At 59.5% G+C, this 140105-nt stretch overlaps 2 protein-coding genes across 8 annotated transcripts; both read right to left on the minus strand.

Annotated features, from left to right (window-relative positions):
- Window positions 1-24041: 24041 nt before the first annotated feature.
- On the minus strand, window positions 24042-114124 carry NACC2 (NACC family member 2). Of its 5 annotated transcripts, XM_073806796.1 has the most exons (7): window positions 96791-96924; window positions 56772-57200; window positions 56252-56426; window positions 33125-33289; window positions 30866-30971; window positions 30473-30570; window positions 24042-29008 (listed from the first exon to the last, which is right to left on the minus strand). In XM_073806796.1, exons 2-7 carry the CDS (start codon window positions 57135-57137, stop codon window positions 28503-28505), a joined length of 1416 nt encoding a protein of 471 aa, XP_073662897.1. In that variant the 5' UTR covers window positions 57138-57200; window positions 96791-96924; the 3' UTR covers window positions 24042-28502. The 5 variants fall into 5 exon arrangements, with proteins under 5 accessions (XP_073662897.1, XP_073662896.1, XP_033714942.1 ...); XM_073806795.1 differs by lacking the exon at window positions 96791-96924 and adding an exon at window positions 113986-114124 and having other exon boundaries at window positions 56252-57200; XM_033859051.2 differs by having other exon boundaries at window positions 56252-57200.
- Window positions 114125-114199: 75 nt separating this feature from the next.
- On the minus strand, window positions 114200-118383 carry TMEM250 (transmembrane protein 250). Of its 3 annotated transcripts, none has more exons than XM_073806797.1 (3): window positions 118003-118383; window positions 116031-116613; window positions 114200-114335 (listed from the first exon to the last, which is right to left on the minus strand). In XM_073806797.1, exon 2 carries the CDS (start codon window positions 116552-116554, stop codon window positions 116111-116113), a length of 444 nt encoding a protein of 147 aa, XP_073662898.1. In that variant the 5' UTR covers window positions 116555-116613; window positions 118003-118383; the 3' UTR covers window positions 114200-114335; window positions 116031-116110. The 3 variants fall into 3 exon arrangements, with proteins under 3 accessions (XP_073662898.1, XP_033714946.1, XP_033714945.1); XM_033859055.2 differs by lacking the exon at window positions 114200-114335 and adding an exon at window positions 114385-114740 and having other exon boundaries at window positions 118003-118379; XM_033859054.2 differs by lacking the exons at window positions 114200-114335; window positions 118003-118383 and adding exons at window positions 114385-114740; window positions 116936-117972.
- Between the last annotated feature and the right edge of the window lie 21722 nt (window positions 118384-140105).

The following is a 140105-nucleotide window of genomic DNA, read 5'->3' on the forward strand; positions in this document are numbered from 1 at the left end:
GATGTCCTGACTCCCTTCCCTAATTTTTCTGTAGAAGGAGCGCCTCTTCAGAGCTGGGGTGACAGCCGGCGGGTAGGCTCTCTTCAGAGCCGGCTCCTCTCCATCGCCAGCCTCCCTGCCCCCGGCCTGTCATCAGACGGACCCCCAGAGGCCCCCACCACAGCTGACCCTGCCGATTGAGGGGTGCCTCCTCCAGGCTGGCCACCAAGGAGGCCCAGCCCTGCACCCCAGGCCCATCTCCTCACCACCCTGGGCTTTCTCACCCTCTGCCCCGCAGAGCCCCCTCCCCAGCTTCTCCGGCCCCTAAGACTCAACTCCAGCATCCTGGCTGGCCCCCACCAGGCTGGGGTTCGGGCCCTGTGGGTGTCCTCCCCCCAGCTCATGTCCTCTGGGATCAGAGCTCAGGTCTCCTGTGTCCCCACATTTACTTCTGCCCCTGTCCCCTGAGGACAGGTCATCTTGCTTCCGGGACCCCAGCCCCTTAATCACTACTCCTGTGAGATCAGGTGCTCGCCAAGTTTCTGTTTGTTTTGAATGAAAGAAAGAAAGAATGAATGAATGAACTCATATCGGAGGGTTCACCCTGACAGAGGTAAATACTGTGGTTTACAAGTGTGGTCCACTAATAGAACGCCTGCCTCATGGAGAATTGTGTCGCAATCGCTATGCAGAACAGTGATACAGACAACGGGTAAGGAAGTGGGATTTGACCTCCAGCGACCCATGGTGCCTTCTGCCGGCCACCAAGGTGTTGCCACGCAGGCCCGGGGGCGGGGCTAACGCGTAAGGTCAACACCCTGTGGGTTGGACGCTTCTACGGGGCTCAGACGGTGGTGCTCTCACCCTCCCTGTACGAAGCACAGCCCGCTGTGGGCAAGCACGAGGCGACGGGTGGACAGCTGCGCGCACACGTGGCAGCAACGACGCCCCCGCGAAAACCGCTGAATCAGGACCGGAGGCGTTTTACTGTAACCGGACGTCTTTAACTGTCCCTGGGAATCTTGTCACCGAGGATCTGAGTGGCTGAGTCCGCCACACGCCCCGCCCCCGAGGCTCAGTTTCCGGAAGGCTGGGTGCTCTTTGCTGAAACGGCATTTGTGAGACTTGCAGCTGGATTTTCACACGGGCACCGTCAGCCCTGTAGGGGAGGGGCTGTCCTTCAGGGGGCAGAGCTGGCTCACACGTGTGGACAGTAGCGTACCCCTCGTCCCCTTGTGACAAGAGCAGTGAGCTCCCAGGGGGCCTGGGGGCCACACCATCCCCGGCGAGAATGTTGGTGTAAGGGGGTCTCGGGCCAGGCGCACACAAGAAAAGAGACCCGACCTCCCCTCCCCCCTGTCCTCGTCACGGGCGGACCCCCGGTCCCAAGAAGCCCCGGTGGCCGAGGGTGGAGTCAGTCAGGAGGGGCAGAGGGGGGCCGGAGGCTTCCCAAGGTCACCGCGGTCGGCGCTGAGCGATGGAACCCGGCCCCCTGAGGGCTTCTCCAGCACCCCTTTCCCCACGAGGAGCTGGAGCCGCCCTCCCGAGCGCAGCCTCAGGAAGAGACACCTCCCCACCCCTTCCCAGGGGAGCCCTGTGGAGCCAGAGGCGTCTCATTCTGCCTATTTCCACCAGAGCAAGGAGCAGGCTGCCTGCAGAAGGGGCCCAGCACCTTCTGCTCCTGGACCCAGTCCAGAGGTTCCCTCCCGGCAGTCCAGGTGCGGGGTCTCTCTCCGAGGTGCTGAAACACTCCCATGGCGCCGGCCGCCCTCCTGGCCGCCGTTGTCCCTTTGACCACAGGCTGCCTATCTCACCATCACTCCTCTTCAGCCACACTCTTCACCATCTTTATCTTCTTTTCATTTATTTTTTAAATTGTGGTAAAATACACGTAACATAAAATTTACCGTCGTAACCATTTTCTAGGGCACAGTTAAGTGGCGTTAAGTTCGTTCACCGTCCACCTCCAGTCTCCCCAGACTGACACTGTGTCCTCATTAAACGCTCACCCTCCCTCCCCTCACCCGGCCCCTGGGCCCCATCATCTACTTTCTGTCTCTATGGGTTTGACTCCTTTAGGGCCCTCACATGAGTGGAATCACACAGTGTTTGTCCTCCTGTGTTGGGCTCATTTCACTGAGCATAAGGTCCTCAAGGTTCATCCATGTTGTAGCCTGTGTCAGGCTTTCCTTCCTTTCAAGGCTGAATAATTTCCCTTGTACGGATGGACCACATTTTGCTTATCTATTCCTCCTTCAGTGGACACTTGGGTGCTTCCACTTTTGGCTATGGTGAATAACGCTGCTCTGGACATCAGTGTACAAATATCTCTCAAAGCCCTGCTTTCAAGTCTCTTGGGTACCTACCCAGAGGTGGGACTGCTGGGTCATATGGTAACTCTTTGTGAGATTTTTTTTTTTTTTTTTTTGCGGTGCGCGGGCCTCTCACTGTCGTGGCCTCTCCCATTGTGGAGCACAGGCTCCGGACGTGCAGGCTCAGCGGCCATGGCTCACGGGCCCAGCCACTCCGCGACATGTGGGATCTTCCTGGACCGGGGCACGAACCCGCGTCCCCTGCATCGGCAGGCAGACTCTCAACCACGGCGCCACCAGGGAAGCCCTCTTTGTGCAATTTTTTGAGGACCTTCCATACTGCTTGCCACAGCGGCTGCACCCTTTTCCGTTCCCAGCGGCAGCGCACGAGGTTGCCAGCTTCTCCACATCTGTTTTCTGTCTGTTTGACAGAAGCCATCCCAACGGGCACATCCTCATCTTCTCCCCCACCTGGTGTTTTTTGTTTTGCTTCGTCTTGTGTTTTTGCAGCAGGAACTGCTCCGAGGCAGGCAGGAAGATGGCTGAGAGCACAGTTTTGGAGCCAGAAAGGTCTGGATCCAAATCCTCACCTCGATGCTCAGCAGCTACGGGGTCTGAGATGGCGGCCAGGGTGAAACGAGAGATGGTCGCCTGCAAGGAGCCCAGCAAAGTGCGAGTGTGAGAGCTGTCGGCATTAGTACTGGGCGGCTCGCACAGGTGGCCAGGAGCCGGGAAGGCGTGGGGCGACCAGCCCACCGGAGGCCGGCAGTGCTCAAGGCTCTACCAGCCACCCGTGTCCTCTGAAGACAAACACGGGGGCCCAGGGGTTGGTCCCTCCATGTGAGCCGGGATCACGGGGGCGGCTGGTGGGAGGCCCGGGAGCCAGAGAGCACGCGGCTACGTGGAGGGGGCCGTGGCCGCTGCCCCGGGAGCGCCTCGTTTCCCTCTCCCGGCACCCACCCCACACTAGGCGATGATCTAACACTTCCCAGTCCTGAGATAATAGCCTCCGAAGACACACAAAAGCGCTGACGCTTGGGCGCCCCTGATGCAGGAAGCATCCGGCACCGTTTCTGGGAACACGAGACATTTAAGCGACTTCCTTGCTGAATATTTCATGATTTATATTAATGGCTTTCTGGTGTTTTTCATAACAAAACTGTCCACAGGTTGATGGGTTAAAATGTGGTTATTCCGGTCACTCTCTCTCCGGACGCCCTTCTGAGCGCCAGCCCACTCTGCCCTCCGTCTGCCTGACTCTTCTCCCTGAAGGCCCGAAAACGCCACGTGTCCTAAACGAGGTTGCCCTCCACCGTGATGGACGCCACCCACTCGTTCACGGTCCTGCACGCCACAGAGCCTCAGACACACAGATGGAGGCGTGCGTGACAGCCCTGGGCCACAGGGAGGATGGTGGGTGGGGAGGCTGCCCTGCCCCCCACCTGCGCAGTGTCCTGGGGTCTGGGGCTGGAGGGACCTGCACAGGCCCTGGTCCAGGCGTCCAGCCTTTGAGGCCACGACTCGCCCAAGGCCACATCTTACCCGAGAGCTGCCTGGCACTCCCCAGGAATACATTTTTTTAAATGAACTGAAGTCCATCCTCTATCAGGTTTCCTCAGTTTTCCCCTAAGTCCCTGTCCTGTCCCAGGACCCGCGTGGCAGTTGGTCCTCATGTCTCCTGGGGCTCCTCTGGGCTGTGACGGTTTCTCAGGCCTCAGCAGCATTTGATGACCTTGACTGGCCGAGGACTGGACAGAGACCCCGTAGACTGTCTCTCCGTCAGGCTCTGTCTGATGTTTTGACCGGACTGGGGTGGTGGTGACTGGGGAGACCTCGGAGGTGAGGTGCCCTTCTCACGCCATGGAACCAGGGGTGCAGGCCATCACCATGCCCTGTCACTGCCGAGGTGACCCTGGTCACCGGCTGAGCTGTAGTCAGGTTTCTCCCCGTACATCGCTCCTTCCCTCCCCCTGCATGTTTTATCCTCTGGAAGGAGTCTGCGCACAGCCCACTCCTGGGGGGGTATCCTGCCCCCCAGCGTGTCTGCACGTATTACCTGGGGCTCTGCACGGAGGGCTGCCCCTGGTCTCCCCTTTCTGTGTCTGTTCAGCCGTTTCTCTACGGCCGTGTGCTCACGCGGACGCTGGCTTTGCACTTTGGAGTACACACTGCATTGCCTTCCACTTCACTGTCCCAGCCTTGGCCCCGGGGGGTGGGGTGCGGCTTTCAGGGCTCCTGTGTCCTTTACCATACTCCACCGACGTGGGTCCTTTTCTCTCCCCTGGGAATTTTTTAAATATATATTTAAAAATTGTGGTAAAATACACATAACAAGATTGACCGTGTTTAAGGGTCCAGGTCTCCTGCGTTAAGCACGTTTCTCACTGTTGTGCCGTCATCCCCACATCCGTCTCCGGAACTTTCTCATCTTCCAAAACGGACACTCTGTCCCCCCTAGACGCTCACTCCCCATCACCCCCGCACCGAGCCCCGGCCCCGCCCCCTCCTTTCTGTCTCTGTGGATGCGACTCCTCTAGGGCTTCCTGTGAGCGGATCCTACAGGACCTGTCCTGCTGTGCTGGGCTCACTTCACTCGGCACGACATCCTCCAGGTCCATCCATGCGCTACGGCGTCAGGATTCCCTCCCTTCTAATGTGGAATTGTCTGCACCCTCACTGACCACCACGGGATCTGTCACTTCCCAGGAAGGCACCCTACCCTTGGGGGAGGGGGGCAAGCCTGAGATGCAGGCGGAGGGGGCCGTCCCGGACCCTCTGATCCCCCAGGAGAGCCTTGGCTGACCTGCTCCGCACACAGCTGTCATCAGCTCAGCACAGGTGTCGCTGAGGGGGGCTGGGCCTGGGGATGGGGCCACTGAGGAGACTCCTGCACCCTCATCCGGGGCTCTCAGGGCGGGTGGTAGTGGCCAGGCCCCAGCTCTCAGGCTCCGGGGACCCCATACCAGCCTTGGCCCCGTGCCCCCCCGGAGCAGCCCCTAGCCCCCATGGTGCCTTAGCGTGTCTGGAAAGTTTCCAAACCCCTATCGTAACATCCCACAAACCAGAGCTTTTGAGAGCCCCTGAGAGGCACCATGCAGATACACCGCCAGCAGGCATGATTTGAACGAAACAAAATTAATTTCTTTCCGGGAATGAACGACCTCTTCCAGAGGCGTCTCCCCACAGGGGCTCGCCTGCCCGAGAGGTGCCCTGGGTCGCCCCCCGCCTCCACGGCTGAGACCCCAGAGACCCCAGCCTGGCTCTGCAGCGTCATCGCCACGTACCCCTTGGGAGAAACTCAGGCTTGAAGGTCTGGCCCGAGGACACGCTGAGGGTGACCAAGGAGAGCCAGCATGCTGCCTCCGCCACCTCGGCTGACACACAGGCGGCCTCAGGCCAAGCTGGGCGTCCCCAGGGGCTCTCAGCCACCAGGTAAGGGACTCGAGCACAGTCCTCGTGCTGGTTGTCCCCCCTCCCCACCCCCCGGGGCCAACATACACTCAGGGTGGCCCTCCAGGGGTCTGCCCTCCACAGAGGGCTCACCTCTGACAGAGGCGCCTGGACCGGAGGCCGCAGGGGCCGAGCCCCGCCAGCCGATGCCTCTCTCCGCCCAGACTTTTGTCTCCCCACCTTTTAACTAGAGATGAGCCTGGCCCCGCCTCCCCGGCAGGCTGTGGGTGGGGGCGGATCCCAGGAGAAGGATGCGGGTGCGCCTTGGAAAGGGCAGAACGTCTCACAACGTGAAATCAAAACTGAGCGAAGGCCCAGGCCACCAGCCCTTGTCCCGCACCAGAGCCTTTGGGGTGCGCCGGCACTCAGGCTGGGTGGGGCTTGAAGTGAGGCCGTCCCTGCACGCGGGGGCCCCCTGTGACGTGGGGTGCGAGAGTGGAGCAAGTCTGTGCAAGACCAGGGCGCCCCCCTGCCACGTCTGTCCAGGTGGACAGTGAGCTGGAAACTGGGGGCAGGGCGGGCAGAGTGCCGTGACCTCGTGACCTCGGTCCCACACGCGCAGCTGCACCCGCAAATCCCTGCCACTCACGCGGCACCACTCCTGCCTCGGGGGCCAGGCCACTAAGAGGAGGGGAAACTGAAGCACAGAGCGGGGGGCTCCTTAAGATGAACTGGCTAACCTCCCACCCCTACTCGCCCCCGGTTCCTCCAGCAACACCAGAACTTTCAGGGAGGGGCGGGTTTCTGAGAGGCCCCACCTCAGTCAGATGATTCTGCCATGAGGGGCGCCCCTGCCCCTCGGAACAGTCACGAACGAGCCCACAGCCAACCCCATTCTCCCTCCCCTCCCCCGCCCCGGCATCCCTGGAGTCCGGCCACTGCGGACCACACGCGCTGCATTGAGAAGGGTCCCCGCCGAGGAGGCACTGGGAACACGGCGTTCCCTTGGTGCCCGGCCAGGCAGCCCGCCTGCCCTCCCTCTCCGCAGCCCCCGGGAGGGCCCTTGCAGCAGGAGCCGCTGAGTTCTCGGGCACTGCCCACCTCCAGACACGCTCTGGTCTCGGGCACTGCCCACCTCCAGACACGCTCCGTGCGTGGCGCAGGCCCCGAGGACGCCCGGCCTGCCTGTGAGCCGAGGAGGTGATGGAGGTGACTCCCACCTGCCCTGGACAGCGGGGCGCCAGGAGCCCACCCAGCCGCCTGGGCTGCACTGGGCGGTGGTTCCAGGTCACCCCTCCTTCCTCTGGGTCTGGCCAGCTCGGGTCTCAGGGCTGACCCCGGTTTGGTGCTGGCTCTGCCCCCTTCTGCACGTCTCAGGTTCTCGCGGGGACACTGGTCATTTTGAGTGTCCAGTGCTGGGCACCCGCATGTAACCATCCCCAGGCCGTGCTTGGTAAGCGCTGTGGGGTTGTTCCTCCCGCACGGGGCCCCTCAGGCAGCTGCGGGCCCAGCACAACCCCGCGTGCCGAGGTCTCTTCCATCTGCCCCTCCCAGGGCTCCTCTCCATCTTGCTCCCAACCCCCCAGTCCTTGCATCCCCCCTGCAGGCTTGTTCCTTCCCCGGCCCTGGCTCATGGGCACAGAGCCTTCTCCACAGCACCTCCTCCATGAAGCCTCCCCAGATTGCTCCTCCAGCATCACCTGGCCGAGGTGGACCTGGCTTGTCCTTCCAGGGCTTAGAGGACAGGGCTGCCTCCCAGAAGCTCACCCTACCTGTACTCACCACGACCCGCAGCAGCACTGCCAGGACAGAAGGTGCGTGTGGAGGTTGTGGTGTGGGCTTGTCTGAGGTCACCAGACCCTGGCTGGCAGAATTGGGACCTGACCCAAGCCTTACTCAGGCCCTGAATGTGGGGTCAGTCGGCCTGACCTCTGTAGGGAGGATTCAGGGCCGGAGACCGGAGGGCCCCCAGCTGCAGCCAGCCAGGGGACCCGCAGGCGAGGGCTGCCAGGCCTCCTCATACTTGGGGTGGGCTGGGAGGCGAGGGTGCGGTGGCTGGACAGGAAGGGCCCAGGCGTTGCGGAGAGCGGCTGCGGCTCCGTCGTGGCCCGCGAACAGCAGGCAGCGTCGCGGTCTCGGCCCGAGTCCCCTCGGCATCCCGCCCGGGCCGTGGAGCAGACGCCTCCCGACGCCCCCAGAGACATTTGAACTCCCTTCCAGCCTGGGAGACCCTTGGAGTCCCTTCAGGCCCCGGCCCAGCCACCACCCCTCACAGACGCCACCCTGAGCTGGGACGGACCAAGATCTGCACCCCATCCAAGAGCAGGCAGCCCGCAGGCCCCCTAGGAAGGGTCCCTACCCTTGTGCTCTTGTCAAAGCCTGAGCCGCCAGAAGCACAGCTGACCACCCCCCGGGGAGCGAGCGAGGCTTGGGGGGTGGACGGAGGACACGTGGGTCGGGGCCGAGGGACCACCGCCTCCTACAGCTTCCCAGCAAGGTGACCCTCCCGGCTCTGGCTGGGTGCACAGCAGAGGCTGGAAAAAAACTTTCCAGCGAGAAATTGCCTGTGCGGGTGACCCCAGCCAGTCCACTCTCACCCAGGCCCCTCACCACGGTGGGAGGACAGGCGCGCCCAGCCCAGGCCAACCAGGAAGGGGGATCGGGCTGGAGCTGGAGGGGCCCCACCCTGGCTGTCTCCAGCCCTGGGACCAGGGTCCCCCGCTGCAGCTGACCCTTGGCCTGTCTTCCACCTCATGCCCAGGTGGCCTCCGTGGTCTCTTGGGCCCCAAACACCTGCTGGGAGCTGCCCGGGCCGACGCCTCTCCCGGAGCCCCCGAGACCCCCCCGAAAGGGCCCTCCTGCCCCAGCTGACGCCTGCAAGTGACACCGGAGTAGTAATTCCCGGTTAAATAGGCACAAAACTGAGGACTGCGGAGCGATTACCCAAACGGACTGGGTATTGAAAACAAACACCCGGTTAGCGCCACTTCTGCCAGGTGCACGTGGCCATACACGGGGACAGGGCGGCCACTGGGCCATGAATGTGGAAACCTGCTTCCTTGGGGTTGCGGGCTCTTCAACGAGGCTGCGTCTCAGAGCCAGCAGAGGGGAGAGGACGGCTCCATGCCTGATTTATCGGCAGGAAGGCTTTGCAGTCCTCCAGATTAATAAAAATATTTAATAAAGAATCAGGATGGTTTATCTGTCATGCAAAGAGAATCACATTGCCTATATTTTTATTACTGCAAACTTGGAAGCGGGAAGAACTGATGATATAACCTACTGTATAAATGGCAAAAATACCCATTCTGGTTATGGGCTCCGCTCCACAGTCTCCCTCTGCCCTATAGACATAACGTATTCGCTTGCCTCTTCCGGCTGATTTCCGCGTTGTACCGTTTAATATCACCCTGCTCTCAGCAGCACAGGGAAGTGATTAAATAAGAAATAAATTTGGCTGTCATTGCATTCAAAATCAAATCAAGGATCATTTGTTACCCCAAATGAACCAGTTCTCCTTCCCTGCCCATAAGTAGGCTGCTGTTTGCCGAACCATTTAGAAAAGTATATATAGTCAGCTCGGCGCATAACGGCTTGTACTATAATATGATCTTCACGGGGCCGCCTCGCTGAGCTGCTGGGAGAACACATAAACAGCTTTTTTAGTTTAAAGTTATAGGCCTGAGACTTTGCAGGCTCACCTCAGATCCATCTGAGTCTCGCTGGGAGAAGCCCATGGCAAATCCTGGGGGCCTCCGGGACCCCCTCTCCACTCGTACCACCTGCCCTGGGAGGGAGGAGGGGCCGAAGCAGGTCCTGGGTGTGCACAGCCTCACCCGAAGCCACCCTAGTGGGGAGGAGGGGCCTGGGTGCTGCTTTGGGAAGCAGGGCCTGGACAGGGGAGCTTGCCTCAGGGCTCCCGACGGGGAGTGCCGGAGATGTGAGGTGAGGGGCTGGCCCACACCCGGGACACTTTCTCGGGCTGAGTTAGGTCTCTGGCTTGGGCGCCCACCCGTGGCTGAGGAACAGAGGGGGCTGCAGGACACAGACGGAGGGGCCGAGGGGCTGGAACTTGGGCCTGCCCCATGGTGACCTGTCCATGGTGCTCAGTGGGCCCTCCTGCGCAGGCAGGGCACCAGGAGGCGGCTTTTAGAAGGGCTTCCAACAGAAACAGTTTCCCAGGGTCTAGTGTTGAGGGGCCAAGTTTCAGGAAATGCACTAAGCCCTACTGCTGCGCTTCCAACCCGACAATGGCAGAGAAGAACCGCGTGAGGGTGGCTGCAGTGCACCTCGGGCGGTGGGCGTCCCTCCACCTAGGCCCAGAGGACTTGTCCAAAGGCCAAGAAACCCGGCCAGGAGCAGGCCTGTCCCCCAGCCCAGACCACGCTACCCGGGCTGCCCTCTTGGTTAAACTGTGTCTGATCTCAAGTCGAGGCCGTCTGCTGCTCAGGCATCAGAGGGTCTGAGACACCATCACCCGTGCGGCCGTGAGACGCTCACTCACACCCCTTTTCCCGGCACCCCGGCCCCTCCGAGGGAAAGCCGGGCACAGAGCCTGCGGAGGGAGCATCGGGTGTACCTGAGGGGCAGCGAGGCTAGGGAAGGGCCCATGCGGCCCCCACCTTGGCCCCCGGGGCCCCCTGAGCTGTAGTGGGAGTAGCGTCCCTGCCTCGGCCGATGACAGCAGCAGGTAAAGGTGGGAGAGGACCCCCAGGTGGGGGGGACCGAGGCCCAGAGATAGGCAGGAGTGCTGGCCCTGCCGCGTGACCTTGAGCCCAGCACAGCATGGGGAAGGCGGGGCGATGGGAGGAGACATTCCAAGATGGGAGGAGGCTCCCCCTCCCTCCCGCGCCAGGACGTTAGCTGTGTGGGTCCCGGGGCCTGGGCAGTGTCCCAGCGGGCCAGGGCACTGCGGCTCCGGGCAACAGGTCAGCGAAAGGACCCTGGCAGGGGCCTGCCAGCCCGCCTCTGACCTCCGACCTGACCTCTGACCCCTCCCCAGACTGAGCCCTGCATCCCACTGGACCCTCGCCTGTGTCTATCGAGCTGCCGGACACGCAGTGACAGGAAGGTCTGGGCAGCCCACCCAACCCCGTCCTCTGCCTCCCGGGGCTCGGGGACCCGCCGGCCAGGCCGGGCGCCGGGTGGAGTCTGGTGCTGGGCCCGTCTGGAGAGTGTCCGCGGCTCTTTGCCAAGTACAGGGAGGTTAATGCCTGCACCTCGTTAATGGCTCGCTGTGCTATAATGTTCAGCATAAACTTAAAAATTAATTGCCTCACCTTCCGAGGCATCTTTAACTGCTCCTGAAAGGAGATATGGCTAACAACCATCGCTTTAAAGTCAATTCTCGTTAGAAGATGATGTTGGACCAAATTTCTTTTGCTGTCTCATTATTTCACACTTTCCCCTCCCTTGCAAAAACCTCTGTACGCGCGTTTTGGCCTAATTTTTTAAATGCTCAAAGGAGAACAGCCAAGCCCTGGGCCTGGGGCTGGATCTGCGGGTGTGGGACGGGCCGTGGGCTCAGACCCCTGCCGGCCTCGGCCCGGGCGAGAGTGTCGGGGGCAGACTGACTAATGTCAGCCCCCAGGGACCCTCCTCCTTTCCAGGGCCCCGTGGAGTCCGTGAGGGTGTTGAGGCATGACCCCTAGGTCGTGGGACCGGCAGCCGCCTCCTATGGCTCTGGCGCCCAGGCAGGGTCCGCCTGTCTCCCCCAGGACCTGAGCGCCACGTCCAGCTCCTCTGGGCCTCACTGTCCGACACTTGCAAAAACTAACGGGCACATCCTCTCCTGGCTGGGAGCCGGGGGGCTCTGCAATCGTCCTGTGCTGGACACACAGGAGACGTGGGCCTCAGTGGACCCTGCGGGGTGGCTCCCCAGTGACCTGGCTCACAAACCAGGGGCCCCAGGAGGCGGGCGCCCAGACACACTCAGGGAGGGACTGCAGGACCAGGCAAGGTGGCCCTGGCCCCGAGTGCCTGGCCAGTGGCTGGAAGTGCTACAAGGTCCACTGAGCGGGGGCGGGGCACATCACTGGCTCCTCCCGCCATTGGGCAGAACCCCCTCCGTCCCTCCCACCCAGGAGACGGGATAGGGTGATCGTCACCCCATTTCTGATGGTGGAGAAACTAAGGCCCAAGTGGGGCTCCTGATGGAAGAGCCAAGACTAACAGGCCCAGGACCCCCATCTGCACCTCACCTGCAGCACCTCCCCCAGCCCCAAAAGCCACCCTCCTGTCTTTTTTTTTTTTTTTTAAACTTTTAAAATTATTTTTTGCGCCGCGCGGCATGTAGGATCTTAGCTCCCCGACCAGGGATTGAACCCGTGCCCCCAGCAGTGGAAGCGTGCAGTCCTAACCACTGGACCGCCAGGGAAGTCCCTGCCTTTCCGTCCTAATATGACCTGTTCCCACACATGTGCACAGTCGGGGGCACACCTGGAGCCACCCACACTCTCTCGTTGAACCCTGAGCCCCTGCAGTTCCCCACCCCCTGCTCCTCGCTCTGCCTGTCAGCCCCCAAATGTCACCTCGGAGCCAAGGCCGAGGGTCCCCCGGCCAGAGAGGTGGGCACCGGCCCCTCCTCTGGGCTCCTGGCTGCAGCTGGGGGCGAGGGTACCAGCTGCCCCAGGTTCCTGCCTAAAGCAGGTTGATTTTTATTACCCAGAGAGCAACAAATCACTCTCTGACAATAATCGGGATGAACAGACACTTAATTATGAGGCCACGAGACAGCACGATTATTAATTTTAAATTGTGCAACTCATTTCTGAAGACTGAGCCTGAGAGCTGCCACGGGGCTCCTGGGGGACTGGGAGCAGCTCGGAGGCTGGGGGGCTCCAGTGGGGCCCCAAAGCTCCTGCCAGCAGAGGGTCTGAGGAGACGGGGTCTGCAGGACCAGGTGTGGTCTGGGCACCGGGGGAGCCAGTGGGGCCTGGGCTCTGGGCCCCCAGAGGCTGCCCTGCCAGCCAGTACCTGGGTCCAACTGGGGCGTGGAGGCTGCACCTTTCCCAAAAGGATGGGGAAAGCCCCTTCAGCACAGGAGTGGTCGGCCTGAGCTCCCGATGAGAAGGGCCCCGGGACTGCACCCCTTCCTCTGGCCAAAGTGGGTCCTGGTATCAGTGTCTGCACAGGGAAAGGGACACCCCAGAGAACCCCAGGCGCTTGTGACCCTGATTGGCCACCAGGGGCCAGTGGAGGGGACCCGAGAGCAGACCAGGGCTGCCGGAGGGCCCGGGGCCCTGGCGCAGGGCTGACCTCAAGAGGCAGCCTGTCCCCAAGGCTCGGGACACCTGCCCCTCAGCGCTTCCCAGACTTACCGTCTCCCCAGAGCTCTGGAATTCCCCCCACGGTGTCTCCCGGCGAGGGGGTGGTCCCAGATTCCTCCTGGGCCTGTGGGGCCTTAAGGACTGCAGAGGCCCCTGGGGGGACGGGGGGGGGGCTGGAGCTCCGTCACGAGGCTGCAGGGCCCCGAGTGCTGTGGGGCCAGCCCCCCCAGCCAGCTCCCCAGGGAGCCCGGCGGGAGCCCGGTGCCAGGCCGGCAGCTTGCGTGAGCCGGCTGTGAGCCAAGCTGGCGGCTGGCAGCGCTTGGCGGGCGGCACGGAGGAGCGGGAAGGGTTGTTTGCAGACTGCGGACGACAGTTTCCCAGCTGAAACCTCGCTGGTTAAACAGAAGAAGGGAGCAGTGCCCACAGCAGATCCCCGCAGGCAGAGACAGAGGGCGGGGCCAGCCTGGGCTGCGGGCCGGGCATCACCGTGGGAACCTGGGAGAGAGCTGGGGGCCTTGGAGCCCTGTGGCGGGGTTCCCCCAGGTGGACTCCCTGGCGGGGGTGGGCTGACCACCCCGTCCTGGGAAGGAATTAGAGCAGGAATTAGACCCCTTTCCTTCTGGGTCCCAGGAGCGGCCCTCACCGCTCTCCACCAAGGCCCCCATGGCGCTGCACGGTGGGTGGGTGGGTGCCCGTTGACCCCCCCACCCTACGCAGGGGAGGGGGGTGCCTGGGGGCCTCAGTCTCCCTGAGTGTTCCAGCCCCTGTGTGTGCGTGTGTGTGTGTGTCCAGGTGTGGAGTGGCTCTGCCGCACTCAGACTGCCTGGGATCCCGTCCGAGCACTAACCTCCTTGGCAATGTTGGGGGGATGGGAGACCCCCTGAAGCTCCCTGGGGAGCCCAGAGGGTGTGGGACTCCAGTGTGGGGTGGGGGGTGGAGTGTGGAGCAGAGGAGGAGGCTGGGAGGCCAGACCACAGGGAGTGAAGGGTTAGCAGCACAGACGGGCGTTCCTGCCCAGGAGGAGCCAGATAAAATACAGAAGACCCAGTTAAATCCGAATTTCAAATAAGCAATGATTTTTTAAAGTATAAAGTATAGGTACGTCCCAAAACTGCGTAGGACATACTTATTCTAAAACAATTATTTCCTGTGAGTGTGAAATTCAGTTTTAACAAGGTGTTATGTATTTTCACTTGATAAATCTGGCCACCCTAGCCAGGGGAGACAGACGCTCGGGGCGCCCACCTTGCTGCAGGGCAGACCCCCAGCCCACAGCTTGCCCCTGCTCAGGGGTCCTGCTTGGTAGACACCGAGGGCGGCTGCCCCCCTCCTGGCTCTCCGGTTCCTTCACCCCACGGTCCTTTCTTGGAGGGACCAAGGACGAGAGGCCAGCGTCGAGCCAATCAGCCCCTTTCACAGAGGAAACGCTGGACCTAACTCTGTCCCTGGAAGCCCCACTCCAGGTGTCTGGCGCCCAGCACTGGCGGACCCGCTGCAGGCCTCAGGTAGGTCCCGCAACCCCAGCCTCCCCTCCGGGCCACCCACAGAGGCCGCTCCTGTCCTCCTGAAGCAGGTGATAAATGTTCACTTTTAGGGCCAACTGATAGATTATTAGAGATTATTAACAGCGCGGCTGCCAGTTACAGGAAGCGCGGCGCGGGGCGTTAGCCTGGTGGAGGTCAGAGAGCTAGTTTCCTCCGGTGTGGAGCCCGGAGCGCCCTCCCCTCTGTCTCAGGAGGGACGAAGTGACCAGATTTATTGCGGCCACAAGAGTTCATCAGGCACTTAGCGGCTTCCAGCCCCTGGTGTGAGGGGCAGTGGGGGGCTCTGGGGGCTGAGGTGGGAGAGTACTCCCGGAATTGCCCCTGCCTCTCCCATGGGGTGGGAGGGGGAGGGAGAGCCGGGGGAGGTAGGTGCTGGGGGTGTCCTGCTCCCCCCAGTGGCCCGTGCTCAGCAAAGCTTTGCTCTCCAGGCTCCGTGTCCACCCAGCCAACCCCCCACAGGTCCCCTCCCAGGCCCATCTCCTCCTGGCCACTGCGTGTCCCTCCCCGTCCCCTGCCCCCCCCACCCCGCAGCCAGCCAGCCACGCAGAGGGGCCTGAACCGAGTCCCTTTCCCTCTCTGAGCCTCGGTCTCCTTTCCTGCAAAACAAACTAAGTGAGAGCTGCTTCTGGAGGGTTCCATGGCTTCTGGCAGGCCCGCCCAAGGGTGGTAACTGCCGCACGTGGGGCTCAAGCACGGGAGCTGTGCTCAGCTCTGGAGTGAGGACGGGGGGACAGGGCTTCGGAAACCGAGGGTGGGAAAGCCGCCCCCTTCCCTACTAAGCCCTCCTGAGCGTCCCTGCAATTAAAGTGGTGATTGGACGTGGTACGGCCGCACCTCCATACTCTGAGAATAATCAATGGGTCTTTAATTTCCGGACAATAACGCTCTTATCAAATCTAAATTTCACGTGCTTCTGGAATCCTGAGAGTGTTGCTGCCCCACCGTCCGCTCCACTCTCAGTACAAACGCGGGAGCACGGGACTCAGAACAGCGACGTGCACCGAGGTGCTGGGGTTGACGGCACAGCTGCCCCTCCTGGGGGCGGCCCCTCCTCCCGCCCAGGCTGGCCCGCGGGTGGCCCGGCCCCAGAGCCAGCTGAGAAGTCTGACGGGAGAGACGGGTGTCGCAGGCCCAGCCTCAAGGCCACAGGAGCGTCCCGTCTCTCCAGGGCTGAGGCTCACTCGGCCACCGACCCAGAGCGGCTGGATCTGGGTCCCATCTTTGTTCAGGCCGTGCCTTTGCCCTCACCTCCTTCGGAGCCGCTCTGGGGCACTGCCGGCAGGAAACCTCTCCCGACCCACTGGCCACTGCCCAGGTCGCCCACGGACCCTCTGCCCCTCCTCACAGGTGCCGGGGTGTCTCTGGGACTTGTTACGGGTGTCCGTGGGCGCTGGACTCAGAGCCCTGGGTCGGGTCTTGGCTTCTCCTCCAAACATCCATGTAGCTTAGACCCCTCCGTAAAGGGGACAAGACGCTCACGTCCCGGGTGGCTGAGGGGCTTGGGGGGGTGGGGGCAGCTTCCTCTCGCAGTCTGGGGGGCTGTGGTTCAGGGGTGGACGTGGGCTTGGGGGTGGGCCCACTGCGGACTCTGCAGTCCCTCCTCCCCTTCCCCTGCTACCTGGCCGCCTTGCCTCCACTTTGGTGGCCTGGCCTGCCCCTCAGGTTTCTAGAAGTTGTCCTGGAAGCCCCCCCACTGCGTCCCGGTCACCCCTGGTCTGGAAGGGGCTCAGGCAGTCCCTCCTGGGATCAGAGCGCCCTGGGCCAGCCCCGGACTGCAGCACACTTCCCCTTCCTGGCTCCTCCCATGATAACAGTGTCCCCTGCGTGGGCCAGTCACCTCCAGCCCTTTGTTTTGACCCCGAAGCTCTGGCAGAGCAGATCTCTTATCAGACACGAGCTCAATTAGTGCAGAAGCACATCCCACCTCCACTGCGCTGCCCACCTGGGAAGCAAAGTAACCCATTGTCCCCCTGGTCACAGCGTCCCCTGGGGTCGACAGGACCCCCACCTGCACTCGCGAGGCACCCCACCTGCGAGGTGGGCCCCTGTTCCGGGGAGTGTTGGGTGGAGGGTGATGCCCGGGCCAGCCTGACTCAGCTTCCCATCTCAGCTCCGTCACTCACTGGCCGTGAGGATTTTTTTTTTAAATTGTGATAAATAAAATACACAAAACATAAAATTTACCATTTTTAACCATAGTAACCTGAACGATTCAGTGGCATTAAGTACATTCCCTGTGATGTTGTGCAGTCAACACCACTATCTAGTTTCCGAACTTTTCCCCCCGGCATGAGACCCTGTACCATCAAGTAGTCACTCGCGTCCTTCCCTCCCTCCCTCGGCCCCCGGCAACCACGCATCTGCTTCGCCTCTCCTGGGCATTTCACACAAATGGAATCATACAATATTGGGTCCGGTTTCCTTGACTCATCCTGTGTTCAAGGACATCCACGGGGTAGCGTGAATCAGACCTTCGTTCTTTTTTATGGTTGAATAATATTCCACTGTGTGGAGGGACCACATTTTGTTTATCCTTCATCTGTTGATGGACAGGTGGCTTGTTTCTACTTTTGGTTACTGTGAACACGCTGCAGTGAACAACGGTGTGCGATTTTGTTTAAACATCTGTCTTCAAGTCTCCGCGGTGTAAGCCTTGGAGTGCAATTCCTGGGTCCCATTGTGATTCTATGTTTGGCGTTTTGAGGAACTGCCAGGCTGTTTTCCACTTTGGCTGCACTACTTCAGTGTCACCAGCCGTGAGACTGGAGCCAGGCTCTGGCAGCCTTGGATTTTCCCATCTGTTAAACGGAAACCATCACCTCTCTCTCTCGGGCGTGTGAGGAAGAGTGAGATGGGGGTGGTGTCCGCCACGTGGAAGGCCCTCCGCACGGGGCCCTGACGCGGGGGCCACAGTCCCTGTGCGCCTGCAGAGCGCTAGCCTCCTGTTCTTGAACGTGCCGGGCTGGTGGCCCCAGTGGACCCTGCGTCCCCCTTGGCCAGCGAAACCGTGAACACTGGAGCTCCTGTCTGGGGGCAACTGCCACGCACCAGCCACTGAGTTTGGTGCACCGAGTAGATGCTCTATAAATACTGAGTGGAGGGGTGATTTCTCCTTTCCATGACACCGCAGCAAGATAGAAACTGTTCTCTCTATTTTACAAAACCTCACACAAGTGACTTAGAAAGTCCCCAGCCAGGGGATGGAGCTGGGAGCCTGTCACAGGCCCGTCTGGCTCCTGAGTGCAGGGCCTAACATCAGGTTGTTCACTGCACGAGGACATCCGGCAGGGGGGATGGATGGAGCAAGTCTCCTGTCCCCATTCTGTCCCCTCCATCAGGCACCCGGAGATCCGCACAGAGGCACTGCAAGGTCTGGTGGAGGCCTGGGCAGGTCCTGGGGGGGCCCACACCTTGCCGGGCCTACCCGGGAAGCTCCGGGCCACCCCCTGCCGGGCCACCCCCTGACACAGGCACAGCTCATCTCTGACGCAGGAGTAAGTGGAGGCCAGACACAGGCCCGAGAGGGCCTGGACCCCGGAATAGCCCAGACCCAGCCTCTGTAGGAGGCCGGCTTTCCCTGGATTCTTGGTACAGAATCACCAGCTGAAATCCCCAAGGGCTCTGAGTGTGTGTGTGTGCTGGGAGCTGAATTTCTGCTTTGCCCTCACAGAACCCCCCGGGCCAGCATTCACTGCACATACACCGTGCACCAGGCGCCACCGTGCGCCCTGTGAGCGCGGCCCTTTGAGGCCCCCAAACCCCGAGCGGCGGCCTCAGCACAATCCCATTTTATGGAGGAGAAACCCGGGCGCTTACCGAGGCCAAGCAGGGAATGAGCTCGGGACCCCTCCACCCCTCCCAACCTGGGGTGTGGGCGGGGCTGGGGTGCCCCCCAGGAGGCACTGCCCCCACCCCGCCCCCTCCCTCCTGGAGCCCCCCCTGCCCCGTGGGCATTTCCTCGGAGAGTTTCCCATGTTTTGCAGAGCTGGATGGCAGCCTCGTCCTCACGGTAATTGACTGCTCTCTAATCAAATTGATTTTCATTCCAGGGAGGCCTGCCGGGCCCCTCCATTCCAGGAACAGTATTTTGAGCACCGACGTATAATCAAATAGCAAAAAAGCAGAGGGCACCGCGGGCCTCGATGCCAATCGTATAAAAGCTACATGGCCCGAGCTTTTAGGCCTAATCACTTCTGTGTTCCCACTCGGAGTGGGTCTGCAGCAACGCCCCGGCCTCTCCGGGTGGGGTCCGAGTGATCCACTTTCCCTGCCCCTCAGCCAGGCCGCCTTGCCGAGGCCAGCCTCCCCTCTGCTCTGCCCACTGCTCTGACTCCCTTCCCCTCCGGAGGGGCTCTGCCACTCGGTCTTGGAGGAACCTCTGGGGCCCAGCACTGGGGAGGCCGCAGAGCCGGGCGCGGAGTCAGCTCCAGCTCAGACTGCCTCTGGGTCTGCAGGAGGGGCAGGTGGAGGTCCTGACTCGAGTGAGTGCCCAGGGCCCGGGTGGAGACAGAGCCCAGCGCCGAGCTCCACGGCCCGCTGTAGCTCCCGGGAGCCCCGCAGCCAGTCCCTGAGCCCAGAGGGGCCCTTACCAGCCCCGACCTCTCCATGCTTCTCCCTCACCCCGCCCCTCAGGGGGCTTCATCTCTCCCCAGCTGGGGTGGGCCAGTCCAAGGCCCGTGTGTCCCTTGTGGCACAGGTGCCCTGAGGCAGCGCCTTCGCTCGCCCCCCCTGCTCTCAGACCTCGGGGTTGGATGCCTGGTGTGGCCGGCAGGGGCTCTGTGGGCTTCCATGGGGCGGGGCAGGGGTCAAGAGCATGGGCCTCCTTCCCACACCGCTGGCCAGCTGCGTGCTATGGCCACGCCCCTCTGCAGGCCTCGGGCTCGTCTGCTAGGTGTAACGGGGAGTGTGAGCATAGGTGATGGTTTCCTTGTCAGGGACGGGGTGACATGGATTTGGGGACCTCCTGGAACTGATGGGGGCCCTGGGGGCTGAGCGGCAGTCCTCAGGCCCCCACCAGAGGGACTGCTCAGGGACAGAGCTCTGTAACAGATGCAGTGTTGCCCTCAAAGCATCCCTGCTGACCCTCGGCTGAAGCCCCAGCCTCCCTTCCGGCACTTCAGCTCTGATCCCAGAAACTGAAAGCAGAATGGGTGCAGGCGTCTGTGCAGGGTCCCAGCTGAGACGGAGCTGCCCCACACCCTGGGGCAGAGGGGCGCCACGTCCCTCTGAGTCAAGGTCCAGACGCCCTCCCTGGCCCTCGGCCCTGACCCTGTGGTCTCGTCGGGCCTGTCCTGCAGGAGGAGACGGCTCATGCCTCCCGAGGTCCCTGCAAAGCCCCCACTGGTGGATCAGCCTGTGGTGACACTAAGATGGGTCTGGGGCAGCCCCTCCCCAGGACCAGCCAGCCCTCCACCCGCCTCCGGCAGGCAGCTCCGGGTCTACGGAACCAGCTCCAGTGCAGCCACGTAAGTAAGGTGGTGGGGCCCCGGCCCTGCAGTAAATCCTGCTGCCGTAGTTGGCAGCCCAGTGGGGAGACTCTTCCCCGGAGGATGGGCCTTGGCAGGCCGGGTCCTCCCTCCCACCTGAAGGGCCCCCAGCTCAGCAGACTGGGATGGCCGGAATCTGAGTCTGGGAGGAAGCCGCCCGGCACGTTTCTGCCGTCCTGGGTAGGGGAGGACCGCAAGGCAAGTGGATATAATAGTTCAGAGCCTCTGTTTGGCCATCACCCACCCCCCCACCCCCAAGAGAACACCGCCAGCTGGGGGCAGGCCAGTAGGCCTTTACACGAGAGCTCCTCGGATGCACAAGGACAAGGTAACCCCCCCTTCAGAAAACGGGCAGAGGGGTGGGAGACACCTCACCAAAGTCAGGGGTCGGTCGGTCGGTGGCCAGCAGACGTGAACGGGGCCGACACCCCGAGATTTTTAGAGCGAGCAGAGTGTGCTTTGCAGCCTAACTGATATGGCGAAAGTTGAAACCCCCCCCCCCCGTCGAGCCCCGGTGTTGGTGAGAAGCGTGCCCCCCCCCCCCCGCCCGCCCCGGGGGCTCCCGGGAGCCCAGCCTAGAGGAGCGGGCAAGGATGTGTGGCCCGCCGCAAAAGTCTGGGACCACTGCTGGGGACCCTGCCCGTCCCCTGCTCCACCAGCCCCAGGTGGGCGGGCGCCCAGGGCAGGGGCTTCAGCTCTGGGCCCTCGCCCCCCACAGGTGTCCCGAGTGGACCCCCCTTGCGGTGGGGACGAGGCTCAGGCCATGCACGCCACAGTCTGACTGGAGTGGCGGATGGACAGGTGGCACCTGGTGGTGGAGGAGCTGGTTCACCCTCTGCTGGTCCCGGCTGAGCCCATCCAACCTGCCAGCCTGGGGAAGCTCCCTCCCCTCAGCTAGGGGTCAGCCCAGTGAGGTCAGTCCAGGCAGGGGCCTGGTTCAAATGCTGGCTTTTCCCCCCTTCCAGCTATGTCCAGCTGACTTCATAAACTTCTCTGAGCCTCAGTTTCCCTGTCTGAAAAATGGGGCTGTGGTTGGCTCACTTCACAGGATTGTGGTGGGACTCCAGTGAGGCCCTGCATGGGCAGTGGGCGGGCAGAGGTCAGCCGGGGTTAAGCTCCATCCACCCCTGTGAGGCCCGAGGCATGCTGGGCGGAGACAGCTGAGGAAGGAGACCCAGACCACAGGTCCTCTGGAGGTCAAGTTCCCCACTCCTGCCTCAGGGGCTGTCCCCAGGGGGGCTGCCTAGGGAATCCTGCCAGGAGGCCAGCTTTGAGCACCTGCCATTAGGAGTGACTTCCCCCCCCCCTTCCCGAGTGCAGCCCCCAAGCTGGGCGCCATGACCTCTGCCCCTGCCCCTGCCCCTGCTCCAGGAGAAGGGGGGCTGAGGGCCTGAGTGGAGTGAGGGCCAGAGATGGGGTGGCTTAACCAGCAGCCGGGGCCTGTCTGGGGTACAGGTGCGGGGCACCCTGGAACGTCCTGGGCCAGGAGAGCTGCCTGCTGGCGTGGCGCCCTAGCCGCCCTGCGCAAGGGGCCCTGTGCTACCTGGAACCGGTCCAACCGCGGAGAGTCCACGGGGCAAACCTGGCTGGCTCCTTGCCGGGCCACCCTGTCCTTACCTGATGGAACCCGGACAGAGCCACATACCTGGGCCAGCCCCGCCCTCAGGCAGGAGGGGAAACTGAGGCCCGGAGCCCAGTGCAGGTGGGCTCTGCCCCCGCCTGGTCAAGGCCTCTCCGCTCCCTACCTCTGACCGCCCTCCCTGGAGAATCAGGCTGCCTTTCCTGGAAACTGGGGCCTCCTCGGCCCTCCCCGCGAGGCAATGCGCCATCCATCTCCCAGCCCCACTTGTCTGGAGCTGTTAGTAAATTACGGTCCCAGGAGGCTGGGACCAGCTTCCCCTCCGCTGCTTCTCTGCTCAGCGAGGCCCGCTTCCAGAGGGTGGGGTGGGGGGGGCGGCTTTGGGTCTGGACGAGACCCCCAGCACCACCGCAGGACAGACTCCTCAGGCCCCCTCCCAGCTCCAGGCCTGGCCACTGGCCACAGACACCCCAGGGAAGCCCAAGCAGCCGGCCCAAGGGGGGAGATGGCCACGTGGTCTGAAACCCCCACTCTGTCACAGCAGGAGTCCTGTTGACACAATGTCACCGAATCCACCTTCTGCTTATCTCCCACCTCCCATGTGCCCTGACCTGTGGGGGGGGGGCCCCAGGTGGCCGAAAGGTCTCAGAGCTGGGTGCCCCGGGGCAGCACAGAGGCAGGCACCATCCCTCCTGCCCTGCGGGCTCAGGACCCCACCCCCACCGGGCTCTGACCCTTTGTTCCTGAGGACAAAGGGCTCCCGGCAGAGCCTCCGGGTCCTGCTGACTCCGCACCCCCTCCCAGAGCAGGACAAAGGGGTGGGATGCAAAGGTTCTGATGCCTCAGCCAGTTTCTGTGGAGGCTACAAGGGCAGGGAGGCTGGCTGAAGGACGGAGGCTGGAGGGGACAGAGCCAGGCTGGCAGGTGCCCGAATCCCCTCCTCCTAGGACACCGGGAGGCTCGCATGGAGAAAGCAGCTGAGCTGGGCTGGGCGGCTGGAGCCAGAAGAACCGGCAGGACCCTGGGTCCAGAGCGGAGCCCTTCCTCAAGATACCCACCTCCCCACCCCCACCCGGGCCCCAGCTCTTCCCGCCGCCGGGGGCTCGGGGCCCGCCTGAATGGGGGCGTTTGGGGGCCTTCCAGGGGTGCAGCCTGTGGCCCTGAGGTTGGGTGTCTCCACCAGCCCAGGTGCGAGACCCGGAACCCACTGATTCCGCAGCTCTGAGGTCCCGGGCAGGAAGGGGAAGGGGCTTGTACAGGCCCAGCTGGCGGGTGAGCCGGGCTCCGGGCAGCAGGGCGCAGCTCTGAACACAGGACCTGAGGCGCTCGGCCATCGGGGCTGGGCCCTGGGGTCGGCAGGCGCGCCTGGCTCTCCCCAAGCTTGCCCCTGTGTGTGAATGTGGCCCCTGCAGGAGGGGGTGGATCAGGGCGACCCCAAACCAGCAGACCCACTGCTGCAGGGGCCCATCGGGAAACCACGCCCACCCGTTTTAGACTCTGTGTCTGCTCCATGCTGGCCATGGCTCCAGGGGACCCTGTTCTGGGAAAGTCACACGAAGCAGACCTACAGACCCCTGCCCCTGGGGGAGGCAAGGTAAACAAGTGAGCAAATAAATCCACCCCTAGCTTGGGCACAGCAGCTGCTACAAAGCCTGAGAAAGCAGCAGAGGCCGGGGATGCTTCTAGAAGCAGGTCAGAGGTGAGCCTTCTGGACAAGACCTCGCAGCACAGAGCAGATGAGGAGCCCACCATCCAGGTGTCCGAGCGTCGGAATCGCGCGTGAGGGCCCCAGACCTGACCCGTGTCTGTGGGACACACTGACGCAAGGCCTCATCCACCGGGGCCCAGGGGAGCCCAGAAAGGTCCTATGGGTACAGCAGAGGAGCGCAGGGGGGACAGAGCTGCCAGGCCTGAATCAGAGAACCCCAGCCCTGGGCTGGCCTGGAGGGACGGTTCCAGGGACGGTCAGGGGATGGAGTAGCCTGGCCTGGCCCCGGGGCGGGGGGCGGGGGTTCCAGTCGAGCCAGGTGACCTGCTCCACCCATGTGCAATTCCCCCTCCATCCACCTGGGGGCAGACCTAGCCCAGGAGCAGGGGAGGAAGGGGAGGGAGGCAGCCGCACACCTAGAGTGGCAGGCAGGTGAGCCAGGTGAGGTGGATGCCCCAGTTTGCAGACAAGAAAAAGAAAAGGAGAGCCTCACCAGTTCACCCGGAGCTCAGGGCCCTCCCCCAGGCACTGGACCTGAAGGACATCCTACCCACCAGCCCCCTTCCCTTGTAAGATACTGGGGGGAGGGGGAGGTAAGTGGGGCAGGTGTGGATGGTGGGCAGCGAGGCTGGGGATGGCCCTTCCCCCGCCCAGGGCTCCCGGGTCTTGAGGGTGTCCTGGGATGGTTGACCACCCTGCTTCCAACAGCCCACCCCCTCCCTGGCTTCTCAATGTCGCCCCCCAACACCACTGGGCGAGCAAAGTGCAGGCAACCTGGGTTTGAACTGACTTTATTATTCTGTAAATGTGAATTTTACAAAGCGCTTTACAATGAACGATCACATCCTTTTGTTTGTTTGTAACGGATTTCGCCTCCTGAACCGGCTCTGAGCACACTGCAAGCCCTCGGTTTCCTGGTCGCTGGCGGACGTTGTCTTCTGAGTTACGATACGGTGTCAGCCGTGGCGAAAAAGCAACAGTCTGGACTCTGCCAATTAGCAGCACGGAAGAGAGGGAGGCGCCGGAGGAGCAAACAGAGGTTTCCTCCTTCTTCTTCAAAAAACAAAAAACAAAAAACAAAAAAAAAAGAAAAGTAAAACAAACAAAAAAAGCCAGCCTCTTCTGCAGCTGAAATGGAACTCAGTGTTACCGTGAAACAGGCCTCCTTTATACAGCACAGGACAATTTATTGATTTATTTTTAACAGTCGTGAGTTACAGTACTACATAGCCGCTCCACGGACTCTTTACAGCAACCGTCTCCTTGTCAAAAGTCTCTTTTTCCCCAAACATTCCGTCCAAAGGATGAATGGTCTATTTGCACCCAGTGCCATCCAAGTGTTCAAGTCAAAAATATTTATACATTTTATATTTAGTTCTTTTATTTTTTTTTGCTAAAAATAGTATTGCAAGTTTTGGCTTCTTTTGACATAAAAATTACAATCATCTGCAAAACGCTAACAGGGAAGCACTGACCAGAATTCCAGCAGGTCGTCCGATCTGAATGCTTTAGACACTGCGTCACTTTCCTTTCCGTTTTTCTCAAATAAACAAAACAACAAACAGAACCCACAAACCCTTGCTAGGTCAGAAACACCTTGTACCGAGCCCCCCGTGGTCTCCGGCCACCGGCGGGTGACGCGCCCGGAGCTGGCTGGATGACGTAACGACAGATTCATGCAGCAGCAACATTTGGAAACAGTAGTTTAAAGCTCAGGACGGCTCTGAACTCTCAATTCTGTGTTTAGGGTTTACTGCTGGCAGAGGCAAACAGAGGTTTTCTCTGAGTTTTCAGTTGGTTAATGGGCCCTAGGCCTTTTTCTACTTGCAGCAAGATATTTCCATAAAGATAACCCGTTGGAGGGGCATCCAAGCCATCAACGGCTAGGGTGGCGCGCATGGGGCCAGTGCTGGAGGGTTCCGGCCATCAAATGGGGACAGGTCAGGGCCGGGCACACAGCAGACCCCTCCCAGGGCGAGCCTCTCTCTGCATTCCTCCTTCCTCTAAGGCCGCCGAGGAATGCGTTTTCACGGAGGAGAAACAGGCCCGGCTCCGGGACAGCGGGCAGGGGCCAAGGGCTGCACCTCAGAGGCCTCTCCCCTCGCCTCTCGTCCACATTCAGGGGCAAGGAAAGCCAATCAAATCAAATGCAAGGTTAAGCAACCACAGAGGACTCTGGGCGAGACCAGGCATGTGCAGAAAGCAAGATGGGATTCAAGTACCAAGGCCGCCGGCCCCGTGGGCGGCCCCACCGAGCTCACAGTATGTCGCATCTTCCCGTCCCTTCTCCTGGACCTTTGCACTCGTCCCAGCTGCTTCCCCGGCACACCCCGGCCGCTGGGGAGGGCAGGAGAGGGCAGGCGGCCGCTGGAGCTCAGGCCAGCCGCCCGCCACAGCCGCTGGGACGGGCCCAGTCCTTCTCTCCTCCAAAGGCGCTGACAGGACTTAGCTCTATGTAATAGTCTCTATGTAGTTATACGCGTATTGCTAATAGTCAAGCTTAGGGATAAAGGCGCAGACATCTCATAAATACTGAGTGGCTTGTCTCTCGGTCTACAGGGTCTGGGTGAGTCAGGATCACGCTCACAGGACAGGAATTAGTCGTCTTGTAAACAGAGGAGGGGGAGGGTCTGGTTCTCTTAATTGGTTTTCCTTGGGAAAAATGATCAGAAGATGCTAAGGCACTCTGGAAGGCCCCTCCGAGCCCAGGCCCGCCGCCGCCCACCCCGAGGAACATTCAGGACGCAGAGGGAGCGCCCCGGCAGATACAGTCATCAGCCACGCCCGTCTGCAACGCTCCCAACCCACGTCAACCGCGGGACACATTAGTGCAAAACGCTTGGCCTGGCCCGCCCGGGGCGCAGGGAGAGCTCAGAACCCATTCACATTTGATTATTATTAAAGTTTCACCTGTAGCTCTTGCCTTCCTTACCCAGAACAACAAAACAGACGGCGATGATAAACAATGAAAGGACAGAGGTCACGGGACATTGTGCTAGCCTGAGCGGCGGTGAGGCCGGCTCAGGGAGGCCCCCGCCTCCCCCGCTGGACCAGCGGCACCCCTCCTCGTCCTGGCCTCGGGTGAGGGCCGTGCCCACCTTGGAGTGGAGGAGAAGGGAAGAGCGAGCCCTTCTGTCAACAGCCAGGACGGGCAGCCGGCCCCCAAAGGTCCCCAGGGATGGTGGAATGAAAGTGCAAACGTGGGGCAGGGACAGATGAGGGGACCTCCGTCTGGAGCGGGGGACGGTGGGGTCTGCCTCACCCACCACGCCCCGCCCCACAGCCTCCTGACAGCTTAGGGGGTGTGGCCTCCTCCCAACTCCAGGAGGACTTGGTCCTGGCCCCTGGTGGGCTGTGGGCCTGGGGGGGGCCCTGCCAGCTCCAATCCCACCTGGGCCTGAGACAGAGGAGGCCCGCCTCTGGGCCAGGTGGTTGGTCCGAAGCCCCAGCAGGAAGGAGCTGCAGCCCCTTGGGCCGGGGCCACAGGGCTCGGCCCTCCCTGCGCCAGTGCCCACCCAGGGTCCCCCGACCCCGGCCCGGAGCCATCAGCGCTCTCTGGACAGCAGGCACCTGTGTGGCCTGGCTGGAAGGCGCCCCCGCCCACCCCCCCAGGTCTCCCCCAAGGGCCCTCCACAAGGGAGGGCTGCAGTCAGCAGGACGAGCCTAGCCCCCCGCTCTGTCCCCAGGCTGCCTCCCGCTGGGACCCACACGAGGGCGGCTCCACTTTGCGGGTCAGGAGGGTTGAGCCACGCCTGCCCGACAGGGGACGAGACGGGGGGAAGCAGCAGGCCCGCTCAAGTCTGGGGGCGGGGTGTGCCTCTGGCCAGGCCTGGGGGCTGCCTGGGACTCGAGGGGAAGGCAGCCCCTGGACGTCTGGACACGAGCACTTCGGACAGCCTGCGCCCCTCCCCGCAAACAGCAATTAAACTTCACAGTGAGCTTTCCAGCCTCAAACCAACACTTCCACGCCCCCGCCACCCCGCCCGCCATGCATTCCAGAACCCGTGCACCTGCAAATCGCCCCAGCTCAGGCCTGTGCCCACCATCCACCCACCCACCCACCGCGTCAGAGGCGCGCATACCCCAGGGCTCGGAGCACATCCGGGGGAGCCCAGCACCGAGGGGCCTGGCTCCAGCCCCATCCCAGCCCCCCGCTCCCTTCCTCCGGAACACACCCTGGCTGCACTTCAACAGGAGGCGAGTGGGACCTGGCCGGGGCGGGCAGGGGGACATGGTATCCAGGTGGACCCACCCCCAAGCCGTAGTGGGTTGGGGCAGGGACCCCAATCCTCCCTAATTTTTTTGCTCTTTTGGGTCTGAAAGTTTCCAAACCATACATGAAATAGATCTGAATTAAGACGAAAACAAATAAACAAACAAACATAAACCCAACGTGGCTGCGGACTGCGTGGGCTGCCCCGGGGCAGCGGCCCCACCTCACAGGATGGTGGGCGGGTGGCCGGGCGGGTGGCCAGGCTGGAGCCAGCAGGTGCCAGGGCCGGCAGCCCAGGCCCTGGGTCCCAGGTGGACCGAGGGTCCATGGAGCCGCAGGGGTCGGGCAGACCCCATGGGCGCGGGGCAGGAGAGCAGACGCAGCCCAGATCGCTTCCACCGCCCACAGTGACCAGCACAGCCCACCACTGTGCCGTCACCACCGCCCCCGCATACGCTCACACACGCTCCGCACACACACCCACACCCCACACGCACGGCGGACCCGGCGGGCCTGAGCCCCGAGTCTCAGGAAGAAGGGAGAACAAGGAGTTTGGCCCCTGGGGGCCCAGCCCTGGCCCGTGGTCCCGGAGGAGTGGGGGGGTCCCCACGGGAAAGGAACGAGGGTCCCGAGACACGTGCTCCCGCCCCACAGGCCCCTGGCTTCGCCCCAGGCAGAGGGAGCCGTGGGGGCAGGAGGCCGGGCACCAGGGTCTGGCGGCCTCTCGCCCCCTCCCCGAACAGGGGGAGGGAAAGCTACAACGTGGAGACTAACCTCTCGAATATCAAAAAGGAGCCCCGGGACCTTCCTCGCAACTAGGTCGCCAGGGGCCTAATCGTTTACAGTATAACGAATGCATTTGTTTCCTTCATGAATTTTAAATACAAGCAGAATAAAAATCACATTTTTTTCAGGCAACAGTAGCAGTTCAGTAGGTAAGTGGCTTGACCACATCTGTCTGTATTAGTAACGCATGCAAGCAGCTTCAGTACCCGCCTTGGCGCCCCGTCCGGCCTCGGGCCCCTACAAGGTCCCTGCGTACGGGCCCTCCGGTCTCCTCCCTGCGGCCGGCGTCGCGGGCCGGCTGCTGCTGGCGCTGCCCTGCTCGAAGGGCTGCGGGGGGCTCTGGCCCTCGGCAGGCAGCGGCTCAGGCGCGGCCACCTCCTGGACGACCGAGCCGGCCCCGTCGGCCTCCGAGCCGGCCTCGAAGGTGGGGTTGGCGGAGGTGCCCAGGTCGACATTCACAGCGTCAGTTCTCAGAGCCACGATGGCGGCTGCGTCGCCCCGCCGCTCGGCATAGATGCGCTGCTCAAACACCTGCGCGGTGGCGGGCGGGAACTCGGGGTCCAGGGGCGCGCTGGCGGCCGAGGAGCCCATGACCGTGCGGTACATCTCCACGCCCTCGGGCAGCATGGACTTGATCTTGGGCAGCCAGCGCTTGCGGACGCGGCGGGCATTGGTGCACATGTCCGCGGCGATCACGTTCATCTCGCTCTCCTTGAAGCTGGGGGCGAAGTTCTGACAGTACACTGCAAGGACAGGGCGTCGGGAGGTGGCGTGAGCGGCCACCCACCCGCAGGAATCCCACGATGCCGGCCCTCCGCCTCCTGAGGGGCCGTGGGACCGAGATACCCTGGACAAGCCAGGGGGCAGAGCACTCTGGGCTGGAGAGGCCGCCGCGGGGCCAGTGGGGCAGGCCGGGCACCTCCAGGGTCTCCTCCACTCTGTTCCCCTCTGGCAAGGGAGACCACAGGGCCACCGAGGCCCCTCCTGGGTCAGCCTGAAGACCAGCGGTCACCTTTCTCACTGCTGGAAGCCCCACCCTGCTCCTCTGGGACAGCCTGGGGGAACCTTCAGGGGAGGGGCAGTCAGAGCAAACAGGACCCCAGCCTGTGGCTCTAGCGGGAGCACAGAGGGCCCAGGGGGCTCTGGCTCCTCCGGACCACTGGCTGGCAGTGCGGCCTTGGGTGGGCCCCCATCTCTGGACCTCGCTTTCCCACTCTGTCCCACCCACCTTGCATCCTTGGTCAGACAAGCCTTTGAGAATCCCTGCCCTGGTGGAGTGGGAATCGGGGCAGGGCCTGGGCGCCCACTCAGCTGTGAGGCTCGGGTCTCTCTGGGCCCGATCAAAGGGCTGGCATGGAGTGAGGAGGGGGCCGGCTGACACCTGTCTTCAGCCCAGTCCCTGGCCCGGAGACCCCAGCCTAGCAGTGGCATCATCACCCGCAATAAGAACGATATGCCCTCTCCCCCCTTCTCCTCTAGGAGCCTCACGACCCAGCTCTCCGAACAGCACGGAACCCAGAGGCGGGGCCCCCAGGGTGAGCCCCCTCCACTGCGAGCCCTGCTCTGGGGCAACACCAGCTGCACCCCCTCTCCGCATCTTCCCAGAGCCACTGCCGGCACCCCACCCGTGCTTTGGGACGCGATTACTGGCTGCAAAGGCCCCTCTTTGCTCTAAAACAGAATTAGCCTCACAAGAGAGATTTTTTAAGCCAGAAAACTAAGACAGTGTTTCGCGTGCCGACAGCTACAGGAGGACGTGCTCTTGGCTGGCCCGTGCCGGGCACCGGTGGCTTCCTCCTCGTCTGGGGGGTGCAGGGGGGGACGGGGGCGGCGGTCTGCCACCGAGATGGACCAGACTCCGCCCCCACGGGCCCGGCAGCGGGAGGCAGAAGCGGGCCGAGCAGATGGCAAAGGCTCAAAATAACCCCAAAATGTAAATAAGCGGTTTTGTTCCAAAAGGAAAATTAGATCTATTTCACATATTAAAATAGTTTCGCAGCTGAATTCATCACGCTTGGAAACCTACCAAGAATGTTAACACCTCGAGACCGGGCCCCCGCGAGCTGCTCTTTTCTCCCCCTCGACCCTGCGGCCCGGCTTGCTCCTGGGGAGAAGCCACCTTTCCCAGGCTGACATCCGAGGGCCTGGGGGCTCCTGGAGCTCCTCGAGATGCCTCCCCACCCCCGAGACCCCAGTCCTCCTCTTACATTTCACAGCGTTCAGGACGCGGCTGTCCAGCGGCTTGCGGCTCGGGTCACTGGTGGACGAGCGGATGCCCGTGCCACAGCTGTTGGCTAGCGTGTTCCTGGAGGGAGGACAGGAAGGGGGGCAGCGTGAGGCCGCCGGCTGGAGGGGACGCACGGGAACGGGGACCCTGCCTGCACGCCCCACCGCCCCTTAGGGGAAGGAGCCCCCCCAGTGGCATGGAGCCGGTGTGCTTCTTCGCTTTGCGGGGACGGGGGTCCACAAGCCCTCCCCAGACCCGGGTCTGGCCGACGGCCTCGGGCTGACACCTGTGAGGTCGGGAAGGTGGGGGAGCCTGGACGCACGGCCTCATCTAGAGAAGATTCTAGAGACCGCAGGGCCCGCGGGGGACCTACCTGTCGAAGAAGGTGGCGAGGAGGCGCCGCAGCAGCACCTTGTGCTTCACCCCCGCGCACAGGTGGCAGTTCATCAGCTGGCCACGCGTGATGTAGACGCCGGAGCCTGCGGCCGCCACACACGGAAGGGAGGCCCTCAGCCCCAGACCCAGGGCCACGGGCGGCCCAGGGGCTGCTGCGGCCGGGGCGGGCGGCCCGCGGGTGAGGCAGGGTCTGGGGCAGCCCCCCTCCAGGCCTGGGACCCCACGCTCCAGGCCTTCCCCGCTGCACTGGGGCCCTGTCACCAGGAGCAGGCAGCCTTGGTCACACGCCTCAAAGGGCTGTCCCCGAACTGCCCTCCCAGCCTTGAGGGGATGGCCTGGAGCCGACCTGCGTTTGCGTTTGGGAAACACTCATCTTGCCTCTCAGTTCTCCCTGAACACCGAAGAGCCGTGGGCAGTGATGGGAGCTGGAATCATGGAGGTCGGGCTGCAGCTCCCCCCTGCCCAGCACTGACCTCTCCGGGTGCCGGGACGGAAGAGCCGGCCCAGGGCGGAGACGGGACCGGTGAGCCCCGCGGCGCTCTTCACCCCGCGGTCTGGCCAGGCCGGGCCCCCGCCAGGGTTCAGGCCAACGAAGGACAGGGAGGACAGGAGCCTCGGGGAGGCCTGTTTACCCTGGACGCTGCCCGTGGAGAGGAGCTTCTGCAAGAGTCAGCCGTCGTGAAGAACACGGGCGCCTGCAGGGCCTCATCCGGGCCTCTGTCTACGATCTGACTTTTTACGGGGCACGTGCTGAATCTCCTCATGGGAAAACGTGAGCATGGTTCCCTTCTGGGCGGCGGGGGGCAGGGCAGAGATGCGAGGACCCCTGCGAAAGCTGCCCTCCGGCCTCGGGGGCCCTTCCCCAGCTTCACGTTTTGTTCCCCACGAGCCAGGCCTCCAGAGGAGCCCACAGGCACCGGTTAAGAAGCGCGTGGCTGACTCTAGATGGGGACCACCATTGGGCGTCTCCGGCCACGACACACCCAGGGTCCCGCAGGGCCTCACCCCACCCAAGGCCTGCAGAGGCTCAAACCCAAGGGCAGGGCAGGTCACCCTGAGCCACACGGGCCGGACGGCCCCCTCGCTGTGGGGAGATCTGTAAAGGGGGGCTTAGAAGGAGGCCTGGGGCCAGGTGGGGCCTGGCCAGGGAAGGCGGCCGGCCTGCACCCTTCCCAACCCCAAACTGATAGACAGGCCTCCCTGGGGACCACACCCATCCCCAGGGCCCCGAGAACCCGGTGTAGCCTGACGCTGGCGCTCCCTGAACAGAGGAGCTGGGTGCTGCTTGGAACGATGCCAGGCAGCAGGGGCGGGGGGCTCGGGCATGGCCGGGGGCATCCCCACCCCACCCAGGTCCACCCAGACCAGCCAACACCGCCCAGCTGCCCTCCTGTCGGCTGAAAGGCGAGGCCGCCTGCTGAGGCGTGGTTCCAGAAGGGGGGACGGCTCAGGCAGAAGGAACCCCATAACGTTGCCCAGGCGCGGCAGGCGGGTGCCGGTCAGGAGTGATGGCCCAGCAGCTCACGGAGGAAGAGGCAAGGCCCCATCAATTCTCATCTTCCCGCCAGACAGCCTTAAAAGTCTACAAGGAGGGACTTCCCTGGTGGTCCAGCGGTTAGGGCTCTGCGCTCTCACTGCCGAGGGCCCGGGGTTCAATCCCTGGTCGGGGAACTAAGATCCCACACTCCTCACAGCACGGACCAAAAAAAATCTACAAGGAGCTGTGAGGCCGAATGAATCCCAACACTGAGAAGATAAATATTTCCGACAGGCACGAGCCCTAAGGGGCTTTGGACCCCACCGTGTTGTTTGTTTTTACAGAAGAAACAAGTCCATTGCTGCCTGGGAGCTGCCTTTTGGAAGCTCTGGTCACTTACCCCTGGAAGGAGGCAATTGGACACTTGGGGAGCTGGGGGTGGGGTGGGGTGGGGTGGGGTGGGGGGACTAGTAAACTGCAGGGACTTGGTTTTATCCCCGACCTAAATTAAAACACAATCATGATTGCAGTCCTTGCCAATCAGAAGCCCGACCAGCCCAGGGGATTCAATTAAAATGCTAAATTAATTCAATTGAATAACTCCTCTTAATGACACATTCTTCTAAAAGGAAATTAGAGGAAATTTAAGATGTTCTTTTTTTTGACTGACTGGTGATGAGTCCATTGTTCACAGCTCCGAAGAAAAACTAAACGGCAGGGCAGCTGCATACAATAGACAGGGTGGGGGCGAGGCCTCACCTGCCACCAGCTCCAGCTTCTCGCCGGGGTCCCCCTCGGAGTAGAGTTTGGGGTGGCAGCGGTACCCGATCTGGCTGATGAGGCTGGCGGGCAGGGCCACCAGGTCGCGGCGGATGAGGACGCAGGAACGGCTCTCCAGTGGCACGGGCTCCGGCTTCTCTTGCACTGTGGGCCCAGAGGCCACCCAGTCAGGGACACAGCAGAGCTCCCCTCCCGCCCACCCAGGCCCGGACCAGGCCTGCCGCATGCCCACCCTCCCCGCCCAGCAGGTGCTGCCCCTGCCGGGAGGACCCGAGTGAACCAGAGAGCAGAGAAGGCAGGCGAGGGACTCCCAGCCGGCCTGGGAGGCTTCCAGGGTGGGGATGTCCAGCAGGCTGAGGCCTGCAGGGCGAGCGGGAATGAGGGCTCAGGGCTGGGGGTGGGGGCAGGGCGGAGGTTGGGCAGAGCGGGGGAGGGGAACAGCTCTGTACGGTCAACCGCTCCCCAGCCTGTCTCCTCACAGCAGCCCCCCTGCACGCGGGCACCCCGCCCCCAGAGGCTGCACCACGCATTCCTGGCCAAGAGCAGCGCCATCAGTGTTCGCCACCAGTAAAGCCAGGCGGTGGCGGCCGGGCAGCACCGGCTCCGGGCCTCCGGGCCGTCTGGGGAGGTTCCTGACAAGCCACTACTGGGGGCCATCCAGGGACCCCCAGGCGCGCCAGCACCTGCAGCTATGATGGGGCGGGAGGATGGGGAGCGGGGGAGGCCCCCTCGGAGTCCCCGTGTCACACCCTGAGCCCGAGCACCACGCACGGGACACCCAGCAGAGCATGGCCTCGGCCCCGTCCCCCCCGCCCGGCCTCCTAACCACCCACCTACCCACGGGCCCTCTGCAGGGGCTCAAGGCTGGGCTGGGGGTTCCCTCTCGGGCTCATGGGGTGGGGGGCCAGTCTATCGGGCACTTGCGGGGCACCCAGCACACCCAGGTGCCTCCCCAGGCGCTGGGAGGCCGAGGGCCTGCCCCCTGCTTGCAGGGAGTGCCCAGCCCTGAGGGTTCAGCAGGTGGCCAGGCCGGGTGAGGGCAGCGGCCACGTGGAGGCCCCCATGGTGGGCAGGACCCCACCTCACCAGGCTCGGCGCCCCAAGACCCTACAAGCAGGCCCCCACTTCCTGCCCTGCGCCTGCCCCCCGTCCCCTCCTCATTTTCCTGCCCGGCGCCAGCAGCCCAGGCAGCATCACATGCCCGGCCCCCACTGCACGGTCAGCTGGAGGTCTGTACCCGGCCGGGCTCTACCGCAGGCCGGCCTCCCCGTTCAGGCTCACACACGGCCACCCGTCCAGCACTCCTCACCCAGCGGCCCGCACTCAAGCCATCCTGGCCAGACACAGGGCAGGGGCACGGCCTCCCTCCTGTGTCCCCAGCACATGGCGATCCTGGGTCACTCCTGGGAGGGCCACCTGCTCCCGGCAGCTGTCGTCGTTGAGAAATCACAGCTGCTCCAGGGCGGGCCCACGCCACACACCTGGCTGAGCAGCAAGGCCTGCAGGTGAAGGCCCCAGGGCCCGTCCCCCGGGCACCCACCCGTCACGTGGGCACCCAGGCAGGGTCTGCAGGTTGGAAAGGCTCCGGGCTCCTCTGATGGCTACCCGGGGCTGGGTTTTCCTTGCTGAGGGCGGCGGCTCTCATTAGCAGCCTCAGTGACCACTGTGGGGGAGAGCGCACCTCCCAGGGCTCAGACACCCAGAGGGCAAGGCTGGGCTGGAAGCCTTCCTCCAGCAGCCTCAGGGCAGGGGCTGAGTGGCAGAGCCTGTGGCGGAGGTCCCGAGGCCACTCCAAGATGGTCAGAGGCAGCCCCTTGGGCTGGCCGGTGTCCCATCCCCTCTGCACTGACACCCCTTTGGGGTCACAGGGAAATTCTGCAGAGGCACCTAAGTCTGGGGGAGGCCAGGTGGGGCTGGGAGAAGGACCTGGAAGCCCTTCAGGAGGGGGAGGTTGGCAAGGAAGGGTGCCCAAGCCCCAGACCTGGCACCGTGTGAGCATGGATTAGCCCCTAGTTATCTCTGCACCAAGCTCTTGTGGGGGAAAGGTCAGGGCTGCCCAGTCCCTGAAGGGCCAGCATCCCCCAAACCACAGGGCGAGTCCCGCGGGAGAAGGCAGGATGGTCAGTTCCAGCCCCGAGGATGGGTTGGGGACCCACCTGTTGCTCTAGCCTACCCGGCCTGGGTCTGGAATCACCCGCTCCGGAGTCAGCCCCAGTCCCCACCAGGGGACCCCCAGACCACCCCTCCCCCTGTCCCCTCGGGGCTCAGCCGGTCCTAGGGAGGCACCTGTCAGCATGCACAGGGTGAGGGTGGCACGCGGTGCCTTCGGCCTGGCGGCGGCCAGTTCCAGTTCAAAGGAGGGAGTTTTCCTGAATCAGCCCAGCCCTGGGCGAGGCTGCAGCACAGCTCAGGGCAGAAGTCCGAAGGGTGGCCGCTCGGGGGGTTCGGGCAGCATTTCCCACCTGGCATGTTTGGGGAACGCTGACAGTGGGTGGGGGCAGGTCAGCAGAGAGCCGCCAGAACCTTCCAAACCCGGAATTACCCAGGGGCTCAGGGAGCACAGGAAAAACAACCCGGATGATATTTTAAAATATAATTACCCGCCCTTCCCCTCCCCCTCCCCCTCCCCCTCCGCCAAGTCTGCTGTGATTACACTCGCAGATGCAGACTCGGGAGCAGGGCGCCTCGGGAGCAGGGGGAGCAGGGCGCCTCGGGAGCAGGGCGTCTCGGAGCAGGGCGCCTCGGGAGCAGGGGGTGCAGGGCGCCTCGGGAGCAGGGCGCCTCGGGAGCAGGGGGTGCAGGGCGCCTCGGGAGCAGGGCGCCTCGGAGCAGGGCGCCGGCGCTGGCGCCGTGGCATTTACATAAAGAGCGCTCACCAGCAGACATAATCCCCACGTACAACTCCTTGGCCTCGATGTTCCTCCAAACAGCAGAAGTTGTCTGCGCTCCACACGACGCCCGCCCCCCCAGCCCCAGCACGGCTCCCCGAGAGCCAGAGGCTGTCAGATCCAGAAGAGCCAAAAGAACCACTTCTATTTCTGCTCCGCCATGTGCCGGATACTCTGCACCCGCTAAAAATACCAGCAGAGCGGCGGCTCATCTGGAAAGGTGCTCCGAGCTGCTTCACGTGCCCCCGGCCCTCCCCGCCCCGAATTACCCCCCATGGCCCGGCCCGAGCTTCCAGCGGCCTCCTTCTAGGGAGGGGTGCCGAGTTACAGACAGGTTCTGGAAACCCAGGAGAGTCTGTGCACCATAGTGACGGGGCCGCTCCAGTCTCCCTGGCGGCCTCTGGCGGGGTCACTCCAGTGCCTGACGGCAAGGGTGATGGGAGACCCCTCGGGGGGCTGTGGGCAGGGGTATGGCAGCCTGCAGAGACCCCTCGGATCACACCCAGGTCTCCCTGCGCACGGAGGACCCGGCGGCCGCCTGCATCGTCAACGGCCCCGGTTATAACCCTTTATAACGTTGGTTTCTAGGATCGTGGGCTCCAAATACTTAGGCCCCGTGAAATGTGGAGAGAAGCGCATGAAAGCAATTAGCTGTTTGTATCGGGGGGTGAGCAATCCCTCTGTGTGTAGGGAAGGTGAGTCACGGCGGTAAAGGTCCCGATGGAACCATCTGGAACAGCAGCTAATCTGGGCAAACGGGCAGCAGGGACAGAGGCAGGCAGAAGCTTCCCTCAGACCACAAGGGCCGAAGAAGACACCAGTGTGTTCAGAGGGTGCATGGTGGGCCCTGCAGGGTCTCTAACTAGAGAGGAAGAGGGGTCCAGGCTGTGCCTTCGAGGTCCTGCTGCCCCCACCACGACACCTGCCTGAACCCAAACAGGGGAGACATCACACAAGGGAGGTGAGCCCGACACGGACGGACACAGCCTGCAGGACCCACTCGTGTGAGGTCCCTGAAGGAGTCAAACCCACGGAGGCAGGAAGTGGACGGTGGGGCCTGGGGCTGGGGTGGGGGGAGGGGAGCAAGTGTCGAGTGGGGACAGTTTGGAAGGTGAGAAAGTTCTGGAGGTGACGGTGGCACAAGGTGCACGTACCTGGTTCTGTGCACTCAGAAGTGGTCTTAACAGTAAATCTTACATCAGCTACACTCTACCACAATAAAAAAAAACTTTTTTTTAGAAGAATGAATGGGGGACTTCCCTGGTGGCACAGCGGTTAAGAATCCATCTGCCAACGCAGGGGACACAGGTTCGAGCCCTGGTCCGGGAAGATCCCACATGCCGTGGAGCAACTAAGCCCGTGAGCCACAAGTGCCGAGCCCGCGTGCCGCAACTACTGAAGCCCGTGCGCCTAGAGCCCGTGCTCCGCAACAAGAGAAGCCACCGCACTGAGAAGCCCGCGCACCGCAACGAAGAGTAGCGCCCGCTCGCCACAACTAGAGAAAGCCCACGCACAGCAACCAACACCTAGCGCAGCCAAAAATAAAAAATGAATGGAAGGAGGGAAACCGGGAGGGTCACGTTGACCTCAGTCCTGAACTTCCTCAACCTCCTGAGGGTCAAAGACTGGGAATCTGAAGAAATCACTGGACCCTCTCCTTGGGCAACACACACCAAGACACCCGACCACAGGATGCTGTCATGTCCAGGAAGCCCCAAAGGGCCCCTGTTCCCGTCCCCAAATCCATAGTGTGTCCTAGGGAGTCACCATCAGAGACAGCATAAGCAGCCCCCGCCCCCGGGAGCCCCGGCAAGGTGGGTGACCACCGGCAGGTGCCCAGCCGCCCTGGTCCAGCCGCAGTGTAGCTTTGCTGAGGTTGGGTGGGGCGGACAGGGGACAAAAAAGGTGATGCCCACTCCACGGAAGTGTATGCCATTTGTTCAGATGGCAGCATAAGAAACCGAACCCCTAGTTCTTAATTATATAGAAAAATACAACTGAAAACCAAATGGAAAGAAAAATGCTGCACCACACCACCCGACACCGGCTCCCCACAGTGCACAGTGACCAGGCCTGCCAGACACACAGTGCGCGGTCCGGAGACAGACCCACACAGGTACGCTCGGCCGGTCTGTGATAAAGATGCAGACGTACCCAAAGAAGGAAGTGACAGTCTGCCAACAAACGGTGCCAAGTCACAGGTCACACACAGGCACAGACCCATGAGCCGAACCTCACACCTTACGCGAAGATGAACACGAGTGGGTCTTAGATCTAAACGTAAAACGCAAAACTACAAAACTTTCACCAGAAAACCTGTGATCTTGGCTTCAGCTAAAAGCCTAGACATGACTCCACAAGCACAATCCCTAAAAGAAATTAAATGAGAAACTAAACTTCATCAAAATGAAAAACTCGTGTCTACAAAAGACGAGAAGACAAGCCAGCTACCACCGACCGAGGAAAGATCTGCAAACCATGTGTCTCCAGGGAGGTCTCTCAAAACTCAACAGGAGGAAAACGAAAAGCCCAATTTTAAAAACAGGCCAAAGCAGAAAGTAACACACCATCGTAAAGCAGTTATACTCCAATACAGATGCTAAAAGAAAACAAATGGGCGGAAGATCTGAACAGACACTTCGCCAGAGAACACATAGATGGAGATGCTCGACGTCCTGAGCCGTTAGAAAAATGGAAACTAAAGCCGTGCTGAGATGCCACCGCTCGTGATTAGGACGGCTCAGTGGCTCAGTGGGACCTGGGCGCAGCACGTGCCGGCAAGGACACGGAGCCACTGGAATGCTCGTCCCGGTGGTGAGGACACTGGAAACCACGCGGCAGTTTGTTATAAAGTTAACCGTATGCACAGCTGAGCCAGCAATTCCACTTTTAGGTATTTACCCAGGAGAAGAAAGAGATGAGGGCTGGACGCGACGAACCCCGTACAGAAATGTCCACACCCGCTCTGCTCACAGATGCCCCAAACGGGAAACACCCAATGTCCTGCGTCAGGGGAAGGGACAGCCAGGAAGCCATCCACGCGACAGTCACCACAGGGCCGCAAGAAGGAACAAATTATTGATGCACAACTTGGATGGATCCCAGGTTCACTGCGCCCAGCAGAGGGGCCAGTGTCCGGGGTTATCTCCCGGGCAGGTCCGTGTGTCGGACACGCTCCAAAGACAGAACCATGGGGACAGAGAACAGTGGCCGCCAGGGGATGGGGTTGGGGGGTGACTGTCGGAGCAGCACGGTGGAGTCTTGGGGCCCTGGGGGTTGGTTGACGGAGCTGTTCTGGGCGGTGGACGCTCAGGCCACACCACCCCATGCCAGGTGGCCGCCTGGCCCTCCCCAGCCCCCTCCCGCTCAGCTCCGGGTGGCCTCCACTCGTGACAAACGCACCACGGGTGGGCGATCTAGCCCATCTCTGCAGCTGCCAGCTCAGTGCCAACCAGACTGGCAGTTTTGAAAGGGCCACACCCGTGAAGGACACCTGTGCACTGAACACACCTGTATCAGCATCCCAGGAACAGGGCAGGTGGTGGTTCCTACAGATGCACTTGGGCCCAGGCGGCTGGGGGGGTCACCACGGGCATCATTCTGTCTTTTCCGTGACACCAACGTAACTGTGATACACCACCGACTGTAAGATGCATCCCATTTCTTGGATCTAAAACGGGGGCACGAAATGCATCCAAGAGCCAATGCAATTTGGCATGTGGGGTAAAAAATAGCAAAAGTCTGGCAGGGAAAAGCCAGTAAGAAAGAAAAATAAAGGTGGAAACAGAAACACGCGGCCAAGAGCCGGGAGGACCTGTGTGTAAACCCCGGCTGCCAGGACACAAAGGGACACAGCGGGTCTCCAGGCCCTGTGCTCAGGAAGTTACAGGCACAGCTGCTGGGGAAGACGCAGGGCCGAGAGACCAGACCCTGGACGGTGCTCCAGCAGGGCTTTGCGGCCATTCGACCTGGTGACTGGCCCCGCGGGCCACGGCTCAGTACACTCGCAACTCCCTCTGGGCAGCTCCCCCTCCCACTGAATGGAAGCCCATCCCAATGAAACCTGGTGCTGTCCCTCCCCAGGCCCATGGTTCTGGGTTCTTCTGTCTCCTGCGCCCAAATCTGGCCCTAGGAGACCCCACCGGTCCCCTACCTGGTCTCCTCACCCCCACCACAGCGATCCCGGCAGCTCTTCTATCGCCAACCTGACCACGTCCCTTTTCTGTTCTCCATCCTCCTGTCCGGTGCTGACCTTGAGACGCTCGCAGCCTCCCTGCCCACCCGTGGATGCCTCTGGGGACCAGAGTGGGAGGCGGAGGGGCCACGTGGGAGAACGGCTTTTCACTGTATGATCGTTCTACATTCTTTAAGATAACGAGCACACGTTAGCTACACAAAAATACATGCACTGAACTTGTAAAATACCCCGGAGACGCCCACTGTGAGGAGGAGGCAGTAGCCAATAGTGGACCGAGTCCCTCGGCAAGAACAACTCTAAAAGCTGCATTAAAAAAAGTCGCCCAGTCGAGAGTGTCATACTAAGTGAAGTAAATCAGACAGAGAAAGTGGTATCATGAGATACCACTTATATGTGGAAACTTAAAAAATGATACAAATGAACTATTTACAAAACAGAAACAGACTCAACAGACATAGAAAACAAACTTACGGGGGCTTCCCTGGTGGCGCGGTGGTTAAGAATCCGCCTGGCAATGCAGGGGACATGGATTCGAGCCCTGGTCCGGGAAGATCCCACATGCCACAGAGCAACTAAGCCTGTGCGCCACAACTACTAAAGCCCGCATGCCACAACTACTGAGCCTGCGTGCCACAACTACTGAGCCCACGAGCCACAACCACTGAGCCTGTGCTCTAGATCCCGTGAGTCACAACTACTGAGCCCATGTGCCACAACTACTGAAGCCCGTGCGCCTAGAGCCCATGCTCTGTCTGCAACAAGGGAAGCCACTGCAATGTGAAGCCAGCGTGCCACAACGAAGAGTAGCCCCTGCTCGCCGCAACTAGAGAAAGCTCGTGCACAGCAACGAAGACCCAACTCAGCCAAAAATAAAATAAATAAATTAAAAAAAGAATGTGGTGTCCCGCATATGGGCTGGACAAACACCGAGATTTGGGGCCTGCTGAGGAGGCAGTGCTCTGGGGAACACCCAGGCTTTCAGCCAGAGACCTGGGAACAGCCAGGGCCCAGGAGCAGGGCAACCGGTAACGTCCAGCCTGACTTCCTCCAGGAGGTCACATCACTGCTTGATAAATCCGACGGCCGTTCAGGCAAACCTCTAACAGGTCCCAGACCCTCTCTGGAGCAGCTCTGCTTCGAGCTTCCAAAATGTCTTCACACAATGTGAAGCATTCAATAAAAAATTACCAGCAATACAAGAAAGCAAAGCCAAATGATTAAAATAAAACCCCCACAATTTACAAAGAGACATTAGATCAGACCCGTGGGCGATCTGTAACAGGTTCAACAGGCAGACACGGCGTTTCAAATAACTACTCTTAATTTGTGCAAGAAATGTACAAGATGGAGAATTTCACCAGAAAACTAGAATCAATAAAAACAATCAAATCCTAGAAATATGATTGGTTGAAAAGGAAATTAAACAGAGCACATGAGAAGACTGGTGAACTGGAAAATAATTCAATCCAAAACTTCCAGGTTAAAGCAGCAGAAGAAAAAAGAAATAGAAAAGTCTTAAAACAGAATAAAAGTCACCTGGAATTCCCAGGACGTGGTGAATGCACACCATGTGTGTCACGGGAGCCCGGGAAGGAGGGCGGGTGTGTGGGGGAAGCTATAATGACCCAGAACTCCAAACTGATTACAGACATGAAGCCACATGAAGATCCCAGATAAGAGGGCGAGGGTAGGGAATTCCCTGGTGGTCCAATGGTTAGGACTCAGCGCTTTCAGTGCTGAGGGCGCAGGTTCAATCCCTGGTTGGGGAACTAAGATCCTGTAAGCTTCGCATCAGGTGAACATCAGAGAGAAGGGTGCCAGGGCAGCTCTGCTGATGTAAGACCACGCAGACTTCAAAGCAAGAAACTCTCCTGGTGCTACAGGATATTTCATGATGGTAAGAGGACCAGGTCACCAGGAAGATGAAACAAGCCTGCAATTGACAGGCACCCAAACCAACACTTCATAATAACAGGCAGAACTAGAAGGAGAAATGGCAAACCTATAAGCCTCCCTGGAGATCTGAGCACCCCATCTCTTGAGCCAACATAAGAAGATAAAAACAGATCTGAAAGAGTATGCAAGATTTGATTTAACTATTGGTGCACCATAGTTTTTGTCTAGTGCCTATGGGACATTTGCTGGGGCCCAGAGTCTCAAAAGACGTCAGAGCAATGAAGTGACCACAGGAAATTTAATTCAGAAATTACAACAAATAGATGACCGGAAAATCCAAAACATGTTCGAAAATTTAAGCAACACACCAGGACATAACCCAAGGGTCAAGAAAAGAAAAATCACGAAAGCACTGGGAAATATGTTTGACTGAATGATGATGGAAACACGACATATCAAAATGGGTTGGGTAGAATTAAGCTGTGCGGACCAGGAAGTGGACAGCCCTGAAGTGCATATATTTCAAAAGGCGGAGAAATCAATCGATCAGAAAACTAGGAAAAGAATAGCAGATTAGGGCTTCCCTGGTGGCGCAGTGGTTGAGAGTCCGCCTGCCGATGCAGGGGACGCGGGTTCGTGCCCCGGTCCGCGAGGATCCCGCATGCCGCGGAGCGGCTGGGCCCGTGAGCCATGGCCGCTGAGCCTGCACGTCCGGAGCCTGTGCTCCGCAACGGGAGAGGCCACAACAGTGAGAGGCCCGCGTACCGCAAAAAAAAAAAAAAGAATAGCAGATTAACTCAGAGGAAGTAGAAATAAATTGAAATTAAAAAAATATATATGTAAGTACAGTTGACCCTTAGACAATGTGAGGGTTGGTGACCCGACCCCCCCTGAGCAGTCGAAAAGCTGCATATAACTTCTGTCTCCCCCCTAAACTTAACTACTAATAGCTTACTGTTGACAAGAAGCCTTACATGTGCAGTCAGTTCACACACATTTTGTGTATGTATTTGTACTGTATTCTTAGTCAGCTAGAGAAAAGAAAATGTTAAGAAAATCATAAGGAAGAGAAAATACATTTACAGTACTAGACTGTATTCACCGAATATCTTAAGTTTACATCGTCTGTTTACAAGACGAATCACCTGTCTCTCAGTACCTGCATCAATATTGTCTTATAGGATATGAACACTGTGGGTATTATACGTGTTCCCAGCAGTAGACATCAAAACGGAAATGTGAAAAAGAAATGCATATTTATTTACAGGGACTGTATTTATTGCAAAAGATCTGTGTATAAGTGGACCCGTGCAGTTCCAAGGTCAACTGTACACATAAGAGAGAGAAAGCCAAAAGCTGGTTCTTTGAAAAGACTAATATGTTGGAAAAATCTCCAGCAAGACTGAATGAAGGATAATGAGGCAAAAAGACACAAATTAACAATATTAACTGTTAATATTATATTAACGTGACACAGCAGAGTCTGCAGAACAGGGGCTGGCAAACTTCTACCGTAAAGGGCCAGAGGGTCGTCAGTCTTTTAGGCTGGGTTCTGTTGAATGTCCTTCGTGTTTGCTTTTTCTCCTTTACACACCACTTTAAAAATATAAACAGCATCGCTAGTTTGTGGGCTGTACCAAAACAGGCCATGGGGCAGATCTGACCCAAGTCACAGCCTGCCACTTTCTTCGATAAACATTAGGAAGATTTTAAGAGGATATAAGTAGTAGATTCATGCCAATAAATCTAAAAATTAGATGAAACCTATAAGCTTGAAGAGAAACACAACTTACCAACACTGACACAAGAAAAAGAAATTTGAACTTGGACCTAATAAAGACATGAATCTAATAAACACCGTCCTGCAAAACACTCCAGGCCTAAGTGGCTTCACCTGGGCATTACTTCAAATATTTAAGAAATGGACTAAGGTTATACAAACTCTTCCAGGTCATTTTTAAAAGGGGGGAAGGGTGATAATTGTCGAATCATTTTATGAGGCCAGATAACCTTGCTAGCGAAAAAGGGAGAGATTACCTTAAAGGAAAATGAGAGGGCACCCTCTCTCGTCCACATAGTGGCAAAAATCCTAGAGAAAATATGAGGCAATATGAAAAGCACGGGCTTGTCCCACGCAGCCGGTGGCCCAGGCGCTGGGTCCAAACTCCCGCGCCTCTGATGTGGGTCTGGGGTACCTACACTGGCGCCCACACTGTGTGTGCCTTGTGTGGGTGGGGGGTATGCATTTAACAGGTTTCCCAATGTTTAGGCTGGAGCTCTGTGGTGGGCAGGGGGGCACCCCCGGCAGAAGCAGGGGCTCCGCGCTCAGGGTCCGGCCAGATGGGAGCGGTTCCCTCAATTTAGCAACTGCTGGACACCTGGCAACCCACCTGAGGCCTCCCTCTAGGAGATGAACACTGACTGGGGGTGGTCACAGCTCCAGAGAGCCCCCCCAAAAAGGGCAAAAAAATTAGGCAGTTGAACCCAGAGGGATGTAAAAAGGATACCACATCACAACGAGGTTGAGCTTATTCCAGAAACACAAGGTTTTTTAATATTCGAAAAAGCAATTTATAACATTAACAGAGCAGAAGAGGAAAACTATATGACCATTTCAATATTTAAAGAAAAGGCTGGGGCTTCCCTGGTGGCGCAGTGGTTGAGAATCTGCCTGCCAGTGCAGGGGACACAGGTCAAGCCCTGGTCCAGGAAGATCCCACATGTCACGGAGCGACTAAGCCCGTGCGCTACAACTACTGAAGCCCGTGCACCACAACTACTGAAGCCCATGCGCCACAACTACTGAAGCCCATGAGCCTAGAGCCCATGCTCCGCATCGAGAGAAGCCACTGCAACCAGAAGCCCTCGCACCACAACAAAGAGTAGCCCACACTCACTGCAACTAGAGAAAGCCCGCGCACAGCAACGAAGACCCAATGCAGCCAAAAATAAACAAACAAATAAATAAAAGGTCTCATTAAAAAAAAATAATAATAATCCACCACCTGCCAATGCAGGGGACACGGGTTCGAGCCCTGGTCCAGGAAGATCCCACATGCGCGAAGCAACTAAGCCCACGAGCCACAACTACTGAAGCCCGCGTGCCTGGAGCCCGTGCTCCACAACAAGAGAAGCCACCACAATGAGAAGCCCACGCACCGCAACGAAGAGTAGCCCCCGCTCGCCACAACTAAAGAAACCCACACGCAGCAACGTAAGACCCAATGCAGCCAAAAATATTTTAAAAATCCCCTTTAAAAAAAAAAAAAAAGTAAATCTTGAGCCCCACATCACACCACATTTAAAAAAAATCAATTCCAGATATACTTACTACAGAGAGAAAAGCCTTAATAACAAAGCAGGGGAGTCTGAATCTTGACTGTTAGAGGGGAAAACAGACGTAAGGAAGAGAGGAGGCTGGGAGAAGCCTAGGACATTGAGTTAAATTTGGAGATACCAGTACAAACTCGTGATTTTTAAATATATAAATTCCTAGCTCTGACTACTAAAAGGGTATAAAAACAGCACCCTAGTAGCAATAAGCAAACGTAGCACCCAGATCTTGGTTCCTAAATACCATTCCCCACTCAGAGGGAAAAAAGCTGACTCCAGGGCTGGGGAACAGAAAGCATAAGATGAGCCTGGGATATTTTGCTGAAAAAGACAACATGAAAATGCTTAAAAAAAAAAAAAAGTAACTTTATACTAACACCAAATAAACAACAACAATAAGTGAAGGAATAAAATAAAGAAGTAGGGGGTCTGGAGAAGCTCTTCCCTACAAAAGACCACCAACTAATAAATGTAGGAGTTACGGAGTTCTGATCACCACTTTGCAACCATCAGAGTAGTGATCGATCCAGGCAAGAGTCATCAACAAACACTAAAAGGGTTGGGTGAAAGGCTAATGACACACCTTCTCTTCTCACAGTGACTCTACCTGGCAGAGATCACCTTGACCAAACGACCTTAGGGGCCATCACCAACACTGAGCCAGGCCAGGGTCGTGGCTGGAGGAGGACACAGCACTGCTCCTGTGGAATCCCAGCAGAAACGCACACCAGGCACCCAACCCAGCAGACCCAAACAGAGGGACCTTCTGCAAAACAGCCAGCCCGTGTTCTTTCAAAAGGAAAGTCTCATGAAGGATAAAGGCTGAGAATCTATTCCAGAATAAAAGAAGAACCAGAAATGCAACGTGTGATTCTGAACTGAATACTGGATCAGAAAAACCCACGTGACCACAAAGGACAATATTGAGACAACTGGAGGAATTTAAGCATGGAAATTTAAGCATCGTTGATTATATAGTAGTGCTGGGTCAAAACTGAATTTCCTGGGGACCTCCCTGGTGGTCCACTGGGTAAGACTCCGTGCTCCCAATGCAGGGGGCCCGGGTGCGATCCCTGGTCAGGGAGCTAGGTCCTGCACGCATACCGCAACGAAGATCCCACGTGCTGCAGCTGAAGACCCAGCACAGCCAAAAAAAATTTCCTGAGTTTTGAACACTGTCCTGTGTTTATGCAAGAGAATGTCCCGTTTGTGAGCAATGCTCAGTATTTTGGGGTAAAAGAGCATAATATCTGCAACTTGCCTTCAAATGGTTCAGAGAAAAAAAAAACAAACCTATACTTAAAAAAAGAAAAAGAACGACAAAGCAAAATGTGGCAAATTCTTACCAGCTAGTGAGTCTGAGGCAAAGGTATACAGGAGTTCTTTGTGCTTGTCTTGAAACACTTCTGTACATTTAAAATGATTTCAAATCAAAAAGACAACTTTAAGGTACACAGAACATTACACTGATCTGGAGATAAAGGAAGATTCCTTTAAACAAGATATAATAGCTATTGATAAAGAGAAAGAAGTTAATACACTTATTACATCAAAATTCTATTAAGAAGATGACAAGTTGCAGAGTGGGAGAAGATATTTACGACACTTGTCTGACAGAAGAGGTCTATTTGGAGTACAGAGAAGCTCACGAAAAGTTGTGAGAAAAGGACAGACAACTCACTCTACAAGTGTGGGAAAGAAGATTTAAATGGGCACTTCACAAAGGAAGACAGATAACCTGTCGAGAGTATGAAAAAACACTCAAAATCATTACTCGTTATGGAAATCCCACTTAACTCCACTATGAGAGACTCAGGACAAGACTGCTGGTGCTCTACATCCACGATGTCCAGCACCTGTTACAAAATTAATAGATACGTGAAGAACCACAAAAAGGGGATCCCAAAGAGGAGAAAAATCAGTAGGTAGAAACACACCGAGAAATAACAAAGCGGACAGCATTAGCAGGCAAAGGCTTTAACACCAGCTAGAAAATACCATCAGAACTTTAAAAAAAATGGAAAAGCAGGAACTCAATGAGGGCAGAAACGGAACATACAAATAAGAACAAAACGGAACTGCAGAAAAGATCGGCAACCATGAAGAAACAGCAATGGAAACGACGCCATCTAAAGCCTAAACAGAAAAAAAGGCTAAAAACTAATAAATAAACAGAGCCTGGGACCTCAGGGACAAAAACATGTTTAATTGGAGTTGTGGGGGGAGGGGCGCAAGACATTTGAAGGAATAATGGTAGAAACGCACACGTCCAAAAAGCTCAATAAAATGTAAGCAGAAATAAAAGCTGCCTGAAAAGAAAAGACACAACTCGTACAGAGAAACTCAGAGAAGAATGACTATGATTTCCCGAGGAAAAACTATGCATTTCAGAAGACAAGAGCACGTCTACTGAAAGCAGAGAGTAACAGTCAGCCTAGGATTCTACATCCAGCAAAAACACCCTTCAAGAATGAAGGTGACAACTGTACAATGAAAACTGACTAATTTTATTATACATAAACTATACTTCAATAAGGCAGATTTTTTAAAAGGTGATATAAAGACCTCTTTGTGATTTTTCAGAATCCACTACTAGTCCATCACTAGGTTGAAGGAAATTCTTCAAGCAGAAGAAAAATAACACCAGGTAGAAACTCTAATCTATACGAAGTATGAGGAACTGGACAAGGTAAATATGTGGGTAAACATAATAGGCATTTTTTCATATTCTAAATTTCTTAAAAAAAAATTAGACATCCACGTGGAAAAAAAATCAGAACCTCGATCCATGTCTCACACCTTATACAAAAATTAACTCAAAATGGGCCACAGACTAAATGTCAAACCCAAAGCCATAAGACATCTAGAAGAAAACACAGGGGAAAAAATTCTTATAATCTTCTTAGGTAAAGAATCAAATACACCACCAAAAGCATCATCTGTAAGAGAAATTACTGACCATTTAAACTTCATCAGGGGACTTCCCTGGCGGTCCAGTGGTTAAGAATCCGCCTTCCAACCCAGGGGACGTGGGTTCGATCTCTGGTCAGGGAACTAAGATCCCACATGCCGTGGGGCAACAAAGCCCGCGGACCACAACTACTGAGCCCGCACGCCGCAACTAGAGAGAAGCCTGCTTGCTGCAAAGAAGAGCCCTTGTGCCACAATTAAGACCCGACGCAGCCAAAAATAAGATTTAAAAATTTAAAAAATAAACTTCATCAAAATGTTAAAATGTCTATGAAAGACTCTAGTAAGAGAAAGAAAAGACCAACTGCAGTCTAGTAGAATATGTTTATGAGTCACATATCCAACACAGGACTTTCACACCTAGAATGTATAAGGAACACACCATATCAACAATACTCAATATTCAAACCACCCAATAAAAAGAGGGCAAAAGACTCGAAGAGGCACTTGACCAGAGCAGGTATACCGATGGCAAATAAATACACAAAGGGTGTTCCACATCATTAGACAAATTAGAGAAATACAAATGAACACTGCAGTGTGACACCACTACAGACCATGAGAATGGCTTTTAAAAAAAAGACAAACCCAAGTGCTGACAAGATCATGGAATGACAGGAACTCTCCTGCTTTGCTGGTGGCGATATAAAGTGACAGAACTATTTTAGACAAGAGTTTGGGCAATTTCTTATAAAGTTAAGTGTGCACTTACCATGTGACCCACTACCTCATTCCTATAGGCCAATTTACCAAAAAGAACTGACAATTCAAGCGTGCACGAAAACCTAGACGCCACGTTTGCAGCAGCTCAACCCATCACCACTAAAAACTAGAAGTACACCAAAGGTGCTTCGACTGGCAACTAGATAAACCCATCGTGGGAATACTATTCAGCAGTCCAAAAAAAAAAAAGAACCACGAACTCACACAACACGAATGGACCTCAAATGCATTCAACCAAAAGGCCACACACTGTGTGATTCCACTGATGAGACAGAAGACAGACCAGTGGTCGCAGGAGTTGGGAGAGAGGAAGAAAAGACTACAAAGGGGCCGCAGGGGGGTGATAAAATGTGGGAGGTGACGGCTCTGCATCGTGATTACGGAGGTGATCACATGACTATATACATTTGTTTAAACTCAGAGAACAATCTGCCCCAAAGAGTAAATTCTACTCTATTTAAATTTTAAAAGTGACTACAAGTGGAAAAAAGACAACTGTCGGTTTCAAGTAAAAACAATAACATCACCATAAGGCTTATAGCCTACGAAGAAGTAAAATACGTGACAACAATTTCACTAAGGACCGGAGCGGGGAAATGAAAACACACAGTTTTGAAAGTCTGAGTTCCACAGGAGGGGGGGATATACCTGAGAAGGTTGATGGGATAAGTCAAATATTCATGAGTCAGCTCCAGACGACCGAAGCATGGTGGGGGTGGGGGGGGGGATGTCTAACCACTGGGTCAACAGCAGAGCTAAAGAGAAACTCTGGAAAAATTCAATCAGAAAGTGGTGGAAAAGAGGAAAAAAAGAAAACATGACTAATAAAAAACTAATAGTGAGATGACAGACCTGAACCTAACCCCCTTGAAAATTACACTAAATGTAAATGGTTGAAAGATTCCCAATAAAAGATGGTCAGACCGGATAAAAAAGCAGATCTCAATCATGTGCTATCTATAAGAATTGAGCTTTAAGACACAGGTAGGTTAACAGGAAAAGGGTGAAAACAGCCAACACCAGGTAAATAGTAAACATAAGAGAGCTGGCACGGCTATATTAATACCTGCATAGATCAGAAATGGATAAATTCCTTGAAAGACACAAATTACCACGGCTCGAACAAGATGTGAGAGAAATCTGAACAGTTCTACATCTAAACTAACAGAATGTATAATTGAAAACCTTCCCATAAGGAACAAAAACAACAACAAAACTGCAGGCCCAAGTGGCTTCACTGGTGAATGAATTCTATCAAATGCTTAAGAAAGAAATAACATCAAACTTACACAAACTTTCAGAAAATTAAGGAGAAGAGACATAAGGTTAGCATATCCTCCTACAAAACCAGACACAGATACTACAGGCAAACTACGGATAATTAACCTTCATGAACTAGATGCAAAATTCCTTAAGAAAACATTAGCGAATTGAATTCAGCAATATATAAAACAATAAAACGTAATGACCAAGTGGGACTTATCCCAGGAGTTCAAGGGTGGTACAACATTTAAAAATTAACTGATGATGGGCTTCCCTGGTGGCGCAGCGGTTGAGAGTCCGCCTGCCAATGCAGGGGACGCGGGTTCGTGCCCCGGTCCGGGAAGGTCCCACATGCCGCGGAGCGGCTGGGCCCGTGAGCCATGGCCGCTGAGCCTGCGCGTCCAGAGCCTGTGCTCCGCCACGGGAGAGGCCACGACAGTGAGAGGCCCGCGTACCAAAAAAAAAAAAAAAAAAAAAAAATTAACTGATGCAATACACCACATCAGTAAAATTAAGGAGAAAACCCACATCATAATTTCAGTAGATGAGCAAAAAAGCAGTCCCACGTGTACGTGGATGTTCACAGCAGCCCGATGATAGCGGCCACACACGACTGCCACTGGTGGCATGTCCACGGCATGGGAGAACACCACAAGGACCAAGGACCCACACTCAGAAGCACACGGATGAATCGATCTCAAGATACAGTAAATGAAAAACGTCAAACATAGAAGACTCCGTTCTGTGTGATCCCACTTAAGGAAAAATGATAGTGATGGAGAGCAACGGGGGCTGCGGTGGTGGGATGGGGTGGGGAGGACGCGGGGAAACATCTGAGGGAAGTAAATTGTTGTGTATCTTGACCGTGGTACTTGACTGATTACAATGGCCAAACTCATCACCTGTACACTTGAAACTGGCACATTTTATTGTGTGTAAACACTTTAATAAATAAAAAAGACGGGGAGAAAAAGGTGGGACTGCCCACCCAGCACAGGCAAGTCTCAAACTCATTCTGCTGACGAGACAGCCGGACCAGAGTGCAGACAGCCTGACTCTGTTTACGTGACGGACAAAAGTACCCAGAGGACAGAAAGCGGATCCGAGGCTGCCCGCGGCTGGGGGTGGGGGAGGGGATGCCAGCAAAGGGGCGCAAGGGCCTCCAGGGTGACGGACACGCCCTCCATCTGACGGTGCTACTGGCGCCTCGCCCCCATCTCAAATGGGTGACTTCACACCCGTGTCACCGAGGTATGTAAGTTACACCTCAATAAAACTGGTTTAAGAAGAACTCTCAGGGTGTTTGGGGGTGTGAGGGTTAAACGTGACACTGCATGGAAGCTGAGGCCAGGGAGCCAGGGGGCCGCGCCTGGAGGCCCTCAGGGATGAGCCCCGGATGGTGCCTGGGGTGCCCGGCCAGCCCTCAGGGCAGCCTCCGGGGTATACAGTGGGACAGACACATTGGTGTTGGCACCTCCTTCGCCTGGCCTGAGCTGCCAGGATGCTGCCTTAAAAGAGCGGGAACCCCCCGAGCCTGGGCAGGCCGCCCCCAGCTGGGCACCACTGTAGGCAGGCCAGGGGTTGCGCTGGGCTCTAACGGTGCGGACGCTCCTGGCCCAGGGCAGGAGGCAGTGTGGGTGGCGGGGAGTGGGGCTTGCAGAACCCATCCTGACTGCTCCCTCTCTGTGGGACCCCCAAGCGACAGCTCGTGAGCTCTGAGCTGTGGGTGGGAGCAGCCGCCAACCCGGCTCCCCAGAGGCTCTGCTGGAGGGACGCCCTGCCGTGCGGAGGGGGGACGCTGCAGGCTGGGCCCGCCCCCCGTGAGATGGGACAGCAGCCGCGCTGACCTCACAGGCCGTGCTGGGAAGGCCTGGCCCGGGGCGGGGCTCTATCCTCCGGCGTGCAGCGGCCACCTGCAGCCTCTGCTCAGAGCGGCGGAACCCGGGAACAGACGTGGTGCCGCGTGCCAGGACCCCCTCCCGCGCACCACCAGGGTCCGTCCCATGTCCAGGCGTGGGGCAGCGGGCAGACCCGGAGGGGAAGGGAGAGCAGGGCCACACAGGGCCACCAGCTCACTGCCCACCAGCAGGGCACCCCGCGGCGGTCCCCTCCTGGGAAAGGGTGAAGGTGGAGGCTCGGGGCTGGTGCGTAAACACCTAGGCGGGCCTGTGGCTCAGAAGCCCATAGGGAGCACATCCGCCTGCGGGATTCAACATCTGCCCAGTGAGGGGGGTGGGCCTGGAGGCCAGAAGGGGGTCGGAACCGCAGAGACCAGGGGAGGGGGCCCGGGTTGGCGTGGGAACCTCCCCTCCATGCCCTCTGTCATCTCATCCCCGCACCCCTCAGCCTCACTCCCGGGGCAGCCTGCCCTGACGGTGGCCCCCCGCCACGATGAAACACCACGTCAGGGTCCAGTCTGGTGTCTCTCTGTGTCCACAGCAGGCAAGGGCAGGGAGTACGCCCATCCTGGCCACCACTGCTCACAGCCTGTGGGTACAGGTGTGCCCAAAGAGAGTGAACAAGTAGAGACCATGGGAGCGGGCCCCTCACGGCGGGGGGGTGCCCTCTGTGCCCTGCCCACCCCCGGAACCAAAACCAAGCCCCCCAGACCCACGCTGCCTTGACGGGGCCGCCCCTGGCTCCTGCCCCACTCTCGGCTAGAGGCTGATGTGCAGAGAGATGCCCGCCGGCTCTGGGCCCCGCGGAGCTGAAGCGCGAGCTGCCCTGAGCCCCGGGGTGGGGGGCTGAGCCCACTGCGACGTGGGGTGGGTCTGATCGGCCCCATCATGGTTAGGGCCTTCCCAGTGGCACCTCTCCTAACCTAACCAATTAGGAACCACCCAATATCCTCCAACAGGGAAGTGGATAAATCAACCACGGCATCTCCACGAACGGACGATGACACAGGACTTGGGCAGAATGGAGGAACACACAGCACGGACACGGGAAACCACGCGGGGGCTGCTGGGGGGAGGGGTCCAGAGCCCATCCGCTCATCTGTAACACTCAATTCCTCGATTTCCCACAGGAAGCCCATCACGTGGGAGCTGCTAACAGCCCTTCCCGGGGATGGGGGTGGGGACGGGGTCTCCAGTGCAGGGCGCTGCGCCCTTCGCTTTCCTGCACACGGCGTGCTGGAGAGAAGACCCCTGAGGGCCACTCAGGCCACCCCCTCCCTTGGCAGGTGGGGAAAGCGAAAGGAGAAGGGACTCCTGAGAACCCTTATGCGCCAGTTCACCTTAGAACCTTCCGGATTCCACCAGCTCGAGAGCCCTGCCCAACCCCTGCCCAGGCCCCGGCACGGGGCACCTGGCTATTCGGCTGCCCACGCGGGGTGTGAGGATGCCCCCTGGCCAGGCCAGGCCAGCACAGAGGGAGCCCGGGTTACGGGAAACCAGCGCCCAAGGGGCAGCCAGCCTTTGGGGACGGGCCCCTCTCTGCCTGCCCGGCCCCCACGGACCCTCCCCCCAACCCTCTTCCCAGCGTGCCAGGTGCCCAGTGATGCCAGCGACGTCACTGCCGATAACCTAGATTTTAACCAAGAAATCACACACCCCCTCCCTGCCCCACTTACGGGCTCAGGGAGGAGAAAACCCAGACCGGAGCCTCCCAAGTCCTGTTGGAGACAGGCTCCCAGGCCACCGCCCCCAGTCTCGCAGCTTCCCTCCACCCCGTCCCACCTCCGACGCTCCCAGGGATGTGGGATGAGGGGCTCACAGGCCTTGGCTGACCCGTGCCCGGCCCCAGTAGGACCCAGCAGCTGGTCTCAGTGCGGGAGGGGCTGGTGAGGAAGCCCAGACAAGGCAGTGGGGCAGCTCGGTCTCCCAAGCCACACCCCACGCTGTCCACGGCCACCTCCCTTGGCTCCTTGGAAAATCCAAGGGTGCAGGTGAGGAGGGGGTCCAGGCTCATGCAGCCAGAGGGGCAGGTGCCCTCAGACGGGCTACCGCCCTGCACCCACACCTAGCAATTCCAACACCTGTGGTGTCTCTCACCGTCTCGTACACACCAAGGCCCGAGGCCACACTGGCGGGAAGGGGGCCGTACAGGGAGGACCCCGGGGTGACACGTGAACTAGGCTCCTCTCCTGGTTCGGCACTGCACCACCAGGGACCACCGTTGGGCAGCCCCGCCCCTGGGCCCTCAGCCGATTCTGTCCTGACCCCTCCATTGAGCCCTGCCCAGCGGTTGGCATTGGGGGGGGGTGTGGGCGGTCCTGCAGGGTTTGCCCTGAGCCTGTGTAGCCTGTTTTCCTGGGGGAGGGGCTTGGGAGCCACCCCAGCTCCCTCTGGCCCAGTCTGGGTGCCAACGGATCTTTCTACCCCCTGGGGGCTGTCAGGGAGATGGCGGGGTCAGGCAGAGGAAACTGCACACGGGTGGTTCCCGGGGTCCCGGCCCGGCCTAACCCACACCAGAGCTTGCGGGTTTCTTGGTGTCAGGAACACCAAGCCCTCCCCGCTACCACTAAGAGGAAGACACCCAGTCCAGACGGAGGTGGTCTGTGTGCCAGTACCCTGCGCAACTCGTTCAGATACAGTCATGAGCCCTGGGAAAACCAAGGCCCAGGGCCCCTGGGGGGGCTGCCCGGGGCAGTGCCTCCCCCGCAGCTCTGAGAGGGACCCTGAGAAGGGCCCACGTTGGCCAGACCAGAGACCGAAACCCAGCCGCCCAGTGCCACATGGGGATCGGCTGTCCCAACGGCCCGAGCTGGCCAGTGCACCAGGCTCCCTCCGCTCCTGCCCCCCAGGACTGACAGACCAGTGCCCGCCTGGAGGCGGAGGAGTGGAAGGGGGAGGGAGAGGAGGGGCAGCGTCGGCCCCATCGGGGCGCAAGGACGTGGTGGGTCTCAGGGGCAGAAAGAGTCCCCAAACTGCACTTTGGGGCCCCAGCTCTGGGATGCCACTTCCCCCTGGCAGCGTGCATCCGGGCCAGTCACCGGACACGGGCCCCGCATGCAAATCAGGACAGGCAGCCGGCCCAGGCACACAGCCAGTTTTCGGGGAACACAGAAGGCAAGAGGACACCTGACCTGGGGCCTCAACTACGGGACCCTTCACGCAGCAAATGCTGAACCATCTCTGGCGACTGTGATGCAGTTTACAGGCAACACCAGGCATCGCAAATCAGTGCGTGTTGGGCTTATAGATCCCAAATGCGGGAGTTCCCCCCAGAATAAGTTGGGGGGCAGCACGTTCAGTTCAAGAGGCACTCTCTGGCCGGCCACTTGGTGCTAGCCCCAGGGAGACGGCCGCGACTGGGAGGGGCCCAAGGGACTCTCTGGCCTCCCTGAGTCAGAGGGAAGGCAAGAGCACATGGGTGGGGAAAGGGCTGAGGTCAAAGGCAGCGAAGATGGGCCTGCTGGGGCAGGCACCTCAGCCACAGGGACGCTGAGGCCTCAAGCAGGTGAGTGACGAGTCTGGGTCACACACTGCCCTGTGAGCCCTCGGGCAGGTCCCTGGTCCACTGAGGCCCTCAGTCTCTTCATCAGTCGGGTGAAAGCCAGGGCTCTGTCCCACACGCTACGCTGCGGCTGAACTTTCCCGTGGCCTCTCATCTCACCCAGGATGAGTTTAGAGTCCCTAGCTAAGGCCCTGCAAGACGGACCTGGGTCCTGCTCCTGCCTCGGGTGTCAGCTCCTGCCAGCTCGTCCAGTCTGGGCTGTACAGGGAACTGTCCCTGTACACCTGCAGCACAGTGCCCCCGGACGTGTCCGTCTCCCTGCCAGGCTGTGAGGGGCCCGGGGTAAGGCCAGGTTGGCCTCGGTGCCCACACAGGAGGTGCTGGGAGGTCCACCGTGCCGGCAGGCAGGCGGCCGAGGTGGCGGGTGGGGATTACCTGCGTAGCTGCCCGCGGCCTTGACGTACATGTGGCCGTACTGCTCCTCCACCATGGTGTCGTAGGCCTCGTCATCCTCGTCATCCTCTTCGTTGTGGTAGGAGGTGGGGCTGTCGGTGGTGGGCAGGCTGCTGGCCCCCGGGCTGGTCCGCTCCCCCTGGGAGTACTGCGCCTGCTGGATGCTGGGGATGAGGGTGGCCAGGCTGGGCACCCCGTAGTAGGAGACCCGGGGCAGCTTGAGGGGGGCCGTGCCTGCCGCCACCGCGGGGCCCGTCGCCGCTGCCGCGCCGTCCCGGGCCCCCGTCTCCAGCGGGCGCTTGGGGGCCAGGCCTGGGCCCGCGGCCAGCGGCAGCTCCACGGCTTCGTGCTTGACGCGGGTCAGCAGCGGGATGGGCACGGAGGGGGACACGACGTAGGGGGGCGCGGCGGTGACTGGCTGCAGCTGGTTGCAGGGGCTCTGGGGCTCGGAGCTGGCGTCCTCGATCATAGCGGTCTGCGAGTCGCAGTGGGGCGAGCTCACCTTGAACATGAGGTCCGTGCCGCGCTCCACGATGTGCTGGATCTGCAGGAAGCCGGCCGTGTACATGACCACGAGCTGCTCGCTGGCCGCCATGGTCAGCCTGCCCGTGTAGCAGAAGGACAGGATCTGCTGGAAGCAGGCGGGCGGCACGGTGCCCGGCAGCTCGAAGGCGCTCTTGCTGTTGCCGCTGAACAGGTCGCGGAAGTAGAGGCTGCTGGCGGCCAGGACGGCCCGATGGGCCTTGAAGGCCTGGCCCTTGACCACAATGGACACATCGCAGTAGAGGCCCAGCAGACGCTGCTCGTTGAGGCAGCCGAGCACGGTGTTCCCGAAGTTGGGGATCTCGATGTGCAGCATCTGCGACATGGCGGGCGGGGGCGGCGGGCGGGCCTCAGACTCTCAGTGCGGGAGCGGCCGAGCGGGGCGCATCTGCGGGAGAGAGGGCGCGGGGCGCCGCCGTCAGGGTCGGGCTCCGGACGTCCAGCGGCCCACTGGCAGGGCCGGGCCCCGCACCACCCTGCTCTGCCACAGTGCCCAGGCCCCCCTGCGGGGCACCCCCAGACCCTCCAGCCGCCACGAGCCAGACCAGGTCTCGCCGCAGACCCGGCCGATGGTGGGACCCTGGCAGGGCCGTCAGTGCCGCCCAGGATACTAGAAGCCCCAGCTGGGTTTCCAGCCGGGGTGGGGGTGTGGGGGCCCCCTGTCCTGGCAGAAGACGAGAACAGGCCTGCGGGCGGCGGACAGACGGGAGGACGGGAGGACGGGACGGGGCGGTCCACCCACAGCACTGGAGGGGCGAGGGCGGCAGGCCCGCGTCTGCATAACTCTTCTCCCAGGAAAAAGTTAGCAGCAAAGGAGCCCCTTGCCGCCTGTCCCCTGGGAGGGACCCGAACCCGGAGCGAGAGGCAGGGCACCGCGGTGTGTGTGGCGGGGGTCTCGTGGCGGGCGGTTTCTCGGAGGCTTTGCTTTCGGTTTGCTTTTCCCGTTTTCCCTAGAGCAGCCGTGCAGAGGGCCCGCCAGGGGGGGCATTCTGCCCCGCCGGCTGAGAAGCCGCCCCTTCGGCCCTCGGGAGAGGCGGGCAGGAGTGGTTGCCCAGGGAAGTGAGCTGAAGCTGGGAGAACTCAGCCTCTCCGCCGCCTCTGCTCGCCCTCCAGGCAAAGGAGACCTCGGGCCAGAGGTGCTCCGAGCCGCGCCCGGCTCCCCCAGCCCGAGCTGCCTCGGGGACCCGGCTGCCAGCCCAGGAGTTGGGACCCTGTCGCAGCCCCACCTGCGCGCCCTCCCGGCCCCCCAGCTCCCGATGCCGGCCGATCCCTGCTGGCTCGCTCCCAGCCCAGGTGACTAAAGGGGTCGTGGGGAGACAGGGGAGGGCCGAGCAAGGGATTGGCCGTGGTCGGGATGCTGCCGGCCCCGCGGGGTCTGGGGATGGGGCTCCCGCGCTGTGGAGCTGGTGTCCGACTCAGAGAAGCGGGGCCGGGACGGACGGGCCGGAGAAGGCGCCGGCCCAACTCCGCGCAGCCGGCGCCCGTACAAAGGGCCGCTCGGTCCCGCGGGAGGAAAGTGCGGGCGGCCGCAGAGGCGCCGGGCGGCCGGCGAGAGGAGGGCGGAGCGCCGGCCCGGCCGCCGACAGGAGTTGAGCAGGTGGGCGGCCGCTCGGGGTGGGGGGAGGGCCCGCAGCGCCCCCGCTGCGGAGAAGTTGCCGGCCTGGCCGGTGGCACCGGCGGCAGGGGAGACCTACCTTTGGCCGCTGCCGCCGTGGCCCCGGCACTGCCCGCTCAGCCTGGCAGGGGCAGGCTCGCCCGCACACCGGCCGCCCGCAGCCGCCAGCTGCTCCGGGAATGCAGCAAACGGAGCGGGAGCCCTTGGGGTGGGGAGGGCGAGAGGAGCTGCGGGGGGAGGAGGGGGGAGGGGGGAAGAGGAGGAGGGTGGGGGGAGGAGGGGGACAGAGAGTCTCGGCTGGGCCGGGCCGCAGCTCAGCTGCACCCAGCCCGGCTCTCCGGGGCAGCGCACAGCATCTAAATGAAGAGGCCGGATGCAGACGGACATTCAGGCAGCTCTCGGGAATGAATAGCCGCCTTTGATTTGGGAGCCGAAGTAATGCCAGCTCCCAGCCCCGGCTTTAAAAACAGTGGAGTGTTGGTGCCAGAGGAATGCACGGCTCCGGGTGTTGGTACAAGACAGACTTTTGATGACTCACTGCAAATGCAAACAAAGATGGCAGCAATACTGTACTGTGCGCGGAGAGACGCTCGTGGTGCCGCGGCAACCGAGACGGCCTGGAAACGTATAGTGCGGTTCTGCATATGAATTACCCAGTAAACTACCACCCTGCCATCCAGTACAGCCCGAGTGTCAAAGCATTTAAACTATGCCAAACAGTCTGCAGGGCTGGCAGAGCGGCCTAACTCCTGCAGTGCAGGCGGGGGGGGGGGGGGGGGGGGGGGGGGGGGGGGGGGTGCCGGGTGGGGGCCGGCGAGGGGGGCAGGGAGGCCAGGGGGTCGGGGCAGACAGGGCAGGAGCTGGGTGAGCAGGGGAGGAAAAGAAGGGAGATGAGAAAATGAGGCAGAGAGAGGTGAGAGCAAGGGGCCAGGGAGGAAGAGACCCAGCTCCCCTTCCCCCGGCGCCCTGCAGGCCCCAGTGCCCGCCTTCCCCCCTTCTTGGGGTCCCAGAGCGGCAGGCCCAGCTAGTCCGGCCCCAAAACCCCAGGTAATCACCCTGTACCCCCACTCCCCAGCCGGGGCAGCTCTCTTAAAGAAGTACAACTTTGTGATTACAACCGGGGGCCAGGCCTGTGGTGGCCAGCGACCAGGAGCCCCCGAAGGACCCGCCCTGGTCCCTGATGGACCTGCCCCGGGGAGGTGGCAGCCAAGGCACCGCCCCCAGGTTACCCGTGTGGCCGGGCCATTGGTGCGGGGTCCACAGTGTCTGCCGTCTACTGAACCTCTCCTGGGCAGGGGCGGCCGTGCTGTGCACACTGCCTGTTTGGCTGCAGAGGATGTGGGACCTCGTTCTAGGCTCAAGCCCCCACCTGCTGGACAGCGTGGGCCCTGGGGCAAACCACTGGCCTGCCCAGCCTCAGTTTCCCTGCTTGCCACCAACTGTGGCAGCCTGCAAGAAGGGGCAGGGTTGAGAGTGGAGATGGCCAAGGAAGGTCTGTCTCCTGCAGCGCCCAGCGTCGTCACCATCAGGTGATGCTGGGGCAAAGCGGGGGTGGGGGGGTGGGCTACAGGCAGCACCCCTCCCACCGTCCCTTCCGAGGCATCCGGAGAGAAAGAAAGAGCCATCTGGCGCCTCCCCGTTCACACACCGTGGGCTCAGCTTCCGAGACCAGATAAAATGCTGCGAATGGAGAGACGGAAGAAGTCCAGGTGTAGGGAAGCCGCCCAGCGAGCAGCGGCCAGCAGAGGCGGCTTGGTGCCTCCTGCACAGGGCTGCTGACAACCGGAGGGGTGGGTGACGGCAACACAGGCCCGCACGCGGAGCGCTAACAGAAATGGTCCCCGCTCGGCGCTCTGGGGACCCGGGGGCTGTGTGGGGAGAGAGAGCGGGGCTTGGCCGGCCTTCCTCCGGCTCGAGGCCCAGGTGGGGCGGCCATCATCTCAGCACCACCAGGATTCACATCCTGGCTTGGCCTCGGCCACCAGGTGACGGACCGAGGGCCCTTACGCACCGCACTCTCGGGTCCACGTGGACGCCCGGGTCTGCACACCTCCCCTCACCCCCACTGGGTAGCCTTGCCAGGCCCCCCAGACTGGGCTGTGTCATCCTGGTGGTCCCCCTTTCCTGGGGCCCAGGAGAAGCCCACTAGCTCCAAGATGAGGGACTGGGGCCTCGGGGGGTGGGGTGTGCGTGTGCGGGCACAGCCCCATGTGCCTGCCCAGCCACAAAGGGGGGCAGACTGGGCACACACGGAGCCAGTGTGGAGAAACAGAGGGACACTCAGAGGCCCAAGGACAGTGGGGCCCGTGATGGGTAGGGAAGGGCAGGGGCCAACCCTGGCCTGGGTGCAGGACACCCAGCCTTCCACCGCCCTCCACGAGCTCTCCCCTCTGCTGTGCTGCACCCAGGCCCTCCCTGGGTGGAGGAGAGCGACCACCTTCAGGCCCCTGTTTCATTGCCAGCTCCGCAGGGAAGTCCCCCAGGTGCCACGCGGGAGCTTGCTGAGGCTGGGAGAGTCTGTCCGATGCCTGACGGGCGTTTCACCCAATGCTGGGCACAGCCAGGGAGGGCCGCAAGAGAGGGGCTGTGCGGCCCAGGGACACACAGCACAGTGGGGAGGGCCGCCACGGGGCCCCCGCACCCACCACCGGGAGCCTCCCAGAGAGTGAGGTGGGGCCTCCTGAGCCAGCTGGGGGCTCTCGTGCCGTGAGAGGGGAGGGGGTGAGCAAGCCTGGCTGGGGTGGGCGGAAGCTGCAAGGGTGCGGTGCGCACCGGCCCCCAGAGGGTCCCAACTGCCCAGGGCTGGGCAGGGAGCAGCCAGCTTCTGAACTGAGAGCGGGGGCCAGCGAGGTCTGCGGAGCCGACCCTTCCGAGAGCGGCTCCTGGGTTCCGCTGGGTACCACCCCACATGCCGGGCCCGGCGTCAGCCACCTCAAGTGCAGGTCCTATGGCCTCCAGCAGAGGACTCCACGTCTGGGATGCCCGCCTGGGAGGGGGGTCACATTCGCCCTCCGATGGTGACCACGGGGTCGAGGCAGACGATGTTATTAGGAAAGCGCTCGGCTAGAGACGCACACGGCTAGAGACTGGCGCCCGCCTAGGCCCCGTCCGTGCTTCGTGGGCCTGCCCCCGGGGCTGCGGCCAGACCGTTCACCCGGAGAGGGGACCATCCCCCCCTGGAAGGTGACGGAGCCGTCTGGCCCCGGGGATGGGGACAACCAGCCCTGTTGTTGCCGTGTCCTCAAGCCACCTGTGCGGGTGAGGCCGCCGCCCCACGGCCCAGCCCAGGACAGCCCAGCACGAGCTGGTTTCAGGTTGCTTTCTTAGAAGCCTCGGCCGGAGCGAGAACAAAGCTGAACTTTAGGAGAAAAGAATAAAATAAAGGCTTGACTTACACACCCAGGACTGTGAAAGCAGGACGTGCCGAGGGCCGATCCGTGCGCGGTGGCCGGAGAGGAGAGGGGCCGGGGCCTGAGCTGGCCTCCCTGCCCAGCCCCACACGACCTCCTTCCCCCTCTGTGCCTCTGTTTCCCCACCCCTGCTACCCAAGCAGCACCACCTCTTCTGTTTCCCTCCACAGCAAGACCCCTGTGCCGTCCACTCACGGAAGGTCCTGAAGAGCCGGGAGGAACGTCCGAGATCCCATCTTTGTTCATCCCGGCCGTCCTCAAAGCCACTGCACCACGGAACCCTCCCCCTCATAATGCCCTTCAGAATGGAACCCACTTTGGGACATAACAAAGCCAGAGTCCAGCCCCTGCAGCTGTGCTAGCCTCAGGGGAGAGGCCCGTTCCACACAGACTCTAGACCTCCCCAGGAAGAAGGGGATGGGGGGGTCTCTTCTCTGTGGACCCTCCCTTGGGAACGGCTGGGATTATGGGCTGTCCACCAGGATGCCTCCCAGCCCCCGGCGGGCCATGCACCCGCAGGTGGCCGAGAGAAGGATGTGGGGCTATGAGCCCCCAGAGCTGCAGACACGCATGCACACAGGGGCCAGGGGGCGTCAGAGTCCAGCCTCCCCACGCACCCCAGATCCTCAGGGGCCTGCTACGGCAGGGGCACGGCGCCGCGCAGGGGCGCGGCGTTTAATTTCTGCAGAAGCACCACCAGCGGGGGAAGAGGAGGCGAGACAAATTAAACTAAATTAAATTAAATTAAATTATTTTGCAGGATTTAATTTCACCAACCTAATAAGCGGACTGGACCTCGGCAAACGCACAGCCATTAAACACACACCGCAGGGGAAGAAGGGGGCAGGTGCGCCAGGGAACATTCCGGCAGCAGAGAAAGGAGCCCCTCTCACCCCCAGCACCTAGCCCCCAGCCGGGGGCCCATCCCCGTGGCAGACCCGCTGCCCGGCCGCCAAGCCCTGCCATCTCGGGACCTCGGGAGAAGCCGGCCCGGCAGCAAGGCCACCTCCTAAAAGGCAGGGCGCTCCGGAGCTGCCTTTTAGGCAGGGCCGTGTCCTGCGGGGAGGTGGGCAGGTTACTGAGTCAGCGTGAACACACGTGGGCGCGTCGGGGCATCAGGAATACCGCCCAGGCTGCCCCGCGGAGGCCGTCAGGAGAGCGTGGGCGGGACGGGGTGTCACTCTGGACAGCAGCCATCAGAGCGACGGCCTTGCTTTCCGATTACGATTACGGCGCAGGCTCCAGTTACCAGGCTCTCTGGCACCCCCATCTGCAGTCCCCCGTTCGTGCTCTGGCTCTGCTGTGAGCTCTGCTCCTCCGAAGGGCAAGGGGGAAGCGTCTGGGGGTTGACCCTTCGGAGGTCCGCGTGGCCGTTTGAAGCAAGGCTGCTCGGCTCGGGCGTGCCAGGCCCCCTGAAAGCTGGGCGAGGCACCGGCCTGCTGGAGCCTCAGGTCTGCATTAAACTTTTAATACGCCACAAAGCAGGGCTGGGCTGTCAGGGGGCCGGGCTGCTAATGGAAGGCCCCGGGCAGGGAACCAGGGCTCCAGGGTGGGGTCTCAGCTGCTCGGAGCCCCTCCCCACGGTCCCGACGTGTGTGCTCGCCTCCCAGCCCCACCCCCTCCAGGTGGGTGCAGAACAGGAGGCTGAGGTACCCAGAGGATGAGCTTCCTGCCCAGGCCTCTGGCCTGGGCTGCACCCAGTCACCACCCTCCCCAGCTGCCTGCTTTCAACACCCATGATCCCGGGCAACCGAGGTCATCAAGAGGGTGGGGACTGACCCTGCTGGGCAGAGGGACGCTGAGGCCTCGACTTGCCCCGGGCCTCCAGGACTCTGCTGCAGAGGTGAGAATTCCACCTCAGCCTCTGCGCCTGGCTGTCCTGGAGTCCCCTGTGCCCAGGGCAGGGGGCGCACAGGCCTTCGAAACCTCAGGGCCACTCGGTCCCGGGCTGTGGCCACACCTCCAATACACCCCCGCCCCCCCCCCCCCATCACCAGCTCACTGAGCCCCAGCCCGACTGGCAGAGGCAAGACGCCTCCGGTGTTCAGCCAGGCACCTGGGCAGCCTCCACCCAGACCACAGCCTGGACCGGCATCAGGCATAAAAGCCGGTTTTAACTGCACTAACAAATGTTTGCCTAGAAGCTTTTTTTTTTTTTTCCCCAACCAGAGAAGGGCAGCCTGCGAGAATCTGCAAATTCAAAGATGTGCTTATCAGTCCGTCCCCTGCCGCCCTGGAGGGAGCCACAGATGCAGGGCTGGTCCTCAGAGACAGAGCACACACCTAAGTTCCCTGCCGGCCCTCCACACAGCACCTCCAGCCCCCCGAGGGCCCAGGGCCCTGGGTGCCGCACCCACAGCCTGGCCCCATCAGCCCCACTGGCCGCAGGACCGCGGGGGCTGGGTGGACGCCCTCCCAGAGGGGACAGCAGGCCCTGCGTCACACAGCACGTGGCCCATGCGGCGGGCTCTGAAGAGGGTCCAGCCTGGGGGTCTGGGTGGCCCAGCTCATCCCATGGGCAGGGGGGAAACTGCAGCTGGGGCTCCTTCCGACATGCCACCGCCCACCAGGCATGACTGCCTGCCACCGCCACGCCAGCCTCTGACCCTCCGCTCAGATATTTCGTGCGGAGAGGGGGTCGGGAGCTAAACAAACAGGGCGTGAACCTAAAGAAACAGGAGCGGCCGGCCCAGAGGGAGGGCAGCGGCCCCCATGAGCCCACCCGCCCACCCTGCACCCACCACGTCCACGGATTAGCCATCAAATGGTTCCAGAAGGCTTGGGAAGAAGTAAGCAGTATTTTGAACAGAGCCGACAATCTCTCTCGCCCGTGTTTGTAACTCAAATACCGTAAGCTTGAAGAGTGTGCCCCTCGGGCATCGTCTAGTAACTTAAAAAGGCAGACCCATGCCTGCAGACGCCACCCTACTCCTCCCTCGGAGGCTGAAGCTGGGTCTCCCCCGCCCTGCACCCAGGCTGGGGGCACTGGGGGGCCGGCACTGAGAGCAGGGGCTGCCCGCGCCGGGCAGCTGGGCCCCTGGAGCCAGACTCGCCCCCCTCGGCCCTACAGCACCTTGCTGTCCCCTCCGAGGGCTGACGGGGGTCCTCGAGGCGGCCAGGTCCCGGGCGGCAGGTGGAGGGGGCGCGCGTGCCAGGCCCGGCCGGTCACCCAGCTCATTAGCGACGGGGCCTCTGCACACACTCACGTCTTTAATATTCATAGCTCTCCTCATCTGCATATCGTGCCATAAATAGTCGAGGTGAGACACAAAGCTCCCTGCATTTCTAATTATGCTTAAAAATCTAACGTAAATCAGACGACACAGAAATACCAAATCAGCTGCTGGGGTGGGGGGGGGCACATAGGCTGAGACGGGTCACGGCACACCAGCTCCCACCTCCAAGCTCACGCCAAGGTGGTTGCCGATGGGCGCCGGCCCAGGGTCCCCCCAGCCGGGAGCTGGGCGGCAGTGTCCCAGGCCACTCCCTAGCCAGCCTCACCCCCGCGGCCCTAAAGAAAGAGACAAGTGGGGGCAGGGGATACGCCCGCGGCACCTCAGGGACCCCGCCGCTCCTCCCCTGGGGCCGGCCAGCCTGTCCCACCTTCTCCCGAGGGGCTCCTGCCACCGTGCCTCCTTACCCTCCGCACTGGGGGACACCCAGCCACCCACCCCACCCAGGGGCCCAGTTCCTGGGCTCCCCTGTATCCACATTTAACCGGCTCTCCAGAGGGATCTGAGTCCACAGCAGAGGAGAATCAGAGCAGATGCGCCCCCAGCCCCAGGCAGTGCCCGACTCTGGGGATGGGATTTGGCAGGCAGGAGGCACAGCCAGAGCGCCAGGCCCCTGAAGGGCGTGGGGACAGGACTGGACGTGACAGTGGGCCCCTGACCCCCGAGGGGGCTCCAGCCCTGCACGGGCAGGAGAGGGCCGCGTGGGCCTCGCTCTGCACTCGGGTCCAGTCCCCCTGTCTGTGGGGAGACACAGAGGAGGGGCTACAGAACTGAAGGCTCCGGGCAACTCAGAGCCCAACACAGCACCAACCCTCACGGGGGGGCACCAGAGGGGCATCCGGGGCCCTGGTGGGCGGCACTGACACCAGACCTCAGGGTCCCTGGGGGCTGAGGTGCAGCTGGGGCGGTGGGGGCACCTGGGGGCAAAGCTGCTGCCCAGGGAGCCCAGGAGGTGCAGAGCCAACAACAGGTGACCCGGCCTGCATCAGAGCACACGCCTGTCTCCATTTCTTCAAACAGACCCCAGCACCCCTGGCCCCCATGTTCCCAGGCAGCCCCGAACACTAGCGCTCAGCACATACCCTGCCCAGCCCTGGCCCCAGCCCCCCCAAATGCAGCCTGGAGTCAGGGCCCCTGGGCTGGTGCACCTCTGCCTGTCCTGGGGTGCAGAGGCGGGGCCCCCAGAGGGACCCGCAGGAGACACAGGCCCGAGTGACACGGGGGTTACCCCGCTCTGCCTTTAGAGAGAGACGCAGAGATGCCTGCTGCCCACATCTGCCTGGCATCACGCCCAGACCTATTTTTAAGCCCATTTACTAGAAATCCCACAAATTAAAGGAAATACAGATAATGCAGTAAGAATCCTGGGGGCCAAATAAAAGCTGCACATAACTGTCCTCGTGCTCCAGCGTGAGAATCTCAACCACAAAACCAGATCTCCCCGAAGCACCCCTGCGATATGGACACGTCCTGGGTGAGGAGGAAAGTCCAGCGTGCAGGCTGAGGCCGCCAGCACGGCCATAAAAGGCAGTTACCGATATGAAAATAAAGACCATGAATACAAACACCCGACTGGACGGCGGGAATGCCGATCGCCGGCAGCTACTGACAGCATGCTGGGTGGCGTGTTCTCTCCTAGAGGCGGGTCCAGGCTGTGGGCAGGACCCCCCTCTCCTCCTCCCGTGGAGGCAGCTCCTCTGTGGGGCAGGCTGGGGGGGGGGGGCGCCAGGTGGGGACCAGGGGACCGGGGGCCTCCCTCCCAGCACCTGGCCGCGGCCACAGCTCTGTCGCTTCCGCCCCCCAACCCACCGAGTTTCACGTGGTTCCCAAGACAAGCCAGGAGGTGGGGGCTACGGAGACCCAGATCTCCAGAAACCGAGGCCCACGGAGGGAACCAGCCAACTGGGTTTGCCAGGAACGGGGGGGAGGGCTCCGTGGGCACCCCGGGAAGGGCCAGGCCCCCCAGAACAAGCTGGTTGGCTGAGGTGAGAGGTTGAAAGGCCTCACACGTGGTCCCCCAGGGTCAGGCCCAGGCCTCCTGGCCTCCAAGGTCAAGGGCCGTCCTGTAGGCTCACAGGCTCGCCAAGGCCTCAAAGATGTGATCAGGACAGAGGACAAACAGTCAGATCGCTCCTGGGTAAAAAGCATCAAAGGCGCGTCTGGGTGGGCACCAAGCCCCTGCACACCCTCAGGAGCCCCGGGCATGTCCGCCCCAGCCGTCCCCTGCTCGTTCCACCTGCCAGGTATCCAGGTATCCGCTATCCAGCCACCCCTCCACCAGAACCTCCCCCTCTGCATCTTGAAGCCCACCAGCCCCAGACACACCGGGCGCCCTGAGAGGCTGTGGGTGTCGGCGGGTGTGCACAGGTGGAAGGGGAGCCCGCGATGGGGAGGTGCGTGTGTGCATCTGTGTGTGTGTGTGTGTGTGTGTGTGTGAGAGAGAGAGAGAGAGAGAGAGAGAGAGAGAGAGAGAGAGAGAGATGTCCCTGATCCCTTGGCCGGAGGTCATGCGGTTCATCCTGAGCTGTCACTGGGTGGGGATAAGGCCCACCGGTCCCGCCACATTCTAGGATGGAACAGACCCTCCCCTCGGGGGCTCGGGAAGAGGAAGCAATGCCAGGTGGTCAGCTCTGCCCCAGGCCTGCTCCCCTGTCCGCCCTGGAGGTGCAGGAAGCCACAGCCACACACTCATATCCCGCCAGACGCTGGGTGGTCTCCTGCTGCCTGGTGGGGTGGGCGGTGCTCCCGACACGCCAGGCACACTGAAGTGGGTCACGGGTACCCCCAGCCACCGGGACCACAGCGAGGGCCCTGCGACCGACACCGCTGAGTACTGGGAACTCGCCTCACTCAGATGCTTCCCCCGCTCTACAGAGCACGAGGCTGGTCCTCACGGGGACCTGGCCGTGGAGGCGTCACCTGGGAGCCCAGCCTGCAAGAGAGGCTGGTGGCAGAAAGAAGGGCAGAGCCCCTGCAGCACCTGCTCCAGCAACACCACCCCAGCCCCTGGCCCCGACGCCACCAGGTCGGGAAAGGCCGGACAGAGCGGCTCTACCTGCCCCGTGACGGGCAGGCAGCCGGGTGGGGGGCAAGCTCACGGGACACGCAAACGTCAGTTCCGGGTGGGTGGGCGACGGTTCACAGATTATTAGAAACTTGGACATTCAGCAAAATATCGACTGCTCGACCCTTCACCATCACAGGGGCTGCCCAGGGGATTATCCAAGGACGAGGACCACTCTTCTGCCCGTGCTCCACCCGGGCTCTGTCCAGTGACGTGCACACTCATTCAGTTTTTTGTCCAGGAAAGGTGCAAAGATATCTCTCCATGGAAGAGACGCCCCCAAAGGTTACGGGTTCTGCCCTGCAGGACATCAGCCAGTTTAGGGTCGGGCCTGGCAGGTCCAGGACATCCCCCCCCCCCTCCCCAGGGGGCCCACCCTGCCGCTTCCTTCACGTCGACGTAGACACAGCTCTGACATGCACTCTCTCTGTATCTGTACGAGGGTCCTGTTTACAACCTTTAAACAACTATACCTGACAGGTACCCAGGTGGACTTGCCTGCAGGAACAGTCCGAGCTGGTTGGTGGCAGTCTGTCAGTCCACCTGTATCCTAACGTGTGGTTTGGGCCACGTCCCTTTTCTGCAGTGAGGACCAGGGATGGGCAGTTACCGGGACCACTAGGCTGGTCTCAGCCACGCTGTCCAGAGCACCCCAAGGAGGCGGCAGCGAGTGGGGAGACTCTGTAGGGAGGGTGACGGGGTCCTGTCTATCCCCACCGGTCATCTATTTGTCTATCTGTCAATCAAGGAAATAGCTCATGTCCCCTGCAAAGGAAAACATCTCTCGGAGACAGAGAGAAGAGACATTTTCCGTGTTTATTTCTCACCCATGGCTGAAGCGGAGGGCTCCCTGTGTCTAGACTCGAGGGAAGCCCTACCTTCACATTGAGGGTGGAATTTTTTCTTCCCTCTGAAGAGATTCCATGAATTACAGACTCTGAAGAGCTGCGTCCTCGCGGGCTAAGAGACGAGCAGCTTTGTAAGTGAATATTTTCAGAATTCCCGGAACATCAACGTAACTTCTAGTATTTTAAATGACCTAGCATGTGAAGGGGAGGGGACCCTTTTCAGAGAAATCACTAGACCAAAAAGCACTTCCATGTAATACCCCAAATGCCTGCAATCAGGGGAATCCTGGGCAAATCAGACTGCTTTGATAATGGGTTAAAAAGACAACACAACGTCTTTTCCCTGATTTGTAAATCCGGCACATATTTTATTTTCAAGATCTAGATGTGTTTTCTCATGAGCAAAGGAGTTAATCTGAATCTCCTAAACTCCATATACTGTTTCAACCAGAGAAGCTAGCGTCTCTTTTCCATGATGCTCAAGGCCATGGAAACTATAAAATTATAAAGTCAACTATATTGAAGAATGCTGACAAGCTGATGTCAAAGTCAATTGTGACTATGGAATACTGGAATACTGCAGTGTTGCTTTAAAACCTCTGTCAGATAAACAACACAACAATACAAAAACAAACAAAACAAGACCAAAAAACCTGTCGGACGATTCTAACGTCTTTCATCTAAAAACGCACAGCACGTAAATAACACATAAAAACACTCAGCACCTAAAAAATACTCAACCGGCTAGGAATGGGGGGAACTTCCTCAATCTGATGAAGGACATGTGTGGAAAACCCACAAGTAACATCATAGCCCCTGGTGAAAGACAGGATGCTGTCCCACTAACCTCAAAGGCAAGGCAAGGAGGTCAACATGGTACAAGTTCTACATCTGAGTGAGGGAAATTAGGCAAGACGATAAAATAAAAGACATATAGTTGGAAAAGAAAAAGAAAAACTCTCTCGATTCACAGATGACATGATCTTGTACGAAGAAAGTTCTAAGGAATCAACCCAAAGACTATTAGAACTAAGAAACAAGTTCAGCAAGGTTGCAGGATGTAAGATCAATAGACAAAAATCAAACGTATTTCTACACACTTACAATGAACAATCTGAAAATGAAATTCAATAAGAAATTCCATTTATAATGACCACAAAAAGCATACAATACCTAAGAATAAATTGAACAAAAGTGGTGTAAAACTTATACTTTGAAAACTACAAAACTTTGTTGAAAGAAACTAAAGATCTAAATAAATAGAAAGGCATCCATGTTCATGGATTAGATCTAATATTGCTAAGATGGAAATACTCCCCAAATTGATCTACAGAACAAATGCAAACCTAATCAAAATCCCAGCTGACATCGTTGTAGAAATTGACAAGCCAGTTCTAAAATTCATATGGAAATGCAAGGGACCCAGAATAGCCAAAACAATACTGCAAAGGAAGAACAAAGTTAGAACACTAGTACCTCCCAATTTTAAAACTTACTACAAAGCTACAGTAATTAAGAGAGTGTGGTATTGGTATGAGGATAGACATTATAGATCAATGGAACAGAATTGAGAGTCTAGAAATAAATCCATGTATCTATGGTCAACAAGGGTGCCAAGACCATCCAGTGGGGGGAAAACTGTGTTTCAACATATGGTGCTGGGACAACTGGATATTCACATGTTAAAGAATGAAGCTGGACTCTTACCTCACACCATACACAGAACTTAAAGTGAATCAAAGACCTCAATGTTAAGAGCTAAAACTGTAAAACACTAAATCTTTGTGACCTTAGACTAGGCAGTAGATTCTTAAACACCAAAAGCACAAGAAAAGAAAAAAGATAAATTAGAATTCACAAAAATTAAACACTTTTGTGGTTCAAAGAATACAACAAAGAGGGCTTCCCTGGTGGTGCAGTGGTTGAGAGTCCGCCTGCCGATGCAGGGGACACGGGTTCGTGCCCCGGTCCGGGAGGATCCCACATGCCGCGGAGCGGCTGGGCCCGTGAGCCATGGCCGCTGAGCCTGCGCGTCCGGAGCCTGTGCTCCGCAATGGGAGAGGCCACAGCAGTGAGAGGCCCGCGTACCGCAAAAAAAAAAAAAAAAAAAAAACAATACCACAAAGAAAGTGAAAAAAACAAAAAATGGGAAGGAATATCTGTAAATCATCTTTCTGACCACAGACTTGTATGCAGAATATATAAAAAAACTCTGACAAACTCAACAGTAAGACAAATAACCCAATTTTAAAATGGGTAAGAGACATTTCTCCAAAGAAAATACATAAATGTCCAATATGCATATGAAAAGATACTGAACATCGTTAGCCATTAGGGAAATGCAAATTAAAACCACGATGAAATAGCATTTTACACTCACTAGAATGGCTATAATAAAAAACACATTAAAAATGCAGGTGAAGATCTGGTGGGATTGTAAAATGGTGTAGCCGTTTTTGGAAAACAGTCTGCCAACTCTTCAAACGGTTAAACACAGAGTTATTACATGACCCAGCAATTCCACTCCTAGGTATCTACCCAGGAGAAGTGAATACATATACTCACGCAAAAACTTGTGTCTGAATGCTCACAGCACCATTACTCATAACAGCCAAAAAGTGGAAGCAACCCAAATGTCCATCAATGGAAGAATGGATAAACAAAATGTGGTCTATCCATATGATGAAATATTGTTTAGCCCTGAAAAAGAATGAAGTACCGTCATGCTACAACATGGGTGAACCTCAAAAACATGATGCTAAGTGGAAAAAGCCAGACACACAAAAGGCTACATGTTGTATGATTCGATTTACATGAAATGTCCAGAACGGTTTATGGAGACATAAAGTTGACCAGTGATTGCCTAAAACTAGGAGTAGTGAAGTTAGGGAGGGATGGAGGAAATGAGAGTGACTGATGAAAGTCAGGGGGTTTCTTTCAGAGTGATGAAAGTGTTCTAAAACTGATTGTAGTGATGGTTACACAACTCTGAATAGACTAAAAACTACTGACTTGTACACTGTATGGGTAAATTATATGGTATGGAAGTATATCTCAATAGACCTGTTACTTTTAAAAAACACACTCATGGCTTTTTGCCCATCTAGAGGGGTGGGATAGGGAGGGTGGGAAGGAGACACAAGAGAGAGGAGATATGGGGATACATGTATCTATATATAGCTGATTCACATTGTTATAAAGCAGAAACTAACACACCATTGTAAAGCTATACTCCAATAAAGATGTTTAAAAATAATAATAATAAAATAAAAAACACAGACACAGGGCTTCCCTCGTGGCACAGTGGTTAAGAATCTGCTTGCCAATGCAGGGGACACAGGTTCGAGCCCTGGTCCAGGAAGATCCCACATGCCGCAGAGGAACTAAACCCATGCGCCACAACTACTGAGCCTGCACTCTACAGCCCACAGGCCACAACTACTGAAGCCTGCACGTCTAGAGCCCATGCTCCGCAGCAAGAGAAGCCACAGCAATGAGAAGCCTGCACACCACAACGAAGAGTAGCCCCTGCTCGCCGCAACTAGAGAAAGCCCGCGTGCTGCAATGAAGACCCAATGCAGCCAAAAATAAAGAAAATAATTTTTTTTTAAAAAAGGAGGACTTGTACCCTTCTTAAAAAAAAAATACAGATACATCAAAATAAAATTTTTTAAAATGTTCAAGTGACCCACAGGAAGGCAAGGAAAAAAAAACCAGAGAAACAATCAAGAAGAAAAAACAGAATCAAAAAATAAAATGGCAGGGCTTCCCTGGTGGCACAGTGGTTCAGAGTCCGCCTGCTGATGCAGGGGACACGGGTTCGTGCCCCGGTCCGGGAAGATCCCACGTGCCGCGGAACGGCTGGGCCCATGAGCCATGGCCGCTGAGCCTGCGCATCCGGAGCCTGTGCTCCGCAACGGGAGAGGCCACAACAGTGAGAGGCCCGCGTACCGCAAAAAAAAAAAATAATAATAAAATAAAATGGCAGATTTAAGCCCTGACATATCAATAATTCCATTAAATGTAAATGGCCTAAATGGACCAATTAAAAGACAGAGATTGGCAGAATAGATTTTTTTTTTAAAGACTCAATTATATGCTGTCAACAAGAAACTCACTTCGAACATAATGATAAAGGCAAGTTAAAAATATATATATACATATATATATGGCTGAATCACTTTGCTGTACACCTGAAACTATACACTTTGCTGTACACCTGGAACTAACTTGATTTAAATCAACTATATTTAATAAAACTTTGAAAAATTAAAAAATAAAAAAGGATAGAAAAAGATAAATCATGCAAACTTAAAAGAAAACAAGGGTTTCTATATTAATATCAAATAAAGCAGATTTCAGAGCAAAGAAAATTATCAGAGACAGAGAGGGACATTTCACAATGGTCAAGGGGTCAATCACCAAGAAGACATAGCAATCTTCTGTATGTACCAGACAACAGAACAGCAAAATATAAGAAGCACAAACCAGTAGAAAGAGAAAAGAGAGTTGGGGACTTCAAAACCCTCTCTTGAACAACTGAAAGAACTAGAAAGTTAATCAACAAAGATACAGAGAACTGAACATCAGCTAACAGGATCCAAAAGACATTTACAGAACCATCCACCACAAAACAGCAGAATACACATTCTTTCCAAGTGCCTATGAAACTTACACCAAGATCCTGGGCCAGGAAACAAACTTCAAGAAATTTAAAAGAACCGAAATCATACAGAACGTGTTCTCCAACCACAGCGCAATCAAACTGGAAATTAATAACAGAAAAGTAAGAGGGAACTCTCCAAACACTTGGAAACAAGCAACATTCCTCTAACTCATCCATGTGTCAGAGAGGAAGTCTCAAGGAAATCGGATTAAAAGAAAATGAAAATGCAATATATCAAAACTTGTGGGACACCACTTAAGAGCTGTGAGGAGAATTTACAGCACTAAGTACATGTGGTTCTCTGAGATCAATCAAACTGACAAGCCTCTAGCAAGAGTGACAAAGAAAAAAGAGAAAAAAGACAAATTAATTACCAATATCAGAAAGGTATTGGGGGTATCACTACAGACCCTGCAGATGTCAAAAGAATAATAAGGCAATAATAGGGACAACTTTAACACATAAACTTGACAATCTAAATTAAATGAACCAATTCCTAAGGGAGGAGGGGACTACCACAATGAACAGAGCATTCAAATAGTCTTATAACTATTTTAAAAATTGAATTTTTAGTTTCAAAATTCTCAAAAAAGAAATCTCTAAGCACAGATGGTTTCCCTGGAGAACGCTACCAAACATTTAAAGGAAAATTAGCACCACATATATACAATCTTTTCCAGAAAACAGAAGAGAAAGAAACACTTTCCAATTCATTTTATGATTTATCCCAATACCAAAACCAAAGATGATACAAAGAAAGAAAACTACAGACCAGGGGTCCTTCGTGATATAGATGCAAAAATCCTCAACAAAATATTAACAAACAGATTTTAACAACATTTAAAAGGAATTATATACCATGACCAAGTGGGATTTATTCCAGGGATGCAAGCTGGTACAATAGCTGAAAATCAGTGAAACCACATGAAAATATCATTCAACGCATAAGAAGGATTTGACAATATTCAACATCCATCCATGATAGAAACTCTCAGAGAATTTCCTCAACTTGATATAGAGCATCTACAAAAATCTTACAGTTAACACTTTCTCCTCAAGATGGGGAACACAGCAAGGATGTCTGCTCACCACTCGTACTCAACACAGTGTAAGAGGCAAGAAAATGCACACAGATTGGAAGGAAGAAATAAAGCTGTCCCCGTTTGCAGGTGACAGGGTTGTCTTCGTAGACAACGTCACAGGATATAAGATAAACTGTATTTCTGTGTACTAGCAATGACTAAAATTAAGAATACAATACCATCTACAATCACTCAAAAAAAACATACCGACATGTAAATCTAACAAAACACGCACAGGACTTACATGCTGAAAACTACAAATTGAAAGAAATCTAGGTCTAACTAAATGGAGAGACATACCATGTTCATGGATTGAAAGACTCAACACAGTAAAGATGTCAATTCTCCCCAAATTGATATACAGGTTTAACACAATTCCTTTCAAAATTCCAGCAAGATTTTTTTGTAACCACAGACAAGATTATTCTAAAATTTATATAGCAGGGCAACAAAACTAGAATAATTAAGACCATTTTGGAAAAGAATTACATGGGAGGAATCAGTCTACCTGATTTCAAGACTTACTATATAGTTACAGTAATCAAGACTGTAGGGGGGGGACTTCCCTGGTGGTGCAGTGGTTAAGTGTCCGCCTGCCAATGCAGGGGACACGGGCTCGAGCCCTGGTCCAGGAAGATCCCACATGCCGTGGAGCAGCTAAGCCCGTGCGCCACAACTACTGAGCTTATGCTCTAGAGCCTGCGAGCCACAACTACTGAGCCCACGAGCCACAACTACTAAAGCCCGCGCGCCTAGAGCCTGTGCTCCGCAACAAGAGAAGCCACCGCAATGAGAAGCCCGTGCACGGCAACGAAGAGTAGCCCCCACTTGCCGCAACCAGAGAAAGCCCGCGCACAGCAACAAAGACCCAATACAGCCATAAATAAATAAATAAATAAGAAATGGTAATTAAAAAAAAAAAAAGACTGTATGGGGATAGACAGACGGCTAATGAACAGAATAGATAACCTTAAAACAGACCCACAAATATGCCTAACTGATGCTTTACAAAGATGCAGAGCAATCAGTGGAGGACTGCCTTTTCAGCAAGTGGTAGTGGAGCAACGGCACGTCCAGAGGCAAAAAAAGTGACCCTCAAACTAAACTTCATGCTGATACAAAAATTAACCCAGAATGGATCAGAACCTAAATGTACAACTTGAAACTAGAAGAAAGTATAGGAGAATATTTTGGGGATCTAGGACTATGCAAAGAATTCTTCCATAAGGAAAAACTGAAAAACTTGATGACTTTATCCAAATTTAAAACCTCTGCTTGGAACCCCCCCCCCCCGCAGTGCAATAATGTTAAAAAAAAATCTGGAACAAGACAAGGATGCCCACTCTCACCAATTCTATTCAACATAGTATTGGAAGTCCTAGCCACAGCAATCAGACAAGAAAAAGAAATGAAAGGCATCCAAATTGGAAGGAAAGAGGTAAAACTGTATGCAGATGACATGACACTATATATAGATAACCCTGAAGACTCCACACAAAAACTACCAGAACCGATCAACAAATTCAGCAAGGTAGCAGGATACAAGATTAACCTACAAAAGTCTGTTGCATTTCTTTACAGTGAAAATGAAATATCAGAAAGGGAAAATAAAAAAACAATCCCTTTGAAAATCACATCAAAAAAATAATATACTTAAGAATAAACCTGAAAGACTTATATGCCGAGAACTATAAAACAGAGGAAACTGAAGATGATTCAAAGAAATGGAAAGATATCCCATGCTCTCAGATTGGAAGAATTAATATTGTTAAAATAGCCTTACTACCCAAAGCAATATACAGATTCAATGCAATCCCTAACAAATTACCCATGACATGACATTTTTCACAGAACCAGAACAAATAATCCTAAAATCTATATGGAACCATGAAAGACCCAGAATTGCCAAAGCAATCCTTAGGGAAAAGAACAAAGCTGGAGGCGTACCCCTCCCAGACTGCAGACAATACTACAAAGCTACAGTAAGGTGTTGGCACAAAAAACAGACATATGGATCAGTGGAACAGAATAGAGAGCCCGAAAATAAACCCATACACCTACAGTCAATTAATCTTCAACAAAGGAAGCAAGAATATACATTAGAGAAAAGACAGTCTCTTCAGCAAGTGGCATTGGAAAAGCTGGACGGCTGCATGTAAATCAATGAACTTAGAACACTCCCTCACACCATACACACACACACACACACACACACACACACACACACCTCAAAATGGCTTAAAGCCTTAAATATAAGACACGATACCATAAAACTCCTAGAAGAGGACATAGGCAAAAAATCCTCCGACATAAATCATAGCAATATTTTCTTAGGTCAGTCTCCCAAAAAAAGGAAAAATAAGTAAGTGGGACCTAATCAAATTTATAAGCTTTTGCACAGCAAAGGAAACCATTAAAAAAAAATGAAAAGACAACCTACAGAATGGGAGAAAATAAGTGCAAACAATGCGACCTATAGGGGATTAATTTCCAAAATACACAAACAGCTCATATAACTCAGTAACAAGAAAAACAATCAAAAAGTAGGCAGAAGACCTACATAGACATTTCTCCTAAGAAGATACACAGATGGCCAATAGGCACATGAAAAGAGGCTCAACATCACTAATTATGAGAGCAATGCAAATCAAAACTACCATGAGGTATCACCTCACACTGGTCAGAATGGCCATCGTTAAAAAGTCTACAAATAATAAGTGCTGGAGAGGGTGTGGAGAGAAGGGAACCCTCCTGCACTGTTGGTGGGAATATAAATTGGTGCAACCACTGTGGAGAACAGTAGGGAAGTTTCTTAAAAAACTAAAAATAGAGTTGCCATACGACCCAGCAATCCCACTCCTGGGCAATATACCCAGACAAAACTATAATTCAGAAAGATACATGCACCCAATGTTCAGAGCAGCACTATTCCCAACAGCCAAGACATGGAAGCAACCTAAGTGTCCATCGACAGATGAATGGATAAAGAAGATGTGGTACATATATACAATGGAATATTACTCAGCCATAAAAAAGAATGAAATAATTCTTCATTTGCAGCAACATGGATGGACCTAGAGATTATCACACTAAGTGAAGTAAGTCAGACAAAGACAAATACCATATGGTAACACTTATATGTGGAATCTAAAATGTGATACAAATAAACTTATTTACAAAACAGAAATAGACTCACAGACATAGAAAACAAATTTATGGTTACCAAAGGGGAAAGTGGGTAGGGATGGGTAAATTAGGAGTTCGGGATTAGCAGATACAAACTACTATATACAAAATAGATAAACAACAAGATTCTACTATATGGCACAGGGAACTATATTCAGTATCCTGTAATAAAGCATAATGAAAAAGAATACGAAAAAGAGTATTATAGTATCTTGTAATAAGCCATGATGGAAAATAATATATATATATATATATATATATATATATATATCACTTTGCTGTACACCAGAAACTAACATATCATAAATCAACTATACTTCAATTAGAGAAAACTCACAGGAGAATATCGATAACATGAAAAGAATTTGCAGCATGTTAACTGAAGACACCAAACTGTAAAACCGAATGTATGCTCAGAACCCAGTTTTTAAAATAAATGACATACATACACACGTGCTGGAAAGAAAAGAGACAACTGGCTAAAGTCATAGACACTTCTCATGAAAGAGGACACACAGATGACACATTAGCACATGAAAGATGTCCACCACCTTTAGCCATCTAGGAAATGCAAATTACTACAAACGGATGCACTACAGACCTATCAGAATGGCTGAAACGAAAAACAACGAGGCACCAAACGCTGGCAAGCGTAGGGGAGAAGGACCGCTTGCAGAAACAGAGACCCGGGCAGTTACCGACTGTCAGAGGGGCGGGAGAGAGGAGGTGGGGGGCTACGAAAGGGCAGCCCCAGGGGCTTCCCGCAAAGGGTCCACCGCGTCTCTCAGTATTATCTTCCTTAATAGCAGCTGTAATAAGATATAACTCAAACACTATAAAATTCACCCATTTCAAGGGCACTTCACTCCTTCCTATGGTCAAACGATACTCCGTCACAGGGATGGACCGCTTCTGTTTATCCATCCATTCTGTACTATTCACAGCAGCACGTGAATCTATAATTATCTCAAAATACAAAGTTAAAAAAAAAAAAGCAAGGGAAGAGATATGGGAACATATGTGTATGTATACCTGATTCACTTCGTTATAAAGCAGAAACTAACACACCGTTGTAAAGCAATTATACCCCAATAAAGATGTTAAAAAAAAAAAAAAGCAACTGTGTGGTATATCAACCTAAAATTCCCGAAGTCCTCATTTACTTTAACACCCTACACTGATATTAAATTTAATTAACTACCAATGTTTAGATAGATGGATGATTTGTAAGGACAGGATCCAAACACTCGTCGGTAAGTCGAGCTTTAAAACACACACTCTGCTTCCCACGCGTGTTCATCAGATTCCATGTCCACGTTCCCGGCCACTTTAACAAGGTGTGAGAGGCACGTGTGTGTGTTGGGGGGATGCTGACAGCTGTGCTCTGGGTTCGCCTGATGTGCTAAGACGTTTACGTAAGACAAGCAGGTCCCTATCGTGTCCCTCCTATCACCTGCAGCCCTCCTGATCAGGGAGAAGTTAGTTACGGGAGTTAAAAGGCGCAACTAATAAAACGGGGCTACTAGCAGCGCGGCTCACACCCAAGCACACCGAAGGGTGTGTTTCCTTATCACGGGGAAAAGAGGCATTCTGCCCTAAAGTGAAATGTCTGGTTGCCCCAGCACGTGAAAGCAGATGGGGAAGATAAAAACTAGGATGGACACAGGGAACGCTGTGGGGGGTGCATAGAGAGGAATCTTTATTTCCTTGGGTTTATAATACCTGGACATGACGAGTCTGAAAAGAAGCCGTGAAACATTAAAATTTGGGCAAAATGTGCTTGGTTTTGATGGGCTTATTCATAAGACAATGTTTTTAAGGTGCCTGTGGGTCCTTTACTGCCAAGCATTATATTTTGTAGAAGAAGAACCTGGTGTCCTGTGAAAACGGTGACGGGTGCTGGTGTGTCGCGTCCGCATCGCCGCGGGATGAGGAGACCTGGGTGCTTCACCACCACCCTGACCGCACATCCGATCGCCCCAGGGTAACTTTCAGTACTTTGCACTAGTCACATCCTTGGTATTTTTTTTTTAATTAACATCCTTCTCTCCCCAAGCAGTTAAGGTTCCTTAGAAAGGTGTTACTGATTTCTAAGATTATTTTGTTAAATGTGTTGGGGAATGCTGGATTTGATGTCCTGCAGTTCTCAACTCCACGGGAAGAACTGCCCAGGAAGAGGCGTCAAGTCCAGAGCCAGCCTTCCCGGGCTCAGCTTGGCCCATCCAGTGCCGTCCATGGGAACAGAATCCTCACGTGTTCCCTTCCAGGAGCTCCACGCTGGCCTCCACCCTCACCGTCCATTTATGCTCTTAACTCTGGGAAACAGCAAGCAAACCCTCATGCTACGATTCTGCCTGATGCCCCTGCAGGATGTCCCTGCCTCCAGGCTGGCACTGCTCGCTGCCCTGTGAAAGAAGCCGACCCCATCTGGTCATCCACAGGCGGCTTCTGCTCCCTGGAAGCTGCAGGCCAGAAGGGGGCTGTCCACAAAGAGGGACGCACTTGCCCACGTGCACATCTCCTGAGGAGGCGCCCCGCGTGGGCTCGCCCTCAGACGGCTCCTACCCGACTACGGCAGGGGGCCAGGTCTCCAGATGTCTTTAGGTCCACGAAGTGATGGGCTGCTGCCCAAGGTCCATGCTGACCGCAATGACCAAGACCTAACTGTGGGGCTGGTCTTGGAATATTGGGGAAGAAAACCCTCCTCTTCCATCCCAACGCGGCTCGAGCCCTCCAGGCAGCAGATTCACTTCTGCAAACTACACAAAACGTTCTGTACACTGCGTGCCTTCTCCCCAAGGCCTCAGAATTCAGAAACAAATACTTTTCCGGAGTCTCTTTCCCTTTCACGGCAATGTAGCCATCTGCAGCAGTTCCATGGGAATCTGGTCTCTTTTATTCCCTGACGGAGCTGATCCTGCAGCCGAGCCGGAAGCCGGGGCCACCGCTGGCAACACGCGTGGGCTCCCAGGCTCTGGGGGGAGACCGGTAAGAGCAAAACCCCCCCTCTGCAGTGAGCGAGCTTCTTGAAGACGGACCTGAGCCTCCCTGTGACATGCAGAGAAACTGACCAGCTCGAGTAGCTCCCCCGTGCCGCACAGCTCCGGTGCTGTCCTCCCCAGGGTGCCCTCTGCCCGTGGCGTGTGATGAATCAGAACACAAAACCCGCTTTTAAAAACTATACTTGGAAATTACGATCACAGAGGGATGCTGAGTGATTATCAAAAACTTGGAAATATGGTAAAGGGTGACTGTGCCCTTTCCATGTCACAGGAGGGGCTGGCCAACGAGGCCACCGAGACTGTTTCATTCTCCAGGGGACTGTAGGTACCTCTGCCTGGTTTGCTCTCTGATATTGATTATGTCCCAGACGTTGTGACCTGCTAACTCTCAAACAAGGCTGTGCCCAGAAGAGATTCAAGTGATGATTTCTGCCCAGGAGCAAAGAGCGTTGCCCAAGGGGGCTGGTGCTCCTGCATGGGGGACACCCAGCAATTGTGTAACTAACTGAACAGTCTGAGTGCAACGTTCTTTCTTCAGTGGCTATAAATACACTCAGTTCCTCAAATGCTCTTTGATCGAGCTTTCCCGCTCAGACCATGAAATATTACTCAGCCTTAAAAAGGAAGGGAATTCTGACATGGGTACGACAAGGATGACCTGGAGAACATCGTGTCCAGTGAAATAAGCCGGTCTCCAGAAGACAAATCCTGTGGCATTCCACCCACGGGAGGATCTAGAGAAGTCAGCTTCATGGAGACAGTGGGGGCCAGGGGCTGGAGAAGAGGAGGGGCAGTGCGAGTTTTGTGGGGACAGAGCTTCAGTTTGAGAAGACGGGAAAATTCTGGAGACGGATGTGGTGATGGTTGCACAACGATATGAATGTACTTAATGCCACACTGAACTATACACTTAAAAATGGTTCAGATGGGGGCTTCCCTGGTGGCGCAGTGGTTAAGAGCCCGCCTGCCAATGCAGGGGACACGGGTTTGAGCCCTGGTCCGGGAAGATCCCACATGCTGCGGAGCAGCTAAGCCCGTGCGCCACAACTACTGAGCCTGCGCTCTAGAGCCCACGAGCCACAACTACTGAAGCCTGAGAGCCACAACTAGGGAAGCCCACACGCCTAGAGCCTGCGCTCTGCAACAAGAGAAGCCACCGCAATGAGAAGCACGCGCACCGCGACGAAGAGTAGCCCCCGCTCGCTGCAACCGGAGAAAGCCCGGGCACAGCAACGAAGATCCAACGCAGCCAAAAATAAATTAAGAAAAAAAATACATCAAACTGTGCGCTTGAGATCTTTGCCCTTTTCTGTAGGCTACACGGCCAAGTGTGCTTAAGATATCCACTTACATGGTAATAAAAGGTAGGCGGAAGCAGTGTGAGAACTGAACAATGAATTTAAATATTAGTTTGTACTTCGTTACACAAAGGTGTGCTTTTTATTTATTTTTTATTTATTTATTTATTTTGTTGTTGTTGTTGTTGCGGTACGCGGGCCTTTCACTGCTGTGGCCTCTCCCGTTGCGGAGCACAGACTCCGGACGCGCAGGCTCAGCAGCCATGGCTCATGGACCCAGCCGCTCCGCGGCATGTGGGATCTTCCCGGACCGGGGCACGAACCCGTGTCCCCTGCGTCGGCAGGCGGACTCTCAACCACTGCGCCACCAGGGGAGCCCTATTAATAGTTTTTTGATCATAAAAATTTCAGTGCTGCATATAAAAAAATCCATGCACAAGTTTTTAAAAATATAGTGTCGGGGGCATAGGGGGCAATGCCTACCCACAGACACTGTGTCCACAGGCCCAAGGCCCAGGCATGTGCCCCACCCTGTGGTGGGGCAGCCCGGGTCTCCCCAGGACCCTCACTCCCCTAAGCCCTGAATCCAGAAAACCTCAGGTCCTTTGACCTCAGAATCCAGTTTCCTTGAGAAGAGCAGACATGTGTGTGGGGCGGGGCGGGGGAGGGGAGGCTCCCTAAATAATCCCAGGGCTGGTTTCAATGGCCTAAATTCCCACGTCCTGTGTCCTCTTTTAATTCAAGTTCAGAATAAATGCCATTACCCCATTTTACAGATTGGGAAACTGAGGCTCTGGGTGGGGGAGGAACTTGCTCACTGGCCTGAGAACTGGAGCCTGGGTCTTGAGAGTAGACAGGAGACCTCTTCATCCACAGACAGGACTCAGGACAAAATGCTCCTGGGCCAAAAGCAGACACCAGAGAGAGGAGGACGAAGGCCCTGGGCGTTGGCCACAAGGGCTGAGCAAAGCCCCGAGGAAAGAGCCACCACGGTGGGTGGGGTAGGTGGGGTCACGGGTCCTCAGGGCCACAGCACAGTCCCCTGCCTGGTTTCCTCTGCCTCATCCGGGGCCCCTGCGAGCGTCAGGGGAGCTGCAGGGGAGGCTGGGGGTGAGCGCTCGTGAGAACCACCTGCCCGGGAGGCCTGGAGAGCCGGGTGCCACCCTCGCCAGCAGCCGGCACTGTCACTGCACACTGCAGCCGCCGTTGCACCCCTGCGATTCCCTAACGGTTCCCCTGGGAGCACCGAAGGTAAATATGTTAATTCGACTTCAATCATGGCTTTTTAAAACAAAGTGCACACTACACTACTTTAGGGCACAACCTGAAAACTACTCATGCGTGTGCCTGAGCCTCCCGTCCCGGGCGAGGGGGACCCCGAACGTGAGGGGGCCGAGGGGGCAGGGGGCCCAGAGGGAGGCCCACCCGCCCGATCCCCAAAGGCGAGCCGCAGCGGGGGCCTGAGCCCGGTGGCATCAGCCGGGGTGCCGCCCCTCAGCTTCCAGGCAGAGGACGCTCCCTACCAGCAAGAGGCCCGACAGCCAGGGCCAGGCAGGTGGAGCAGGGTCTGCAGACCCCGGGCTGCCCAGGACCCCTGGGAGGGCCCAGCTCCCTGGTTCCTCAGCCCGTGACCACATCAAGGCACAGCCTGGAAGCGGGACCCCAGGCCCGCCCACCTCACCTCCGTCTCCAGCCTTGTGGGCTCTACAGCGGCCCGCAGGTCAGCCCACCGAGCGGGGTCTTAGACAGTGTTGTTAAGGTCATGGTCAGTGCAGAAGTGGCCCGGCCCAGACTGCACGGAATCAGCTGACAAAGGACACGGGTGCCCTTGCTCGTTGTAGTTTTCAGGGGGTGGCGCAGGTGGGGGCTCTCCTCTCCAAGCACCCGGGAGGGGGTGCCCTCCAATACCCCAAAGCAGAAAGGGCCTGGGGAGAGGACACCAGCCAGACGCCTGAGCCAGGAGGCCTGTGGGCGGCACAGACTCTCCAGCATCCCCGGGGTCCGCCAAGCACCCTACGCACCTGGGGTGTCACATGTTTCCAGACGGTGCACTTTGGGGTGAGGGGGCTGGAAGGCAGTGAGAGAAACAGACCAGTTCCCAGCACTAGTGTTAAGACGACTTTAAGGATAAGTAACCACACCTGTGCTGTTCATCACCATGACGACAGCACTTCCGGGCCCTCCCGGCACCCGAGGTCCCACTGGTCCCTCTCCGTCACAAGCAGCTGTGACTGTGGCCCCAGGAAGGCCCCGTCTCCACGTGGGCCTGGGCAGGAGCCAGTGCCCTGCTTCTCCAGCTGCATGGGGGCAGCGGGGCCGGCCTGGGGGCCAGCAGCCCCTCCAGGAGGCACGGGGACGAAGGGAGGTGCTGGAAGAGGCTGACCTAGAAACACCGCAGCCCGGGGTCACGGGTCTCCAATAGTCTCGGGGAAAAGAAACAGTCTGTTCACACGTGTTCGTATGTTCTGGAACCAATGAGGGACACAGGAAAGAGTTCCCTAGAAGAGAGACCAAATCAAACTCAGAACTGGGATGGCCACCTCGGGACCCACCAGGCTCCCAGGCCGCTGGAAACCCAGAGGGAAGGGTGGCCGGGGGGGGGGATGCAGGCCGGCCAGCTCCCAAGGGACTACCTTGGCCCACCTTGTTAACCAACGCCCTGCAAGCATCACTCCCCTGGCCGCCCGGACCAGCCGAGGCCAGGGCAACAGGCCAGCACCAGCCCTTCGTCCTGCCCAGGCCGGGCAAGTGCTCCCCCCGCTACAAGCCGTCGGGAAGGCGGTGCCGGGCACCCGCGTCCACCGCGGCTATAACAAATTCCCTCGTGAGGTTTCTTGGAAATCAGTGGCTGCAATGTAATCACAGCTGCCGGGACTCGGAACGAGCCCGCTCGGGGGCTCTGTGCAGTTAAAGTTATTACGAAAGCTCAGTTAAGAAACACTGAGGAAGGGCTTTCCTGGTGGCGCAGTGGTTGAGAATCTGCCTGCCAGTGCAGGGGACACGGGTTCGAGCCCTGGTCTGGGAAGATCCCACATGCCGTGGAGCAACTAGGCCCGTGAGCCATGGCCGCTGAGCCTGCGCGTCTGGAGCCTGTGTTTCCGCAACAAGAGAGGCCGCGACAGTGAGAGGCCCGCACACCGCGATGAAGAGTGGCCCCCACTTGCCGCAACTAGAGAGAGCCCTCAACTAGAGAGAGCCCTCGCACAGAAACGAAGACCCAACACCGCCAAAAATAAATAAATAAACAATAAATAAATAAAATTAAAAAAAAAAAAGAAACACTGAGAAAGAACTGAAACCTTCAGGAATACCCGAGAGCCAGGGGAGGGGCGACCCCTCACCCCAACCCCACCCAGGACGAGGACACGCTGCCCCTTCCTGCTGGTCCCTCGTGTGGCCATCCTCACCCAGGGTCAGTCTGTCCTGACCCAGCTCCGTCCACCCGGATGCACCTGGCCCAGGTAGCCGCTGCCACCCGGGGGCTCCGGCTGTCTTTGCCCCACCACAGCCCACCAGGGCAGCACCCTGGAACCCCAAGAAACCCACAAGTGGGCACAGCTATCACCACCCCCGGCTCTGCTCTGTGACTCACCCCTCAGGCCCCTGTTTCCTCACATGACATGAGCGGGCACAAGACGCTCTCCAAAGACGCTCGGCCCTGGCGTGGCCTGACGGCAGCTCTGGGCCATCGAGGCAAGACCATGACCGCCTGGGATTCCCTGCAGAGGGCGGGGCCGGGGGGGTCTGATGAAAGGGAGCAGCCAGCGGGGCCATCCCAAGCCTCCCCCTTGTGGCCTTGTGCCCATGGCTAGACCTGCCCTCTCCCCGGTGCCCGTGGGGTGCCCTCACCCAAAAGGCATGGGGCAGGGCCCTCGGAGTCACGCCGAGCGACACACAGAGGAGCCAAGCTGAGGCCTCGTGGGTGCTGCGGAGCAAGGCCCCCAGGCAGTGCCTCCCCTTCCGGCACAAAACCCCACTCCCGGAGCCCCCGGTGGGAGGAAGGCCGGGCCCTGCCCACACGCCTAGAGACAGGCCAGCGGGTGGAGGGGTCCCGGACCGCTATGCCCAACACCCGTCAGCGGCCAGCCGGCCACTGCAGAGCCCTGGTCCCACCATCCTCGTGCAGGTGAGGCTGGCTCGCAGGCAGAGCGGTCCCACCGGCCACTCCCAACCTGCAGGTGTTTCCTCCTGTCCTTCTCCCGTTCAGGCCGACTGCCTCGACCCTGTCAAACCTCGGAGCCAGAGGGCTGATCCTGTGTGTTCCGAGGCTGCGAAACTCCTACCACTCCTCCTACTCCATGAGACGTGCACGCTGACATGAAAGTCATCAGACCAACCCCCCGCCACGCCCTCTTTCCGATGGAGAACTCCATGCAGGCAAACAGCCTTTCTGGCGCTGGGCTGGACACCTCACAACCCTCTGAGCTGCAGAAGTGGGGCCATCCCACCAGACAGGAGGCCTGGGCGCTCCAGCCATCCCCAAGAGAGCGGAGCCAGTGGCCAAACGGCCCGGCTGGGCGTTCTAGGGGACCTGCACAGGAGGTCAGAGGGCGGGGGGCCCAGCCTGAGATCAGGAGACACGGGGACAGTATGGCAGCTCCTTCCAAGATTGGGGAGGGGGCAGCAGCCATGGAGAAAAGGGAACAGGGGCAGGTAGACACTTTGGCCTTCACCCCTCCGCTGGGGTGAATAGGGTTCCCCAAATCCATGTCCACCTGGAACCTCGGAATGTGACCATAAGTAAACCAAGTTCTCTGCAGGAGCAATTAGTTAAGATGCGGTCTTAGAGGATTTAGGGTGGGCCCTGAAGCCAACGACTGGCGTCCTAATAAGAGGGAAACCTGGACACAGGAGAAGCCGTGCGGCCGGGGGCTGGGAGAGGCGGGAGGGAGCTCGGCCCTGCGATGCCTTGACGGGGGGCTCTGGCCTCGGAACGGGGGAGCGTACACCTCTGCTGGTTCAGTCGGCCCAGTTGGCAGGGCTGTGTCTCAGAGTCCTAGGAAACTCACAACCCCCGGCCCGCTGACGCCGACCTTGACCCGGGATCTGAGGGAACAGGGACCTGCTGGTTTTGGACAGATCTGATCAGACTCAGACAACACCTGCCAAGTACCAGGATGGCCCCGGTGCAGCCCCAGGTCGGGAGATGGAGGACACACGGGAAACGGTGCTAGGGAAGCCGCTTCTCCCCACCCCCGCTTCTCCCCAGGGCTCATCGTGGGCAGGAGGGGGCCAGGCTTGGGTACACCTCCTACTTCATCCTCACAGAGCCCCACAGCCCAGAGGAAGAGTGGGCCGGGGGCCAGGGGCTGTGACAGCAGCAGCCCAGAGCCCAGCTCAGAGCTTCTCCATGGGGGACACCGGAGGGACGTGGCCACTGACAGCCAGGACGGGACCCGCCTTTCTGGGAGCAGCCGGTGCTGATGAGACCCGACACCCCTCGCCACTCAAGAGCCTCCCGTTCCAGGGCCAAACACCCAACTCCCCCCCCAACAGGGTCCTGTGCAGCCCACCGCTCACCCCTGCCCCGCACCCCGTATCCTGCCCTGCTCCCACACACAACCATGGCCGCGACCCCCAGGCTGGGGTTGCTTTAGAAACACACAGCAGACAAATTCCCCCAAGTGACTGGACAAAATCCCCACGGGCCACCTCCAGCCGGCAGGACAGGGGCACGGCCGCAGCGCCGCTGTCCAAGACGCGCCCAGACCGGGGGCCTTCTGCAAAACTGGCCCGGGCTCTGGGGGCAAGGTCACGAGAGCCAGGGAAAGACCTCAGATCCTGCAGCGGCTGAAGAAGCCTAAGAGACACAACGAGACTTGGATAGACACGAGCACATCCGTGTCCACACAGCGCCATTCACAACAGCCAACCGTGGAAACAGCCACGTGTCCTCGGACAGAGGAAGGATACACCCAACGGGGTCCATCCACGCGGTGGACTAAACTCAGCCTTAAAAAGGAAGGAGATCCTGACACAGGCCACAGCAGGGACGAGCCTCACAGACATCATGCTGACCAAAGGCCAGACGCAGAGGACAAATCCTGTGTGATGCCACCCGTGTGCGGCCCTAGAGGAGTCAAACCCACAGAGACACACAGTGGGCGGCGGGGCCCGGGGCTGGCGGGGGGGAGGGGAGCGAGTGTTTAATGGGGACAGAGTGTCAGTTTGGGAAGATGAGAGAGTCCTGGAGACGGATGTGGTGATGGTTACACAACCATGTGAATGGACTCAATGCCCCTGAACTGTGTGCTGGGAAGTGGCTAAGATGGTAGGTTTTACGTGCAAGTAACTAGAATTTTTTTTAATTAAAATTTTAAAAGCAGACCTGACAGGTGCCTGGGACAGGAACTCCACAGTGACCCTCTGGCTGTACAGGGCCCAGGCCTGGGAGCCATTGGGGCCGTTCGGTGACCGCTGGAGCTGCGGTGAGGCGGGCAGCGGGCAGCCCTTGTTTCAGTGGGTCACCCAGCAATAAGGTCTGGAAGAAGTTCTGTGTTCGGTACGCGCAGTTTCTCTGTAAGTTTAATATTGTGCATCTTTTAACCCTTTCCTCAGGCATCAGAACTAGCGTCCCCAGCTGCCAGCGCTGGGCAGAGGGTAGGGGCACCTCCACCACACTCAGGACCTGTGACGGTGACAGCGGGGCCAGGAGGCTGGAGGAAGCCACGTCACCGTGCCCCCACCCCGGAGAACGGGTGCCTAGTCCTGGGTAACGCCCACCCCCTGGGGTCCACCCCAAGTCGTGGCCAGACGTCCTGAAAACCCTCAGAAACGAGTCTCTGAACGTGGCGGGGACCCCCCTTCTGAGCTTGAGCACTGAGCAGCAAATCACGTCGCCTGTCCTCCCAGGAGAGAAGCCCCATGATGCCAGGCAGCGGGGGGGGACAGAGGAGCCCCCCAAGCAGAGCTGGGGGCCAACTCCCAAGGAGGCCTGGTGAGGGGACTTCCCACTTTCCCTGGGTTACCGAGAATGTGAAGAAAGGCCCAGCGCAAAACTGCACGGCAGCCTCCCAGGCCCTCAGGCCCTCGCCCGGCCGGGCGGTCGCCTGCACTGGGGCCACACTGGGGCCGCTGGGCTGGCAGAGCCGCGCGGGAAGAGGAGTGCGGGGCACCCGAGGACCCAGCTCCTCCTCCAGGAGAGACCCCGAGGCCCACGCCATGAGCCCCCTGCCAACGCGCCCCCTCTCAGCCCCGCCACAGCTGCCTGAGGTCTCGGTCCGGGAATGGCAGGGCCCCCGAGGTCTAGAGGCACAACGCCCGGGTGCCCCGCCTCACCGCCTGGACGCCGTGGCCTCCTCCAGACCCGTCCTGGGCACCCACCTCCTCCCGAGGCATCTCCGCTCTTACTTTCTCTTTGCCTCCATTTCTTGGCCATTTCTTCTCACGTCATGCCCTTATTTTTCTTCTGCGGGACGGAAGAGACACGGGGAGGAAGGACTTGGAGGGCCGCGGTGGCCCCAGTTTGCGCTGCAGTTTGGGGTCCAGCCCCAACGACTCCGCTGAGACCCACCTCCCTCTCCTTTCCAGGCTGCTTCCTGGGACAAGGATGGGCCGCTAAACTGGGTTATGACAATTAACACAAATTCTGCCTCCTGTCCCCAAACTTATGTAACCGCAGACACTCTCGTCTCAGGAAAATCCTCCTCTGTCGGTGGCCCCATTTCCCGCCCTCGACCCCGGCTTAGCTCCTGAGCCAAAGGTCCTTCCAGAACTCCCAGCCTGCGCTGGCCCTTTATGCCCGCGGTCCAGGCGCTCGTCGGGCAGTGGCTACTGTCCATACGTCTGGCTGTCCACCCTCCTGGGCAAGCACTGGGTGGAGCCAGACGGCCAGCAAGGCCGCCCCTACTTCTGAGACGGCCCCTCCCCTCCAGGCACTAAAGGGTTTCTGCGCCCACCTGGCCACACCGGGTTGACTAGGGTCCCCCCAGAATTCATGCCCATCTGGAACCTCAGAATGTGACCTTATTTGCAAACAGGGTCTTTGCAGACGTAATTAGTTAAGATCTTGAGATGGGAGTGATGTGTCTACAGGCCAAGAAACGTCAAGGATCGCCGGCACCGCCAGACGCTGGAAGAGGCCAGGATTCTCCCCTACAGCCTCCAGACGGAGCCAGCCCTGCCCACACGTGGATTCTGGACCTCTGGCCTCTAGACTGTGAGAGAGTAAATTTCTGTTGCTTTAAGCCCCCAGGTTTATGGTCATTTGTTACCCAACCCCAGGAAACTGATCTCACCCCCGCCCCCGTTACATGCCAGGGCGACTGCAAGGCTCACGCCCCTTCCAGCCAGTCCTCTCCACCAGCAAACAAACATCGCTGCCCTCCTGGAGCTGAAGGACCCCACGGGGAACCCCCAGAGCAGTGTTCACAAAATAGGGGGGATGCACCACCCTTGGTAAGGGAGGGAGCCACCTTCAGTCTCGAGGAGGGGGCAGGTGTGAGCGGGCAGTCAGGGCCCCACGCCAATCCCACCACCGCTTTCCCACGCGTCTGCCGGGCCCGACATCGCGGCAACACTCACTCAACAGGTAGCACAGGGACCACTGGCGAGCCTCGGGGACGCGAGCCTCCAGCCCCTACCCTGCCCGGAAGCCTCCACTGGGTCCATCCTGCCCCACTGCTCCCCGTGTCCCCCCCCCCACCTCCTCCCAACGCAGACAAGGGGCGAGGGATGGTGTGGAGGAAGGGGACAGACTCGGCCCAGTGTCCTGAGACACGGCCAGGAACCGACGATGGCTGATGGGCCGGCCATGCAGGGGTGTGGCCCCGGAGGGACCCGCCCATGCCCCGCCCGTGCCGCACACCCCACGCACATCCCCACCCCGGCAGAAGGTTTCCCGGAGAAGCCAGCGGGCAATTTGCATAATATTCTTTGCAAGTTAATATCAGCCTCTGATAATGATCTCGGCATAGCTGGAGCGCTGAGGCGGCTGTTACAACACTAAGTAATCATATTTTAAATTATGTTTCCCTTTATAGAAAGGTGTTGCAAAAACACACAGACATGAAATCTGTTGCAGCCCCCTGCCAACCACCTGACCAGCTTCCCAGCGCCACGGCTGTCACTGCAGCACGGGAGCTGGCGAGACCCGGGCCGCCCGGGCCAGCCCCGTGTCCCACACTGCCCGGGCCTCACCCGGGCCAGGGGTGCGTCCCAGCAGGGGCACCGCCCAGATCTGAACCACCACGGGCTCCGGCCACGGTCAAGGGTGAGTCCGTGCAGAGAAGTTAACGGAGCACCTAGGGCTTGCTCTCACCGGGGGTCCCAACTCCCCTGGGGGTAGGTCAGGGGGGCGCTCCCCATCCCCACAGCCCCCAGCCCCTGCCTCGGGCTGGAGACTCCAGTGCCCACGCCACCAGACTTCCAGGCGCGTGTCGTGTGGCGGACGCGGGATCCTGAAAACTCAAAACCATCGGCGCTTCCAGAACTTCCCTGTTGCAGCCCCTTACCCAGCAGCTGGACTCGGGGACCCAGCCCCGGAAGGCGAGCTCATCCTTGACCCCTGCACACCCACAGCCCGACTGCGGCCACGGCACACCCTCCCGCCATGGGTGAGCCGGTCCTGGCATGGACGCAGGTCTGAGCACACGGCCACACTCGGTCCCCCTGGGGGCGCCGCAGGAGCAGGGCCTGCGTGGACGGTCACCCACAGGGATGCAGAGAGGACCGAGGCCAGGACCCGGAGGAGACAGGGGGCCCACGGCCGCCACCAAGGGGAGCCCCTTCTCTCCTTTTCTCTTCATGCAGGAGCGGGGCCCACCACTCAATCTCTATTTTCTTAAAAGCTTTCTTTTTTTTATTAAAAAAAAAATCCAATTATAGCACAAATCTCTCAGCAGGGGTCAGTGTGGAATACGAATAACTAAAGTTAATGGACATGACACAGGCAAGATTAATGCCTAAAGGGTTTCAAAAGTTGTATGATGCAGATTTCATTAACATTTTAATTGTAATGTATCTTTTAATCTTCTCTCACCCTAATGGCTTTACATGGCCAAAAAAACTGCTGACAACAACAAAAAGTATCAATATACAAAATTTCACAAAGGCGCTTCGCAGTGCAATGGAAACTAAATTGAAGGAGCAAAACTATGTTAACACCGTGATTTTAACAGCACAAAAGGCGGCTGCTTCTCCTTTCTTGGTGCAGAGACTGGGATGGGCGAGTTAGGAAGACAGGCAGATGCCCAGGGCTAGGGTGGGGACCCAGGACAACCCGGGGGCACAGGGAGCAGACTTCCTGCAAAGACCACCGGCAGCGCGGGAACGCCCGGCCCCTTCCCCACTAGCTGGACTCCAGGCAGTGTCCAGGAGGCAGAGGGAGGGAGGCCCTCTTCCAGAAAATGCCGCCCATCTCTGGGGATGGGGAGGGAACATCTACGGGTGTCACCATAATGAAGGGGGCATTTTGTGGGGCAAGGGCTGTGGGTGCAGACGAACTGGCACCCCGCCCCCAGCCCACAGTGAGGGGCCCTCGGTGGCTACGGCCTCCAACTTTCAAAAATGGCGTCTCAAGACATACACTTGGCCCAGACTACCAAGTATCCAGGAGATTTTTATTTTCAATCAACAAACACTCCTGGAGCACCAAACCTGTGCCTGCTGCTATATCTGATGCTTCACCCCAAATCGAGGACCTGGGGGCTGGGCCTGATGCTGGGCCTGGGGGCCAGCCAGCCCTGGGCCTGGGACACAGCCCCACAGCCGGCGGCCGGGCTCACTGCTCACCCCAGTGACTATATATGGGCACTTTCAGGCCCCTGCGGTCCCCGCCCCCAGCCCTGCTGCTTCCCAGGCACACAGGCAGACACGGGGCGGGGCCCAGGAGCTCCCGGCCCATCCATGGCCATGTGCCCTCCTGGATGCCAGGGCCCAGGGCCAAGAGGGAGGGGGAAGATTCCTTCAGAGAGACCCAGAGCCAGCCTCTCCTTTCCGTGGGACCAGAGACCAACACCTCAGAGAAAAGTATGCCTCCATCCGCCCTGGAGACCGAGAAGCAGCCTCCCCTTAAAGGGGCATGAACCCCTCACTGGCTCTGGTCCACCTCCAGGGAGGGGGCACCTCCACAGGGCCCCCAGGCGGGGCCTGCTCACCTTGGGCCTCGCAGCAGTAGCATCACGACACACAGGCCAGGGTGGGGCTCAGAGGGGGTACGTTACCCACCCAAGGTCACAAAGCCTTGAGCTGGATGTGACCTGAGAGAGACCTCCGAGGTCCTGCTCCCAAGGGCCTCCTTGCCCGGACCCAGGTCCAGCCAGCGGAAGCTGGGGGCGGGGCAGGCCCCAGAGAGCCGGCGCCGCATCGGATTCCAGCTCCGTTTCTCCTGCTCAGACCGGCTCCCAGGCCCGGGCAGGGGTGAGCGGCCCCCACTGTCCATGTCCTCATGGGGGCTGCGCCACTCTGAGGATGCCAGCCACAAAGGCAGCCACCAGGGAGCTCGGCTCCCAAGTTCACGTCCCAAACACCTCTGTGCCTGCCCCACCTGCTGAGACCCTCCCCCACAGGGCACCTTCTTCCAAAACCTGAACTTTAAATGACAAAGGCCAGAGGCCAGGGCAGAGCAAGGCCAGCTCCCAGCGAGCAGGCAGCTGCAGGTGACAGACACAATGAGGGAGCCGGGGCCAGCCGGGAAGCATACTTTGCAAATGATCTCATCGAGAGCCAGGCCTGGTGAGAGCAAGGATCTGCTAAAAGAGAAACAGAGGTCGCCAGGATCCCTGGCTGCTCAGAGGCAGGGTGGGTGGCAGTGGCGCCTCGGGCCTCGGCCTCGCTAAGGGGACTGCTTCCCCTGGCCAGCGGGCTGGGTCCCTGGAGCCCAGGATGGCGGGGGGGGGGGGCTCCGGGGGGGGCGGGGGGGGGATGTAGCCTCCCAGGCACAACCTCGGTGGCTCAGGACACAAGGAAAGAGGGAACGAGGCTGCGGCGGGCAGGGGAGGACACACAGGCTTCACCCAGGGCCACGGCGTGAGGGGGTCGCTCTCATCTCTGAACTGGGGCGAGGACACCAATGAAGATGCTGGCTCTGGTCCTAAATTCCGGCCCCACCTGGAAGTACCCGAGGGCCAGACGGCTCACCTCGGGGAGGACCAAGGGGATGCCCGGGAAAGCATGCTGAACGCAAATGAGGCGTTCGGAGAGGCCTGGGCAGGGTCTAGAACGCGGACGGGCCGGGCAGCGCTCTCTGCAGACCCGGCAGGCGGGCAGGCAGGCAGTGAGAGGCCCTGAAGCCCCTCACCAGCCCCCAGTCGGACCCCAGCCCCAACCAGACTTTACAAGCTCCTGAAGTGGGGCTGCCCACAGCCAGCAACAGCTCTGGGTCCAGCCAGGGACCGGCGGCCCCTGTCCCTGTGGAGGGAGACACCCCTCCAACTGTACCAAAGACATTGCTCCCCTTCAAAAGACCAGGCCTGAAGGCCAGGTTCCTTGGGCCGGGACACCCCTCGGGGACACCGGCCACGGGAAGGAGCCAGGCCCAGGCCAGCTAACACGATAGATCCTCAGCTGGAAGGCAGCTTGTCTTGTCCCAAGAACGCAGCCCGGGTCAAGTTCCCCAAGTGCGCCTGTTACACGGGGGTCTGCAGGCTCTTGGGAGAAACACGCTGGAGAATCAGGAGCGAAGGGCCGTGATCTGGGCCGCAGTTCCCGCTCAAACGGCTCAGCAGACGTTCCCCACCCTGACCCCAGCCAGGGCAGCTCATCTCACCCCCCACACCCCAGCAGGACAACAGAACCCAGGGAGGGACCAGGTCGGAGAAGAGCCAGGCGAGACGGGACAGGGTCACCCGGAAGGGGGCAGATTGGCCATGGGCCGCAGGGACAAGACTTGCTTCCCCGGGGTGGAGGGAATGAGGCCTCAGCTGCCTGAGACTCCCAACCCTACAGATGGTGAGTGCAGTGGATGGTACCGGAAGGCCCAGGGCCTGGAGGGAGTCCGTGTCCGGTGCAGCCCATACCTGCCTCTGCATTCCTGGGAGCACAGACCTCAGAGGAAGAGGCGGGGGGTGGAGCCCTGGGAACATCCTTGAAAGGGTCAAAGCCACATTTCTTACTTTCTGTCCCAGGAGGGGTCCCAGGCCCACCCCAGCCCAGGCTGCAAGTCAAGCACGCTGAGCCCTAGAGGCAGAGGTGCCCGAGGAACGTAGGCTGTGAATGTCAGCTCAGCACTTACCATCAGCACCGTCTCTCTTGTATGAATAATGCATCTCACGTTTTCGTTGGAAAACAGAGAGAGGCTTTAAGGGTTCTGTTAAAAGTCACCCACGAGCCCACCTCCCAAAGACGGGCTCTCTTGAGTGTCCCAGCACATCCAGGACAAAGAACCCAGACGCACTCCGGGCAGCCAGGGTGGCCTGGTGTCCCCGTGTCAGAAAATGCACAAGCTTTTTCTCCTGGTCCAAGATTCTGCAGGAGGCTCGGAACGGCTGCAGGGCAGAGGCCGGCCGAAGCCGGCTCCGACTCAGCGCGGTTTCAGACACCATGTCCGGCGCCCACCCCGCCTGGGTGTGACCACCGAGAACCGATCTCTGCCACTGAGAGGGGACGAGGGATATCCTGTTCTACTGCTGTGCCCCTTCCAGCCAGCTCACCGAAACAGCAGGGGGCCAACCACCCTGGGTCTCCCCCTCCCATCTCCTTCACTCAGGCTCCAGCCAAGGTACCAACAAACGGTGGCTTGTCCCACGGGAGAATGCCAGCGGCCTCCTGGGAGGGGTGGACACCACAGAGGGCCACGGGGAGAGGGGGAGGGGGATTGTTGGAAGGTGGAGGGCAGTGCCCGCTGCTTGACCCTTCACCTAACTCCTTGTTTCCTCATCTCTAAAATGGAGCCAACACTTGAAGATACCTCTCCTGGGCTCTGTGCGGGGCTTAGACGACACCCCGCACGGAGTGCTGAGAAGCACCTGCGCCGAGACCAGGAGAACCGCGTCCTTTGTCATCAGGGCAAACTGGGGGGGGCGAGGGGAGAGGGGTCTGGAGCTCAAGAGGGAAGCGGAGGGGAAGGTGGGGGGATGGGAAGGGGAGACCTGGAGAGAGACCCGGACCAGACCAGACGGGTACAGGGGTGTGCGTGCAGGGTGCTCAGAAGACCAGCTCTACCAGATGGCCAGCCCACGGAGGGTGCTCTCCCCCCGCCCAGCCCCCCACTACACAGGACAGGCTCAGCTAGAACAGACAGCCAGGGGACACATGGCTAGGTGCCCAACAGGTCCCTCCCTCGGACGGCCCAGGAGGGAGGGGCGTGTCCCCGGGGCCGTGTCCCCAGGCCGAGCCCGCGCGGGTTGCCCACCCCAGAGGGCTGGGCTCCGTCCGTCCGGTCGGGGGAGACCTAGTGTCCCGAGCGCCCCGAGAAACCCGGCAGGAGAGGAGACGCTCGGAGCCCGGGTCCCCGCTCGGCGGGGCGGGGCGCGGCCCGGCCCGGGCGAGCGCCTCCCCAGGCCCGGACGCCGCCGGCCAGCTCCGCGGGCGGCGCGCGGCGCGAACTTGGGCACTGCGGCAGGCGAGGGCGGGCGCGCCGCGGAGTTCGCGGGAAGTGCGGCGGTGGGACCCGCGGGCGGCGCGAAGTTGGGGTACCTGCGGGCGCCGGCCCGGTCCGGCCTGCAGTAGGAAGTGCTCCGGCGGCCCGGCGCTCCGGCTCACATGGACTTTCTCCGGCCGCGCCCAGCACCGGGCCGCACCGCGGCGGGCGGGGCGCGCGGGGGAGGCGCCGCGGGCCGTTTAAAGGGACAGCGCGCCGGTCGCGCGCGCGCACTCGCCGCCCTGGGGCGCGCCGCCCCGCCGCCAGGTGGGCGCCCTGGGAGGGGCAGGGGCGGGGGGATCCCCGGCCCTGAGGTCCGGGGTTGGTGGGGGTGGGGGGGCGGCCGTTCCGCGCCCCCTCCGTGCGCCCCCTCCGCAAACTCCTGGCGTGCGACTCTGCGCCGGGCACTGAGCCGGGGCCGGACGCGGGAAGGGCAGGGGCGCCGACCCACACCCTCTCGAGGTGTGGAGCCCCCGGTCCTGGGGCGCCTCCTCCCCGCGGCGGCCGCGCTTGCACGGGGCAGGCTCCGGGATGCTGGGCCAAGTGGTGCCGCCGGCTGGAGCGGGTACGCGGCCTCGGCTGCACCGACGCCCCGGAGGCCGGAAAGCGGGGACGTGGGAGCGCCCTTGGGCGAAGCGCGCGTCGCCGGCGCCTCCTGCGCGGATCCCGGTAACTGCGAGCTGCGTAGACGCGGCGGGGTCTGCTTTCAGGCCCGGCGTGATCCGGCCGCGCTGGCCGCTAGTGACTGCCGCCACCACCCCCCCCCCGCCCCCCGCCCCCCGTGGCTCCCGGTTTGCTCGAGGTCACCCTCCTGTGGACAGAGGTGAGGTTTTAAAACAAGTGCGCAGAGATAGAATCAGCCACAAACCGGAAAGGACCCACAGAAGGCCCCTCAGTCGCCCCACCCTAACCTGAGGCCTGGGGTCAGGACAGGCTGCAGTGGTCCTCCAAGACTAGAGACCTCCTGGCTCCCTCACCCCTACAGGGTCCTGGCAGGAAAATGGGGGTGGCACCAGGACAGTGGTCCTGAGCATAACGTCACCAGGAGGACGGGGTTGATGTGAAGAGCAAGATGCCCCCCCACTCCCCCCCCCCCCCCGCTGAGCACATTCTGGGCCCCTTGGGGGTCAGGGGCTGGGGCTAAAGCCCTGCAGGACAGTTGACCAAGGTCACTCCTAGGACAGTGCTCAGAAGCCTGGTCTAAGTACTTCTGTCCCCAGTCTCATGGTAGGTCCTTGACCTTGGTCGTGGACTGACCCCTGACCCGCAACGTGAGGGTCTGCACAGAAAGCTTCCACCCACCAGCTCACTCCTGCCTTGCCCTCTGGGCGATGGGTATGAACCCTGAAAGACTCCCTGGGCACACCCCCAGAACCCCACTTAGATCTAAGCTTGTCCCAGGTCCCACCCCCCCAGCGCAGCGCATGCCCCAGCCTGCAGGGCAGTCTGACTGTCCTGAGGGGCCTCTACAGGTTGCCGGCACAGTCCCGTGGATTGGCGTGTGGTCCCAGCCCAAGAGGTGCACGGAGAGAGTGACAGGTAACGCCACCTGCTCAGCTTGGGGACCAGCTGAGGCCCTGGGCCGGGAGGGAGGCCATGCGTTGGCCTAGGGCAGCTCAGCAGCCCCAAGGTTGCAGCTAGCTACTAAGTGTTATTTAGGATCTCGGGGCCCTGGGAAACCGGGGCTTCTGCCAACACCACCTGTGAGCAGAACATCTAGCTGCTTCCAGGCAAGGGGTCAGGACTCGAGAAGCCCTCCACGAGGCACCAAGGTCCTCCCCTGCCCAGGGCTGGGGCCACCGTGTGGATGGCGTCTAGAGGTGAAGCTGGGCGGGGGTGCTGACTGTTGTACACACTCCCGGTGGGAACACACTCGCCCGGGGGGCTGGTCGCAAATCTGCACGTTCCAGTTGTTTTCCTCTCTTGTATTTTCTTATTAAAGAGATTCTTTCTTCTTTGATGAGGGACATTTGGAAAGTGTTGATAAGTTTTTAGAAGACAACAGATAACCAGAAACCCGTCCCAAGGATAAGGGGCTTCGGTGCAGTTTCCCTGTGCATGTGTGCGCGTGTAAACCACACTTGCACACTTTCAACGCTACCGCTGAATACCTACTAAAATCCAGGCCTGTGCTACACGTTCTGTGTGTTATCTCACTTAATTTTCACAACAGTTCTATAAAGCTGGTTCTCTATTCCTGTTTTACTTACGAGAAGAATGCAGCTTAGGAAGAAAATGCAGCTGGGCTGGGGGTCCCTCACGCCGGGCCCCCCAGCAGGCAGGGTGGGGCGCGGTCCTGCAAAGCCCCCTGCCTCCGCCTGTTGACCCTCAGGACTCTTAGACGGTACAGACGATTCGCCTGGGCCGGCTGGTGTACAGGCCTGGCAGCGGCCCCAGCCCCCTCTTGCGGGATCTGATTAGCACTGCAACCCCCCGAGATGCCAGCGAGGGTTTTCTCAGCTCGGGGAGGCCTGGCCTGGCCTCTGGTCCTGAGCTTTCGTGGCCTGCAGCTTGAGTTTCCCCCTTTTATCCAGAGAGCGTCAGGCTGGGGAGAGAGGGTAGGCACAAGACGGAAATCTGCAAACAAACTGCTGAGCAGGGTGTCGGGGGCGGGGGCTCGGGGTGCACTTGGGAGCAAGGGCTGGTCACCTGTCTGTCCTTCCCTGGACGGTGGAAGCGTTTGGTAGCCGGCCAGGTGCTGCTTCGGCAGTCCTGCAGGTGGCCGAGTGCTCAGCGGAGGCCTGTTGGAGCAGCGGCCGGATGGAGCCGGGCTCCTGGGGAGGAGGGACCTGAAGGGACGCCTTCCTCCTCCGGGCTCCCCGTGTCCACACCAGTCAGCTGAGACCGCTGCGCCATGCACCCAGGCTCCGCTCACTCTGCTCTTGTCCTGGGCTCCGTGTCGCACGGGGCGCCCACCCTGGGGGCTGTGGTCATGCAGGGATCCCTGAAATCGAATGCAGACGGGCGGGTCTGCCCCAGTTGGCCTCACCAGTTCTGGGAAGAGGCTGCTTCCTCCACCCAAGGCTCATCTCGAAGACGCATTAAGACCCACGAAACACACCCAGCCCAAGTCTCACTTAGCCAGGCGCTTCCCCGACCTGTCCACTTGGGTGGCTGATAGATGTCTCAGTGTGACACGGCTGAACAGACCCTGACTGTGCCCCAAAACTGCCCCCCGACACGCCCTTTGCCTCAGCAAATGACAGCTCTTCCTTCTGGGAGCGCCATCCTTCAGCAGCTCAGGCCAACCTTGGATTCTCCTCACTTTTCTCACACCCCAGTCCTACCTTGGATTCTCCTCACTTTTCTCACACCCCAGTCCTGACAGCTCTGCCTCAAGGCTGTGTCAGGAATCCTACCGCTTCTTACCGCCCCCCGCTGCTACCTTCCTGCTCCGGCCCCCCCGTTCGCAGGTCACTGCAACAGCCCCATAACTGGCCTCCCCGTCTGCCCTCTCTCGCCCCTGCCTGTGTCTGTCACCACGTGGCAGCACAGAGATGCTTCTAAACATGTCAGATCATGACCTTCCCCTGCTCAGGTCCCTCGGCGGCCCCCATCTCACTTCTCACTCAGAACGCAAGTCCTTACAGTGGCCGGGACCTGGCTCCTCATGCTACACTCACCCCCGCTTGGTCGCTCTCCAGCTCTAGCCCCACTGGTTTCTGCATGGGTCCTCCACATGCTGGCATCCTTCTGCCCCAGGGCCTTTGCACCTGCTGTTCCCACTGCCTATACCTTCTTCCCCCAGTGTCTTTGAGGCTGACCCTATCACTTCTTTTGGGTCTCTGCCCAGATGTCCCTGGACCGTGGGCCTTCCTGACCCTCCCATATGAAAGAGCCAGTTGGGCCATCGCCAGTCGGCTCTCCCTGACCCAACCCTGATACTAATCCACTCTGACGTTCACAGCCCCCGTCTCCCCCTCGGGCACAGGCTCCCCGTCTCGTCCACTACCCCGGCCCTGGGGGGTACCACACACAGACAAGAGGCCCACGGACGTCTGCAGAGTGTGAGTGCCTGAGGGGTGCTGTGTGCTCACTGACGAGGGGCCGGGACCTCCCACCCACCTGCCTGAGTTCTCGGTGCCACTTTCCCATCCTCAGAGTGTCCACGGTGCCTGGTCGGCAGGAAGGGAAGGAGCAGGCGGGGAACCCCGGGGTCAGACCCTCGGCCAGGACTGCGGGGCTGAGAACAGACTCCAGCGTCAAAACCGGCAGAGCGAGAAAGCAGTGCTTCCCCACGAGGGTCCTGTCGGCTGCCCTGCGTGAGAGCCAGCAGCCCAGCGGAGACAGCGCCTTGGCCCAGGCGGCCCAGCGAGCAAAGGGAGGCTTGTCTGCCTCCTGGCTTGACCTTTGCCAGTGGGACACGGAAAAGCCTGGGGTGGCATGGCCAGCGTTTACGTCCTCAGGGGAAGCCTCTAGGTCTGGGGCAGAGGGGATACCTGACTCCAGGTCCAGTCCCTCCTTGGAAGCTGCCCCCAGGTGGGGGCTTCCCGGGCCTTCATCGGGAGGGGCTCGTGGGGGGTTTTCCTGCAAGCATCGGAGCATCTGTGTTCCCAGCAGGGGTACAGTCAGCGAAGACCCCCACCCCACACCAGGCGACTGTCAGGAAAGGGGTGAGGCTCCCTTTCCGGCTCCGAGAGGGGCCCTGGCCACCCCATGAGCGGCCGCACGCCAGCAGCCCACAAAGCGCCTCTTTGTTAGGACACCGCTCCGTGCCAACCAGGCCATCCACTCGCGGTTGGGCTTTGAGCAGGGCCCCCGCCCTCCCCTAGACCCGCAGAAGTCAGGCCCTCCAGTTTAGCTGCGTTTCTGCCCACCCCGTCCCCGGCTCGGGGTTCATCGAGGCCAACCCCTCTCTTAATACCAATCCTTCGGCCCACCTGAGGAGCCCCCCCAGGAAGTCTGCCAGGACCCCAAGGTGGTGACCACCCAGGCTTGGAGGGGAGCATGGGACTGCTCCCCATCACAGCCTCTCAGGGCGATGACAGCCCGGGACAGCGGGCACGGACCTCCCCGGCCACCCAGGGCCCAGGCTACCCACCGGCCAAAGCCCTGCACAGGCCGGTCAGGCTGGGCACCTCTCCGAGGAAGGCCCCAGCTGCCCTCCCGAGGAAACCATCTCTGCTTGGGTTCCTGGTGGAGCCTGGAGATCCCGTTTGCCCGCAGGGGCACATTGTGTGCGGATTCCAGCACAAGGGGCGGGACGCTGGGGAGGTGTTGGCTGGGGCTGGCGAGTCTGAAGGGCTCCCCCGCCCCCGCAGATCCTCCGACAAAGCGGCTGGCAGCCTGGCCTCCTGGAGATAAGCCCCCCCTGGCCCTTGGCCCCCCCCTCCACTGCCTCTGCTGTTTCTCTGGTAGCTATTCTGGAGAACCAGGGAGACCCCTGGGGAAGGGCCACCCCCCAGGTGTCCCTCCACTCCCCTCTGGGGCCGTGCTGGGCCGCGGGCACCTGTGGGCACTGTGGGCACTTTTTTTTTTTTTTTCCGGTACGCGGGCCTCTCACTGTCGTGGCCTCTCCCGTTGTGGAGCACAGGCTCCGGACGCGCAGACTCAGCGGCCATGGCTCACGGGCCCAGCCACTCCGCGGCACGTGGGATCCTCCCGGACCGGGGCACGAACCCGCGTCCCCTGCATCGGCAGGCGGACTCTCAGCAACTGCGCCACCAGGGAAGCCCCTGTTGGCACTTTTCAGTGTCATTGCTGAGCTTGCTCTGAAGCCTGGTGTGGCCTGCAGTGCCCAGTGGCACCTGGCTCTGCCTGCCAGGTGCCCGTCATCCCCTGCAAAGCCTGCATTGGGGGGCATCCGCCTACATCAGAACTGGGACCAAGCTTGTCCTGCAGTGAATCTGGGAACAGACTCCCAGGGCTCCAGGCCCCCAGCCAGCCCATGTTCCCCTGTGGGTGGCAACTGGACCCCATGGAGGGGATGTGGTTCTTAAACTTCTGTGCATCCGATGGAAAAGTCCGGTTGTACTGCAGACACGGGAGCTGGGGACTAGGGTGATGCCCAAGGACAAAGTGTGGGGGGGAGTGGGGGTAGATATAGTGGAGAGAAAGGCTGGCGAGACCCCACTTTGTGTCTCTTCTGTGATCAGTGACGTCCCACCAGGCCACTCCGCAGCCTTGGTCCTCTTCCTACCCACGCACACTGTCTTCGCAGGACCCAGGCTGCCTGACTGTGCAGGCTGCTCCCCCTGTGCCTGCGGCCGCAGGGCCTTTGCACCTGCAACTCCCCTGCCTGGGACACCTCCTCTCCAGCGTTGGCAAGTGAACTCCGGCTGGTTCATCCTTCAGGCCCGGGTAATTCACCTGGGCCCTCGGGGAAGCCATCCCGACCCCCCAGCTGGCTCTCACAGTTCTGGGCCCCCTCCTCGCAGCTGAACTGCTACGCTTGTGAGCAGATGGTTTAATCAGGAAGAAGAGACAGGACTTGCTCAGAGGGAGGCTCCGGCAGCCTGGGTGGGCTGCAGGCGAGCGAGCAGGTACCTGTCTCCAGACATCAGGTCCTCCTGGAAGTCCTGCTCTGTGTCAGCCCTGGGACCCTGGAGAACGTGATGGGCCAGGGCTGCTCCCCTGGGGCTGCTGTCCTAGTCAGGGAGACAGACAGCTAAAAACCCCCAAAATATCACGGACTGAAAAGTGCCGTGCACACAGTGAGATACTACTTCATCCCTTAGGATGGCTAGAAAAACCCAAAAGCAAAAAACCCAGAAGATAACCAGCGCCGGGGAGGATCTGTCGGGAGACGAGGGTGCAACGCTGGTGGAAACTTAAGCGGTGCCGCTGCCGTGGAGAACCGTGGGCCGTTCTTCAAAAAATTAAACGTGGAGCTACCGTATGATCTGGCAACCCCCCTCCTGCGTGTGCACCCCGAAGAATTAAAAGCAGGGTCTACGAGAGACGTGTGCACCTGTTCACAACAGCCAAAATGGGAAAACAGCCTGGTGTCCACAAAGGGATGAACAAAATGTAGTACATATGGTACTTTTGATGGAATATTGCTCAGCCTTAAAAAGGGGTGGAAATTCTGTACAGGCTGCAGCACGGATGAGCCTTGAGGACATTGTGCCGAGTGAAATGAGCCCAACGCAGCAGGCCAGGTCCTGTAGGATCCACTCACAGGAAGCCCTAGGGGAGTCACATCCACAGAGACAGAAAGGAGGGGGCGGGGCCGGGGCTGGGGGTGGGGGTGGGGCGATGGGGAGTGAGTGCCGGGGGGGGGGGGGGTGGGGGGGGGTGGGGGGGTGGGGGTGGGACAGAGTGTCAGTTTGGGAAGACGGGAAAGTCCTGGAGACGGATGTGGGGGTGGTTACACGACAATGTGAATGTGCTCGATGCCCCTGAACTGTATTCTTAAGAGTGGTCAAGACGGTGGATTTTATGTTATGCATATCTTCCACAAGAAAAAAACAAAGGGCCGTGCGGGGCACTGAGAGGAGGAGGCTGTTGGCTGAGGAGACCTGGGGGCTGGGGGGGCAGGTGGGCAGGGCCGAGGGAGCAGGGATCCAGGTACCACCAGGAACAGGCTCCGAGGGGGCGGGGCCAGGCGGCGAGGGGCGGGGCCAGGACTCTGCCTTGTTCTGACCCGCCTGCAGATGAAGAGGTCTCCTGGCCGCTGGGCAAAGGAGAATGTTCTGCTAGACCCGCTGGGGCCTCTCCCGGGGTCCAGGGAGGGCTGAGGGGCATGGACTGGATCTGGAGGGGGAGCCAGGAGGACCGAGGGATCGGGGGTGCAGCGCTCAGACTGTTGCTGGGAAGGTGGCCCATGATGGCCATTTCCCCAGATGGGGAGGTGGGAGAACAGTTTGGGGAATCAAGCCCCCTGTGGAAATGACGAGTAGCAGTTGTTGCTCCTGTGTCGAGGCCCTGGGGAGTCAGACCAGGCTCAGCTGGGGGTCAAAGGCTCGGGGACGGAGGCCCCGCTGTCACCGGTGGTCACATGATCTGCCCTGACCTCTCGGCATCTGGCCACACGGCTGACCCTCCCTCCTCCTCCAAACACCTTCTAGTGGCTTCCTGAGCCACGGCTGCTGTCCTGGATCCCCTACGCGCTGTGCTTCCCCTCTGCCCTCCACCCCAGGCCCCGGTACACAAATCACAGAGTGCAGGGCCCCAGGTGACAGGTGTGCGTGTTAGGGTCTGAGGTGCGCTTGTCCACGCTGGGGTCTGTGGGGAGCGTCCTGGGGCCGGCCTGGCCTGCCCTCCCTGCTGCAGGACCCGAGCCCTTGCCTGGGACTCACGGGCCCTGCCAGCTGTGCGCCCAGGGTACGCGGGGGATGGCTGGGAGGCTGGGCCGGGGAGATGCTCTGGCAGCTCAGACCCCAGGCAGACACACAGAGTTTGGTGTCTGCACTTGAGACAGCAGCTCACGCCCCGGGGCTTCCACCTGAGGCCGGCCCAGAGTGCTGGCCCCAGGATTTGGATCCCGGTCTGGTCCTGTGAGGAAAACCAAGTGCTTGGGGTCTGAGGCACATGCGACTAAAAATCATTCCTTCTACGGGGTGATGGGGTCCACACAGGGAACTGAGGGGAGGCCCACAGGGCGTGGCCATCAGCAGAGCCTTCCCCGAAGGGCAGGGGCCGGACTCGCCCCCAGGTGCCCAGGGTCAGCTCTCACCCGGCCCGCTCCCCAAGGTGGTACTCAAGGGGCTGAATGCTGCCCCGGGCCCTGTGAATCGGGGCCTCCGCGGGGGGAGGAGGTGACATGTCCAGTTGACCCCATTGGCCTCTGACCCTGCTGGACCATCATTCCCGTGCCCCTGGCTACACATGGGCCTGGCACCTCCTGGGCCTCTCCACGGGCAGCCTCACCTGCTCCATCGGGGGTCATGAGGTTTGGGTAACAAAGTCCACGTGGCCATCCCTGGCCCTGGGAATCTTCCCCCAAAGCAGCGGCTTCACTGAACTCCTAACACCTCACCGTGGGCTGGGGTCATCCCTCGCCCTGGGCTGGGGGGGTCCCCGTGGAGCCCTGCACTTCTGGGAATCGAGTGCCCAGCAGCAGTGCCCCCGTGATGGCCGAGTCACTCTCTGAGCCCCCTCCAGCTCTGTCTGCTCCTGGGCCCACCAGAGGCATGGCCTGACCCTGGGAGAGGGGCGTGGAGGGGCGGTGCTGCCCAAGCTGCCTCTGGGCCTCTGGGGATGGTGTGGGGCCTGGCCAAGGCCCGGTGGGCAGTGGGGAGCCCGAGGGACACCCCAGCGCGGCTCCGCCCCTCCTGCCGCGCCTGCCGTCTGGCTCAGGGACGAGCTGAGGCCTCCTGCCTGTTTCCCAGGTCCCACGGAGGGGCCGGGACCCACTCTCTGCTTAGGGGGTAGGCACAGAGAAGGGACGCACAGGGTCCTCTGCTCTCCAAGCCCGACCCAAGTGAGACCCTCCCACGCAGACCCCCAGGGAATCAGGGCAGAGAGGGGAGCCATGGCCCAACGCCCACACCAGGTCACTGACAAGCGTGGCCCTGAGCCGGCAGGCAGGAGGATGGATGGAGGTGAGGCCCCTGCACTTTGAGGCACTGACTGTCTGTACCTGGGGCGCTTGGGATGGCAGGGATGACCGAATCCAGCTCTGCCCTTCAGTTTCACGGCCCCAGTCCCTGCTGGCCATTGCCATCCCCGTGTCATCTTTCTTTTACCCTGGGAAGTTCCGGGCAAGGACCCGGCAGCTCAGATCCGGGCTGCCAGAGCGGGGCGTCCAGCCTGGGGGAGGGGCGGGTAGGTCTTTTGGTCACCAGATATGGCCTTAGCTCAGGCCTGGGCTTTGTGCTAACAGCCAAGTCCCCATCTGTCCCTGGTCCCATCGCCGCCGGAGCCCGAGCCTCACCAGGGAGCTCCCGCCTCACGGCCGTGGATCTGCCAGTGTCCAGGGAACGAAGCCCTATGGGCACTTCTGTGCAGGAAAAGCCGATCCCGGGAACTAGGTGCCTACAGAACCGCAGGAAGGGGGGCTTCCCTGGTGGCGCAGTGGTTGAGAGTCCGCCTGCCGATGCAGGGCACACGGGCTCGAGCCCTGGTCTGGGAAGATCCCACACGCCGCGGAGCAACTAAGCCTGTGCGCCACAACGACTGAGCCTGCGCTCTAGAGCCCGCGAGCCACAGCTACTGAAGGCCGTGCGCCTAGAGCCCTAGAGAAAGCCCACTTGCGGCAACGAAGACCCAACGCAGCCAAAAATAAATAAATAAATATATTTATTTAAAAAACCCATAAAACACAGGAAGGGCCAGGAGGGAGGAGCCGGGCTGAGTATCGGCCACAAAGAGCGAGGAGGCTGAGGGTGCAGAGCATGGCCACCTCGCCCTGTGTCCATGGGGACCTGCCTGCTCCTCTCACCCCTGCCCCGACCTGAGCAAGCCAGTGGGTCGGGGGTAGCCTGGCCCCAGGCAGGCTGCAGGGGTGCCGACACCTGGAGATGGTGCCTCTCTCCCTGACAGCCTACCAAGCCCCCTCCTCTTTAGTCTCTACAGTGGGAGGGGGCATTTTACTCACAGCTGAAGGACTGAGCAGGCACTGGGTTGAGTACCGTTTATCTATCACGTAATCCACCGCCCTTGCCCTTCCAAACCCCAGGCAGAGCGGCGTTCCTTTCCTTCTGTTAGTTCCCTTTACAGACCGGGCAGGAGTGCCCACCCCTTTCAGGTCCTACCTGTGGCTCCAGCACGGGTCTGTGATGGGGGTACAGACTGGCTTCGGAGAACCGGGGATCCCTAAACACCCCTGGCAGGGACCCGGTGTCAGCACACAGACCCCGCTCCAGCCTGGAGGCTGAGTCAGGGCCCAGCGGGGTGGACAAAGCCAGCAGGTGTGAAGTCAAGCCTGCAGCTCAGGGCTGGGCCCCTGTTGGGGAGGGGATCCAGAGGCCCACCTCCTGCCCTCCTGCTGTCTTACAGATCAGCCCCCAGCAGCCGGGCCTGGCAGTTCCACTGAGGGTGGGGTCCTCATTTAGGGGCAGGAAGTTGCCGAAGGCTACTCTGGGGATTAAGCCTTGCTCACCTGGCCCCAGACTCCTCCCCGAAAGCCCTTCTCTGGGGTCAGCCTCTGCTTCCACTGGACCGTCTTCTCCAGCTGGGAGCCTTGTCCAAGAGCGCACCCACAGCTGGGGCGCAGGAGTCCGGGACTGCTAGGGTGAGGCACCGCCTCCCAGACCCCGCGTGGCCTTGGGCTGGAGGTGCAGCTGGGGGTGGGGCACCTGTCTGCGCAAGTGCCTCTGGCCCCTTCCCCATCCCCTCCAGGCCTCAAGTGGCCCTGCAGGGCAGGTGCACCGGCCAGAGTGAGGGGCCTGCGGTGCCCCGGGCCAGCTGAGGCTCCTGGGCAGGCGAGTTTGGGTCCCTCGCACAGAAGGAAACTGGGTGAGTATTCTGGTTTCTCGTTAGAAGCTGCAAACCCGTGGCTCTCTCTGCACGTGAATTAGGGCAGCACCGTTTTGGTTTCTGGATGCCTCCCCTCAGTTTAAATTGGACGCTCCAATCTTCTTCCTCTTTTGTCCTAAATTTCCCTCTAACATTTAGTGCAGCTGTTAAGCAGCTGCTCGCTGCTCCTGCTCCCGAGAAGGCTGAGGGCCAGGCGGCTGCGGTGACTCACCTCCTCTCAGGAAGGACAGCAGGGTCTGGCGCGGAGTCGTGCCAGGGTGGGCACGGCAGCTTGGGGGGCAGTCAGTGCCTCCATAGGATGTAGGTGAGAGCGGGCACAAGCTCCCCCGGGAGGAGGAGGACAGGATGCAGACAGGACTTGGGAAAGGCTTCAGCCGCTGCAGCTAGAGACACCCAGGTGAGACAAGCAGAAGGATTTCCGGGGGCCAGGTCCTAAACGGTGGGGCCGCCTTTCCAGGAATAACTCAGCAAAATGCAAGCACCCATGCCCGTGGGCATTTCTGGAGGGAAACATCCCGCCCCTGAGACCCAGCTTACAGAGGCCTTGAGTGACCCTGGACACCGTCGTTGAGAAAGTAGAGGGCCTACTGAGTGCGATCCCTGGGGATGCAGGGGCACCTATGGTCTGAGTGTGTGTGTGTCCCCCAGGTTCATACGTTAAATCCTAGACTCCAGGTGATGGTATTAGGAGGTGAGCCCTTGGGGAGATGACTAGGTCATGAGGGTTCCACCCTCACGAATGGGATTAGTGTAGTGACCTCATAAAAGAGGCCTCGGGCTTCCCTGGTGGCGCAGTGGTTGAGAGTCCGCCTGCCAATGCAGGGGACGCAGGTTCGTGCCCCGGTCCAGGAGGATCCCACGTGCCGCAAAGCGGCTGGGCCCGTGAGCCATGGCCGCTGAGCCTGCGCGTCCAGAGCCTGTGCTCCGCAACGGGAGAGGCCACAGCAGTGAGAGGCCCGCGTACTGCCAAAAAAAAAGAGGCCTCAGAGACTCTCGCCCCCTCCACCACGTGAGGGCTCAGAGAAGACGGCGTCTGTGATCTGGGAAGCCGTCCTCATCAGACATCGACTCTGCCCACTCCAGGACCTTGGACTTCCAACCCCGCAAGTGTGAGGACAGATGTTTGCTGTTTGCGAGCCACCAGGTCTGCGATATTCTGCCCTGAAAGGGCCGAGACAGGACAACCCCATCCACTCACCGCTCATTCCTTCGACCACTGCGTGCAGAGTGCCAGGTCCCCTTGAGAAGGGCCTTCTACAGGCTGTCCCCTTGGGACGTGTCTCTGAGGTCAAGACCAGGGCCATCCAATCTGCACCCCCCAGCAGGGCCTGCAGTCCCCCCCTGGCTTCCGGCACCTTCCTGGAGAAGGGAGCCAGGAGAGCTCGGCCACAGGCCGGTCTGGGTCGCAGGGGACATCAGAGCCCGCTGCACCCTCTTCTGCAGCCCCCGCCCCGGGAGGAAATGCTGGCCTTGGGCGGTACTCCCCAGAGCCCTCTCCCCGCCCCACTGGGAAGAGCCGTGTCCAGCAGCCCCGTCCACTCGGGCTGTGAGTCCAGACTCCCCTTATCTCACAGGAGGAGCTGGTGGTGGAGAGAAGCAACCCCTCCCTCCCCAGGGGCAGGGCGCAAGGCCCTTCCCCACGTGAGTGGGCTCCGACAACAGTGACCAGCTGACCCCAAGCAGGAAAGGCAAACGGAGCCAGGACACCAGCCTCCCAGCTGAGTACAGCCCACTGTCTTCCAGGAGGAGCACGTGGATAATGGCCATCAGGGGCCTCCCGTTCCCGGGGGCCCGAGCCCCCCAGCGCTCTCCAAGAGCACCTAGAGGGAGCCCTGGGCGCAGAGGGTGGCAGGGCCGGGACCCATCCACCTGCCCTGCTCAGAGCCTGGGTGAACAGGGTAGGGCCTGAAACTGAGGACACACACAGGCACGTGCACGTGTACATACGCACACACAGGCACGTGCACATGCGCATACGCACACACAGGCACGTGCACGTGTACATACGCACACACAGGACTTGGGACGCACCGGCCAGCCGCATGGCAAGAGGAGGGGGGTGGGTCAAAAATGGCGGCAGCCGCTCCGCAGTGCGCCTCGGTGGCCCGTCTGCTCGGGACACGGGTGGGTATCGAGCGCGGGCTGAGTCAGCCCAGGCTGTGGATTAGGAAGATAGTCGTGTTCACGGGGCACTTTTAGGCATTGAGGGAGCTGGGGAAACAGGGTCATCGCAGTACAATTGGAAAAACATACAAATAATTCGTGCTACCATTACGTCACCATGCTGTGGTAACGACGAATTCCCACTTAAAAGCCGGATTTCTATCATCGAAGGGCTGCCCACAGCCACAGGCGGCAGAGGCCCTCTCGGTTCTGCAAAGCAAACTCCACAGGTGGGCATCCGGGCAGCAGCCCAGGCCTGGAGGAGCCAGAGCTGAGCGGTGGGGCCAGGGGGGCCCCCGGGCTCATGGGACAGAAGGGACAGGGGTGCTCCGGGCCGGAGCGAGGCCCAGCGCCGCCAGCCAAGGTGGCAGCACGGTGGGGGGAGGGGAGAGGGCGCAGGCACACACCGGAAGCAACTGGAAACCCTTCTCTGGCCAGGTGAATCCCTTCACAAGAGCAGCCGGTGGTCAGAGTGGGCAGCAACATTCCTACCAGCGGGGCCCAGGTTGTATGTGGGAGCTCCCCGCACACCTCGCTGTGCCCGGCCCTGGGCCAGACCGTCCGCCTCCCCATCTCGGCCTTGGCCAGCCGGTGCCTGGCTCCTGACCCCAGTGAGGGCAGGAAGGTGACCTCCACTGCAGGACGGCCGGCTCCTTCCGCACGCACAGGAAGGAAGGGCCCACAGCCCTGCCCAGCCTCCGGGGCCCTCAGCGCAGGGACGGGCCTGCTCCCGGGGCCCCTAGTCTGCACTGAGTCTGTATGAACATCCATGCAGCGTGTCAGCCAGGACTGGTCGTTGGTGTCTAGGGAAGCAGAATGGAGCACTGTCCTGGTCCCCTCGGGTAACGAACGAGGGTCAGACCCTTGCTTTGGACTCCGGGGCTTTTGTCTGAAGAAGACACTCTCTAACCAACCACGGTTGGCAGGGGTGAACTGCGGTGTCCAGAGGGACAAGCTGGCGGGGGGCGGGCGCGGCTGCCCCAGGCCCCACCCACTCTGACCACACGGCCCTCCAGCCCGCACGTCCCCCACTTCCCGGGATGCTCGCCCCACTTCCATGGCCCTCCCTGTACCGGGGATGCTGAGGAAGGTCCTGCATCTCACGGGACCCACAGAGCTGGCACCTGCCTGCCCTGGGCTCAGGGCCTGCCCCAGCGTCCACCTGGGCCGCCTGTCATTCGGGGCCCTTGGGGGTCCTGGCTTATGCCCTGTCCCCTCTGGCCCAGGCTGCTCCCATCAGCTGGCCAGTCCGCACGGGTGGCAGTACCCACCCTTTTCAGCCTGTGCCTGCCCCGGGGCTCCGGGTCACCTGGGTCAGGGCGGCAGGTGACCACTGTTGGACCAGCCAGAGGTGGGGGAACTCTGCCCGCCCTGGGCTCCTGGGAGCCTGCACGTGGCCAGGTTGGCATACTTGCCGTCTCTTAGGAGGACGAGCTGCCTTCCTGGCTGTGGTGGCCGTGCCCGAGCACCCTCCCGTGGGCCTCTTCTGCATCGGACCGTGGATGTGCCTGTACGGGGGCGCCTGGCACACCGCCCGCCCGCCCGCCCGCGCAGGCCCTCCCGGCATCAGTCTGCCACCCCCACCCCCCGCCCCGGGTGCAGTGCGGGCCACACAGCGAGAGCCACAGCAACCCTGCCTGAGGCCCCGGGTGACACAGCTGCCAGCCTTCCTGGGCATGTTGCCCGGCGGCGGCTGGGGGAGGGGCGGGCCCACGAGCACTGAATCAGCTGCTCCCGCGTGGCCCTGTCCCCTCCAGGGCAAGGATGCTGGTGAGGCGGGGGGAGGGGATGGGGGGTGGGCCCTCCATCTTTGGGGAGCTGTCAGGCTGCCGGGGATTTTCTGGAAAGCCGCCCCTGCAGGAGCCAGGCCTCCTGGGGGATGAGAGGAAGGACCTTCCCGGAAGAGGGCCTTTTCCAAACAACACCAAAAAGGGAGAAGGGAGAGGACCGGCCTGTGCCGAGGGAAGGAAGCGCTGAGTCAGCAGCAAGCCCTGCCATCCTCCCTCCTCCAATCAGGCGCTGGAGCAGACAGGGACCTCTCAAGGTCAGGGAACATCAATGTCCACAGGCGGGTCCCAGCGGACGGCCCTTCCTCCGCAGCGGCCCGGGGGTCAAGCTCTGGTCCGGAGGTGGGCTGTGCCCGCCCTGGCCGCCCTCGGCGGGGGTGCTGCGTCCCTCCCGCTGGGCTTGCTCCCAGGCAGGCGGGGCGGTGGTACCACCGGGGGACGAAGAGGGCGTCTTCGAGGGCACCTCGTCCACCCCTGCCCGGGGCCTGGGCAGCACCTGGACTTTCTCAGAGAACCGTGTGGCTTCTAGAAATTCCTTCTTGCCATTGCCTCCCTCCCACTGTTGGCTCACCTCCCACCGGCAGCCCCTCCCACCCTCCGGGCCGGGGTCCCTCAGCACAGGGAGGGCCGGCCCCACGGGCGGGCCAACAAGAGGCCCCCACACCCGGTGCAAAGGAGGCCACCACGAGGCCCTGTTCTTTGTTGAAGGGAAGCCCCTCTCCCCTCCTCCCCGCCCCCACCCCACCGCTGCCGGCTTCTGCCCCAGCCTTGACCTCCTGCTGCCCGGGATGGCCGCCCCCAGATCTGACCGTCCTCTCCCCAGGCCGCCAGGCTCCCAGTGCCCCCTCCGACTCTCCCAGGCCTCGCCCCGCCCCCAGCTCTCGCTGGGGCACTGCTCGTCCCCTCCCCTGGCCAGCTCCCTTCTCTGTGGTCACACTGCCTGCCCGCCCTCCCCCACCCTCCCCGACTCCCAAAATCAAGGCCCGGTGTCACCACCACCGTCCAGGTGCTGTCTCCCCCCCAGCAGCGGCGCTGCTCCCGGGGTCCCCGGGCTGAGACCCCTCTCTGGACGGTGCCCGAACTGGTAACTAGGGCACAGTCTGGGCAGAATGCCCCTGCCTCCCTGCGGTGGCCGGCTCAGCGTGCGCTCTTTGAAAATGGTGACTGTCCCCCCAGGGGGACATGGGGTTCGTTCAGCCCGGAGGACGGGCTGGTGGCTCCCGCACCAGACGGTGCAGACAGCACCCCCACCACACACGAGTCCTGCTGGACAGCGCCGGTCTAGAGACCCACTGAAGAAAACGCTCCAACCTGCGCAAAACCAGGGGAGGCCAGGCCAGGAGGCCTGTGGACGCTGCAGAAGGTGGGCAAACCCGAGGCTCCAGCGCGGCGAGAGGACAGATCTGGGGCAGTGCTGCCCACTGCCAGCCGCTCCCAGTGAAGCCAGCACGCCCGAGAGTGGTCTCCCGGCCGGGAAGCCGCATCCCCACCCGCTCCTCGGCCAGGCTTTGTGCAGCAAACTGCCCCTCCCAAGGGTCCTCTGCGACTGCTCGAGGGCCAACTGCCCCTCCCAAGGGTCCTCTGCTACTGCTCGGGGGGCCAAGGCTTTTGCGAGGACTTTACCAGCTCTGCCACCACAGGCTGAACCCCAAAAGGACTCGGACTGTTTTTTTCTGAAACGTCAAGTTCCACAAAATTCCAGAGATAGCAGCTACGCCGCTCTGTCGTGGACCCCCAGCTCTTCCGGGGCCACATTTCTGGCCACACTGGCTGCGTGGAAGGGCATCACCCTCATCATCACGTGGGAGGAAGTCTTTGCAAGGGAGAAACGTGAGCGTCCCCTGCACAGAAGCCAGGGAAGCCTTTCCACGATAGAGATACTAACTAATAACCTGTCACTCGTTTTCCAATTGCTTTTTGGTTACACAAGGATTCCTAACCTTGGTTTCCTTCCAGTTTTTCTCCTGTGGGTAAGCGTCTCCCCATCCGGCTGCCGTCCTGGCACTTGAGGGCGTCATCTGTCTGATAAGGACGATACACACTTGCCTGTTGGTTGAACTCAGCCCTCCTGGACCTCACCAGGCCCCCCGCTTGGCCAGGGCTGACAAATTCTCGCTGCCTCCCCAGCCAAATCCCCAGGACAGGCTCCAGCGGTGGGGCCCCTGGACTCATGGCAGGGTGGCCCTACAGCCCATCACACTCCTTCTCCAGCATGGCAGACGGCTGCTTTGCAAGGTTCGGATCTGACTCGTGAAGAACGGCATCTGTGGCATTTGGGGCTGCTTATATCCTTTAAAAAAGGTATAAACGTTTTGAGCTTCAAACAGTCACGCTGTCAATGTGTTAAAAAAATAAGTTTAATGCAGGTGGCTCACTTCATAAAGAATTTCACAGGCACTCAAGACACCAAGCAGCTTTGTGTCCATACCACCGTGACCCCCCTGCTGCCCCAGCCCCGTGGACACGTGCCCACCTCAGAGGGGGCCTCAGAGTAACGTGAGTCAACTAACACAGAACAAAGCTTTTAGGAAACAGCATGATTTGGTGCAAAACGTCCTCTGCAGCGCCGAGAAGTGGGGTCCGTGTGGGTCGGCTCCTTGCCTGCCGTCCAGGTAACCGGGAGAGACTCACCCCCCGATTCCCTCGGAGGAGCCGTCCACTGACCTCGAGTGGACAATCGTCCGACAGAAGCTGGCTACAAATTAAAGAGCACAGTTTACAGCCAAGTTGTTTTTTGCCTCCTTTACCTGATTTGGCTTTTTTTTCCAGTGGCACACAACTGCCCCGACAGCTCCCCCTGGCCACTGGGGGACCCGGCCAGGCAGGGTTGAAGGGGCTACCGCCCGTGCCTGCGGGTGTGGGGACAACTTGGGGTGAAGTAGCATCGGCCTCCCTGTCACCCTCAATATGGGGCCCTATGTCCCGCCTCTGGCTGTTGTCCCAGCTGAATTATTCAGTGCCCCTCGCCTGCCCACAAGGCCTGCGGCTACCCTGTCCCCATCTGATGGAGGCCACGGTGAGGGGTCTGGGCAAAACTGGCCCTCTGGTATGTTCTCTCTGCAACCGGAAGCACCCCTGGACCACTGGTTCTTTCCTGGCCCACATTCATTTTTGCTTTGTACTCCCAGCTGCTCTAACAACCGCCGAGGCAGGGACAAAGGGGCCGCCGAGCTCCTCACTCGGAGGTCCAGCCCTGGTGCAACCCTGATTCCAAGAGGTGTTTCTTCCAACAGACACGTCTCGAACCTGGACGTTCCCTGAGGGGAAGAGACTGAAAGCCCCCTGAGGCCAGAAAGAGACTGAGTTGCCTCCCCAGAAATCCACACTTGAAGAGTGGAGCCCTGGACCCGGCACTCCCCTGGGCTGGCCCCTGATCTAGGCACTGACAGGCAAACCGAGGTGCCGCTGAAGCCCGGCCTGGGACTCAGGACCCCCACGCCTCTCAGGGTAACAAATGGAGGAGCGTCCGTGGGCTGAGTGAGGACTCGGTGGCCCAGGGCAGAGTGAAGAGCTTGGTGGCAGTGTGGTGCACCAGCTGGTGGAGACTGACGCTTCCCCAAGGCTAGGGCGGGGGGCCGGGCGTGCACAGGAGGGGGCTGTGCGGCCAGGAGGATCGCCCCTCCAGATCTGCACCTGGGTAGCACACCCCTCCCGGGGACCTCCAACACCACTGGTGACACCATTGCCCTGGAGAGGGGACAGGGACACAGGCTCTCCAAGTACAGACTGGACCCATACCCGTCCCCCCCGCCCCCCCGCCCCGGGAATAGCTTGGAAAGTGCAGGCTGGAACCACAAGCAGGTGGCGCAGGGGACACCGCACCGAAACCACACACAGAAAGGGTCTGAGCAAAGGCCAGCAGGAGGGAGGGCGCCAGTGTACCCTTCACAGAAGTCTCAGCCCTTTCCTGAGCCAGACACGCAGGCGCCGGGGCGGGGTGGGGGGGTTATGCCTCTGACACAGGGCAGAAAGGGCCCCAACCTACCGCGTCGAGAAAAGCGCCCACTGCAGGTGCATCTACGGCCGGGTCACCGGAAACCGTCCCCGGAAGAGCCCGCGGCGCCCTCACATGTCCACGAAGACCATGAAGCACCAGCCCAGGCCCCCGACCAGCAGCATGGTCACGTGGATGCCGTAGACCAGCAGCTCGTTGAGGAGGCGGAAGTCCACGCGCCGACGGCCCAGCAGCAGCAGCAGCGCCGACAGCTTGAGCTGGAAGCGCAGCAGGACGCGCACGCCCAGGTACTGCAGGCAGAAGAGGGCGGCCAGCGCGCCCCACAGCGCGGCCGTGAAGAGGCTGCAGCTGAAGTAGAGCAGGAAGCGGATGAAGCCGTAGAGCCAGCGGGCCCGGACGTACACGTCGAAGTTGTTGTACTTGGTGCGGGCCGTGCGGGAGGCGCGCGCCGGGCCGCAGGCGGCGTGCAGGCAGGTGGTGTGCGGGCCCTGGAAGGAGCGCGCCCGCCGGGGGATGGGCATGACCGGCATTGGGCCCAGGGCGGCAGTCAGCATAGGCGTCGCGGGTGCCTGGGCCTGGGAGGCCGAGGCTGAGTCCCGGGGGAGGCGTGGGCCTGCAGGGAGAGCGACACGGAGAGGAGCCAGGTGAGCCGGGACATCAGCCAGCGCGGGGCCGCAGGGAGACCGAGTCTGGGACTTGGGATCCGCTCACATCCCCCGGGGTTACTCTTTTCATAATTGCTACCGAGGACACTCCAAAGGGAGCCCCAATCACGTGGGAACCAAAATTCCACCAGCGACACCGGGAAGAAGGGTCAGGACAGTGGCCGCAGGCCCCCTGGCAGTCAATGCCAAGACCCACGAGGAAGGGCCGACAGTAACCCTGGCTAACCGCCCCCTCCCCCAGGCTCGGCGAGTCCCCTTCACTGGACTCACCGTCCGGCTTTGATCTGGGATGCCCATGCCTGCCTGCGCTTCTGTGGCTGCTTTATCCAGGGCGAATAAGTCCCCGAGTGGCAGCCACACAACAGGACAGGACGAGGGAGAGGGTGTCCACAGGGCAGACGGGGGCCGTTCTCTTCAGCAACTTGACAGGCCAAGTGCTGGGGACCAGGCAGCCGGCACCGGGCTCTGGGCTCCCCTGCGGGGCCTGAACCCTCGTGCTGTCGTTCACCAGGAGTGACCTTTGCCAGGTCACCTCACCCCCCGAGACCGTCCCTGCTCCGCACAACGGGGATGTCGAGCGCTGGGCTCGCAGCGGTGCTGTGGTTATAGGCAAATGGAACGTTTCCGGGCAAGTGCTGCCCGTGCCTGGCGGAGAGGATGGCGGCCCAGGGCCAGTGGTGGTGTCGCAGGGCACGGGCCCTGTGGCTTGGGCCGCCACAGGAGAGGAGAAACGGCAAGTGGTTCTCTAGTTCTGCCTGGCAAGTGTCATTTATAGCTCGCCTGAATCGTGGCTGGAAACACAGAACTGGGAGTTCGGGACGTGTAAAATCGGAGCAGCAAAGTTGGTTACAGGCTCCGGGGAGGCACTGCCGAGGGCATCTGCGTCCCATCGCATGGCTTGTAGCCTGAGGGCCTGCAGGGGGATTTCTGCTAGCTCCCTCTCCGGCCGCCCACGTGGTGCTCTGGCCGGAGGCGGAGGAGGGGGAGGCCGGGCGCGTCCACCCTCCCCTGCCCACAGCCCCAGCCCTTCCCACAGGCTTCGGTCTGAACGCGGTCTGACAGCAGCTAATGGCACTCAGATGTCGGTGCTCCCTTCACGCGGCGGAGTCGCGCCTCGGGCGGGCCGCTCGCCATCCTCCCATCGCCACCTGGCCGCGGGCAACGCATGTGCGCCACGGGCTTCCAGGTCGGGGCCGGGGCGTCCGCGCGGCACCCACGCGCTCGCTTCTGGGGGGTGCCGGGCCCCAGATCCCGGAGGCAGGGCCGACCCGTAGCGCCCCCGGGAGCCGCCCCCGCCCCGCCCGGGCACCCCCGCCCGGGCACCCCCGCCCGCTCACCGGGTGCCCTCTCAGCGCCGGCGTCCCGAGCCGCGCGGCCCCCTGTCCCTCGGGGCTCCGGGAGCAGGGCGGCCGCATGGTGCCGACGGCGCGGCCCGGACCCTCACGCGTCCCCGCCCGGGGCCGCCCCGAAGGGCCAGGGGCTCCCGCGCCCGGTGGCCGGCGGCGTTTGGCCTAGCGTGGGAGCCGTAGCGCCGTCCCTCTGCGGCCACCGTAGGACTTCCCTCACGCCCCTCCGCCCGAGCTGACACGGAGAGCGCCTCCCTTCCCCCAGCTCCGTGCCGACACCGAGCGCCCGGAACTCGGCGCTTCCCCTGGGCGTACGTGCGTGCGTGCGTGCGCGCGCGGCGCGGCGCGCGACCCCTGACTTTGCCAGCCGCCTACACCACCCCGCCTACGCCGCCGGCGCCTCGGCCCGTCCTGCGCAGGCGCAGATAGCGGACCTGCGCCGCGGAGTCCCCGGGCAGCTCCTCTGCTCATGCGCCGCTGCACCCGAGGCGGTTGGCAGTGCGCAAGCGCGGGCCCTACGGGCGCAGCCGTTCTTCCGGCCCTGGGAGAGCGCTTGCCAATGGTCCCGGGATCGGCCGCGGTCCTGCGTGTCTGCCGCCCGGCGAGTCTGAAGCGGACTGCGTGACACCACCCATGGACGCACGTCCCCAAATGTAGGGAAGACTGGCCGGCTGACCACCCACGGACACCAAGGTCCCCAAGTGTAGGGAGTCAGGGCGGGCTGGCTGACACCCACGGAGCCCTGGGGTTGCCCTTTGCCAGGAGAATGAGGATTTCCGTGTAGACGTGTTTAAACATTTTAATCCGATCGAGGTTAGGGTGGGGGAAACTTCACGCGCCTTGGATTTAGTCGGCAAGTTCTATTTGCCTGAATTCTATCAATTGTGCACACACGTGGGAACGGCTGGTTCTGTTCCCCAGTGCCTGCGGGTCCTGGTCCTGGTCGCTGTTTTGGATACTGGACGCTCTGATAGAGGCCAACTCCTCGGGCATCCTTTACAGAAGACGGCTGACCCGCCAGGGCGGAGAGCCTCCACCTGCAGGAGCCCCTACCTGCAAGCACGTCACCTCCCGTTGCAAGTCCTGACCCCGACCCGCCCACACCCTCGCCCTGTCGTGTAGGAAGGGGTCAGATGCCTGCGGGCACGTGTGGTCCTATCCCTTCAGCTGCAGGTTTGCTGGTGAGGAGTCTGGCAGGGTCATGCTGGAGAGGGGAAGAAGGGGCCCAGAGAATTTTGAGAAGTTTCTAGATCAGGCGAAGTGGCAGCAGGAGAGGATGGGAGAGAAGAGGGATATTTTAAGAAGTGATTCTTAAAATGCATCTTCTCTGCTGCTGGGTTTCCACAGTGGCCCCCCTGCTTTGCACGCTGGTTTTTTTCCCTAGACCCTGGTCCAGCTCTGCCCCTTGAGATGCCCTATACAGGCCCCCCTTCCCGGCTCTGTGAGGAGGCCCCATTGCTTCTATCCATGACGTGTCCCTTCACACTTCCTTTTTCTGTCCCTCTACCTGTCCTCCACCCAACGAGCTCCTACTCACCCTTTAAGACCCCGATCAATATCCCCACCTCTGAGAAGCCACCTCCAACTATGTGCCACCCCTTCCCCCGCCTTGGCAGGGGGGATTCTCAGTCCTGCCTTTCTTACACCCCGAAAGCTACCTTTATGGACCAGCCTCTCCCACTAGCTCAGTTTTCTTACCATGGCCCACACAGTCAGATGTATCTTTTCATTGTGATCTAGTCCACACACGCACATGTTTAAACAACTCCAGAAGCTTCACAAACAGTACTTCTTCTGACCATGCGCTCTGCTGTGTTCTGTTGCTTCATTCAGTAGCCCCGAGGACGAAGACAAGGCTTGTCCTCACAGCCAGCTCAGTGGCAGGGCCGGGGGAGCCCCGCCGAAGTGTGCCGTGTTTGTTCGCAGGCTCGGCCCGGTGTGGGGATTCAGTGGGGGTTTCCTTCATGCCCTCCATCCCCCCAGGCATCCCTCCCTCTCCTCCTGTCCCCGCCCTTCCCGTGGGTGTCCAGGCTGTGGGCAGTGGCGTGGCGCCACCTGCTGGGACGGTGCATGTGGTGTCGCAGAGCCGGCCGCTGTGATACCTCGTGAAGGGCCTGAGAAGCGCCTGAGTCCGTCAGAGGCTTCGAGGCCCCGGCCGTAAACCAGGGCACCCTGGGCCAAATCGCACCCGCTCCCTGGTTGTCTGTGGCTGCTTTGGAGTTACCGTGGAGCTGAGTAGCCTCCTACAGCAGGCCTGATGGCGCACAAACCCTCTACTCTCTGCCTTTGCAGAAACCTAGTTTAAACCTGGTGGCATTTGGGATCTTAGTTCCACGACTAGGAATCGAACTCAGGCCCCCTGCATTAGAAGCTCGGAGTCTTAGCCACTGGACCGCCAGGGAATTCCCTCACCCAGGTTTAGACAAGCATTTATCACAGGGCGCACAGGGAATGCTGAAGGTGCAAACTGCCAGGTTTGGGACGGCTTTAGCCACCCACAACCTCCACTGTGCCTGCACTTGCTAGGGAGTGAGGGTCCAGTCACTTCAGGGGCCAGACAAGGAGTGGCTCTTGCTGCCCGGACAGTAGAGCCTGAGTGACCCCAGACATCAGGCTGTCCTGCAGGTTTGGGTGTGGGGAGGGGCTGACCTCTCTGCGGTCATTTTGTTTTTTAAAACATTTATTTATTTGGTTGCGCTGGGTGTTAGTTGTGGCAGGTGGGCTCCTTAGTTGTGGCATGTGAACTCTTAGTTGCGGCATGCATGTGGGATCTAGTTCCCTGACCAGCAATGGAACTCGGGCCCCCTGCATTGGGAGCACAGAGTCTTAACCACTGTGCCACCAGGGAAGTCCCCGCAGTCATGTTTTAACTGTCCAGTCCTCGGGCAGGGCCAGTGTGACTTCCAGCCCCGTGACAGTGGGTTTAATCCTCACAAATGTCCCGACAACGGAGTCAGGCACGTTAGCGTGCAGCGACCGCACAGCACTTGTAAACGGCCCTGCAGTCACCTCGCCATCAAGCGACAGACTACCATGGGATCCAGCAACCCCACTCCTGGGCATATACCCAGACAAAACTCTGGTTCAAAAAGATACACACACCCCTATGTTCCTAGTAGCACTATTCACAATGGCCAAGACATGGAAACAACCTAAATGTCGGTCGACAGATGAATGGATAAAGAAGATGTGGTACATATATATAATGGAATACTACTCAGCCATAGAAAGACTGAAATAATGCCCTTTGCAGCAACATAGATGCAGTTGGAGATTATCGTACTAAGTAAAATAAGTCAGAAAAAGAAAGACAAGCACCATATGATGTCACCTATATGTGGAATCTGAAATACGACCCAAATGAACTTGTCTACGAAACAGAAACAGACTCAGGGACGTAGAGAACAGACGGGTGGTTGCCAAGGGGGAGGGGGCTTGGGGAAGGATGGAGTGGGAGTTTGGGGTTAGCAGATACAAACTATTAAATACAGGATGGATAAAGAACGAAGCCCTACCATATAGCACTGAGAACTCTATTCAATATCATATGATAAACTGTAATGAAAAACTGTTTTTAAAAGGATGTAAAGAAAAAGAACGTAAAATGTGTGAAAATGATAATGTGCTCAAGGGAGTGACATTGAAAACCACCGAGAAAGAAAAAGAGACGGACTCGAATTCCCTCCCCTTAGCTTTGGACTGCCTTAGTGGCCAGACCCTGAGGCCCAAGTGACGCCCGTGATTCCGGGGCTGTGCAGCTCGTCCTCAGCCTCCGGGACGCTCCCTGGAAGCAGCAGCTGCTGCTCTGTGCAGGCCCACGTGGGGGTGTGTGGACAGCCTGTCATGGGCAGCCCAGCTCAGCCCAGCCTTCGGGTGTCCCTGGGCAGGTGTCAGGCCTGCGAGTGAATGGCCCTCCAGGTGACTTTGGCTCCAGCCCTCTGGGTCACCCTCTGACTTTTGAGTCTTCCCAGCTGAGCCCCCGGATGGCGCAGAGCAGGGAAGCCCTGTCCGGGCCCTGTCCAGATCCCCGCCTCGTGGACCCTGAGGTTACTGCTTTACGGTGCCAGGTTTGGGTGGTCTTGTCACATGCCCAGATGGTTTGAGCGAACACGTTTCACATCCTTATAACCACCTTCAGGGGAAATAGTCTTGCCTCCACTTTACAGACGAGGAAAGAGGTTTCTGCTCAAGTCAGGCCTGACTCCCAAACTCCTCACCACCCACGGGTGGCTAATACGTGGCATGCATACTGGGCCATCTCCTCCGGACTCGCTGCAGACATCACTAGTTGATTTGGCACTCTGGCAAAATCCCTAGTCATCTCACCAACGGCTGTTTCCTTGCTGGTCCTCGGTTACAGAATCCCAGCCTATCTTTGGGGGGCATCGTGCCTGGCTAACAGATCACAGCATCTCCCACTCCTGATGTGATTCCTCCTTTAGCCCTGTGAGTCCAGAGAGGATGCCCTCTCCTCAAGGTGGATTCTCGGCCAGTGTGTCACAGGGGCCAGTAGGACCCCCAGAGGTCGCCACAGAAGCAGTGGACAGCAGTTACGGAAGGCAGGGGAGTGGCCGGAGCGTGTGCTCCAGACCCAGCCTGCCTGGTTGAGCTCTGGCTCCAGCACTTTCTAGCTGTGGGCACCCCACTCTCAGCATGGTGGTGCCTGGCAGGGAGGCCTCCCGCCGCCCCCCACCCCACCCCACCCCCCTGGAGCTGGAGCTCCAGCCGTAGCCCTGGTACCTGGCACACAGCCGGCCCAGTACTACTTGAGTTGTTGGTTGGTGGGTTGGTTGGTTGGTTGATTAAGTGCCTGCCCTGTGCCAGGCATTCAGAACTGGGGGCCCAGGCTTTGGAGGGAAACAAGCCTCAGCCTGGCACCACCCAGTGGCATCCGCGGGCATTAGCTCGCCCGGCTCCAGTCCGGGCACCCTGGGCGCACGGTGCAGGGGTAAAGGGCGTGGGAGGGAAGCAGCTGGGGCTGCTTGCCGGGGCAGCACGGAGATCCCCGGCTACAGGCCTGGGGGGTGACGCCGGGGGGTGGCCCAGGCAGCTGGACTTGCCCTGATTTCAGAGGTGTGTCCACCCTCCCTCCCCACTCCCCCTGGGCTCTGCAGTGGGTGGGCTAAGCTACGTAACCTCCCTAAGTGTCCAGCCTCCATCCGTGAGCTGGATGTCGCATCCCCAGTGGCTGTTGGTGAGGGTTTCAGAGTGTGGAGCCCTGAGCCAGGGCCGGGGCAGGATGCGTGCGCGTTAAATGCTGCCAGTGACCGAGCTCCCGGACCGGGACCCGGCCTCTCACCGTGGGAAGGAGACCACACGGCCCGTCTCCTTGGTGGCCCTGACCTCCTCCCGGGTGGCAGGCCCACCATCTCACGGACGTGCCCTCCTGAAACCCAGACCCAGGCCGCGAAGCGGGCAGGGGAGGCTTGGCCCCTTTCCAGCACCCACCGCCCCGCTCCGCGGCCCAGGTTGTATTTTCTCCTGTGCTAATTTCACAAAAGACACAACTCACACTCCCGTTGATTGAACAGTTTTGTGCTGACAGGAGGGAAGATTTGTGGCAGAGTCACCATCACCCCCGAGGGTGTGCGATTTGTCCGGCTCGGAGGAGACGGGCGGGGCGGGTATGTTTTATGGCGCGCTTGGAAGAAAAACATAGGCATTTATATGTCACTTGTTGCAATATAAATGCTAACCTGCACTTCTTTCAAAACTTTTAATGAATTGTGTACATTCCGGAAGATTTATAAGGTGAACGCGATGGCTCAAAATGTTACTTTTAACATATTTGTCAGTTTGGCAACAGCACCAAAAAAATCTGGAAGATACCGCATTCAGAAATAAATCATAAATAGATGCATCTTAAAAGAGGTTTATTTTGGTCGTTAATGGTTGATGGGCCCCCCCAGTGCAGGATTTAAAGGTAAATTATGCAAAATCAAAAACAAACCTTATAATACTTAATCAAACATGCATAAAACTGTCAGGACCAAATAAATCCTCTCAATTAACTTGCTTCAGATTGTGATTACATTCGCTCATTTAATCAGCCCCAGAATAATCTGGAGGCCCGGAAAGGATGGATGGCTGTGCGTCACGCCCCCGGGGGCAGGGGCGGGGCTAAGCCGTAGCAGGACGGGAGGTCAGGGCCCACCTGGCTCCACAGGGCGGCCCTTTCCCTCTCCCACTCGCGGAGGTCTAGCGCATCACCAGGCGCTTGGCTGGATCCCCGTCAGCTGCTGCCCTGGGGATGCAGCAGCCTTCACATGTGTCACCTGGATGGCCGGGCCTGGAAGTCACCATCTGGAACCAGTCCCACTCTGGGTTCGCTTGGCTCCAGAAGCCCTGGCATTCACACGGTGTGGATGCCAGCTCCCTCCTGGTCTTTTCCAGAACAGCGGAGCCGAAATGGACTGGGAACGGTTCCCTTGGCGTCTGTCCGTTCCTCCCTCTGATTCTTGATTAAATGAGGGTTTTGACTTAAACTGTGTTTTGTCCATTTTGCGGGGGGGGGTGGGGGGGGGGGTGGGGTGGTGGTGACAGGCAGTCAGGCCAGGGTGAACCTGCGCCTGGGCCTGCACGGGGAGGAGGTGGTCTCCACTCAAGGTCTGGCCCGAGGTGGGCACGGAGCCGAGCTCGCCCAGTGCACCCTGTGGTGGGGACCCAGGCAGTCCCGTTGCCCCATCACTTTGCTTCCCTTCTGACCAAGGCTGTGTGCCCGTTTCCCTTGGTACCTGCTAAAGACCTCCCTGTCCAACAGGACCACCCAGACCAGCGCAAATCACCAAGGAGAACCGCACGAGGCTTTGTGCTTTAAGAAGGGAACCGAAGCTTTGTGAAGTGTTTCTTTTTGTAAAATCTGGCGAGTGTGTTTCAACCAGAACCGAATCTGCTTCCTGTGTAATTCTAGCAGAGGAGAAAAGGAAAACACACACGAGGAGGGAGAGACGGAGAGAGGGAGAGGGGAGGCTCACGTACACCTGGTCGAGCTGATCGGGGCGGTTGGGTCTCCGTGCTTCAGTCTGAGCTCCTGACTGCTGCGCGGATCTCGGGACCCCACCTCGGGACCCCCCTCTCTCCCAGGGCCCCTCTTTACCCCTCTCCCTACGTTTTGGTGGACGTGGCCTCTGCTAAGCCATCAGCACACACCCTGCCTCCGCTGCTTCCCCAGCTGCCCTGTGGGGCCCCTTGGGGACAAGCCCGGCTTTGCCCTGGGACGCGGGGGGACAAGCTGTGTTCCCTGGTACCTGCACTCCTCCGGCGAAGTGCTCTAGTATTGTATTTAATTGTCAAAGCGGGACTCTGTTGGGTACCTGGGTTTGCATTCTGCTCTCTCCCACTTGGCCTTTCGTAAGGAACGCTTTCCATGTCAGTGGACACTCTTCATAAATCTGGCCTTTGGGGCCACCTGTGTTCTGGTGCACAATGTCCTGTCACCTCATCATTCCTCTCCAGCTGGACACGAGCCTTGGTGTCAGTGTTTTGTGAGCATATACAATTCTGAGATGCGCACCCTGGTACATAAACCTGGGCGCGCACACCTTTCACCTTCCCTTGGGATGGATCGCCCACGCTGGCTAACTTTTTAAGGCCCCTGACGATTGCTGTGGCTGGACCCCTGCTCTCTCTGCTGCAGACAACGACTGAGGCGCGAGGTTCGGGGCTGGGGGGCGGAGAACTCCCCGTCTGCGGTTCTGCCTTCACACCCCTTGCCTGCTCTCGCTGGTCGGACAGAGCCTCCGAGAACCGGCAGCCTCTCCTGCCAAGGGGAATTGTTCCTCCTGTCATTTGCAAAACAAGCCGCAAAGAGTGTCCATGCCTCTGAGAAGGAGAGCTGCGACCTGATCATTCTGGGGGCCTTGGAGCCATGGGCTTCCATGGAAGCACAGAGGCTGGTGGTCTGGGACACGGCAAAGGGGGACACTTATTTGGAACACGGTGTCTAGGCTCAACATGGTCTTAGCCAGCAAATGCACTGAGGGTCACCGGGGCCAAAGAACAGCCTGTCTGCTGGACTGTCAGCCCGTAGGGGCAGGAAGCTCCTTCAGTAAAAGGCAGTGAACCTGGAAAGCATCGCGCTCAGCGAGATCAGCCGACGCAACAGACAAGTACTGTGCGATCCCGACCATGTGAGGCCCTAGAGGAGTCAAACCCACAGACAGGAAGCAGATGGCGGAGCCAGGGCTGGGGGAGGGGAGGGGAGTGAGTGTTTCATGGGGACAGAGTTTCAGTTTGGGAAGATGAGAAAGTTCTGGAGAGGATGGTAGTGATGGTTGCACAACAATGAGAATGTACTTCATGCCCCTGAACTGTGCACTTAAAAATGGTTAAGATGGGGCTTCCCTGGTGGCGCAGTGGTTGAGAGTCCGCCTGCCGATGCAGGGGACGCAGGTTCGTGCCCCGGTCCGGGAAGATCCCACATGCCGCGGAGCGGCTGGGCCCGTGAGCCATGGCCGCTGCGCCTGCGCGTCCGGAGCCTGTGCTCCGCGGCGGGAGAGGCCACAGCAGTGAGAGGCCCGCGTACGCAAAACAAAACAAAAAAAAAGTTAAGATGGTAAATTTTGTGTTATGTATATTTTACCACAATAAAAAGAAAAAGAAACGGGGGCAATAAAAACGTACCTTCCTAAATACTTGAATTTGCATAAAAAGCGCTGGAAGAGCAAGAAGGCTTGGGGTGGAGGAGCAGGTGAGAGGGGCTCTCCCTGTGCAGACGGCGGGGTGTGGGCCTCATGTGCCGGCTGATGGGACCCAGGCCTCAGCCCTCACACAAGCCGAGTGGGTGGCCTTGTGTGGATGTCCACTAAGGCGTGCACGCGTCCCTGCCCTGTTCACGCCTTTTCAACTGACCCGTCCCCTCCCCGCCACACCCTATATCCTTCCAGATGCTTTCAATGGTCCTCCTGCAGCTACCTCCACTGGGACTCTGAGCTCCTCTCTGCGCCCCTAGAAGCTCTCCAGCCCGGCCAAGGGTCCTAGGCCTTCCGGCCCCTCTGGGCTTTGAGGGTTTAGTGGAGGGAAATAAACTAAACGCAACCCGGGCAGGGGCAGAGCGTCGGTCAGCACGTGCCCCTGGAGGGAGGCCGGGGGTGGGGGACTCCGGGCCCATCCGGTTTCCTGGCTGGCAGAGGCAGCAGCCCCAGCCTGGGCGGCAGTCACCTGGCCCGCGTCCTCGTGGCGTCCCCGCTCCGTGGAGACGCAAGGCCCCTGGACTCCGACATTCCAGCATGCAGGTGTCCTGAGCAGTAAAGGGATTCTGGGGGCTGGTCTGTTGACCCTCCGAGAAGGACAGCGGAATCTGTATGCCCCAGTTTAAGTCATCTCAGCGCGCAAGGCTGTGCATGATGGAGCCGCAGCACCAGAAGGCTCTCCCGGGACAGAGGCGCCCCAGCTCCGCGGCCCGGGCTCGGTCCGGCTGGTGCGCGCGGCAGCCGGCAGGGGGCACCCCCGGGCCGGGCCGCGCACTCGGGCCGCGGCCTCGGTCTCTCCAGGGCGGGGCCGTAGGTCTCCCGGAGACTAAGCAGGCGCTGGGCGACTGGAGCCCGCCGAGCACCCCTGCTCACCCCCGCTCACCGCGGGGACCCAGGGGCACCCTTGCTCACCCCCACGCGCCCGGGGCACCCTGGCTCATCCCTGCTCACCCCGGGGCACCCCCGCTCACCTCCGCACACCCTGGCTCATCTTGGGGCACCCCTCCCTGCTCACCCCCGCGCACCCGGGGCGCCCTGGCGCATCCCGGGGCCGGGCTGGTCGTCCGCGCTCTCCGTGCCAGTGTCTTCCCCGGGTAGCTGGGCGTGAAACGGGCCGCGTTGCCGCCTGGCCCTAGCTCTGGGGAGTCCTCAAGATGAGGAGTGCGCTGCTGCGGGTCAGGGTGCAGCCGCGCCGGGAGCCCAGGCTTTTTTGGGTGAGCTGAGCGCTGACTCCAGGAGGAACTTGTACCCCCTGTACATGGGACCCCCGCAGCAGAGCAGGTGGGGAGCACCCGGGTATGGAGAGAGTGGACCGCGCCAAGAGGAGGGCTTTGTGTCCTGACCCGCCCACTCCGGGGTCCGCACCCGCCCACTTGACCGGCCGAGCGACCTCACCCGGCAGACCCCACCCCCTCGAGGGGCGTGTCTCCCTCCCGCCGCGGGCGGGGAGGCTCAGCGAGGAGCCTGGAGCCGCGCTCCTCCAGCGGCGCTAGGGGCCGCCCGCTCTCTTTCCACCGGCTCCTGGGAACCCTGGTCCTCCTGTTCCGCGGGGGGGGGGGGGGGGGGGGGGGGGGGCAGGCAGTGGCAGGACTCGCTCTGCAGCCCCACCCCCACCCCAGCAGCCTTCCTCCTGAAACAGGATGAGTCCTGATCAGGTCGGGCGTGGAGGGGCTGCAGGTGTTTCTTGCAGGGACGCACCGGATGGGGGATGACCCGCAGCACAGGCCTGGGCTTGTGTGTAGAGAGAAGAGACAGAGAGAGATGCATATACAAGGGGAGGAGGTGGGTAAGAAAATGAAGGTGCAGAGGTTAAGAAGCCTGACTCTGGACAGAGGTCTAGGATGGCTAAGGCCGGCACCAGACACCTACCCAAGAAAGCCGGTGGGGTCATGGGTCCAGCAGGACGATCGATCACCCAGGCTCCTGCTGCCCGGGTGGGGCCACCCCTAGGAGATGGGCATTATGACCTCCCATTAAAGGAGGTGAGTGGGGCTGCTGGGCACTGGTTGGGCCCTCGGGGGGCCGCTGTAGTGCTGCGGAGAATGTCGAGGGCCCCGAAGCAAGCCGCCAGCCTTGCAGGAGCCCGCCACTGATTTCCTGGCCCAGGTGTCTGGTGGGTGGTCAGGGCTGCTGGGCAGGTGCGGACAGGAGTCTCACAGCCCCGTCGACTGGCTCCTGCTCTCTTCTCCCCGGGGGTTTGGGGCACAGCCTGGGTCTGCCCCACCCCAGGCAGCGGTGCCCCTGCCCACCGTGTCCAGACAGCTCCTCGGGTTTGAGACAAACATCTCTTGGGCAAAGGAGTCTTCCAGGCACAAGGGGGACTCGCGGACCTGCGAGCCTGAGGAAGCCAGTTCCTTTAGGTCTGGGGGGACCACCCGGCAAGCTGAGAAAGTCTTCTTATAAGGAGTTGTGCTGAAAAAACGCTTAAGTAAAAATGGCAATGACCTCTGACGGTGTCACTTTAAATATGTATGTATAGACCACTTTTTTAGAGCAGTTTTAGGTTCGCAGCAAAAGTGAGAGGAAGGTACAGAGATTTCCCCGTTTACCACTCCCCTCCCCGCACAAGCACAGGCTCCCCCATTACCATCCCCCCCCCAGCAGTCCATTTATTACAATTGATGAACCTGTGTTGACACTCGTAATCACCCAAAGTCCACAGTTTCGTATTCACGCGCTTCAGATGGGGAGACTCAGGTTTGGGGGTGAAGGAACGCACACCCTCAGGACCGGCCAGCCAGGAGGAGGACGGACCGCCGGCCTCAGCGCGCAGCTCCCAATGGCAGCGCCAGACTCCACTCAGAGGACAAACACCTGGGAAGCGCATCCTTCCGGTGGCCAGTCGGGCAGTGCAGTGGCGCCCCCTCTGTGGGCCACTCATGCTCCTGGGCAGAATCACGGCCACACTGAGCTGTTTCGTCGTCACATGCTAAATGGAAGAGCCAGGGCTGCCAAAACTGTAGGCCACGGGCAGGCAAGGCACCCGACCAGCTCTCAGTCAAGGGCACAGGGAAAGTCTACAGGGGGGTGTCACTCAGCGCGGAGCGGGCCGCTTGGAGGCCGGCAATCTGCTCGTGTGTCCAGCGGCTCCCCCAGAGGCTCCTGTGCGGCCCACCTCGCTCACCGCTGCACCCCACGTTCTTTTGTCGAACGTGTGAATGATTCCACGGATGAACAAGTGCCTTCTTCCATGAATCGTCTTGTGCCCTGGGAGGAAGGGCCAGAGGCCACACCACCTGGCTGTCAGAGTCGCGGGGAGACTCAACTGTGTCTACCCCGCCCGCCCCCAGGGTCACTTATCTGCAGACCGGATCCCCACGGGAGCCAGAGCTCAGCAAGGACCCCCATTTGACCAGCCACAGAACACTCACCCACCTCATGCCAGCTCCAGGTAACAGTTGGGGACAGTCACCCCTGGTGGGGCCACGCCTTGCTGCTCTGGCCGGACACGGTCACAGGGGCGCCGGATGCATTAGCATGGAAGCAGTGTTGATATCAGCACTTCAGGGTTATTTATGAATTCATCTATTTGCAGGGACAGGCTTTTCTGCGTTCGGTTGCCATGGTTGCCTTAAAGCCGGTATCTTATTAATTCTGCATGTTATGAAATAAATTTAGATCAGACAATCGCTGTGAAGGTTCTTTTTTTATTATTATGCCGTTCAGTTCTTGACGCCCGGGGTAGGAAGTTTCCAGCACAGAGAGTCACGTCGACACACATCCATCAGATTCTGGGCACCTGGGTGGGGTGCAGGGAGGAGGGGGAGGGGGACAGGATGCTGCAGGGGGGAAGGGTGAGGCCAGAAGGAGCCAAGTGGCCTCAGCAGCTCCTGAAGGGGTTGCACAGCTGGATGGACAGTGCCGTCGGGGAGGGAGGCTGGTGCCCTCTGGGGTGTCTCAGCTGCGATTGCAAGGCGGACTGCTGGGTACCGAGGGTACCAGGGTGAGGGGCCGCTCCCTGCCCTGGGGCTGCCTGGGACAGCTGGCAGAAATTCATCAGAAACAGCATGAGCTCCCAATGGGGTGAGTTCAGGCTGGCTTGGGAAGCCTGGCTGAAGCGTCCAGGAGGGGCCCTGCTGGGGTCTCTTTTGGTCAAACTGGCTGCATTTGATGTAGTTTCTGTTCATTACCTGCCCCGGATGGCCTTGAATCTGCCTGGCGGCCTCAGGAAACACCACTGTTTGACCTCCGATCTACAGAAGAGGCAAGAGGTCAAAAGCACACAATTCTGTGATGGCCGGGACGGGGTGCAGGTCCGTTTACTGCCCACACAGGGCCCTCGAGGGACCCTCCGCAGCCTCTGGAGCAAGGCCTCCCCATGAACCCTGAAAAGCCCCCAGGCCTGTTCCCCTGGCCCACTGCAGCCCGGGCAGCCGCCGCATCCTGCTTGGCCACGGGGTCACCCCCATGGAGCTCAGTGCGTGGGGCTGGGCAGCTGGTGGCCTGAGGGCCAGTGGGGCTGGTGCCCAGTGCCCAGGCCCCGGCACAGATGGCTTCTGTGGAAGCACGACAGCTCTGGCCAGGCCTGGCCTTTGCTTCCACTGACTGCTAAGACCCTGGGCTCAGGGCCAACAGGGCATGAGGAGGCCGTACGGAGAGGAGGAGGTACGTGGGCGGAGGGGGGCCCAGCCCGGGGCTCTGGAGGCGGAGAGGACCAGCCTGGTCGTGGAGTCCGGGCTGGGAGCTGCCTCGGCTGCCGCTGCTGCCTCTGCCCTAGGACACCGAGACCCCTGGAGCCGGGCCACCGCAAGAAGAGGGGGCTGGGGCTCGGCTGCCAGGTGCCCTAGGCCAAGTAGTGGGGAGGCCCGGTGCCAGCTTGCTGTGTGACCTCGAGCTGTTGCTGGCTCTCGGGGGGCCTCAGTCCCCTCTGTCGAATGGCTGGGCGTCTCCAAGGTCTTCCCAGCTGAGCCAGGAGGTGTTGGCTCTGCAGTGTGACCCGTCACGTCGCCACACCTGCCGTGTGAAACACGCTACCCCACCCCCGAGCCCTGTGGCTGCGGCCCATCGATCCCCCTCCCAGCAGCACCGTGTGGTCTCCTCGGATGCTCCGAGCCCCCCAGGGCCTGATCAGGGCATCGACAGAGCCGGGCTCACCATTTAATTAAGCTGAGTTTAATTAAAAACCTGGGGTTCGTTATTAGACTTGGTAATTGATTTAATTTTCTGTGGAATCCAAGTGCCCAAATCCTCTATTCCGTGAACTCCCAAATTCTGGGGGGTGGAGTTGGACGGACCAAAAGGAAAAGCTTCCTGAAGTGGGAGGTTTGCTCCCACCCTCCGGTCCGCAGGGTCCCTGTGGCCGTCCCTCCCCCCCACCGCTCCTCCCCCCAGTGCCTCACCTCCCGCTCCCTTTCCCAGCCCCCCACACATACCTTAGGTTTTGTCAGTTGAAGATTCCCACCTGGAGCTGCGGGCTCCCCTCAACCAGGCAGTTTCCCTAACAGGAAAGGTGGGCAGGGCCATGACCTTGCTGCCCGGCGGGGTTTCTGGAAACCCTGCAGCACAAGTGCCTACAGTGGCTCAGGCCTCTGCTGGTGCCCCCAGCCTGGGGGATGGACAGGGGTCTCCTCGAGAGGTCCCAGCAGACAATGACATGTGCTCTGATTCGGAGGGGCTCCGGATTGGGGGAAGGGGGCTGCCCCGCCCTCTCTCCCAGTGTATGAGGGGCGAGTGGGCCTGCCCTCCGGAGACCCCTACTGCGGCGATCCCGCCAGAGAGCAGAGTGCCAGGCGGTGGCTGCACTGGGGCCTGATGGCCTAGGCGAGAAGAGGAGGCAAGAAAACCAGTGATGCTTGTAGCAGAAACGCCTCTGCTCATCCTCCGAGAGAGAAGGCAGGAGTTGTGGACCCTGAGGTCACCTGTGAGATTAAACGCCTGGACCGTCTAGGGCAGGGCATGGGGCAGCGATCTTTCATTCCCAAACGCCTCGGGAGGACTGGACACCCTCCTGCCTGATACGCAACGGCGATCTTTGACCCCCGGGTCCTCCCTGGGCTGAGAACATCTTCTGTAAAGGGAAATTTCTCCTCCCTAATCATGGTGAATCCCGAAACCACCTTTAAAAAATAGAGGTTGGGGCTTCCCTGGTGGCGCAGTGGTTGAGAGTCTGCCAGCCGATGCAGGGGACACGGGTTCGTGCCCCGGTCCGGGAAGATCCCACATGCCGCGGAGCGGCTGGGCCCGTGAGCCATGGCCGCTGAGCCTGCGCGTCCGGAGCCTGTGCTCCGCAGCGGGAGAGGCCACAACAGTGAGAGGCCCACGTACCGCCAAAAAAAAAAAAAAAAAAATAGAGGTTGGGAGCAGCCTGGTGGTCCCTCCAACACCTGAACCTGGAGTGAGCGTTTGCCCCAGCGATTCCACTGCTGGGTCCACACCGAGAGGACCGCAAACACGCGTCCATGCGGGAGATGGTGCACGTGTGACCAAAGCGGCTTTATGCCTAAAGGTCAAAGGGGAAACAACCCAGATGTCCATCCCTTGATGAATGGATAAACAAAACGCGCTCCATCCACCGGATGGCATATTATTAGGTGATAAAAAGGGGTGAAGCACCGACACGTACAGCACGGAGGGACCTCAGAAACACGATGCCGAGTGAGAGGAACCAGACACAAAAGCCCGCTTGGGTGGGGTCCCGTTAATGTGAAGTGTGCAACGGACAGACAGTGGACCAGCGATTGCCAGGGGCTGGGATGGGGGGTTTGCGGTGAGAACCAAGGGGTACAAGACTTCTTTCCTTCTTTTACTTTTTAAGTTGCAAAATACACATGACACGAAATCCACCGTCTTAACCACTCAAGGCATCAAAAAGCACATTCACGTTGTTGTGCCACCGTCACCACATCCGTTTCCAGATGGTTCTCATCTTCCCAAACTGAAGCTCTGGCCCCACTAGACGCTCCCTTCCCCACTCCCCCGGACCCTGACCCCGCCCACCCGCATCTACTTCCTGTCTCTCTGGGTTTGACTCTTCCAGGCCCTCCCATGAATGGACCCCGTAGGACCGGTCCTTTTACATCTGCCTTTTTCACTCAGCACAGCGTCCTCCAGGTTCCTCCCTCTCGGAGCCCGCGTCGGGATTTCCCAGGGCTTCTTTCTGAGATGATGAAAATGTTCGAAAATTGGCCTTGGTGATGGCAGCGCACATCTGTGAATACATTAAAAGCCACGGACTGTGCGCTGCAACTGGGTGAACTGCACGGCGTGTGAATTATAAATAGAGGTGGATCCAGGCTGCCTGCCCGCCTTCCCTTCTCCCGTCCTGCAAGGGGCTGAGCTTGAGAAGCCAGAGGCCGTGGGCTTTGCAGCCACATCCTAGTGACAGGGACACGTGTGTGGCTCCCTGGTGATGAGAGGCTTCTGGAAACTCTTGGACTGAGGGACTCTGCCAGCTTTCTTCCCTGCTGGGACCTGTCCCACCCTGACACAGCCCCTCCATGCACCCCACCTGGAGCCTGAGGACCGCAGCCCCTGCGGGGCTCTGGCCACCCCAGCAGCATGGGGAGCGTTCCAGGGCAGCAACCGTGTCAGCGTTGTCACTGCCGCTCTCTGCGGCTTAATCCTGCCCGCACCTGGTCCCAGTCAAACGCCTGGTGCAGCTGTGCCCGGCGCCCGTCCCAAGACGCTCAGCCCTCTTCCCAGGGCTGTGACGGTAGACGCCCGAGTGGATAAAGCCCTGGCGTGTGGTGCCCAGTGAAAGGCGGGTCAGACCAGCGTGCAGCGGGGTCTCCGCTGGCCACGCCCCCGCCGGGCCTTCGGCTGGCAGCGAGGCAGTAGGGGGCTCGTGCGGTTGGCACCATCTGCAAAGCTTGGCGCACTTCCTGGGCTGAGTCACGCACTCACCTTCCCCAGACGCACATCCGCTGTTCGGATTAAAGAACTTTCAACGAGCAGAGGGTTCGACGGGCAGCAGGAGGCCCTAGGACACCCGGCCTGCGGTTCCGCCCGGGCGCCTGGCCGACCCTGCCAGCCCCACTGTTCCCCTTTGAGGTCAGGGAGGGTCCTCCAGGATGCCCACCGTCCCCCCGTGCACCCGGGGCCCTTCCCCCAGCCTGAAGCCGGGCTGCGGTTTATTCTGCCTGTTTTACATCACGATATGGACGGGCTTGCTGTGTCCACAGCTATTGATTTTGCTCTATCTTCCTGGCTCTAACTTAATGACTAGAAACCCCAAACAAATAAAATTTGCTTTAAAAACTCAGGGAGATCAATGAGTGAGGGCTAGAATCACTATTCTGTGAGTCGAAGGGACGGTCCCCCAGGCCTCCTGGCGTCATCACTCATGGCCAGAGGTTCCCCAGGGAGGGAGTCCTGGGGTGACGACGGGGCGTGCGTGCCTGGGGCCTCCGCGCTTCCCTCATAAAGCCAGACCCCCACCTCTCTGCACAGTGCGGCTGTTTGAAGGCCTGTCTCCGGGTTGTAAAACTGGAAAAATCTAAACTTGTTATTCACGTTTCCATGAGTCCCAGGTGGCCTCCACCCTCGGTGACCTTGGAGGCTGGCCAAGGATAGAGATGGCCCAGGCCAGGCCAGGTCGCAGAACCCCCGGGGAGGAGACGGCCCCTTCCGAGTTGGGTTCGCCTGGGTGGCTGCTGGGCCAGGTCTGGGGAAAGGGCTGCTGGCAGCCCAGGAAGAGGGGCCCTGGTGATGTTTCCCTTGGGGGCAAGCAGGGTGGGGACCTGTATTTGTCTTGTTGGTGCCCAGTGCCCCGCAGCCCTGGCCCTGTGTGTGGGTGCAGAGGTGGGAGGCCTCCTGGGAAGGCCCAGCCAGAGTCACCATGAGGGTTCCACCCTCCCTTACTGATGGGCTGGGGATGAGGGGAGTGACGGTCCTGCAGCCCGGGGATGGGGCTCCTCCCACTGCTCCCCTTACCTGGACTGGAGGCTGCCCCGTGGCCCGGCTGCCTTTCTGACACCAGGGTCTCCAGTCCATCTTGGGAAGGGGAAGCTGAGGGGGGACTCTGGACAGGGAGTCCCAGCTACACCCTCTCCCGTGAGGCCTGGAGCAAGGCCCCCACCCAGGGCCCTTGGGTGGCGCTCACTTCCACAGATCCGTTTCCTCTGTGTTGACGCGTGGGCAGCCCAGCCACAGGGACCGACAGGGGGCAGGAGAGGAGAAGGCCCCGCCTCACCTCTGCTTCCCCGATGTGCCCCAACCCTGCGGGAGGTGGAATGGCAGAATCCCCCTGTGCACCGAGGGCACCCAGCCTGGCCTGTCCCAAGTCTGGGGCCCAGGAAGGCACCTCCTCGTCCCTCCCCACCAGGGGTCTGGGTCAAGGTCTGGGGGGCTTTCTTGGGACAGGCTCCCACCCCCACCACCCATGAGCATCACTTGGGAAGGTTTTGGACCAGCTGGGACCAGTTACTGGGAAATCGGAGTCCCTGAGCCTGGTGAGGCTGGCGGGGATGTGCAGAGCCGGGTGGGACCCCCCTCCCCCAGGGCAGCCCCCCAACCCCTTCCCAGGTGCAGGGCCAGGGGCTCATCTACTCTTTGCCCACCGACCCCAGCCCATCCCCTGATTGCCAGCCTTTGGCGGGTGCCCTGCCCCACCGAGGTCTGAGCGCTGCTGCGGCCCACCCATCCCCCTTCTCCACGGCGGGCGGTTCCCAGGTGCCCCGGGTCACAGGTCCCGTCTGGGGCAGGCTCACGGAGGGAGTTTCTGGACCCACAGGGATGCTGCCCCCACACCCCGCCCAGCTCCACAGTCTAGGGGCCTCTGCTTTGAGGGAGGTGGGGGGCAGGGCCACGTGAACACGGAATACCACCCTGCGCCCCGGGCAGGGTCAAGGTTGGCAGAAACGTCGACCGGAAGACACCCTTGGAAGTCCAGTAACTTAGGGACAACTAAGGGACGCTTCTGTAACGACGAAATCATTGACTTGGGTGGGGCTGGGGAGGTGGGGCGCACTTCCCAGGTGCGGGGTGCCAGTGGGCGGGGCTGCTCCTGCTGGGCGGGTCCTGCAGGACCCAGAGTGTCAGGTGCCCCCTGGCTGGGGCCGGGCTTGGGAGGCGGGGAAGGCAGGTGAGTGTCCGAGGCCCTCACTTGGCACTGGCTTGCTTATCCCAGCCACCCATCCAGGGCCCCTGGGCTGGGGATGCAAGCCTCCCGCCCCCCCAGCTCCTCCTCAACCCCAAACAAGGGGTGTGGCTGGCTTTGGGAGCTCTTCCGTTTCCTCTCCACAGACATCACTCCGAGACCTAGTACCTGAGTCCAGAAAGCCCCGGAGCTGGCAGCCCCTTCACCAGCCCCCACCTGCCCACAGGTGCCCCCTGCCCCTCGGGCCTCCAGGCAGAGTGCGAGCGGGCTTTACACCAGCTCAGGAGGAGCATGGTGCCATTGACCGGGTGGGCACAGACCAGGAGCCCCCTGCCCGCCGAGCCAGCCGTCCAGGCTGCCAGGAGCCCGCGGGACATGGGGGGGCGGTGCAGTGGGAGGGAAGAGTGAGGACTCGGGCATCGGGGCACCGGGTTTGGAGCTGGGCAGCATCAGGCAAGTCCTTCTCCGCCCCAGGCCTCAGTTTCCTCAGCTGCAAAATGGGATGACGCTGTTGAGCTGTGAGGATTAAACTGAGTGTAACGAGCGAAGGGGCCAGGGGGCCGCTCATTCCGTCCCGAGAGCAGCCGATTCAGGGTGAAGGGATTCCCTGTGCATCCCTCTGTTGGACTCTGATGGGTCTGAGAGAGCAAAGCCTTCGCTGGGGACCAGTGGTCAGCAAACCGCACCCCCCCCGCCAGGCCCCAGGGGTCTGGCTGCCTCTCCGGCCCCTTGCCCCCAATCGCCACATCGCCCTGCCCGCAGCCTGCAGTCACCGGCCCACACCTCCACCCCCCGGCCCCTCGCACCCAGGCCTGCATCCTAAGGCTCCCGCCCGCTCCGGTGCGGTCGGACCTCAGCAGGAAAGACGCTGGCCAGTCGGTCTGCCAGTTGCTGCTTCTACAACCAGGGTGCAGGACTGCCTGTTCTTCTTTCCCACCTCCAGGGTCGGGCAAGGAAGGAACTTCCCAACCTGGGCTGGAAGAGGTCCCTGCCGTCCCCGGAGCCAGCCGAGATGGCAGGTCGCCCTCACAGAAGGGACTGTGCACATGTATGTGGTGTGTGCATCAGTGTAAGTGCACGCACGTGTGCAAGCGAGCACGTGCACGCACAACCTGCCGTGCGCTCATGGGAAGTGTGCGTGCCCAGGCGTGCAAGTGCGCATGTGTGTGTCGTGCATGGTGCGTGAGTGCACGTGTGACGTGTTTGCACGTGTGTGTGCAGCGTTGTGTACATGTGTGGTGTGTGTGACTGGTGTGTCCGTACGTGCTTGTGGGGGGTGAGAGTGTGCACTCGTGAGCGCCTGCCCCAGCCCAGGCACCCGGCAGCCCCCTTTGCAGAGGGACACCCCTGCCCCGGCAAACCCCATGTTGCAGAGAGGGTGCCCTGGTCGTGGGGGCCAGGCGGGGGCAGGGAGTGGGCACAGCTCAGTGCCCTGCCCCCCACCCAGCCAGCACCCCTCCTTCTGCAAAGTCAGCTGAACCTGATGCTGCTGCCTGGGTGAAAAGCCCTCCACCTGCCAGATGTTCGGCAGGGTCAATTGTTAATGCCTTCCATCAATTATTTAAGGGGAGGGAGCCCTCTTTTCTGGAAAAAGCAGCAGCAGCAGCAGAGGAGCTCAGGTTACCTGGTCTGCAGGTGCCCACGCGAGAAGAGAGCTGGGGGTGCCTAACCCTGGGCCACGATGGGCAGGCGCAGCGCCCCAGGAACTGGCAGGCCTGGGAGGGTTTCCTGGGGCCCTGGGTGAGCCCCTCCCCGCCTGGGCTCTCGCCTGTTTTGGTCCCCACAACACCTTTCCAAGCGGGACCCCTGGACCGAGAAGGAGGGGGCAGAGGCCCTGGCGGTGGCCACACTACAGAGGATGCCTTCTCTCTGCTCAGCTTGGCCACGCTCCCCGGGGGCCAGGAGTCTGGGGGAGATGAGGTTAGGGCAGCTTTGTGGTCCTGGAGGTTGGCTCCTCTGTGCCTGGCTGTCCTGAGAGCGTGTGGCCCGGCCGAGGTCCTGCTGGAAGCAGCCAGCTGCAGATGGGGTCATGCGGAGCAAGCGTGCCCCACGCCCCATTCTCTGTCCAGGCTGAGAACTCCTTGTGGTGATTATACCTGAGATTCAGGCCAGGACGTCCTGCGAAGGGTCAGCCCCTGGCCGGTGTCCTCCCTGGAGAGGGGGGCAGTGAGCTATCCCATCACCCAGTGGCCCGTGGCAAGGCCGGGATGAAGAGCCCCGAAGCCCGGACCTCCAGGGAAACCCACAAGCGTCAGGACAGAGATGCGGTGGCTGCACAGTGGCCCCTTGGAGCTGCTCCGTGGCCCCTTGGGGATGGCTGGGCGCTCTGGGTGCTGCAGACCGAGGTCTGAGATCTCATTTTAGAGTCAGACGTGAGAGGCCAGAACCACCTCTCCAGTTTCATCGAGCGAGAGGGCGTGGCCTGGGGAGGGGAGGACGTGCCCTGAGGGCCAGAGCAGCCGCCCAGGCTCCAGTCCGGGTCTCCAGGACTCCAGCCTCGAGCTGACCAGGCTGCTGGGCCTCCAGAGGCCACGGCTGGCCGTGCCTTGGGGCAGCCCTCACCGGTGCTCGTCCTCATGCCTTTCCAACCGTGAGTGGCAGGGCCTGCCCTGGGTCCATTTCACAGATGAGGAGACTGAGGCCTGAGGGCTGCCACCAGCAGGAGAGGGGTGGGGCTGGGGTCCGAGCCAACCGCTGCCCACAGCCCACTGGAGCAGCCCAACCCCTGGCTGTGTCTGGGGCACCTGCAGTCAACAGAGCCCCCCACACCCGGGAGACCACCCACACTGCTCCCTGCCCACTGTCACCAAAGCCCAGACGGGCAAAAGGACACCCGTCCTGCTCATCGCGTGTCCGATGTCACGACATCCGATCAGGCCCGTCGGGCCTCGTCAATGCTCGTTCGCTGGGGCCTCTCCAAGGCACCTGAATTATGCACAAGGCCCGGCCACGTGGGTGGCAGATGGAGACGCATGCGGTAACCAGAGCCGGGGGTGGGGGGGATGGGGGATGGGGGGTGGGGGCTGGGGTGGGGGTGGGGGGGGATGGGGGGGATGGGGTGTGGGGGGTGTGGGGGATGGGGGTGGGGGTGTGGGGGGGTGGGGGTGGGGGGATGGGGGTGTGGGGTGTCGGGGGGGTGGGCCAGCTGTCCAGGGGGAGGCAGGCAGGCCGCTCTCCCCCAGGACTCGCCGTGAGGGAGGGAACCGGTCTGGTCCTGGGCACGTCGTCTCTGAGCCCCTGGCTCTTGCTGTGTGGATTCTGGCCGCCAGGGGCCTGGTCCTCCCAGAGCTGCAAGAGCTGGGCAGCCAGGGTTGGGCTGCAACGGGGGACACAGGGCCCAGAGGAGCCTGGGGCGGGGGGCGCACTGC

This window comes from Tursiops truncatus, chromosome 6 (genome assembly GCF_011762595.2).
Source record: "Tursiops truncatus isolate mTurTru1 chromosome 6, mTurTru1.mat.Y, whole genome shotgun sequence".
NCBI classification, from domain to species: Eukaryota; Metazoa; Chordata; class Mammalia; order Artiodactyla; family Delphinidae; genus Tursiops; species Tursiops truncatus.

What these genes read in the sequence shown, in the direction of transcription:
- NACC2 (XM_073806795.1), bottom strand. Translation starts at nt 57,137, where the DNA reads ATGTCGCAGATGCTGCACATCGAGATCCCCAACTTCGGGAACACCGTG. An exon ending in CTCGCCACCTTCTTCGACAG is followed by an intron (nt 30,571 to 30,865) that starts GTAGGTCCCCCG and finishes TCCTCCCTCCAG; the next exon opens with GAACACGCTAGCCAACAGCT. An exon ending in CGTCCTGAACGCTGTGAAAT is followed by an intron (nt 29,009 to 30,472) that starts GTAAGAGGAGGA and finishes CTGTCCTTGCAG; the next exon opens with TGTACTGTCAGAACTTCGCC.
- TMEM250 (XM_073806797.1), bottom strand. Translation starts at nt 116,554, where the DNA reads ATGCTGACTGCCGCCCTGGGCCCAATGCCGGTCATGCCCATCCCCCGG.